Source organism: Lagenorhynchus albirostris, chromosome 4 (genome assembly GCF_949774975.1).
Source record: "Lagenorhynchus albirostris chromosome 4, mLagAlb1.1, whole genome shotgun sequence".
Lineage (NCBI taxonomy): Eukaryota > Metazoa > Chordata > Mammalia > Artiodactyla > Delphinidae > Lagenorhynchus > Lagenorhynchus albirostris.
In genome coordinates, this window is record NC_083098.1 from 76150773 (window position 1) to 76294951 (window position 144179).

The 144179-nt window shown below is 43.3% G+C and overlaps 1 protein-coding gene across 3 annotated transcripts; it reads left to right on the forward strand.

Moving 5' to 3' along the window:
- The first annotated feature begins 13497 nt into the window (after positions 1-13497).
- USP46 (ubiquitin specific peptidase 46) lies at positions 13498-75883 on the forward strand. 3 transcript variants are annotated; one of them, XM_060148197.1, is made up of 9 exons: positions 13500-13703; positions 39562-39642; positions 42138-42351; positions 43765-43994; positions 58091-58167; positions 65733-65816; positions 67902-68099; positions 71316-71394; positions 72242-75883. In XM_060148197.1, the coding sequence occupies exons 1-9, from the start codon at positions 13668-13670 to the stop codon at positions 72341-72343; spliced, it is 1101 nt and encodes a 366-aa protein (XP_060004180.1). In that variant the 5' UTR covers positions 13500-13667; the 3' UTR covers positions 72344-75883. The 3 variants fall into 3 exon arrangements, with proteins under 3 accessions (XP_060004179.1, XP_060004180.1, XP_060004181.1); XM_060148196.1 differs by lacking the exon at positions 72242-75883 and having other exon boundaries at positions 13498-13703; positions 71316-71721; XM_060148198.1 differs by lacking the exons at positions 13500-13703; positions 72242-75883 and adding an exon at positions 16204-16261 and having other exon boundaries at positions 71316-71721.
- Positions 75884-144179: the final 68296 nt, after the last annotated feature.

The window sequence follows — 144179 nt, forward strand, 5'->3', positions numbered from 1 at the left end:
TATTCAGGTTTTATATTCATCAAAAGTATGTTTTTAAAATTGATGTTGGAGATGGAACCATGAAGCGTTGGCATCAGCCTTCTGAGACAGCGTTTCTCAAAGTATGGCCACAGATCGTATATATCAGAATCCCCTGGGGCATTGGTTAATATGTAAATTCCTGGTCCCCATCAAGACCTACTTGGTCAGAGTCTCTGGGAGTAGAGCCCTAGAATCTGCATGGAATCTGCATTTCTAACAAACTTCTCCAGGCATTTCTAAAATAGCTATGGAATGGATAGCCTTATGGGATTACCTCATCAGAGCTTGGGGACAAAACACCAAGTGGGTACACACCTGAGCAGTTACTTTAAAATAAGGTCACAAGGGCTTCCCTGGTGGCGCAGTGGTTGAGAGTCCACCTGCCGATGCAGGGGACACGGGTTCGTGCCCCGGTCCGGGAAGATCCCACATGCCGCGGAGCGGCTGGACCCGTGAGCCATGGTCGCTGAGCCTGCGCGTCCGGAGCCTGTGCTCCGCAACGAGAGAGGCCACAACAATGAGAGGCCCAAGTACCGCAAAAAATAAATAAATAAAATAAATAAGGTCACAAGATCAATGACCACTGATAATTCAAGAAAACAGAGGATGGATACATTAACTCCTTCAAGAAGGGCCCAACAGACAAGAGTAGAACTATGCAGTCCTGGACCCCATACAGTGCTCTACCCTGGTTGAGACAATCTAGGTTCTGACTACCCATTGTTACTAGACCTCTGGGAAACTTTCACAACAGTAAATCCTGTACAGCGTGGCTCTACATGACAGTGAACTAATCTCTCCTGTGGATTCCCATGGACCACTGTTGTTCGCATCTGTAGCCTCAGATCCTGCACAGCTGCTGTCCACTGGGCTCCAGAGACTCCCACTGCATGATATGTGTCATCACATCAGGTAACATGGTTCTGTATCCGTTAGGACATGGGGTGCCATTTGTATTTGAAGGATCACTTAGTACTGTTCTCATATGTCCTATTTTTGAATTGCTTATCTCCTCTAGGGAACATACTTTCAATATTTTATTAAAGTCCCCGAATGCTTGACATTTTGAGCAACAGATTTGTTTAGTTGGTTTTTTATATAAGTGATGATCCATTTTTGTAATTTCATTTGCCTTTATTTATTGAATTTTAAATAGCATTGTTGAATGCACTGACTCATGGGGGTTGGGGGGTGGGGAATACAGATGCTTAGAAGAAGAGCCAAGCTTGCAGACCTTGCCAATTGAATTTTCTACAGATTAGAGAAAGCTAAACTACATCTCTCGGCATGTTTCTACCCATGTACTTGGGAAGAGAAAATGGGAATCAGGCTCCTGGGGCATAACAGAAGTCCCAGATCTCCCTGAATGAACGCATCCCCATTGTCTGTCAGTGAAGCTCTGTATTATGCCAATATCCAGCCCATGGAAAGAGCATGGCAAAGGACAGCATTGGGCAATCCAGCAGGGCCCTGCAGGGGACCGGAATTATACGCACAGCCTGTTTTGAGATTCTTCAAGTTGCTGCCAAAGCCCTGGCATGGAGCTCCAGGCAGAAACCTGGCCTTGATACTATTTGATAAGGGCAGGAGTCATAAATTCAAATGCCTATGGGGGCCAGGAAGGCAGCATAAAGGAGTGAAGAGGCCTGGACAGGAGACTGGTGGATTAGGGAAATATGTCCCCACCGAAGGAAGCCATCCATCAGCTTCTCCTGGCTGTTACCAGGAACAAGGTCCCTGAATGGCTAGAGCTTTTGATATTTCAAGAAAGGCAGATAATCTGAATTTTTATGTGAATTCTCTAGATCTCAAATGTTGGCATTAATTCAAATAGATTTTAAACACTGCAATGGTTAAACTAAATATGTCTGTGCGTCATTGTTTTGGGGCTTTTGATTTAAGGAAATACAATACCTTAAATTAATACCGCAGTGAAATAGAGGAGAGCTTGTATTTCCCAGACCAAGATGGTAAAAGTTAGAGTCTATAGATGGTTTGCTGATGCTGTTAGCAGAGACTCAAACCATGAACTTTTTTTTTTAAAGAAGACAAGAATGTCTTCTTTTCCTTCTTTTTTTAAAAATAAATTTATTTATTTTAATTTTGTCTGTGTTGGGTCTTTGTTGCTGCGCGCGGGCTTTCTCTAGTTGCAGTGAGCGGGGGCTACTCTTCGTTGTGGTGCATGGGCTTCTCGTTGTGGTGGCTTCTCTTGTTGCTGAGCACGGGTTCTGGGTGCGCAGGCTTCAGTAGTTGCAGCACACGGGCTCAGTAGTTGTGGCTTGTGTGCTGTAGAGCGCAGGCTCAGTAGTTGTGGCACCCGGGCTTAGTTGCTCCGCTGCATGTGGGATCTTCCCAGACCAGGGCTCCAACCCATGTCCCCTGCACTGGCAGGCGGATTCTTAACCACTGTGCCACCAGGGAAGCCCTCAAACCATGAACTTTATAGGGATAAATTAGCTATATTTTGGTCAGTAGCCAGAGGCTAGACATTTGTAATTGTGTGCCATTTGTCATCTAGAAGCTCTGGATCAATGTATATAGATCATTGCAGAACCATAATTCAAAGTCCATGGTCTATTGATTGTGGGTCAATGGTGACATCTTCCTACAAGAAAGCCATCACATTATAGAGCTAGCCCCCTGACCCCCTTGAGTCCTCAGAGGAAGACAGAGCAGAGTATTTACATGGATTGCTTTATAAAACTCTAAGCCTTGACTTGCTGGCAAAGAAAGTAGTGAGAATTTAGGCAGACTGCTTTGCCTTTCTGAAGAGTGATAGCCAGATAGCATGTTCTGTTGAGATTGGATTTCAGTGTTGAGTTGTCTTCTAATTAGTCAGAGAGAGAAAGCATGGCTATATAATTACAACATGTGGACAGAGTGTTCTTTCATGGTTAACTAAGTGCACTTACAAAATTAATCTGGACTCTGGGAAATTAAGTTGAGTTTAAAGAGAAATTTTAGACTTAAGAAAGCACATTGAATAAAATTTTGGGTATCCTATAAAAGACCAGGGGTGTATGGACTAGAATTCTAGTTCTACCTCTGTCTGCAAACGATATGGGTCTTGATCATTTAACCTCTCCTGGTTCCAAGTTGGTTGAATTAGATGAATCTAACTGTAATATTCAATTGTTCTACAACTTCATTTTTTTTTAAGCTGGTTGTTTTCTGTTACTGCTTATAGTCGTTGACTATTCATTTTTCTATCTTGTTTCATTTCGAGGAGATATTAGATGAATCCTTCTGTTTGCTAGAAAAAAAATGGATGGACCTGTCACATATCTATGTTATTATTTTTATACTAGTTGGGACATGGACTGCTCATTGAGATGGGCTTAAAAGGAAATAGGATGATGTGGAATCAGTACCAAAAATATTTTGATGAGCATTATTAAGTTATATATGGTTCCCTCTGTTCTGCTATAAAAGGAAACACAATCGTTGTTTATTAAAATACAGTATTTTAATACCACAATGAAATACACACACACACACACTCACCAAAATGGCTAAAGTTTAAAAGTCTGATAGGTCTCCGGCCTCGCTCCCGGGATACCCATCTCGGCTAGGGGGTCACTGCCGGTGCCCGCGCGGGTTGGCGCGGCGGCCTTGGGGCCTGGGCCCGGCCACCGCCTCCTCCTCCGCCGCGAGCTCCGAGGGGCCGCGAGATGCAGCCGCGGGGCCCTCCCCCCGGCGTAGTCCCCCACTAACGGGGACTTCATCTCTGTCTCCTCAGCAGACGCGGAAGACCAGCAGCATTGGCATTACTGGGCTCTAGTAATGCAGAATCTGCCTTAATCATAATTTACATTTTGACAAGATAATCCTTCAGTGATTCATATGCACATTAAAGCTTGAGAGGCGCTGATCGAGAATATTATGAAAGATCAAGAAAAAGAGGAAAATTTTTTATAGTTAAAAGATCAGGGGCAGTTTAATATTGGTAATATTTTGCCACATTTTGAAAGATAGGTAACGTTTTGTATATGTAGGACGGAGGGAGTATGTCCATATGCAAGGGGCTGCCTATGAGGAAGTCCCTTACACCAAGAAATGGCTTAATAAGAATGGGATTTTTAAAAATTCATCATACATAATAAATGCTATGAAAAGGAGGTTCAGGGACTTCCCTGGTGGTGCAGTGGTTAAGAATCCTCCTGCCAATGCAGGAGACACGGGTTCGAGTCCTGGTTAAGAATCTGCCTGCCAATGCAGGAGACACGGGTTCGAGTCCTGGTCTGGGAAGATCCCACATGACATGCCGCAGAGCAACTAAGCCCGTGCGCCACAACTACTGAGCCTGCGCTCTAGAGCCCGTGAGCCACAACTGCTGAGCCCATGTGCCACAACTACTGAAGCTCACGCACCTAGAGCCTGTGCTCCGCAACAGAGAAGCCACCACAATGAGAAGCCTGCGCACCGCAACGAAGACCCAATGCAGCCAAAAATAAATAAATAAAATAATTAATTAAAAAAAAAAGAGGTTCAAAGGTGGAAGTGGTTAACTGCAGGAAGGGATCTAGGAAGCCTTCAGAGACAGATGAGATACATTTTGAAGGAAAAGGAGGAGTTTTTCAGGTTGAAAGAGGGAAGAGCATTCACTTAAAAATTGTGCAAATGCAATAATTGGTCGAGGCAGTCCCTGTATTTTATACTTCTCAATCTTCACAGACCTAAAACAATGCTGATTTAGACCATGAAAAAAAAAAAGTCTGATAATATTAAGTATAGGTAGGATGTGAAGCAACAGGAACTCTGACACTCTGCTAGTGAAAGTATTAGTATGACCACTTTAAAAACCGGTTTGGCATTATCACCCCATTTGAACACATGCCTACCCTATGGCCCAGCAACTTACACCTAAATGTATATCCAACAGAAATGTGTGCCCATGTTCACCAAAGGACACATATAAGAACGTTCATAGAAGCATTTTTGGTTTTGTTTTTTGCGGTATGCGGGCCTCTCACTGCCGTGGCCTCTCCCATTGCGGAGCACAGGCTCCGGACGCGCAGGCCCAGCGGCCACGGCCCACGGGCCCAGCCGCTCCGCAGCACATGGGATCTTCCCGGACCGGGGCACGAACCCGTGTCCCCTGCATCGGCAGGCAGACTCGCAACCACTGTGCCACCAGGGAAGCCCCATAGAAGCATTTTTGATAATAGCCTCAAGCTGGAAACAAACCAAATACCTGATGGTGTTGAATTTGTATATAAACTGTGACATCTTCATACAACACAATACTATACAGCAACAAAAACTAACAAACTGCAGCTTTTCTGAGCAACATGGCTGAATCTCATAATACTGAGCAAAAGAAGCCAGGCAAAAAAGAGTTACACACTGCATGATTTTATTTATAGCAACACAAACAGAAAGCTCAGGCAAAACTAAGCTATGGATTTAGAAGTCAGTGTAGGGGTTACCTTTGGGGGAGAGAGCATAGTGGTTGAGAGGAGTGTGGGCGAGGACTTCAGGGTGCTGGTTATGTTCTATTTCTTTACCTGGGTGGTGGTGCACAGGTGTGCCTGTTTTGTGACAATTCACTTAAGATTTATGCATGTATTTATGTTTTAATTAAAAATTAAATTTTCTGAATGTTTAAGTTAAAATATTAAAAACATAGGAAGGTTTCATGCTTTGTGCTTAGACATGATATCAACAGCTCTTTTAGTAATAACCTATAGAAATCAATAATAGCTGTTGCTGAAACATTCTTTTATAACAGTGACTTCAACTAAATGGCTCATAATTACCCACCCCCAAAAGAAGATAAGTAAGCTATCTTGAATTGTCCTTTTTATTCAAAAAGAAAGTCTAAACAGCAATGAGTATAGTGTGCTTCAAATGGAAACATCTACAGTATCAGTTTCAAAGGTTCCAGTTGAACCAGAATTCCATCAAAAACAGCATATATCACTTGTAATAATTTGAATCAATTAGTACTCTTGAAACTTTTGAATCTATTTACCTAGTTCATGCAGAGCTTGAAAGGCTTATCAAATGAGTATGTATAGCATTCAGAGCCGTCAGCTCCTCAGAGCCTATCTCTTTTTGGTCACTGGTAACAGCGAGTGATGACTGGCATGTGTATAGTGCTTTTCAAGGTTCATAGCACCACAGCCACCAGTAGGAGGATCTGCTCATGTGGCCTTATCAGTGTCACCCTTCATTTGGCTGTCTGACCCTATTTTCTGAGAAGAAATGCAAGAGTAGAACCCTAAACCTTCACTGGGGACAAAGTTGTACAGTGAGAGAGTTCAGGACAGTCTTATCTTGTTTTCGATGAACCACATGGTTGCCAGCTTTCTAGAAGGGCATGATCACAAAAGGAGAATTACAGGTGTTGCTGCCTGAGGGAAGTCTCATTCCAGGTGCCACTTGTGAATCCCTGCCCTTCCACCAGGTGGCAGTGGTGGTCGGGAGGCTGTTAAAACTATGGAAGTGATCACATATGGGCTGGGAACATACTAGGGTATAATCTGGTGAGAAGGCATACATCTTTCTTTTATTGTAAATAGTGTTTATGGACATGGAAGGAATGTAAATGCCCCCAAAGAAAGCCTGTTCGAAATCTGATTAGGCTATTAGAACAACTATTCTCTTACCCTAGAGAGTCTTCTTCTAATCTTATCCTTTCAATCGCCCATTCAACAAATATTTATTGAGTGCCTTCGATGTGCCTTACTATTCTAAGGGGTATGGCAGTAAACAATGCAGTCAAAACCTCTAAGGAGCGATGGAGCGTCTATTCCTGTCTACTAAGAAGATGGAGGCCATCTCATGTTAATTTCCTCAATCTGGGATGTACTTCCTCCTTTCCAAAGCTCTTGGGCCCTTGATGTGACCCGTACCCTTCTAATAAGGGCACTCCACCAAGCCTTACTTGTAGATTCACTAGCTCCTCACATTTTGATGACAAATATACTAATAATTATGGTAAAAGGGATAAATAAGATGACCAAACCCTTCCATTGATTCCCTTGCCTCCCTTAAGGTGCTGAGATCTCTCCTTATTTTATGACCAAATCTCTCTAGAAGTCTTCTAAATGAGGGAAGCTCATTTGCTTCAACTTCCTTGCCACACACTTACCTTCTAAACCCTGCCCTCCTCATACCCGTGAGGGCTGTAAATTCTATATAATTCAGATCAGAACTTGGAGGAAAGAGAAAACCACCAGGAAAGCAGGGTGGTGAGTAAAATGGTTCTGATTAAGTGAGCCAAGTGTTGTAGGTAAAGAATTAATTACCTGTCAATTATCTGAGAGACTCCTGCGTGCACCTAGCATCGTGCCAGGCATTTCAGGTTTCTAAAGAAACGTCAAGGGACTTCCCTGGCAGTCCAGTGAGTGAGACTTTGCCTTCCAATGCGGGGGGGCTGGGGGCGGTGTGGGTTTGCTCCCTGGCCGGGGAGCTGGAATCCCACATGCCTTGCAGCCAGGAAGCCAAGGCATGGAACAGGAGCAAAGTTGTAACAAATTCAATAAGGACTTTAAAAATGGTCCACATCAAAAAAAAAAAAAAAAAATCTTAAAGAAACGTCAAAAGTGACCTCTGATAAAAACCTACCAAGAAAGGTGAAACTGGGAAGTCTTCCTCTGGAAGTGAGCTTTGAACGGAGTTTTGAGGAGTGAGTGGACTTGAAATAGAAGGAAGAATAATCATCGGAGGGTGAGGCTGCAGGCCTGGAAGCATGGAGAGTGATGTAAATATTTGATTTAAAGGAGGCGCTTGCAAACAAGGCAGAGACCCAGTCCATGAAGGTAATTTTGAGCTCTTCAGTTGTCTAGTTCCCTATCTCTTCTCCCCTTGAAAGCCGAACACCTTTAGTCTGTTTTCTCACGTCCCTCTTATTTATGAATCCATTCCAATATGGATTATCTAATATCCAGTATCCTAACTGTTCCATGCAAAGTGCCTTTGATAGAATTCAAAGAACTTTTGAGTAATAGGTTCTGGTGAAATAATGCTTAAATGAATCTGGGCAAGTTACTTAAACTCTCTGAGCTTCAGTTTTCTCTAAAATGAGGATTATATATATATGCCTTCCTCATAGGGCTGTCAGAAGGATTAAATGCACGTTAAAGTTTTGGTCAAGAATTGAACATTGTTACTATTATTAATCATCTTCTTTGATCTCTTAGCTGTTTTTGATACTTTCGACTACGATGTTGCATGTTTGTTTGCTTTTCTTCTACCACGTTAGCAGCACTGTGTTAGTTTTCTTTGGCTGCTCTTCCTCCGTCTGATCTTGCATGGCGGAGCTCTTTCTGACTAGCCCTTTATCTATTCTCAGCCAAAGCTCCTTGGCAGGGCTTCCCTGGTGGCGCAGTGGTTGAGAGTCCGCCTGCCGATGCAGGGGACGCGGGTTCGTACCCCGGTCCGGAAAGATCCCACATGCCGCGGAGCGGCTAGGCCCGTGAGCCATGGCCGCTGAGCCTGCGCGTCCGGAGCCTGTGCTCCTTAACGGGAGAGGTCACAACAGTAAGAGGCCCGCGTACCGCAAAAAAAAAAAAAACCACAAAACTCCTTGGCAGGACTTCCCTGGTGGTGCAGTGGCTGAGAATCCGCCTGCCAACTCAGAGGACACGGGTTTGAGCCCTGGTCTGGGAAGATCCCACCTGCCGCGGAGCAAGTAAGCCTGCACGCCACAACTACTGAGCCTGTGTTCTAGGAAGACCCAATGCAGCCAAAAATAAATAAGTAAATTCATAAAAAAAGAAAACCTCCTTGGCAAAACTCTTCCTAGGCAATTTCATCCATAACCACATGTCCTCTGTTATCTTCTATATATTAATTACCTTTAGGTTTATCTCCAGTCCAGACATCTCTTCTGAGCCCCAGTGGTACCTGATATAACTTTTCAGGTGTTTCATGGTTATCTCCAACTCAACACCTCTGAAACCAAGTTCACTTCTCAACCACCTACACCTGCACCTTCTCCTCCAGCATTCCCTATTGTAAACAATGACATTCCTTTTCATTCTAGTCAGAAACTTGGGTCTCATCTTTGACTTATCCTTGTCCCTCATCCCAGTAAATCACCAAATTCAGCTAACTACCTCCAAAAAAATGTCTTTGATCTATCTGCTTCTCCCCTTTCCATTGCTATTCCTTACCTAAACCCAGGCTCCCAGCAGCTCCGGGACTCCCTCTCCACAGATTTCTAACTGGCCTCCCCTAGAGCCCTTTTGCTCTCCTTCAACCGTCTTTCCCCACACAGTAGCCAGCTACAGTCATCTCTTCTTTCAGTTAATCAAAATGTATTAACAAATAGAAATCGAATCATGTTCCAACCTAGCTTGAGTCCTTCAATGGCATTTCAATCGGCACTTCAAAATAAGCCAATTGTTTCAAAGACTTAGGGAATCTTAACCACGCATAAATACACGCATGATTTTAGATGCAGTTTCCCCATTGTAGGAACTCACTCCAAAGTTAGCTTATCCTTATTTTACACTAAGTACGTGCAAAAAGTAGTGAAGACATTCATAAACAGTTTCACATGAGAAATCGAGCAGTACGAGTGCTGTGACTGCCTTCTCTTATCCTCGGACCACCGGCGCCTCACACAGCAAGCATCTGGCCCAAAGCATGTCTTCAGGATTTGTTTGATACATGATGAAAAAGGGAAAAGGCTGTCATAAAGTTCCTCACAGAGTTGAAATATAATCCTCAGAAACCAGTTTGGTTTTAAAGTACAGTCAGGAAAATGTTTTCCCCTGAGACAGCCAAATGTTTACTAGCACTTGCATCTCACATGAGCTGCAATAACCTATTTGGCAATGAGGAAAAAAAGGAAAGGAACGAATGTGCCAGGCACAGTGCCTGAGACCGGATGAGATTTTTTTTAATGCACAAGACAAGGTTCCTTCCGTCCAGGAGCTTCCAGGCCACTTGGAGAGAGGCAACTGTCCAAATATTTAATATCTGATTTCTTGGCTGCTCTTACGGACAAGGCCCCGTGTCCTTCTTAGGTGTAAAATGGTGAGCAAAAACAAACCTCTCTCTCACTTCACATCTAACGAGGGTTGGGAAGCACACATTAATCAATCAATCACATGCACAATAATGATAGCAGTGTCACTTATGTAGTGGTTAGTGCATGTCAGGCATATTTTTTGTACTCTATATAGTAACACTCTATGAAGGGGCCTCTTCTTATGGATACAGAAATTTCCACATAGAGAAGTTAAGACACTTGCCCAAGATCATACACCTATTCCAGAGAGTCTGGATCCAGGATTCGTTTTTTAACCACCCAATCTACTGCCTCCATGCTGTGTGCTAGATGGCATAAGCATATTCACAAATATAAGGTCCGTGAAGGGAAGACTGATGGTGCTGTAAGAACATACGACAAAGGCATCCCATCTTGTCTCAAGTCATCTGAAGGCTGAGTGGTGTTAACTAAGCAAAGAGGGGAAGCAGGAGGGGGCACTGACACAAAACTGGTAATGACAGAAGGGTGAGCATGGAAACACCTGGATATAGTTCATTGGTGGTGGTGGGAAGCAATCTTGGACGGCATCAAGGAGGAGGCAGATCTAGAGGAGGAAGACCTGGAAAAATCTATGGAGTGGGTAGAGAAGAGAGGAAAAGGAAACACCATGAATTCAGAATGAACCTGATGAATTTTGGACATAGGGAGACAATGGTGTATTAGAATTGTTTCAGTTGTGAGCAGCAGACACTCAATTTGAACTATCAGAGAAAACAAGGACTTTACCACCTTGAGTTGCTGAAGAGTCCAGGATACAGATCTGGCAGCCACAGGATAAATGATGTCGTTAGGATCTCTTTTACATTTCTCAGCTTTATATTTCTTCATTCTCAGCAAGTGGAAAGATGGCAGCTCTAGATTTTATCATATCAGCTCAGCAAACTCAGGAAGGGGAGCACTTCTTTCCCCAAAGACCCAGGGCCAACTCTCATTGGCTCAGTTTATATTACATCCTCCTAGCTGAACCAGTCATTGTGGCTGGGCCACGAGGTGCTCTCATTGGCCAGGCCTGGATCATGTGCCTTCATCTGTTTAGTGCTAGCCTATGTTCCATCTCTCCATTTGCCCACTTTTCCCAGTTTTAACTCTATACTTTTATACCAGCTGGCCCCTATATGTGGAACACTTTTCCTCAAAGTTCTCTCATTAGCTTGTCAACATTTTCATCATTTTACCTCTTACCACCTCCAAGTAATGTTTCCTCCCTGAACAAGGCTGAGGTTACAATTATTCTTCTTCAACTGATGCCTTTTCCAATTTAGATCTGTGAATACCAACCTTGTAGTGGTGTAAAAATGTATTTAATTATTCATGAGTCTGACAAGATCTGCTGTGTTAAATTGATTTGCTGTGTTTGTAATTCACTGCCTGAGTTTCAATCTGGATGTTTGTCTATATTGAACACTTCAGTTTTAGGCTTTAGGCTGTTAAAAGGCATGCAAAGGATGCCTTGCTAACGTAGCATTCAGTAATCGAGTGATGTTCAGTTTTCATTATGTCAATGGCATTTTCAATCCTGTGGACTTTGCCATCCATTATGCCAATGTTGGCAGAAATACTGAACTCTATTATGGTATAAAATTTCCATATCATTTAAGGTTTTGGATTAATGCCTTCATAGTGGAATGTCTGTGAAATTGAGTCCCAAGGCCTGAGTTTTAGCCTTGAGGTTGCTCCTGAACTTGTTTTATGACTTTCCTCAAGTATTTAAACCTTTCCAGGTGTCAGTTACCCAACTGGCCGTAAGTTGGGTGTTTTGCTGCCTTCTCCTCTCTTTAAGGTGCTTAGCCAGATTAGCACACTAACTTCAGTTGTAACATTTGGTGAACATGATTGAGGTAGGATACTTGATACCCTAAGCCTTATTTTACTGATCTACAAAAGGCGATTATAATAGCATCTATTACCTGATGATTATGTTGGTGCCTGAAGATTACGAATGTAAAGAGCATCATGAATGACAATGGCAAAAAATTAAAGCGAGCTATCATCATCCTCAGGATCTGTTTGGAAATAAGATGTAGGCAGAATGACTCAACATAAGCAGGAATTTATTCCTTAAATCCATTAAGTATACAGAGCCAAGATGACCCCAAGGAAACTTTAGTCGCTGTTGTTTGTCTTATTTCCATCCCAGGTCCTAGGGATGTTAGCAATCGATGGTTCTCAAATCTTACAATGCCTAACACTAAACAGATAATGGAGGACAGGAAGCGTGCTATTTTCCCAGTATGTTCCTCTTGGTTAGATAAAAGCTATCTTCAATTATATTAACTTCTCCTCTAATTCGATTTGTCATTAAATATATTGGTTTAAGAATTATCATGCGTTGCGCTTGTACAACTTCTCTGTTGAAAGCACTGAATTGCAACCTTGTATGAGAATTGTTTCACACCTTCGGAAATGGGCTCCTCCACTTCACAGGAACATATCTGCTAAATGGTGTGGATTCGCGCTTTGAGTCAAAACCCACGACCTTTTATGCAGGAAATGTGTGTAAGCCGATACAATGACCCTTCTCAAAACCTAAAGAGGTTGGGTGCCCGCATGAGAGGTAGGTATTTCTAGAAGACGCGGAAAAGTTTGGTTTTCGTTCTTTCTAGATTCAAATCGCTCCTTGGACCGTCCCTAGTCCTTGTCCAGAACCGAGACTTTCCCTTTGTACCTGCTAATGTCACAAACTGGCCGAGCGCGCCGTGGCTGGCTTCCCCTCAGACCCAGATTCCTGTCCCCTCCCGGCGCCCTCGATCAGGCAGCCGGCCCGCACTGTCCAGGGCTCTGGACACTCCCGTGTCCTGACCCCATTTATTTCTTGGGTCCCCGCGGGTGCCATTTGGCTGGAGCCCCGGAGAGAAACGAAAAGTTGGATGTAGTCACCCCTACCCCTTGCCTCCTCCACTCGCCCAAACATAAAAACCCGGGGCTGCTGGGGGCCGCGCGGCAGGAAAGAAGAACAAATGATCGAAAGCGGCCCCCTGTCCCCGGCGACGTGCCCCGCTTCCCCGGCCCGAGGGCAGCCCCTTCCGCCGGCCGACACCCCACGCGGGCGTGGTCCCTGCTTCCCGGGCGGTGCCGCGGGCCGGAGGAGGCCGCCGACGCGTCGGGGTCCGCGCGGGGGACCTGCGGCAGCCGCGCGAGCGAAGGCCTGGCCGCGCATTCCAACCCGTTCAGAGTGAAGCAGGACATCAGAAGAGAAAAAGAAAAGAGGCCGAGCCGGGGTGGCCGGGGGCGCGGGCGGGCGGAGGAGGGAGGAGGAGCCGCGGGGACCCGGGCCGGGGCCGGGTCGGGGTTGGGTCGAGGCCGGGCGCGCGGCGGGAGCGCTCGGGGCGCGGGCTGCACGCGGCGCTCGGACCGCCCCTCCTCCCGGCGCCGCCGGCCGCGGCCCAGGCTCCCTCGCTCCGCCACTCCCCGCCCCTCCGCTCTCCCTCCCGCCTCCCGCCTTCCCCGCCCTCCCCTCCTCCTCTCCTCCCTCCCGGCCTCCCTCTCCCAGCCAAACTGAAAGCCGGACCCCAGGCCGCCTCCCCGCCGCCGCCGCCGCCGCCGCCGCTGCGCCCGGCCTCCCCGCGAGCGCTTCACCATGGCCGGTTCTGTTTTCACCTTATAAAGATGGCGGTGCGGGATCGCTGTAACCTTTAGACTAATGACTGTCCGAAACATCGCCTCCATCTGTAATATGGTGAGTGGCCGCCGCCGCCGCCGCCGCCGCCGCCTCGGGGGTCGCGCCCCAAGCGCGGCGAGGCGAAGAAAGGGAAACCCGAGTCGCACGCCCGCCCGGCGGCCGGTGGGGGTGGGGGCGGCGGGGGCGGCGCGGCGCCGCCAGAAGTTCCCGGCCACGGGGCAGGGCGGGCCGGTTGCGGCCCCGAGCCCCCCGCCCCCTTCTCGGCCCCGGGACCGGGGACCCCGCTTGCCGGTCCCCGGGCCGAGCCGCTGCGCCTCCGCCCTCGGGTTGCGGTGGAAGCGTCTTGGGGGGGAGGCAGAATCCGGACGTCCCGGGGGACCGGGTTGGAGGAGAAGCTGGTGGGGGGGGGCACCCATCCTGTCCTTGCCACAGATAAGCCCTGCCGGACTCCCTGACCGCCCTCATCTCATTTTTTAGTTCACTCCTTAAACTGTATTTAAGATTCACTTTGCAGAGGCAGTAGGTGTATCTGGTGAAATCTGAAATGTGATAGAGCTGTAAAAAAGTGCAAAATTGTGGTTAGGGAAGTGAACTTCTACCTGGTTTAGGAAAGCATGGCCTTTGCTTTGGATGCCTCAGTTTTCCCATCTGTGAAAGGGGGACAAGGTTATAAGGCAGTAACAATTAGAGACCCTAAGGGTGGGGCCGGCTGGGGGCGTGGAATTGGTCTCCAGGATTATCCTGCCTGATCCACTGTAGACCTAAGCGCGGACTGGTGGGCGTGGACACCGCAAGGGGACCTTGCTGGGCTCCAATTTGGACTGGGTCCATGACGTGGTGATCACTTTAACTTGGGTTTCTCCCATTGCTTTCCCTTCGTTTTCATTTCCTGCAGGAACAACCTCCAGCCCTTGGGTCCCCAGGGTGCATCCTGCTGGTACCTCTACTTGTCAGAGCCTTGGAGAGCACAGCTCGCCCCTGGAGTAAGGCATTGCCTTCCTGTGCAGGATGAGAGAGTGTGTGCTTTGCCTTAGCTCTCCAGGGTTCCCCCGCCCCGCATCAAGTCTCCCCTCCCCCGAGCTGAGTGGAACACATGCTCTTTTAATGCCAGTTTGGGGGAACCTCCCTTGAAGCTAATAATACAGGCCACTAAAGGGAATCTGAGGAGGCTTGATTGAGAAGCCTGGGAGTAAGGTGATCTGGCTGCCCTTCCCCCATCACCCAGCTTTATAAATCTTCTGTCCCACATTCTGTTGCAAGATTAACACATGGGAAAGGAGCATTAGGGAGCCATGTGTTAGCTCAGGGGTGGAACCAAGACCCACTGGTGCTGGCTTCAGTTTTCAGCACCGTTGGACGCGGCTACCGCTGTGGTCGGCAGAGCAGTTGCTGGGCCTTCCCAGAGTGATAGCTGCAAAGGTACTGGTGCAGGACCAGATGTGGTGAGTGGCTCCTGGCACGTTTACATTTCCTCTCTTCCTTCCTTCTCCACACAGAGACAGGTCTTCTGCTCCTTCCTGTCGAGTGGCATTAATGTCGCTTGGTGCAGTGAAAAGATGATGCCTTTCCTCTCCATCTCTCTGTCTGCTAAGACCAGCTCCTGAGGGGAGCTCTGAAACCAGAGCATCTCCAATACTCTCTTTCGTGCCTGCTGGGGTGGCCTCGGGCTTACAGGGCAGTGAAGCTCTTGGTTGTGTTCCTGTCCTGCTTGTGTGTGGCGACACCTCTCTGTATTGAAGCAGGCTGGAAACTTGAGAGCTAGCTCGTCCCAAGATGAAGTCAGTCCCTGCTTTTTTTTTGGCCCTCAGTGCAGTTGGGGCTTCTTGGTGGCACACCTGAGTAGAATGTCACAACCTGTTTCCAGTGAAACTTGGCCAGGGAGGCAAGCTGCAGGGAGGACATGAGAGGAGCAGGCTAGCACTGTGTCTGGAAAGTTGGCATCTCATATGGAGTCCCTAAAAAGGCCCCAAATTTAGGGTCATCACCCAGGTGAGGTGAGGAACCAATAATTCATAACTAGGGAGTCTTACGTTTCTAGTTTCTATATGGACACTGTGCCTGGAGTAAGTGATATGAAGAGCTTGGGCTCTAAAGTCAGACTTCCTGGGTTCAGTGACCTGCTTCTAACATATACTAGCTTTTTGTCCTTGAACAAGTTGCTCTCTCTACTACTTTCCTTATCTATAAGAAGGGGATGATAATGGTTCCTACCTCATGGGACTGTTGTATTAAGTGAGTTACTGAGCCTAGTATGTAGCAAGTACTCATTGAGTGTTAATTGTCATCAACATCATCTTTCTCGTTATTATGTCATCTTCAGTGGTTTAAAGGACAATGGGTTTGATGTCTTCTTGTACCTGATGGAAGCAGCCACTAAGATAACCCACATGTTCATTTATGCAAACCAAGCTGACTGCAGTATAGGGAGGCTGGGACGGGAATCCTTAACTCCGCCCCTTATAAAAGGCTGCTCAGGTCATCGTGGCCCCTCCCAGTCTTGCTTCCGACAGAGGAGGCTCCGTGATGAAGAGACTGCTGTCTTTTCACTTGATCAAACATACGTTTTTCATTGGACTTCTCTTTAGATTCTTCACTTGATGATGCATTGTTTCCAGGTAGGTTTTCTATGGGTCTCTCCTCACTGTTTCATTTCTCTCTGGGGCTCTTACTGATCCTTCCCACTCCCAACTCCATTTGGTCCCAGCTGGTCTGAGTCGTAGTTAGAACGAGTGGCAGGTTTTTTTTTTTTTAAGCAGGTCATTTGGCTTATTTTAAACAGGCTGATGTGTGTCCAGAAAGAGTGTTAAAAGATATCATCCTTCTAGGTAAGCCTTGTACAAACCGACCTAGCATTGAGAAGTGGATTTGTTTCATCCAGCGGACAAGAAAGGACCCAGCAGAGCAGGAAAAACCTTGTAGCAAATCCTTTGTGTGATTGAAAAATAAACACCTTCTCTTTTCCCCACACTTCTTGTGCCAGTTTTAGATACAGGGGTTGTGGGAAACATTCACATCCCCCCACTTGTCCCCTACCCCACTGAAGTTTTACATTCCATTGGCAGTTTAATGGGAGTTCCCATTTGTTTTAATTTCACTTCGTGTGAATTCCTGCCATAGTGATTCTTCATCAACTTGCTTAGGGCTTGTCAGCTTAGCCACACAGCGTGTCTGGTTCAGAGATAGTAAAGCTTGTTTGGCTGGTGTGTTGTAATTTTTAAAATGTACTAGCCGCTACCAAACATAAGGAAATGTTCCTTGTTGATAATCTTGTGACTTTTGTGCAGACCAATGGATTTAACTTCCTACATATTTTTATGGCCCTACAAATGGAAGGTTTTTTGGGGGTAGATTTTCTGTTTGAAGAGCCTGAGGACTTTTCTAAAGAGGAAGCATTTGTTAGGAGAAACCAAGTGTGCCCTCTAGAAATGTGACTGGTACTGATGCAAATTGGCCTAAATCATCAAATCTTAATTTCACTTGTTAATAGCGCTGTAAGTTGTGCCACGGAAGAAATGCTGTGTGTCAAAATAGATTACATTTTGTTCCTGAAAATGGCCATCTGTTGAGGACCTTTATGTTACTGTTGGCACATATTATGTGCAGGTACTTAATTGAATGAGGTGAGTCCCTGTCCCCAAGGAGCTCAGTGGTTTCTTATCTTGTGGGTAAAACATTGGTAAAGATGAAACAATTTCAATGCAGTGTGGTATCCACAGGGTTAAAGGTTGAACAAAATCTCAGAAGCGATTCAGTGGACTGATGAACACAGCAGGATGTTTCTGTAATATAACTTGCATTTGACTCAAGTTTGACTATTTTTTTTATTTGGTATGAGGACATGATTATGGTCAGCGTAACTTAGAACTGGAATCTGTGCCATTGAGTGTCTCTCCAGCTAAGCCTGAGTCTAATGGTGCCTCTGGACAAATTGTTATATTTCTTGAGACCTTAGTTTTTTTCCTCAGCTTGTAAGACTGATATATATTTTTTTGGTTGTCAGAAACTTCTTAGTGAGTAGTAGTTTCTGGAGTCTTGACTTGAGTGGCTAACGACTTTGTTTAAAACTGTATTGAATTTACCAGATATTACCATTTCAGCATTCATTGAACAACCCCAGGATATTATTGGACACCACTGTGAGTGCCAGATTTGAATTCTTGTACATAGATGAAGTCACCTTGATATGAAGGGGAAGTAAAATTAGTAAACATTTGTAACAACGCTAGAGGATTTTTATAGAGATCACTTTATGTTGGTAAGTCAGTTACTTATTTGAGGCAAGTGTTTTGAGAATAGTTGAAAAAAAATTTTAAAGTTATTTAAAAATATGTAAATCTCAAAATTTGGAAGAGATAACTTGATTCTTCCTCTATTACTGTTACTCCTTCCCGTTGTCAAAGATTATTGGAAATCGTAAGTTGAGTTTAATATGTCAGCTCGGAGAGGTTAAGGTCATGTGTGAGTGTCTCCACTGATACTTGTCAGATTTAGAAATTGCAGCCTGAGGTGGCATGGGTTAATGTTTAAAGAAAAACTCTGTTCTTCTGGCCTCTCAGATCTAATATGGAGGAGTTTGTGTTGGGTTAGGACCTGACAATTAGGTCTACAGATTCTTCTTTGTTTTTCTTGGAATCGTAAGGGAAAACAAAGCTGAATGACAATATTTAGTTAGAATTAATGTGATACCATTTTCTGGATATCAACTATGTGTGTTCCAGTTCACCCAAACAATAAAACCTATTTATTTATTTTTCATTAATGTGGAATTTTGGTGTGTTTGGGTTGTAACTGAAAGTAATTTTCAGTTTTGATTCTCTTGAGCAATTAAGAGAAGATTGTCTAGTTCACGTCTTCCCCCTCCCTCTCCCCCCTGCCCCAGTCTGTTTAGTTAGTTTGAATGAGTTGAGGTTTTATGATGGTATTTAATTCTGTGGTATCATCAGAAAGGTATCTCTTGGTGGTTTTATTTGCCTACCCACGGAGCCAGCCCAAAGCAAATCGATTGGGAGAGATGTAAAAAAATGGTGTCTTTTAGTCTAGTTAACTTTTCTGGCCTAAGTATTTTAATGTAACTTCTTACAAGAAACCTTCACTTGTGGTGGAACCAAATGCTAGTCTAAGGGTTTGAAAGGCCTTGCTGATCTTTTACGAGAATAGGCCACCCCAAAATGAACCAGCAAAAACGTTTCTTGAGGCAGATAAATTCTGTGTCAGCAACCAACCCCGGCACTAAAGGCTTTTTGGAATATTTCTGTTCTGGGATTGTGGCTTCGAATTTTGGGGATGTCGTAAGTCCTCTACATGGAATTTTACCACAATTCTGAGAATGATTATTTGCCATGGGTAGTTTGAAGAGTGAGAGGGGAACCCTGTTGGTTCTCTGAGCTTTCCATTTGTAGGTTCAACCTTCCTCCTGCCCATCAAATTCTTTTTTTTAAAAAAAAAGTATTTATTTGTCTGCGCCTGGTGTTGGTTGCGGCACGCGGGGTCGAGCTCCCTGATCAGGGATCGAAGCCGGGCCCCCTGCGTTGGGAGTGCGGAGTCTCAGCCACCGGACCACCAGGGAGGTCCCCGTCAAGTTCTGATTCCACTCTCAGAACCCCCAGATGCTCTCAAGTAGCTCAGACTTGGGGCCCTTTTTCTAGGTGGTGATAAATTTCAGGCATACAGAAAAATATGGAGACTGATAAGAGTGAACACCCAGTATCTTCCATCCTGTGAAGAAATAAAATATTACAGATACAAGTGAACCTTTCCCCATCTCATGCCCTTCCCACCAGACAATGACCACTCTTCTGAATTTGGTGTTTATCACATGTTTTTATACCTTTACTAGATATGTAGGTCTTCATAAACCAGATTTGAGTTTTGCTTCCTCATGTTTGTAATGCTGAACAATTTGTTTGCTTTTGTTTAAATAATGATTTTGAGGTTTATCCATGCAAATACATGTAATTCTAGGTTATTTTAGCTGCTGTATAATATTCCATCACATGCATGTGCTACAATATATTAATTCATTTTATTGTTACATTAGAATTTTGTGTGTGTGTGCCATGACAGTTTTGAACCTGTCTCCCTGTGCATCTGTTTAGAGTTTCTCTGTGGTGCATACCTAGAAGGGAAATGGCTGGGTCAAAGGAAATGGGCATCTTTGACTCTAATATATTGCCTTATTTCTCTCCAATTTGCATTCCAGCCAGCAGGTTTGGGAGTTTCAGTTGCTCCACATGCTTGCAGACACTCAGTATTGTTAGACTTAATGTTTTGCCAGTCTGATGGGTGTGAAATGATATCTTTGTGGTTTAAAATTTGCAATTTCTTGTGTCCTAGTGAGGCTGAACATCTTTTCATGTGTTTATTTTGCTGTTTTTTTTTTTTTAAGAAGATGTTGGGGGTTGGAGTTTATTAATTTATTTATTTTTGCTGTGTTGCGTCTTCGTTTCTGTGCGAGGGCTTTCTCTAGTTGCGGCGAGCGGGGGCCACTCTTCATCGCGGTGCGCGGGCCTCTCACTGTCGCAGCCTCTCTTGCTGCGGAGCACAGGCTCCGGATGTGCAGGCTCAGTAGTTGTGGCTCACCGGCCTAGTTGGTCCGTGGCATGTGGGATCTTCCTGGACCAGGGCTCGAACCCGTGTCCCCTGCATTGGCAGGCAGACTCTCAACCACTGCGCCACCAGGGAAGCCCTGCTGGGTTGTTTTTTTCTTTCTTTTATTATTAATTTTTTTAACACCTTTATTGAAGTATAATTGCTTTACAATGGTGTGTTAGTTTCTGCTGTATAACAAAGTGAATCAGCTGTATGTAGGCATATATCCCCATATCTCCTCCCTCTTGCATCTCCCTCCCACCCTCCCTATCCCACCCCTCTAGGTGATCACAAAGCACCCAGCTGATCTCCCTGTGCTATGCGGCTGCTTCCCACTAGCTATCTGTTTTACATTTGGTAGTGTTACATATGTCCATGCCACTCTCTCCCTTCGTCCCTGCTGGGTTGTTTTTATTTTTTAATTTTATTAAAAAAAAACCTTTTTATTGAGGTATAGTTGATTTACAATGTTGTGTCAATTTCAGGTGTACAGCAAAATGATTCAGTTATACACACATATATATATATATTGTTTTTTAGATTCTTTTCCATTATAGGTTGTTACAAGATATTGAGTAGAGTTCCCTGTGCTACACAGTAGGTCCTTCTTGGTGATCTATTTTATATACAGTAGTGTGTATATGTTAACCCCAAACTCCTAATTTATCCCCACCACCACCACCCTTTGTGCTGTGGTTTTTTTTTTTCTCTTTTTTCTTTTTCAGCCGCACCACACGGCTTGTGGGATCTTAGTTCCCTGACCAGGGATTGAACCTGGGCTCCTGGCGGTGGGAACGCCGAGTCCTAACCACTGGACCTCGAGAGAAGTCCCTGTGCTGGGTTGTTTTATTATTATTATTTTTTTAATTTTTATTTATTTATTTTTGGCTGTGTTGGGTCCTTGTTGCTGCGCGCGGGCTTTCTCTAGTTGCTGAGAGCGGGGGCTACTTTTCGTTGGGGTGCACGGGCTTCTCATTGCGGCGGCTTCCCTTGTTGCGGAGCACGGGCTCTAGGTGTGCAGGCTTCAGTAGCTGTGGTGCTCGGGCTCAGTAGTTGTGGCACACAGGCTTAGATGCTCCATAGCATGTGGGATCTTCCCGGCCCAGGGCTCAAACCCCTGCATTGGCAGGTGGATTCTTAACCACTGCACCCCCAGGGAAGCCCTGGGTTGTTTTAAATCCAGGGGCTCGAATCCAGGGGCTCGAGAGCAGTTTTCTAGGGCTTGAAAGTCAGGATTGCGGTGTTGGTTTTGTCTGCACGTAGGGAAAAGGAAAATGAAGGGGAGCATCAGGGAGACCAAAGAAAAAGTCAAGCAAGATAAGGATGGAATGGAAGATAGAGGCTGAGGACATGATAACAAGGTGGGGAAAATGTAGCAAAAGGATTATAGACTAGAATGGAGAAGATAGTCTTGAGTGTTGAGAGGAAATTTGGGATCTTTTACTGTGCTAGCCAGGCCTCAGTTCAAGTTACATCGTTCATGCCCTGTTTAATCGAATTTGGCTTTGGTGAAAATCGTGTCTGGGGCCTCTTCCGGTGAGAATAGCAGCAGGGCTGGACCTGTGGAGCTTTGTTCACCCATTTGCTTTTTGAAGTTCTGTTAGAAGGGCAACGTGAAGTTAATGTTCTTCCTGAAATACATTTCTTTGTCCTTCAGGTTAGATACACTGTGCAGGAAACCAGTTTTTATCAGGATCTGCTTGAATGTACTTGTGGAATTATGATCTCAAGTATTTAGAAAACATTCCCTGTGCTTTATTTTAATTTTCAGAGTATGATGAATGTCACCTTATTGAATGCAGACACGTATGGTTTTAAAAATATGAAATATTTTTAAAATATTAAAGAATATACTTGAGTGGTTCTTCGGTGTACGAAAGAATTGTGCCCACAGGTGCATTCTTTTATTAAAAATTCAGCCTCCGGGCTTCTGCCCTCAGAGATTTTGATTAAGTAGGTCTAAGGCAGGAAACCTGGAATCTGCATTTTAATAAATATTCCCTCCTCTACTCACTCCCGCTTCCTTCTGTTGCAGGTGAGCTAAGGATCACAGTTTGAGAAATGTTGCTTTCCTTGGGTAATAACCTTGGCCTCCTAAAAAAAATATATAGCCTATAGAAATTATCTGCCATGTGAAAGGTTTTTTTAAATCTATATAAAATTATTTAAGGTAGTAATTTAACTTCAAGAGCTATAGATCGTTGCCATTCTGTAGATGTATTTCCTGATATTAAATAGTAGAGTTTTATTGCTTTATGTTCCTATAACAGGGATTCCCAACCCTGGCTATACATCACATCCCCTGTGAAGCTTTTGAAAGTAATTTTAAAGAAGTTAAATCACAAAACATTAGCACCCAAAAAAGTATGAAAAAAAGAATGTAATTTAATATATGTTATATACCCAAACGCCACCCCTTCAGATTTAACGGACTTATACTTTAATCATATTTGGTTAAGATCATTTTTTAGATATGCTACCTTAAAAAAACCACTAACCACCCCTATCTCTTTGCTATCCCCTCCTCCTAGAACTGACCATTTTCCTGAAGATGGTATGTGTTTACCATGCATGTCTTTATACTTCTATTTTTGAATCCGTAAGCAGTATATCTGTGTGTGTACAACTGTATAGCCTTTGTGACTATCTTTTTTCACTGAGCAATTATATTCGAGAATATGTTGACACATATACATCTATTTATTTTCTATTTATTCATTCTAAGGGCTCTTTAACAGTATTTTTTGACTTCACAATGGTTTACCTATTCATTCCCTTATTTAGGGACAGTTGGGCAGTTTCCAGAATATTCTGTCTGGAAACAGTGCTGCAGTGAATGTTCTTGTTCCTGTCTTCTTTGCACACATGCCTCCATTTCTCCAGGATATAGCCCTGGAAGTGGAAACGCTGCTCTTAGGATATGCTCGCCCGCAGCTTCCCTAGGTATTGTCAAATTGTTCTCCACAGTGGTTGCATGAATTGGAGCTTGTCTGAGAAGCAGCATCTAGGGCGTCAGCCTCAGTTTCTGACTGTATGGAGGTGTAGGTAGGTCTGGAGTGGGTTTTAGGCACCTGCATTTTTTCCTTAAGTGCCACCCTTGATTCTGATCAGCACCCAAGGTTGAAAAAAACCACTGTGTTAGACTGGCAGCCCCACGAGGGCAGGAGCTACGTTTATCTTATTCACTGGGGACTTCCCAGCATTCAGCACAGTGTGGTAGATTCACAGTAAATAATTATTGGATAAATGAATGAAGAGATGCAGCATGGGAGAATGGAACGCTTGCCTTGCAGTAAAGCAGTGCTCCTCAAATTGTCTTGTCTTTTTTTTTTTTTTTTTCCCGTCATGCCGTGCAGCATGCGAGATCTTAGTTCCCTGGCCAGGGATCAAACCCGTGCCCCCTGCAGTGGAAGCATGGAGTCATAACTATTGGACCACCAGGGAAATCCCTCCTCCAATTGTCTTGTCTGCAGGAGTTACCTGGGGATCTCGTTAAAATGCAGATTCTGATTCAGTAGGTTAGGAGTGGGGCTGAGATTTTGCCTTTCTAGCATCGTCTCTCGTGACCAGATGCTCCTGGTTTGGGGAGCACACTTAAGACCCTACGGAGAAAAGGAAAACAATTTCTTTTTTCCATACAGCTCTAAAGTGGAGCAGTTTGGGGTTTAAAATCCTGCTTGGTAAATCTCAGGGCCTGTTTCCCCATCTCTTTACAACACAAAATGGCATGATGAAATACCCTCCTCACTGCTTTTTTTTTTTGAGAATCAAAGGATATCTTGCCTGCGGAAGCGTTTTGTGAGCTGTGATGCCCTCACGCATATTACTTTTTCATAATTCTCTTTTAGCGAATGAACATTTTCCTTCAGTTTGTTCAAAGCACAGAGCTGTTGGTATTGCAGGAGCCAATGGGATCCTTTCATCTTGACCTGCCATCTACATTTAGTGGGCATTTTGGGAAAAATAGGATTGGGGAAGGAGGTTGGGCAAGGGCAGAGGCAAAATTCATCAGATGGTGCGGTTCTGACTGCGGGTGCTGAGGAAGTGGGTGTCCCTTCTCACTGTTTCTTGAGTGTGAAGGGCTAGAATGAGGTCACATCTCTCCCAGTCAGCTCTCCAATTTCTTCCCCAGGTCAGACACTTAAAGTGAGAGGGGGCACGCTCAAACTAATTATTTGATACTCATTGATCTATAGGTGTAATCAGAGCTATTCAGGGCAAACTAGGCCTGTGGTCAACCCAAGGTTAAGCCACCACAGGACACTGTCATTGAGATACAAGTTTTCAGGATGCTTTGGTAACTGGGGTCCTGCCTCATCCATCTGAGAGAGGCCGGCTGGTGTGGAGAGTGGAGGGCGGATGAAAATAAAATAAATACAAATAAAGTGATGTTTAGAACTCGTGTGTATTGTGTGCTGGGGTGTTCCCAAGCTTCTCTTCCTCTAGAGGAAAGCCATGGACTGCATCCACTTCGTTAGACCAGTGATTCTCAAGTGTCAGTTTGTTGTCCTCCACGGTTTTCATTATATCTCAGAACCACTTGAACTTATTTATTTAGTAGTTGTCCTTAAGTCTGTTCAGCTTCTTTTAATTTGGCCTCATTCTGTGCTATGACATCTGTGAAGTAGCGGGTTTGATGAGCTGGTTATGTGCTTTTTAAATACATATCAAAAGCGTAGTTGCTGAAGTTAAAAATGTTCATATTCGTGCCACCTAAGATTATCTCCCCTCCCTTGGGCATTCATGGTCTGTAGTTCAGGAGACATCGGCTCGGATAAGAGGTTCTTTATGGTGGTTCGCCTAACTGGCTCTTGGAGGAGCCCTGTTAAACTGGTTTGCGGATGGCAGGCTGGTGAGCTTCCCCCCGAGGGAGGTCAGCGTGTGGATGGGATCCGGTTGGTTGGATGTGAGAGCTGGCCATCATCCACCCTCTCAGAGACTCTGCTTCTCATCCATGGCATGTGGGTGATGAGAGAACTTCCCTCCCTGGGGCATTGTGGGGCGTAAGTGGAATCATTTGTGTCTAGCGCTTAGCCCGGTGCCTGGCCATTTTATTGCAGTTTTCTTCTAGAGCCCCCTCCTTCCCACTAGCAAAGGAGTCCAAAGGCTGTAGTGGAAAGAGCCCCGATCTCGGGATCCGAGGTCCCGGGTTCCAATCTCGATCCTGCCACTTTGTCACTTTTGTGGCTCTGGGCAGATGAGTTTAGGTCTCTGGGTCTGTATGAGAGCCATTCCTCCTGGTGAGTGCTGAGAAGGTGAGCTAGCATGTTGTAAGCTCACTGTGGCTTCCAATCTGAGACAAGCCCGGGGAGGGGAAGTGCGTGGAGCGGACAAAAGGAGGAAGAAGCTGTGATTTCCGACTGAGATGTTGTTGGAAGACGCAGGACTGAGGGTGTGTGGCAAAGCTTCTGTAATCATCAGTCAGGATACTGTGTTTTTCCTTTCCTGGTAATGAGGGCACATCATGTGGTAAATGATTTTCAGTCATCTGATAGGCATAAACATACCCTCTTGTGTTATCTGGTGTACACTTAGGTATTCCTAACAAAAACACGTGAGGCGACTAAGCTCAGTTTCTTCCTTTTTTAAAAGAATTTTAAAAGAAAGTTTTTGAAAAGGTGAATATGAGTTACATGGTAGAAATTTTAGATTGTACAAAAGGATGTATGTTGCAATTATACCCACCATCCAATTCTTGTCTCTGGCATCCAGCAGTATTTGCTGTTTCTTCTGCTTCTCTTCAGAGGTATCTTATGCATACCCAAGCAAGAATGTTTATATTTCTCTCCTAGTTTTTAAAAACACAAACAGTGCTTGTAGCATATACTCAACAGTCTTGATCTGCCCTTTGCTTTTTGTATCTTGGGGTTGGGTCTGTGCTAGTAAGTACAGAGCATCCTCATTCTTTTTTTATGGCCGCAGAGTATTCAGTTGCCTGAACATATTGAATTCACTTAACTAGCCCCCAACTGATGGGCTTGAAGGTAGTGTTCCAGTCTTCGGTTTTTTACAAACAAGGCTGCAGGGAACAACTTTGTCCCTACATCATTTTGCATACTTTGGGGTGTATCTTGTCAGCTGACTTCCTAGAAATGGATATGCATTTGTAACTTCGATGCATTTGTAACTGCCAGATTGCCCTCCACTCTCAATATGTGTGACTCTCGTAGCCCACAGCCTTGCCAAAGTCGGGTGCTCTCCAAAAGCTTTTTTATCTTTGCCAGTGGGGGAGAAAATGGTGTCTTGGTATATTTTTAGTTTGCATTTATCATATTAGGAGTGAGCTTGAGCAGCTCTTCACACATTTCAGAAAACAAGCTCAATTTCATTTAACTGTTTTGCTGTTGGCAATTATTTTCAAAGTCTGTAGGGAAGGACCAGTTTTATTTTTGTTTTCAATCTGTCACAGACTAATACTTTTGTAAAATACAATAGAACATTAATTGCAAAATGGAATAGAAACCTCAAAGTTGCTTAAAACACCGGGTCCAGTTGTTTTATTACCAAACTCTACAGGTGCAAACTTACCCGGTCCATTCATTGTACATGTTTTCAGTTTCTGAACTTTGCTCCCGGGCAGAGCAATAATGCTTTGAGCAGTACCGCTGTGAAGACCTCCTGCTACCTCTCTTTTCTCCCCTTGCCACCCTGTCTGGGGAGGGGAGAAGAGAGCACAGAATTTTATATTTTGTTTCATAATCAATACATTACAGGGTGGTTTCAGTACATTAGACTAAAATATCTCTGGTAGTGCAGTACCGATGCAAGGGCAGGGATTCCACACTGTGAGGTGGGGATCCTGCTGTCCTGGTTTTTCACTGATGAAGACCTTGAGCTCGAACTACAGAGGGGGATGAGGGAAGTACTTGAAATCACCCTATTAGTTAAATTTGAGGACTTGGCCTCTTTGACCTGGGGCTTTGCCAGGATCCTGTGACACCAATGCTGCCTTTCAGGGAAACGATGAGAAGGGTACCTTTGGGTAAAGTAGGAGCTTAAGAGACCTCATCGTCGAGGAGGCAGCTTGGTGCCTTTGCAGAACACTGGGTTGGGAGTGAGGTTCTTGGTTCTAGGTCACTGAAGTCAGGGACTGAGGTAAATACTTCCTCCTCCACCTTCTGCTAGAAGACAGACCCAGCTCTTTGTTCGCCTTTTTTTTTTTTTTTTGTGGTACGCGGGCCTCTCACTGCTGTGGCCTCTCCCGCTGCGGAGCACAGGCTCCGGACGCGCAGGCTCAGCGGCCATGGCTCACGGGCCCAGCCGCTCCGCGGCATGTGGGATCTTCCCGGACCGGGGCACGAACCCGCGTCCGCTGCATCGGCAGGCGGACTCTCAACCACTGCGCCACCAGGGAAGCCCCTCTCCTTTTGAGTTGAAATGTCATCTCTGCCTGAGGACTTTGTTATGCTGTGTCTAGCCACAAAGAGAGTTGTTTTACAAGCCAGAGGCTCTAGCTGCTGTTTACTGTCCTTCCTATGATGACTTCAGATCATTATGTATCCCAGGGTCATCTTTCTTCAGTTGCAGACATTTTTGCTTCTGCGTTACATCATTCAGTGAAGTCACGTTGAGGTTTTTTCCAGAGTTGTTTCTCTCTCCCCAGTATCGTATAAGGCATGGAAATGACGTGCTATCCTGGCACAGAATGAAAATGCCCTTTAACTGCTTTCCTGTGGAAGCCTGGAGTGGGGCAGAGGAGCATTGTTGAGCCAGGAGTTGTAGTCGTGATGGTATTAAGATTGTGGGTTCACAGCTGACCTCCGCCTCATACTAACACTTGACCTTGGCCAGTTACTTAACCTCCATTAACTTCATTTCCCTCACTTATGAAATGGGGATAGTGAGTCTGAGTGTGTGACTTCTCTGGAGGGAGAGCATCAGTGTTGCTGGATGGGACCAGGTGATGTGTGTGCTCTCTGAGCAGGACGGGCGGCATCCATAGCCCCTCTGGGTATTGCCCGCCCGTGGTTAGGTGATGTGTGATGGCCAGCAGCCAAGAGGACACTCTCAGAAGCTGCGGCCCTCTGCCCAGTCTCTACGTCTGCAGCTAAGGAATTACTAAAAGTGTGAATGAGAAGACCACCTTCTCTGACTTGTGGTCAGGAGCTCAGGCTCTGGACCTGAATGGCCTGGGGTTGAGTCCTGGCGCTGCCTTTACTGGCTGAGTGAGCCCGAGCAGGTTCCCTCTGTTCTTGCATGAGTGGCATGGGGACAGTAAGTGGGACTGCCTTGGTTGGCGGACAGTGGAGTCGATGAATACAGAGACGTGAGGTTCTCTGAACAACGAGTGGCACATACTGCTTACCCTGTTTACCAAGTTTATTTAGTCAGCAAATTTAGTAAGTGCTTTTGTATGCCAGATGTTCTGCATGGTCCTAGGAGACCAGTCAGTCACAACCCTGTCCTCATAGAGTTTATGGTCTAGTGTAGGGGTTGACAAGCTTGTTGGTAAAGGGCTCAATGGTGAATATTTTAGGCTTTGTGGGCCATGATATCTCTGTCGCAGCTATACAACTCTGCTGTCGTACTGTGAAAGTAGCTACCATAAGTAAATGAGTGATCGCAGCTGTGTTCCAATAAAACTTTATTTACAAAAACAGTTGGTGGGCCACATTTGGCCCATGGACTGTCATTCGCCAACCTGTGGTCCAGTGGGAAGACAGGTGTTAAATAGTCACAAATAAGTAAGGTATTACAAATTGTGGTTAGTTGTACGAAGAGACACACAGGATTCTGAGAGAGGGAAGGGTCAGGGAAGGTAGCTGTGAAGAAGTGACATTGAAGGCAGATGCTGAGTAGGAGATGGGGGGAGAGAGGGGACAGCTCTGAGGGGCCAGAGAACTGGCCACACTAGTTCTGAGCCAAGAGGCTCAGAACCGCAATCTGCATTTCTGTCTCTGTAGAGGCACAACAGATGCTTTGCCAGTTTCTTTGGATAAGAAAATAATGGCGGTTTTTTCCCTGATACATAATTCATACTACTTCTCCCAACTCACCCCTCCCAAATAATCCCAACACTGAGAGATGAGCTGTATTAATATATTAACACATTTTGTTCTGCATACTTCTGGTGGGTCCTTTCTCTTTCTGTTCTTTTCTTTTTTCTTCTATTGTCAGTATCCAAAAATTTAGAAGTTAGGGACGTGAGAGTGCACATTTTTCTAGTATTAGGTGTAAAATGGTTTACTTCTTAGAACTCATTTCTGCTTTTTGATCTTGTTTTCACTTACTCCTATTTTAAACAATATTATTTTCTTTTCCTATTTGGCTAGATAAAAATCCACAGCCTGAAACCATTTTGAAAAAAAAACCTATTTCCTCTTGACTACATCTCAAGTTTCTCCTGATTTTCAACCTCAATTTTATATTCTCTTGAACAGGTTGCAGTGTTCTGTGGTGATTTTACAGAGAAGGACACCTGTGCTCCTCATTCTAGAATATTTTGAATGGTGCCTCAGAGGCAGGGGTTTACCTGTATAACTCTGTGACCCCTTCTGTTTCCTCGGTTTTTCATTCCTGCAGTTCTGGGACTCTGAGGGGACCCTGCCACCTTGAGAGTCAATATTGTGTAGTGCTTGGGAGCATACACTCTGGAGTCAGATGGTGTGAGTTCAAACCTAGTTCCAGTACCTATTAGCTGTGTGAACTTGGATGAAGTTACTTACCCTCTCTGTGCCTCAGTTTTCCTATCTTTACATCTTTTTTTTTTTTTTTTTTTTTTTTTTTTTTTTGCGGTACACGGGCCTCTCACTGTTGTGGCCTCTCCCGTTAAGGAGCACAGGCTCCGGACGCGCAGGCTCAGCGGCCATGGCTCACGGGCCCAGCCGCTCCGCGGCATGTGGGATCTTCCCGGACCGGGGCACGAACCCGTGTCCCCTGCATCGGCAGGCGGACTCTCAACCACTGTGCCACCAGGGAAGCCCTTTTTTTTTTACATCTTTTTTTTTTTTTTTTAGTTTTCCTATCTTTAAAATGGAGACAATAAGGACATCCACCTCACAGCATTATTGTGAGGATTAAAGTGAGTAAAATATACATCAAGTCCTCAGAGCAGTGACTGGACACAGTAAGTGTTATTTTTGTGATGTCTGTTGTTATTACTCATTATGTGGAAGCCAGTGACTGTAATTCCTCCTTAACCATCCTTGAATTCTGGCAAGTGCTTCTGACTCATCCTGAAATCTTGAGCTGCATCACTTCATTTTTGCTTCACTTTCTCCTTAAGGCTCTAGGAATGACCTTTTGTCATCAGAAGTCTGGGAATACTAGAGCTTCTGAGAATTAGTCCTCTATGTACTTTTGTACTTTGAAAACGTACTTGATAAGTGAAATAGCCGTTTTTGAATATAGACTTAAAACTGTAGTTTTAGCAACAATATTCACCTCCTGTCGTATATTTTAATTCATGGTTTATAATCAGTGACTGTTTCTCTGTGTACTTAGAAATCCTTACATGTTATTTCGGGCCTTTCTCCACTTTGTACAGACTTGAAAGAGATCCTGCCTGCCTTAGGATGCAGAACTGGGGGAGGAGGTTTATGTTTCTGGGCCTTGGTTTTTTTCATCTGTGGAATGGAGCTGATCTCCAAGACCCCTTCCTGGTCTCTGTTTTTGGTTTAGGCTCCTGCATATTATACAGTGTTCTCATTGGTTTTCTTTTTTTTTTTAATATCTTTATTGGAGTATAATTGCTTTACAATGTTGTGTTAGTTTCTGCTGTATAACAAAGTGAATCAGCTATATGTAGGCATATATCCCCATATCTCCTCCCTCTTGCGTCTCCCTCCCACCCTCCCTATCCCACCCCTCTAGGTGGCACAAAGCAGGGAGCTGATCTCCCTGTGCCATGCAGCTGCTTCCCACTAGCTATCTATTTTACATTTGATAGTGTATATATGTCATTGCTACTCTCTCACTTTGTCCCAGCCTACCCTTCCCCCTCCCCGTGTCCTCAGGTCCATTCTCTACATCTGCGTCTTTATTCTTGTCCGACCCCTAGGTTCATCAGAACCTTTTTTTTTTTTAGATTCCATATATATGTGTTAGCATACGGTATTTATTTTTCTCTTTCTGAATTCCTTCACTCTGTATGACAGACTCTAGGTCCATCCACCTCACTACAAATAACTCAATTTCGTTTCTTTTTATGGCTGAGTAATATTCCATTGTATGTATGTGCCACATCTTCTTTATCCATTCATCTGTCAGTGGACACTTAGGTTGCTTCCATGTCCTGGCTGTTGTAAATAGTGCTGCATTGAACATTGTGGTACATGACTCTTTTTGAATTATGGTTTTCTCAGGATATATGCCCAGTAGTGGGATGGCTGGGTCATATGGTAGTTCTATTTGTAGTTTTTTAAGGAACCTCCATACTGTTCTCCCTAGTGGCTGTATCAATTTACATTCCCACCAACAGTGCAAGAGGGTTCCCTTTTCTCCACACCCTCTCCAGCATTTATTGTTTGTAGATTTTTTGATGATGGCCATCCTGACCGGTGTGAGGTGATACTCTCATTGCCATCATTCTGATTATATCCTCCTGGGCAAGAATCTGTCTTCTTCCCCCCTCCCCAGAAGGAAGGCATTCTAACATGTTTTCCTATAAACTGCTTTTAAAATTGCTTTAATGAATTTATAGAAATGCCTTTCTATACCCATCTTATACATTTATGACTCATCCTTCACAAGTTGTTGTTATTGTTGGTTTTGTGTTTTTGTAGCACCCCTTGGCAGTCACACAATTGCTTTCAGAAGTGCTGTGAAGAGCTAGCATTACAGTCTTCTTGTTGGAACTTGTCCCAGCCCAGATTCTATTTTTAATAAAGTGTGGTGCATTGTTTTCAAAGGTTACCAAATTTTTTACTGACGAGAATGAGAACTGTGTTTCTTATACCTCCAGACCCTGTGATTTACTGCTCCAGATTAGTTTTTTGTTCAGCATCTGGTCAGTTATTCTCAGTGCCTCCCGTTTGCCTTATGTGTCACAGTGCTTGGTGCCCGCGGTAGGACTGCAGGCTCTTGGGTTTGCAGCACACCTTGCAGTTTACATAGTGCTGATAATGTTCCACGTTTTGTTTGATTCTCTCTGCCCCCTGAGCCACAGGCAGGCCGAGTATCCCACCTCTCAGCCAGGAAACTAAGGCCAAGAGAGGGGAAAGCAAATTCACACCGGCGGGGAAAATGGCCTCATAAAGCTCTGAGCTGTGTACCGTGGGCCTTAGACAGCTTGTCTGCAGGGTATTAGTTTGCTGACTTTCTCTGACATTTTTTATGACAAAAATAATACACGCTGATGGTAAAAACTTTGCACAGTTGAGAAAACAAAAAGCCCCCGGTGGCCTGTCATCTGCCAGCCCCGCTTCCTGGACGCTGGTGACAAGTGTTAATAATTTCTCAAGTATTCGTTCTGGAATTTCCATTAGAATGTAGGTGTTGAAGGCAGGCCCGGGCCGCTCTGTCCCTTTGGGTCCCTCAGAAGTAGAGTCGTGCTGGACACGAAAAGGGCTCAGCGTCTGCTGCTTGAAAGGAGGACATTTCCAGTAATTGTCATGTACACACACTTACTCTCTCACACGTTTTTATTGATACTTATCGCTGTATCTTGGACAAATTTTCATAGCCATACCTATAGAGTAGCTTTACTTTTTTAAGTAGCTACATGGTATTCCATCCTGTTTATTACTGTAATTATTTAACCAGTTATTTCTAACGTTTTCCTCTTGCAAGCCTTGCCGGGGGGGACCATCCGAGATGTTGCCTGCTGCTCGTTCCTTCAGTATCCTTTTTCCATCTCTAATTTTGGCTGGTAATAGAGCCCATTTGCCAGGCTCCCCTGGCAGCTAGGTGTGGCCGTGTGGCTGGGTGAGATTCTGGCCACTGGGATCATGAGCAAAAGTGATGTATGCGACTTCCAGGAACATTCTTGGAAGAGAAGGCGCAGTCTCTCCCCGTCTTGTCTGCTTCCCCCTGGCGGAGGTTGTTTGATGATAGGGGCCGGAGTGACCATGTTGGTTCCCAAGATACGTTCTTGAGGATGACAGACAACAAGATAAAAGGAGCCCGAGTCCCCGGCCCTGCAGAGCTGCCGTGTCAGGCCTGTGCTGCTTCCTCTTGAAGTAAACTTCCGTCTTGTTTAAGCCAGGCCTGGATTATTTTGGTCCTTGCTATAGTCTCTGTATCTTTTCTACCCGTGTGAGTATAGATGTGGAACAAATTGCTTAAAGAAGAATTGCAGGATTGAAGGATGTGCTCATTTAAAATTTCGATTTATACTGTCTAGTTGATCTTTAAGCTCCCACCATCTCTCATGAAACGTTCCCCAGCATGTGTGTGTCCTTTTATCATACAGAGATTTACATTTAACGTAGAGAACTCCAAAATCTGTTAAAGATGCACAAAAATTCACGTTACCAATGGAAAATGCTAGCATGTGAAGCAAGAGGTTGGTTCCAAATGTCAGCATCAGTGACGTTCTGTATCCATGGGAAGGAATTCCTAGGGTGTATATTTATAAAAGGGAAGGGAGAATGGGGAAATGGAAGAGGGCACCATGTAGGCCTCACTGAACAGTAGATCGGGAGAGCTCACACATCTGTGTCCAAATGATCATGGACGTGGAAGCAACTTGCACAGCCCTAACCATCCCCATCTATGCACGCATGCATCCATCCATCCAACCAACCATCCACTCATTCGTCCATCCATCCATCCATCCACCCACCCACCCAGCAGGCCTGCGCCTAATCTGTGCTAGCCACTGAGAGTGCCGTATTAAGCAGGTCAGACATAAGTCATTGCTCCTGTGAGACATGTAGTTGAGGGGATAGGAAACATATTAATAATTACATAAATAAGAATTGGAGTAAACACTGTAAGGGAGACAGTATGCTATGAGTGGAGAGTGGAGGTTGTTGGGGGAGGGGTGTGTTAGTTTCCTGTTGCTGCTGTAAACTAGGACCACAGACTTAGCAGCTTAAAATGACAGGAATTTATTCCCTTCGAGCTCTGGAGGTCAGAACTAAAATCAAGGTGTCGCAGGGCTGCACAGCTTCTGGAGGCTCTAGGAGAGCCTTTTCCACTTTCTAGGGCCTGCCTGCAGTCCTTGGCTCTGGGCCCCTTCCATCGTCAAGGCCGGCAGTGTAGCATCTTCCGGTCTCTCTCTGAACTGTGCTGCTGTCGTCACATCTCCTCGCTGACTCTGATACTCCTGCCTCTTTCTCATGAGGACCCTTGATGACACTGGGCCCATTGAGGTCATCCAGGATAACTGCACCCCCCCCCATCTCAAGATTGTTAAATCAGTCATACCTGCAGAGTCCCTTTTGCCACATAAGTTAACATATTCACAGGTTCCAGGGATTAGGGTGGGGAAATCTTTGAGGGGCCATTATTCTATCCATTACAGAGACTACCTGAATCTAGGGGTGGCCGGTAAAGAACTCCCTGAGAAGGATGATAGGGTACAGCCAGGTGAAGAAGCAGGGGAAGAGCATTCAGGTGATGGATGGGAGGGAACTTGAGGTACTTGAGGACCAGAGCAAAGGCCATCCTAGCAGGCCAAGTGTATGAGAGAATGGGTGGCAGGTGACATTGGAGACAGCAGTAGAAGTCACTGGAGCATTTTAAAGCAGATTTGTATTTAGAAAGAGCAGTTTTGCTGCCATGTTGATGGTGGGGTTAGAGGTGAGCAAGGTGGGTGTCAGAGGCCATTTAGGAGGCTGTTGTAATTCAGATGAGAGATGCTGGTGGCCTGGTCCCACTGGTGGCAGGAGGTTCAAGAGAAGCGAAGGGATTTGAGAGATTTAAGGAGAGTGAATCGGTCAGTAGTGTGCTGTGGTGGATGGCCGTCGAGTGTGGAGAAGGACGTTAGGCGTGGCCCTCAGGTTTCTAGCAGGAGCCAGGTGGAAGGTGGCATCGTCATGGACAAGTGGGGAAACACCAGGAAGAGACTGGATTTGAGGGGAAGGAGAAGTGAAAGCTCTAGTTTCGGGGTAGAGTGATTTTGAGGGCCTGTGAGACAAGCAAGTGGAACTGTGTCTTCACCCTGCCTGAATGGGCTCAGAAGTGAGCTTTCTGGGATGAAGGGGAAGCGTTGGAAATGGTTGGCACGTAGCTGCTGATTGAAGCCTGGTTGTTGCCTGGACCCTACAGAAAGAGGCATGGAGGGAGGGAAGAGGGCCTTAGACGGCACCTGGAGAAAGCCAACAGCTAAGTGTGTCTTCCTGAGTTGACCATGTGTGGAGCTCATCAGGGGTAGAATCCAGAAGGGAATATTTTCAGGAGAGATGGGGAGGTGAGGAAATAGAGACAGGTCTTAGCGAGTATTATGGAAAACTTCAGACATATTGTATTAGTCTATTGCTGCTGTAACAAGTTACCGTGAACTTAGCAGCTTAGACAGCACAAGTATATTACCTTATAGCCTGGAGGTCACAAGTCTGAACTAGCCCCACCCGGGCTAAAATGAAGGCAGTGTGCGGCTGTGTTCTTCCCGGAGGCTCTAGCGGAAACTGTTTTTTTTTTTCTTGCCTTTTAAGCTTCTAGAGACTGCCTGGTTCCTTGGCTCCTGGCCCCTTCCTCTGCCTACAGAGTCAGCGAAGGCAAGTGGAGTCCTTCACACATCATAGCGATCCGGTCTGTTGTTCTGATCTGTCTCCCGCTTCTAAAGATGCTTGTGATTACGTTGGGCCCAACTGGATAATCCAGGGCAGTCCCCCTATTTTAAGGTCAAATTAAGTCCTGATTGGCAAATTAAGCCCTTCTACAATCTAAATTTACCTTTGCCATGTAGGGTGACGTCATCACAAGTTCTGGGGATGAAGACCTGGGCATCTTTGGGAGACCATTACTCTGCCTGTAAACATATATGTAAAAGTATAAATGGAATAGTATAATAAGCCCCGCACACCCACCTCCCACTTCTCCCCACTGGATCATTTGAAATAAATCTTAGAAATCATCTGATTCATTTGTAAATGTGTCAGAATAGACAATTGTTTAAAGAAGTTTAGCTATGAAGGGGAGGTGAGAAAGGGGGTGGGGACTGGGAGAGGTGGGAAGAAGACGTGTATGTGTATTTTTAACATGAGAGACAAGGAGGCATGTTAAATTCCGCCGGGCAGGATCTAATAGTGCGGGAGCAATTGACCTGCACGAGAGCGAGGTCTCCATCATTGGGAGAGGTAGGCACATAGGTTTGAAGGTTTGAGAGTGTGAAATTAAGAGAGTTCCTCTCTGCTGGTTTAATGTTTTTCTTTTTCTTCATTTTCCTGTAGAGTGGGAAGCCAGTGAGAGGGGCAGAGAGGTATATAGTTTTGAGGCGCTTGGGGAAATTTGGAAAAGGTCGCTGTGGAGTGGAGAATGAGTGCCTCAGAGAAAGGGTCTTGGAAGGTGGGGACGTGGGCCGCTTGAATTTGGTGAGTTCGAGCGAATGCAATCAGCCTGAGGTGCAACTTCTCCCCCCTAGCGCTGCACATCTGTCTGGGCGTATGTTCAGAGAAGGTGAATAATTTGGTTCCCAGTGGGTGGGTTTTTTGCCAGGTGGTGTGAGCAAAGCATAAGGTCAGGGGTGTTTATAAGAGCCACTGACATGATCCATGGACTCTAAGCTGAATGAGAAAGGAGAGGAGTGACGGGTCCTGGCGGGTATACGAGTGGCTGTGATGGGATGAGCCGACAGACAGAGTCCAGCCTGGCTGGGTTTTGGGGTGGTGACCAGGTCCGGGATGCGTCTTTGGGAGTGGGTAGCTGGAGTGGAGTGAAATAAAAGACAGCTAGAAAAGAGGGCATGAGTTGCTGAGAGAGCAGGGGATGGGAAGGCACCGCCACGTGGATCCTGAAGCCACCCAGCACGATGGCAGGAGACAGGGTATAAAGGTAGGTCGTCAGGGCATGGAGGGGTCAGGCGAGACGAGGAGAAGGGAAGGGGTTCGTACGGTGCCGGGAGGCACGGGCTGCACAGGGTGGATGTTTTGACGAGATGGGTGACGGTGCAGGGGTCTGGAAGCGAGGCTGGGGACCAGAGCGCGGTTGACCTCCCCTCCTGACCCTTCCAGACCTTGTGTGTGCGGGGGCGAGCAGACCTTACCGGAGGGAGGGCCAGGTTTCGCTGACGACACGGCTAGCTCACTTTCTTCTCCCCCGAGCTGTGCTGTGGGTGCTCCTGGCCTGCTACCTCCATGGTATTATCATATTATTATAAGAATTCTTATTATATTATTCCTCCCACCCAGGTATTCTTCCCCTGGGTCACCGTACTTAGCCTGAGTCACAGCCAGCCACCCCCCACCAGCTCCCTCTCCAGTGGGAAAATATTAAGAGAGAAAAAAGCACTCCATCCAAGAATTCCCGAATAACAGAAGTCAGGGATTGAATCCTTAGATTTAATGAGATCTGTCTCCATGTGCTCTACTTTTATATCTGACATTCCTCCTGGGCTCTAAGCCGTATATTCTAATGTTGTTTCAAAAATGGCTGTGGGTATATTTAATACACATTATTTACATCGATTGATGATTGAGATGTAGCTTTATTGAAAACTTTTAGTGAGTTTTGTCTATACCATAAAATCCTGCTTTCATATAAGTATTATTTAAAAAATTCAGCCTGTATGTGGAGTCACATTATTGTGAAGGCAATGAAACCCTGCCTCCCCCGCCCGCCCCCATGAAAAGATAGTGAAACTGTTGTGTGCAAAGATGACCGCTAAACTCAAGGTCTCCGATGACGGGTAGAGGAATTTAGATTGGTGGAGCAGTATCAGGGACCTAGAAAACAAGGGGAAACAAAGGATAGTATGATAAGGGGATGGAATGTACTATTTCTGCTGAGGTCGTGTTTGCTTAGAATTGAGTTATTCTGCATTTCATGTTTGCTTGTTGACACGTGACCGTTTTAACTGGTTCTCAGCCCACCTTTTGGCCATTTCTTTCTGGGATGGGAGATTCTATTTATATGAGCCCAGAATAAGTAGCAGCAGCAGATTTAGTTTTTACAAAACATAACAGTCTCTTTGTTAAATACCTGTCTCCCAAATCTCTGAGATTCTGTGAGCTGTGAGTCTTCCGTGATAGCCTGAGGACGTGAGAAGCTGTAGGATGATGTTAGAGCCACGGGTATACGTGGGGCCTGTGGTCCTACCCACCCCCTAACTACTCACCTGATTGGACTGAACTTTGGTCGCTCTTCCTAATCCCAGCAGACCCCTCCAGGCCTTGCGTGGGGTGGGGCGCAGTGATAATCAGTGTGCTTTTGCCAATGACCCCTTGGCCCTTAGCGGGGGCTCAGTAAATGGTTTTGTCATAGGATTGCTCTGCATAGCCTTTGGTTAAGACCGGGGGCTCCCGAGTCTGACTCCTGGGTTCAAGTCCTAGCTCTGCCACTTACTGCCTGTGGTCTTTGGGCAGGTTCTTAACCATTCGAAGCCTTAAGTTCCTGTCTGTTAAATGGGGATTATGATAGTAAGTACTTACCTAATGGGATGTTGTGAGAATAAATAGTGCAGTTCCTGGCATATATAGTGGGAGTACCCAGGAACTTATTGTCATCGTGTTGGAGTGTTGAACTTGAGTACACATGGCTCACCAATTTGATGCATTTGGGAACTGTTAGGTTTTAAATTGTATTTCTCCATTATTTACAATATTCCTTGGACATTTCACTTTCTCAGTAAGGCCCCCCCGACCACCCTATTTAAGCGGCAATGATCTACCCTCCACTCCTTCCCCCTCCGTGCCTCCCCTTCACCCCCTGCTCCCCGGAGTCCCCACCCTCATTTCCTGCCTTGTTTTTCTTCACTGCACTTGTCACCTTCTGATGTACTGTCCAGTGTACTTGCTTTTTCTTTCAGCCTGTCTTTGTCCCCTGTTCTGTTGTCAGAGCCTAGAATAGTACCTGGCACATAGTGGGTGCACGGTAGATAAATCTTTATCAGGATGGTACTGTTGACTTTGAAAGTGGTGGTACGATTCTATACACCAGTAGTATAAAAGCTACTGCAGCTGCCTGAGCTTAGAATGTTTCTTTCGGAAGTTCTGACTGATGATTTGCTGATTTGCCTGTCCCAAACCTCCTTTCCTAATAGAGGAGAATTGAAGCCAGGTAGAACAGGTTTGAGGGGATGATGAAGTTGGATGAGGAGAGGAGTAGGCTGATGTCATTACCTCTTCGACGGTTTACTTCTGACACCTGTTCTTTCAGCGTGACCGTCACCAAACTCCAGGCCACCCGAGGAGATGCTGGTCTCGATAGTGGACTCTCTCAAGTATCATTTTGCTTTCTTGTCTATTCTACACACAACAGAACTTTTGTTATTTTTCTCTTTTAGGGCACCAATGCCTCTGCTCTGGAAAAAGACATTGGTCCAGAGCAGTTTCCAATCAATGAACACTACTTCGGATTGGTCAATGTAAGTATTTTAAAATGTACTATCTTAATTAAATGTTTTAGAGTTCTTGAAGCAACTCCATTCCCATTTTTGTTATTATCAAGCTTTAAATAATCGTTCATACTCCTTGGTTACCATAAGTGGCAAATATTGGGGTGGGGGAGATTTAGTCCAGTTTTTGAAAGTATGAGCTGCCCCAGAAGAAAGTGTTTAATTAGTGCGTTATCGGGTCAAATTCTCATTTTTTTCCCCTGTGCTTTAAAAGATTTCTGCTGCACCCATAACTTTCACAGTGATATTATTAGCCTTTGTAGCAGTATCTGCTTTTGTATGTTCTCCCTTCACCACCTGGGTGGGCTCCTTGGTAGCTTTGTTTCAGTATGCATCAGTTCAACCAGAGCATCGAAAGAGTTTCCAGCTCATCACCAGTAGCGATTTAACAGCACAACTTGGTATTTGAAGCATGGGTGGGGAGTCAGGGGAAAACTGGGGCCAGTTTACCTCAAAATCCCTTGGCCTCATTTTGCTTGTGCTCAGCAATGGTCCCCTTGTAGATGGCCATACTTGCCAGGGCCTGTGTCCTAGACAAGTTGATTATGACCAAGTAGTAAGGCCGTATTGCCCACCACCCCCGTGAGCTTTCTTCCCCACCTGATCCTTTCTCTCTGGGGTGGAGGATTTAAGTGACATCCGGTGTTAACTCATAAGCACCTGGTTTTCTGGAACAACTGCTCTGAGTGTGGTCCGTCAGTTCAGGTGTGATAGGTGGTAATTTCCACTGGGACCATTCTCTGAGTGAATGCCGCCTGTGGGATAGTGGAGTGGACATTGGCTTTGCGGTGGTACAGACCTAAGTCTGAATTCTGCCTATGCCGTTCACTAGCTGTGCGATCTTGGGCAAGTCACTTGGCCTCTCTGTGTCTCCATTTCCCCCTCTGTAAAATGGAGACCATAATGGTTTCTACCTCTTGGCCTATAATGAAGGATCCATGAGAGCTCCTATTGAAGGTACTGACATGAGTCTGAGGCACATTTGTGGACACTCGGTCAATGTTAGTTCCTTTTCTTTCCCAGACGTTGTCCACTGGCCCAGGGCCAAGTGTTACTAAAGGGTGTCTGGCTGAAGGTGAGGTACTGAGTAACAGAGAAAAGAATGGTAGGAGGATGCTCCAGTACTGGAATATAGGACATTGTGTTCATGAAATACTGACTCCTAATTTTAATGCAGTTTTTTTAGGCATAGTGCAAAGACCTCTTGCTTAAGCTCTGTGAGGATAGTTATTGAAGTTGCTGGAATTCTACCTTGTGCAGGGAAAAGACAAGTGCAGACTATGGAGGAAAAAAGAACTAAGGCCATCTCCTAGTCTGTGGAAGCATCGTGAGACCTAAACTTATTAATAGTTTCATTTATGTTTGTTTCGAATGGTAATTCATGAAAGTTACAGCTTCTCTTTAAAAAGAGGTTTGTCTCATTGCATAATTGTGTCAAAGTAGATTAAAATATATAAAAATAGGAAGTGTTCTATCTTAACATACGTAGAAATGTCACGTTAAGGATGGTGGTGCATCTGCCTTGCTCTTGGGCAGACAACACACAAGCCAACAACCAATCTTGAAATGCTCATGTTCTATTTTAATCTCACACAGCAGTTCGTAATCTGTTATTAATCTTCTGATTTCCTTAGTTTGTTTTCCTTTTCATGTTAATGTGCATGAAAAATTCTAAAGTGAATGTCTCAGCTATGTGTTCACCTGCAGAGTTGGTTATTATATAGTCAGTTGAAAACCAGGGAGATGATGACTTACTTTTTCCCTCGTTAATCATAATCTTGAGTATCCGTGGCTTTTGAGAGGTCATAGTATTACTCTGTGGGCCCTAATCAGATTGCAGGAGACCAGGAACTGGGTGGTACTATGGTATTGAGACAATTGCTACTTTGGCGGAAATAAGATTGCTTTGGAGAAAGTGAGGAAATGTGGTCTGAAGCCAATGGCAGGCGTGCTGGAATCTTGAAAGAGAGAAACTAAAACAAGTCCCCATTCGGTGAAGACTGTTTTAGCTGAGCAAGTGGTTCCTAGTTCCTGGATTTCTTTCTGATTGAGATTTTTATTTTCCCTGTCATAGGAGTTTTGATGTGTTGCCTTGTGACATCTTTTGTGTAGCCAGCTGCTTTTCTGCGTCTCCACATCATGTCGATTTTTTTCTTCTTCAGTGTCTCTCTCTTTTTTAAGCACCAGAAAGTTTCACTAGATTTTTTAAAATCAAGGCCGAGTGCTTCTTATCATCTTAGAGACTTTTAATGGGCTAGAGAGCTACCAGGCTTGCATATACTAGCATTCATTTCCCTGGTGATGTTCAGAGTGCCATACTGGGCTTCTGCCACCGTGAGCAGGGCTGTGATACGCGGAATCTGGGCTGGTTCACATGGAGGGTGGCCCTTTCCCTCTCCCCACCTGGTTCGGAGGTGGTGCAGCCCCGGACCCTGATTTGAACCATCCCTGTTGTCCTTTGGCAGTTCGGAAACACATGCTACTGTAACTCCGTGCTTCAGGCCTTGTACTTCTGCCGGCCCTTCCGGGAGAATGTGCTGGCATACAAGGCCCAGCAAAAAAAGAAGGAAAACTTGTTGACATGCCTGGCAGACCTTTTCCACAGCATCGCCACGCAGAAGAAGAAGGTTGGCGTGATCCCACCAAAGAAGTTCATTTCGAGGCTGAGAAAAGAAAATGGTGAGTAGCGTGGAGACGAATGGGTTTCAGGCTCTGAAATAAGGAGAATTGACAGTTCTGTATATCCTCAAAACGAAACCTTTTTTTTTTTTTAAATGGGAACATAGTATGGCCAACTACTCAACTATCATTTGAAAAGATATTTCTCCTTTTCTACCCAGTATATAAAACAAAACTGAATTAAAGATATACTTAAAAATTCAAATTTATCTTTCCATTTTGGAATGACCTTTTTTTTTTTGCTCCACATTGGAAGGAGTTTTTTCTGGGTAGGATCATTGTAAGAGGAGAAATTGCCCAAGGCAGGACACTGATTGGAATACATAGGTTGATGCAATAATTGAATAAAATAGTACTATCTTATAAGGTTGTCATAAGTGATTAAACTAAATGCAGATTGTCTAATCAGAGCCTCTGCTGTTTTAAAAATAATACCTTTGATTTTTGTTTGCCTAAGTTGAAGGATATCAAGCTGATATTTTTCTGTGATAAAAAATGTCCTGCTGTCACCTGATTTTCTTCTTTTTTTTCTATATTCTTTTTTGTGTGTGTGTGAGAAGCGGTGGTAGAGATGAGGTTATTCCAGAAGTTCTGCATGGGTAATTTTTATGACTATAGAAATATTTGATATGACAACTTGTGTTTAGCCTAGATTTCAGCCTTACTGCAACAGACTTGCACAGTTAATCAGATGTTTGTTTTATAAAGTCTCATTTAATTTGATTGCCGTCTTTTGAAGTTGTTGTAGTTTATACACACCAGAATAGAAATAATCTGAGAAGGAAGCAGAGCCCTCCCAAGTCTCCTTGTGCACATGATTAATAATGAAGTTTCACAGCTGCATTCATCTCTTGATTGTTTGTCCTTATGGCAGGGAACAGGCTGCTGGAATCATTTGTATTTGGTTTCAGAACACTATCAGATAGATACATTCTCATATATATCCCTCACCTCCCTTATGTGTTTCATTTAAGCCGCTTCCAGGTTGGTCCAGGGTTTAATATGATCTTTGGGAAGAGACCCTGTTGCTCTGCATAAATTACGAAGTGAATAATTGATCATTGGTGGTCACATCATATTAAATACTGATACTTTATCAGGGAGTTTATCAAGTAATTCCTGTTCTTTTTCTTTTTCTTTTTTTTTTTGTAGAACAAATAAAAATGTTGGTAGCTTTTTATATATATGATGACTTCAGGAAGATATGGGAAATTTAGTTCTTGGTGGGTGGTAAAAAGTGGAAGTGAACAAAAATTTTTTAAAAACTTATCCATTGAAGTTGCAAAATAGAGGTGAACGTATTCCATACGTGTCCACTCTTTCAATATAAAAATGGAAGTGTGGTTTGTAAAATTAGCATTTTCTTTGCTTTTCAATAGCCAGAGATTGAAATACCGACCCTCTCCTTTCCAGATCTCTTTGATAACTACATGCAGCAGGATGCTCACGAATTTTTAAATTATTTGCTAAACACTATTGCGGACATCCTGCAGGAAGAGAAGAAACAGGAGAAACAAAATGGAAAATTAAAAAATGGCAACATGAACGAACCTGCGGAGAATAATAAACCAGAACTCACCTGGGTCCATGAGATTTTTCAGGGAACGCTCACCAATGAAACTCGATGCTTGAACTGTGAAACTGTAAGCATCAGGAGGGCTTTCATGTAATTTGCTTGTGTATAGTTGTACTAACTGTGTTGTGCGTGAGTGTAGTGTGGTATCGTAGCACCTAGCAGTTGTCTTCAGTATGTGCATACCGTTCTGTTTATGTGTATGAGCCTCAGATGCAAACTTTTGGAAGCATGTCTCCATCTAAGACGTCTCAGCTGGCTGAAGTAGAGTGATGAGGGAAAATCTCAAGAACTAGATTGCTGTGCCTCATGGACTAATTTTAGGGTCTACCAATTGGAAGTATTGAACTGGACCTCCACCGGTTATCTTGAAATGAGTTTGGCCACGGGGAGGTCATGTGTGACTTAGAACAGACCACCTCCCCAACATAAAGGGAATCAGCTGTGTATGGTGAACTTGAAATCAGAAGACAGGCTTGACTTTTTTTTTTTTTTTTTGGCTGCTTTGGGTCTTCGTTGCTGTGCGCGGGCTTTCTCTAGTTGCGGCGAGCGGGGACTACCCTTCCTTGTGTTGCGTGGGCTTCTCATTGTGGTGGCTTCTCTGTTGCGGAGCAGCACTAGGCGTGGGCTCAGTAGTTGCAACACACAGGCCCTAGAGCGCACGGGCTTCAGTAGTTGTGGCATGTGGGCTCAGTAGTTGCAGTGCACAGGCCCAGTAGTTGTGGCGCACGGGCTTAGTTGCTCCGCGGCATGTGGCATCTTCCCGGACCGGGGCTCGAACCCGTGTCCCCTGCATCGGCAGGCGGATTCTTAACCACTGCGCCACCAGGGAAGCCCCCAGGCTTGGCTTCTGATTTTCTAGCAGTTAGCTGGGTGTATGGGACAAGTCCCTGACAGCACTGTTGCCAGGGCGGGGTTAGCTCATGTGTCTGGGTGAGTCTGGCACATGGTAGGCAGGCACTTAGTGTTAGTTGAATTTGAAGACATTTTGCAGGGCGTGATTCAGGATGTTGCCTTGGCTTTCTGTATTTGATTTAACTCTCCGAGTGGCCTCTTAATGTGGTAGTTAAAAGCCCAGCTTTAACTAAAAAAAAAAAAAAAAAAAAAAAAAAAAAAAAGCTTTTTAAAGGCTTTAGGGCCAGGCTGCTCAGTTTGTATGCTGGCTCTGCCAGTCAGCAGCTGTGGGACCTTGTGCAAATTATTCACCCTCTCTGACCTCACCTCATCTGTAAATTGGGGATGATGAGAGTGCCTGTCTCGTAGGGTTGCTAGGAGGATTAAATGAGTTAGCTTTTGGAAAGCACTTAGAACCATGCTTGGCACATACCAACTGTGCAGTAAAAGCCAACCATTACTATTTATGATGACTACTAATAACGTATGGGTTCATCTGAGGTCTCAGAGTTTCTTAATAACGTCATATGAAAAATTCTGTAGGATTGTGCATCTTTCTGGGGAGAGAGACAGTAGTTTCATCAGATTCTGCCAAGGGACTGGCACCCAGAAATGGTTAAGAAATGTGGATTTAAGTGGGAGGCTCTTTGTTTTTTGGCAGTCTTCCATCCTTCTAAACAATTTTTGAAGCATTTGGAGCATTTGAAGCATTCTGGTTTGTTCATTGTAGAAACAATTAGAAAACATAGCTAAGCAAAAAGAGACTAAAAGTTACCAGTAATCTCCCCACCCAGAGATGATAAATTTGTAACACTTTCTAAAAATTGTGATCACGTTAGCCCGGAGATAACCATTTTGAAATATATCCTGCCAAAACATTTTCTACACATACTTATCTATCTAGAGATCTCTCCTCCTTCCCTTTCTCCTTCTGTTCCAGTAAAATTCAAATGCATACAGAAATAGAATAGTATAATACATTCCATATGTGTATGACTGAGGATCAATGATTGTTAACACGCTGGCCCATCTCAGTCATCTTTCCTTTCACGCCCCCTCCCACTTCACAGAACTGGTCTATTTTTAAGCAAGTCCCAGGTACCATCATTCCATTTGTAATTTCTTCATTACTTTGTTATATATCTCCAAAAGGTAAGAAATCTTTTTTAAAAAAGCATTGGTACAATGCCATTATCACACCTAAAAAGAATTCCTTTAAATCATTGTTCACTCAGTGTTCGTTTCTCTGATTATGTCACTTTTTCTTTAAAGCAGCTGGTTAATTCAAATCAGTATCCAAACGTGGTCCACACATTGCATTTGGTCAGTATGTGTCTTAATCTATGAGTTACCACCCCTTCTTTTTTTCCCTTGTAGTTTAGTTGTTGAAGAAATAAGGTTGTTTGAAAGAATTTCCCACATTCTGGAAACATCCTGTGGTGTTTAACTTGTATTGTGAAATGGCAGTACGTTTCTACCATCCTATTCTTTGTTTCTATTCAACCCACCTATTTTATATTCTTTTTTTTTTTCCTCTTGCCTTTGTATCAATGAAACGTCTGTCTTCCTTCCTATTTTTTTTTGTTGTTGTTGTTAGTTTTAAATTCTTTTAGAGGTTACTCTAGAGACTACAATACACATCCTTAACTTGGTTTGTTTTTTTTTCCACTTTCCCAGCAATGCTAGAACCTTTGGAACCCTTCATCTTCCTTTCCTTCTTTTGCATTATAGTTTTGTGATGAACTCCTGAGTTTTAACATTTTATGTGTTTTAATCCATTGCAGTTTTTTTATTCTTTTTGATACTAAATTTATTTTTAGAGTAAATTCATGTCCTTTTTAAACATCAAAATTAGGGCTATATTGTACGTAGTATAATCTGCAGACTTGCAGTCTTTTTGCTTTCTTCCCTTCTTTTAATAAGGGATATCCCTTGGTACCATGCTCACCTTACCTCTGTATCTGTTCCGTCACCAGGTCCTGTCTTGTTGTGTCTCTTTAATCCTCTTCATCCCTTCTGCTCCCACCCTGGCTCAGGCCACCCATCACCACTTTCTCCTGTTAATGTCTCATGCCCGTTTACTTTTTTAGAGCAGCCAGAAGAACCTAGAAGGGTAGAGGAACCCATCAGCTCGTGACTGGCTGTCTCGACTAAGCTACAGCAGTAACTTCCTACTGGGTTTTCTTGCTTTTCTCTTGCCCTTTTCCATGTTACTCTCCTGCCCAAAGTAGAGTAGTGGCCTCCACTTTCTTTATCTTCTTTGAGAGAGTATGTGTACGTTTTGATTTATCTGTTCTTTGAATGTTTGCTAGAACTCGAAACTTACCTGTGCATCCCTAAAATAAATAGCCGTTTGGATTTTTTTTTTTGCTCTTTAGATGAATGGAATCATGCCGTGTGTATTCTTTAGTGTCCTGGGTTTTTTTTCGTTTTTTTTCTCACTATCCCATGTGAGATTCATTTGTGCTGTTGCATGAGGCTTAAGTTCATTCGTTTTCATTGTCATATAGTATTCCATTGCCTGAATATACCACAATTCAAGAATCCATTTTACTGTTGGTGGCTATTTGGTTGTATCCAACTTGAGGCAACTATGAACAATGCTGCTGTGAACATTCTAATACATATACAATCTAGTGTACATAAATCTAGTTCCTTGAGGATATATACACAGAAGTAGATTTGTTAGGTCATAAGATGGCCTTACCATTAAACTCATTAGAAAATATCGAATTCCCCCAAGTGGTTGTACCATTTTATACACCCAGTGCATGAGCATTCTTATTCTCCACATTCTTGTCTATACCCACTGTTCTCAGATGTCTCTTCACTTTGGTAGTATAGTGGCTGTTGTATAGACAAGTATTCTTTTATTCAATAAATACTTTTTTTTTCTTCCCACATCTGCTAAGTAAAGGTATAGACACTGAGGATGCAGTGAGAGCCTGGCCTTTCTGAAACTTTGAGCATGGAAGACAGACATTAATAACAAAGTGGATAATTCATTTTGTGGTTACAATTGCAAAGTTCCGTGAAGGAGTACAGAGTATTCTGTGAGCTTAGATACAGGAACCAGAACAATGGGGCATCACATCTCTACATTTAGCCGGGAAACCTGCCCCAGACTGTACAGCTGGTCTAATTCTTTTGGTTGTCTTTGAAATTAACAGTTACTACATCCGTCCTGTGATTCTCTATGTGGATTTTCAGAAAGGCTCAGTCACATTTGTAGTTTCTTTTTTTGTCTGAGAACAGGTCAGTTGATCCCAACAGATGCAAATATTGCACCCGCAGATAATTGTATTGCAGAAGCTGTTACAGAGCCTGTTTTCTCGTGGAGGGTTACCACGGATCGGAAGCCTGTGCCCAAAGATTCCTCCAAAACTTTTGGATCACACCATAGAGTTTGTTTAGCGGGATTCCAACCATTTATACTTCGTTTGTGGAAGAGAATGAGAGTGTGTGGGTGTGTCTTTGTGGAGGATGGTGCACTCTGAAAAACCTACATTTATTATCCCCTGAAATGATTACATTTGAGGCAGGAGTGCGTTCCACCTTCCCCGCTCTGGAGTTACTCGGATAATCACCTCCATTTTCTTAGATCCTTTAACTGGACGGGATCCTACGAGTCACCTAATCCTTCCTCTCCCAGTGCCCGAGTCCCTTCTGTGACGTCCTAGCCAGTTGGTCACCAGCATCTGCTGGATCCTGTCCAGAGATAGGGAACTCAATCTTCCCAGGCGATGCCTTCCATTTTTAGAAAGCTCTAATTGTTAGAAAGCCCTCTACTTTCTAAGAAAATGCATAGTCTGCGGGCTTTTTAGTTGTTACTGTAGAATGTTGAGAACTTAGTGTAAAAGAAGACCTAAGTTAAAAGTTTTCCTTCACAGGATGAGAAATATGGGGCCCCGTTTAAGTAACGTCCTCTGCCCAGAGCAAGCAGCCTTTACAGAGCGCTTCCGGCAGAATTGCCAAGACCATTAGTGAACACTCACAGTGGGATTGAACTGCACTAGATCTGGAGCAGCAAATTAGCCCCTGGGGGAGCCTCGCTGTAGGGGCGGCCTCAGCTGGTAGTTCCTCCAATTGTGCAAAACCCTTTGTGCCAGTCTTCATGCTTTCAGACGATAATGTTTTTCTTTTTCTGGGTCTCACCCTTTGTAAACGTTGCCTGTGATTGCAGTGCAGATGTCAACTGAGGGGTTTATGGAGACAAACGGTTTCATTCTGCAGTAGACTTGGATCGACAGTTTTAAGGGGGTCATTCAGTGCTGACTGTCCCAGATAACCGTAACCAAGGCACTCCAGAACGGAGGCCTGGGGATTTTCCAGTCTAGCCTCAGTGTTCCCTTGGTTGGAGCTTATTAATTTTGTTGTTGTTGTTAATTCCCGCCCCCCGCCCCCACCCCCACTTTCTCTTTCAGAGTTTTTGCTTTGCAGATCTGTGGTTCTCAGTGCTTCTCAGTGGCTTTAAGACTGAGAAGCCAAAAGGTTGTCTAAAGAGCTGCTTTGTTAAGTACCAATTGTATGCCCCTTCTTGTTTTGTTTGCAGAGGTTAAAATTGACTCAGTAGAGCTTCTGAGCCCTTCACAGAAGAGGAGTGGGGATGGGCGCTGTGGTCAGGTGGAGTCACTCGCTGAGGGGTGGTTCTGAGTCCCCAGGACTCAGGTGGGCTGTGGTTGCCACTCTTCCTGAGCCCAACAATTTGGCACCGACTCTGAGCCAGCACGTTTTCAGTCCCTGGCTGAGCAGCGTGGAGCTGCCACCTGGTCACCTTTTCTGCTAAGCCCAGCAAAGGCGGCTGGGGATTTAGAAGCACATTTGAATAGGATTTTAATTACTCAGGAACTTAGCAAAGCTCATGATTTTTTTTTTTTTAATTACTCAGGAACTTAGCAAAGCCCTGTATATTAATTTGTTCTATTAATTGGTTTGTAATGAATTAAAAACAAGAGCAAGTGGGGTCTCTTCCATCCTTTTAAAACTAGTTTTGGGGGAACTCCATGCCCAAAATCGGGGGAGAAGAAAGGAGAATAAGATGTAGCCTGTACCTGCCGAGGGTATCAGAGTCTTAGTGATACATATGTTTCCTTGGAGACAAGCTGTGTTTTCACTTAGACCAGAATGAGATCCTTGTGTGTGGGAAGAAAATGGTTTTATTTTCTGGCAGCTTTCTGGGAAGAGATAAAAGGAAAAAAAAAAAAAATTGCTTGATCACTCATTGCTTTTGACTATGTCAGTCTGAGACAGGGGGAGAGAGAAAAGTCCAAATGGAAGGGTTTAGTGCCATGTTTTGATGTCACCGGTGGGGCCATCCACCTGAGCAGTGAGTGCTTTCTCTTAATTCTGGAAGCAGTTTGCACTGGGAATTGAGAAAGTTACAGTAACTTTCTCCAGTTCTTTAATTAGATTTGTACCTTTCTTCCCTCTCCCTGAAACAAGTACAGGGAAAGATTTGCATCTAAAGGGAGGCAGTGTTTCTTTGTTTTCATCCCCCTTCAAGTACAGGACCTTCAGTAGAACTATCTAAATTATGTATGACTTCAGTTGGCTATAATCGTTTTATTATCTCTCAGAGAAAGGCCATTTAGGTTTAAAAACAGTTTTACTAATTAAAAAATATAATACCTGTGAATTATTTTTTAAAAAACAGGCACAGGAATGTATAAAAAGAAAATCATTCATAATTCTTCCACCCAGATGCCATTATTGGCGTTTAGATATCTTTTCATTTGTTTAGTCTTTTGTTCAGTCATATATTCATTTATTTAGTAAATATTTATTGTGTACCTATTAAATACTGGAAATTGTTTTATGTACTAGAGATATAGCAGTTAAAACAAACAGAAAAGATAGTCCCTGCTCTTTTATTTACTAATACACACATTTAAAGCTATACATTTTCCTTTTAGCACTGTTTTAGCTGCATCTCTCAAATTTTGATACATTTTCTTTGTCATTAGTTCAAATTATTTTCTAATTTCTCTTGTAACTTTTTTCTTTGACCCATGTATTACTTAGAAGTGTGTTGTTTAATTTTCAAACATTTAGTGTTTTCCTAGGTATCTTAATATTTTCCAATTTCATTCTGTTTTGGTTAGGGAATATATTCTGTATGATTTCAGTCTTTTACAGTTTATCGTGACATGTTCTGTATCCTAACACACGGTCTATTTTGGTAAATGTACTTGAAAGCAGGGTCTCTCAACCTTAGAACTATTAACCTTTCGGGTCAGATCATTCTTTTTTGTGGGGTGCTGCCCTGTGCATGTTTAGCAACATCTCTGGCTTCTACCTACTAGATTCCAGTAACATCCCCCAAAATGTGACAACAGAAATGTCTCTAGACATTGCCAAATATCCCCTGAAAGGCAGTTTCCCTTGTTAAGAACCACCGAGTTGAAAATAATTTACATTTTGTAGTTGTTGGGTATAGTATTCTATAGTTATCAGTAGGTCATGATGGTTGGTAGAGTTATTCAGATTGTCTGTGTTTTTCTTGATTTTTTTCCCCCATAGTTTTATATTATTTGCTGAGAAAGTAGTGTTAAAATTTCTAACTATAATTGTGGGATTTGTCTTATTTCTCCCTCTAATTCTGTCAGTTTTTGCTTCATGATTTTTTTTTACTTTTTAAAAACAACTTTGTTGAGGTGCAATTTAATTACCATGAAATTCATCCATTCAGTGATTTTTTTTGGGGGGGTGATTTGCTAAGTTGTGTAACTATGACCAAAATCCAGGTTTTTTTGGGGGTGGGATTCTTACAGCCATTTATTGCTTTTTTTTTTTAACATCTTTATTGGAGTATAATTGCTTTACAATGTTGTGTTAGTTTCTGCTGTATAACAAAGTGAATCGGCTATATGTGTACATATATCCCCATATCCCCTCCCTCTTGCACCTCCCTCCCACCCTCCCTGCCCCACCCTTCTAGATGGTAACAAAGAACCAAGCTGATCTCCCTGTGCTATGCGGCTGCTTCCCACTAGCTATCTATTTTACATTTGGTAATGTATATACGTTAACGCTACTCTCTCACTTCGTCCCAGCTTACCCTTCCCCCTCCCTGTGTCCTCAAGTACATTCTCTATGTCTGTGTCTTTATTCCTGTCCTCCCCTAGGTTCATCAGAACCACTTTTTATTTTTAGATTCCATATATATGTGTTAGCATACGGTATTTGTTTCTCTTTCTGACTTCCTTCCCTCTTCCTTCAGTCTGTATGACAGACTCTAGGTCCATCCACCTCACTATAAATAACTCAATTTCGTTTCATTTTATGGCTGAATAATATTCCATTGTATAAATGTGCCACATCTTCTTTATCCATTCATCTGTCGATGGACACTTAGGTTGCTTCCATGTCCTGGCTATTGTAAATAGAGCCGCAATGAACATTTTGGTACATGACTCCTTTTGAATTATGGTTTTCTCAGGGTATATGCCCAGTAGTGGGATTGCTGGGTCAAATTCTAGTTCTATTTTTAGTTTTTTAAGGAACCTCCGTACTGTTCTCCATAGTGGTTGTATCAATTTACATTCCCACTAACAGTGCAAGAGGGTACCCTTTCCTTCACATGCTCTCCAGCATTTATTATTTGTAGATTTTTTGATGATGGCCATTCTGACTGGTGTGAGGTGATACCTCATTGTAGTTTTGATTTGCATTTCTCTAATGATTAGTGTTGTTGAGCATCCTTTCATGTGTTTGTTGGCAATCTGTATATCTTCACTGGAGAAATGTCTGTTTAGGTCTTCTGCCCATTTTTCAATTGGGTTGTTTGGGGTTTTTTTGATATTGAGCTGCATGAGCTGCTTGTATATTTTGGAGATTAATCCTTTGTCAGTTTCTTTGTTTGCAAATATTTTCTCCCATTCTGAAGGTTGTCTTTTCGTCTTGTTTATGGTTTCCTTTGCTGTGCAAAAGCTTTTAAGTTTCATTAGGTCCCATTTGTTTATTTTTGTTTTTATTTCCATTTCTCTAGGAGGTGGGTCAGAAAGGATCTTGCTGTGATTTATGTCAAAGAGTGTTCTTCCTATGTTTTCCTCTAAGAGTTTTATAGTGTCTGGCCTTACATTTAGGTCTTTAATCCATTTTGAGTTTATTTCTGTGTATAGTGTTAGGGAGTGTTCTAATTTCATTCTTTTACATGTAGCTGTCGAGTTTTCCCAGCACCACTTATTGAAGAGGCTGTCTTTTCTCCATTGTATATTCTTGCCTCCTTTATCAAAGATAAGGTGACCATATATGCGTGGGTTTATATCTGGCCTTTCTAGCCTGTTCCATTGATTTGTATTTCTGATTTTGTGCCCATAATCCAGTTTTAAAACATTTCCATCACACCAATAAGATCCTTTGTATTGGGCAGTTAATCTCTGTTGCAAGCCTTAGGCCACCGCTAAGCTACTTTCTGTCTTTAGATATTTGCCTTTTTTGGACATTTCATATATATGGAATCATACAAGATCTGGTCTTTTGTGTTTGGTTTCTTTCACTTACATAACATTTTTGAGATTCATGTGTGTTGTAGCATGTGGTTCATTCCATTTTGTTGGTGAATACTGCTCCAGCTTCATATATTTTTGAGGCTCTGTTATAAGGGACGTCCATATTTTTGATTATGTTTTTCTAGTAAATTGACCCAAGTATTAGGAAATACCATTTTTATTTCTCATAATTTTGTCTAAAATCTATTTTCTTATATTAAATAGCCCACTATATATGTATATTAACTCTTTACATAGTATATTTTTTTCCATCCATTTTTTTTCACTTATCTGTTTCTTTATATTTAAAGTATAGCTCTTGTGGGCAGTATGTAGCTGGTCTTGCTTTTTAAAAAAATTCAACTCAATTTCTGACTTTTACTTGAAAAGTTTATTACTTTAGTGTTTATTATAATTATTGATATGGTTGGGTTTGAGGCTCCCATTTTATTATTTGTTTTCTATTTATTCCCCCGGAGCTTTTTGTTTCTCTCTTCCTCCTTCTCTGCTTTTTAAATGTTTTTCCCTTTTTGGATTATTTGTGTGTGTGTATATTACATTGAACAATTCCATTTTAATTTTCCTCTTAGTATATCTTCGTACGTTGTTTTTTAGTGGTCACTCTGGAGAGTACAGTATATTCTTCACTCTTCACGGTCCCCATCCAATTAATAATGTTCCATTTTGCATAAGACATAGTTAACTTATAACTGTGTAGGTGCATATTCCTTCCACCCCTGACCTACCTTGTCCTTTACGCTATAGTTGCTACATGTATTACGTTTATGTATGTTATAACCCCCACAGGACAGTGTCATAATTCCCATTTTTGATGCTCTTCACTTTTTCTTGAGGATCTGGATTTCCATCTGCTAGCTTTTCCCTTTGGTTTAAAGAATTTCCTGTAACCTTTCTTGTAGTGCAAGTCTGTTAATAATGAATTCTGTTCACTTTTATCTTCATTCTTGAAGGATATATTTATGGGATGCAGGAATTCTGTTTTGATAGCTTTTTCTTTTAGCATACTAAAGTGTCTTCTGGCCTCTGTAATTTTTGATGAGAGGCCAGCTTCCAACAGAATCATTCTCTTGTAATGTGTCATTTAAAAAAAAAATGTTTATTTATTTATTTATTAGCCATGCCACGCAGCTTGTGGGATCTCAGTTCCCCGCCCAGGGATTGAACCCAGGCCACAGCAGTGAAAGCCTGGAATTCCAAACACTAGGGCACCAGGGAGCTCACTGTAATGTGTCATTTTTCTCTAGATGTTTTTAAGATTTGCTTTTTTACCTTTGGCTTTCAACAGTTTGACCTTGGCTGGCCTTCTTTGTATTTATCCTGCTTGGTGTTTGTTGAGTATCTTCAATTTATAAATGTATGTCTTTCACCAAATTTAGGGAATATTCAGCCATTATTTTTCAAATCGTTTTTCTGCCCTATTCTCTCTCCTCCCTGTCTGGGACTCCAATTATGTGTATGATATCTAACAGGTTGATTGAGTATCTGTTAATTTTTATTTCAATCTTTCTTTTTTTTCCTTTATTCTTCTCCTTGGATAATTTCCATTGTTCTGTCTTCAAGTCCCCTGGTGTCTCCTCTGTCATCTCCAGTTCTCTGTTATGTCCATCCAGTGTATTAATTTTTTAGTTCTGGAATTTCCATTTGAGTCTTTTTTTGTTTGTTTCTATTTCTCTGCCGAGATGTCTTATTTTTTGGTTCACTGTGAATATATTTCACTTTACTGAAGATATTTACAAAAACTTATTTAAAATCATTGTTTGTTACTTCCAATATCTGGGTCATCCCAGGATTGGTCTCAGTTGCCTCCTTTTATTTTAAGAATATCTTCCATTTTCCTGGTTCTTCACATACTGTAAGTTTGGGTCATATCTGGGACATTGAGAATGTTCAGTTTGAGAGACTCTGGGTTCTGCTGTTTTTCTTCAGTTAGTTTTAGCAGGTAGTTATCTTGGTTGGACTCACTACAAACTGTTTCCTAGGCAGCAGTTTGACTCTTGGGGCATCCCTTTTGTAACCAGCCAAGTTGCTGTGAGTGTACTCTGTGCATGTGTGTGGCTCAGGGGTCAGCCAGAGATGTGGGTAGACAGAGTTGGGGATACTTTCTCAGATTCCTTCCCTTCTTCTCAGTGGACATGGTTTCCCAGATTGGATTTTCTGGCTCCTAGACCAGAAAGACTGCATTTTCCCCCATGGATCCCACTAAAGGCTGTGAAACCATGAACTCATTATTTGTAGCTCTTTTCCTCCACGTGTGGACTCCCCATCTGCCTCCATTGCCTTCAGGTAGTTGCTGTTATAGTTATTTGAGTTTATACTTTTCTGGAGGAGTGTTGGAAGGGCAGGATCTTAGTCATTACAGAACTTTTGAACTTTCACTTTAGTAAGGGGGAAATAGACAATAAATGAATAAAAATAAAATATACCTACAGACATACCTTGGAGATATTGTGGGTTTGGTTCCAGATCACTGCAATAAAGTGAATATCACAGTGAAGCGAGTCACACACATGTTTTGGTTTCCCAATACATATAAAAGTTATTTTTACACTATATTGTAGTCTATTAAGTGTGCAATAGTATTATGTCTAAAAAATGTACATACCTTAATTGAAAAATACTTAATGCTAAAAAATGATAACCATCATTGAAACCTTCAGTGAGTCATAGTAGTAACACCAAAGATCACTGATTACAGAGCACCGTAAAGCATAATAATAATGAAGAAGGTTTTAAATATTGTGAAATTACCAAAATGTGACACAGAAACACGAAGTGAGCAAATGTTGCTGCCAGTAGACTTGCTCGACACGGGGTTGCCACAAAACTCCAAATTGAAAGAAACACGCTATGGGCCAAGTTCAGTAAAAGGAGGAATGCCTGTCATGTTAGTTGTAGTTGTGTTGGTTATATTTGTTGCTTTGTTACAAACTTCCCTAAAACTCTGAGACTTAGATCCACTCTGATTCTTTTACTGTAGTTCATGCAGCCATGGGTCGGCGGGGGGGTCGCTGATCCAGCCGGCCTGGGCTGAGCCCGTACGTCTGCATTTCAGCTGTCTCACGATGTGTCTGGGGCCGGTGGGGATGGTGCTTCTGTCTGGGCCTGGCTGGGGCACCTTACAGTGAGAACAGCTCTGCTCTGTGGTTCTCTCATCTTTTTCTGGGAAGCAGTGGGCTAGCCTGGGTTACCCTTCTCATGGTGACGGTGGAAGTGCAGGAGAGCAGTCTCATGTTTCATTTAATGTTTCATTTAATATGATACTCACAGTGTAGTAACCCGTTCCCAAAGTTTTGACCATTTTAGGCCATTTTAAATGTTTTTTCCATCCTTGATTTGTTGAATGCTTACTTACTTCTTAAAGCACTTTACATGTATTATCTTATTTCATCCTTACAACAACCTTATGAAATAGATACTCTTACTGCTCCCACTTTACAGCTGAGGTACAGAGAGGCTAAGTACCTTGCCTAGTGTCATCCGCTTTATAAGTGGCAGAGACAGGATATGGAGTTGGGCAGTCTGCCAATACCCATTCTTGGGTACACAAATGAAAGTATAAAGGATTGTGTCCACATCTCTGACTATTGGAATGTTGGGTCATAGGATAGTTGTCTCACTTACAGGAGTATGATTTTTGTTTTGCTGCCAATTGACTGGGCATCTCAAAGTTCCTGCTGGGCTAGTTTGTCCCTCCCACTCCAAGACAGTGAAATGCCAGGCAAGCTGGTGAGCTGCTGGAAGGCAGGCACCACTCGGTGAGCTTTGATAAGTACAGACCCAGAATCGGTGTGGTGTCAGCTGTGCAGGCCAAGAAACAGCCAGGGCAGGGGATGGGTGTGGCTGAGAGCAGTCCAGTCTGCTGGGCCCGTGTGAGCCCAGGCTCCCGGCCAGCTCCAGGTCTGGCTGGTACCACAGACAGCATGGGCGTGTTCTACAAAGGACAACACTTCCTGGGCCAGAGGACAGCTCTGTGTGTGTGTGTGTGTGTGTGTGTGTGTGTGTGTGTGTGTGTGTGTGTGAGAGAGAGAGAGAGAGAGAGACACCCTAGCACATTCAGCGCCCGGGCCCCCCACACAGTTTGAATGACTAGGCACAGAAGGAAAGGAGTGATTTCTGGGGACTGGCAAGAAGTGCAGACAGCTGAATGGAGGGTGATCATCTGAGCATTAGGTTTTGGTTTTGTTTTTTTTGCGGTACGCGGGCCTCTCACTGTTGCGGCCTCTCCCGTTGCGGAGCACAGGCTCCGGACGCGCAGGCTCAGCGGCCATGGCTCACGGGCCCAGCCGCTCCGCGGCATGTGGGATCCTCCCGGACCGGGGCACGAACCCGTGTCCCGTGCATCGGCAGGCGGACTCTCAACCACTGCGCCACCAGGGAAGCCCTGAGCAGTAGGCTTTTTAAGGCTCTTGTCCTTTTTCCATTTCCATTGTTATCATTCTGCCAGGCTGAGCTATATGGATACCTGTGTGATATTTCCTGCTTTGAAACAGTGGGGGCAATGAATGGACAGGAAGAGAAATCTGGTTGAGTTTTAATTATGAAAAGCCTGAATCAAAGCTGGACACAGATGAGGTTAAATGGAGAATTTAGGATTTTCTCTTGTTCTGGATTGTTTTCAAGGTAACTGGTAGCTAGAGAGTATACAAAGCCATACCTGACTGACTGCAGTTATGGTTTTTGGTTACCTGTAGGTGTTCAAAGTTTTATCTACTTGTCTGTTATGTATTTTGTGCCTAATGCTTTTTTTCTTTTTTTGCTCCAGGTTAGTAGCAAAGATGAAGATTTTCTTGACCTTTCTGTTGATGTGGAGCAGAATACATCTATTACCCACTGTCTAAGGTAACCTCATGAATTCTGACAGTGGTCTGAGCTTTTGATCAGGCTAGTAAGTACATGGGGGGAAAAATCTTGTGTTTCTTCAGGACATAATCTTCCTTTCTGTTAAACGAATATAATCCTATTATTTTCTATTTCTTCTTTCCTAAGAGAGATTTAAAAATAAGTGTATGTGGTCTGGAGAAGAGTCCTGCTGAGGAGTGAGAGGATCAAGTGGAAGTCATTAGTCATTACGTTTAAAAATAAGGTTTTGATCTTTAATACAGATGTGTGCTTTGGGCTCTCATCGGCCTCTCTCCCTCTCACACACAGAGACGCACACAATCACAGAGTCACACAATTAAGTTAAAAAGTGCTACAGATGCCTACCATTACTTTCTTTTTCTAAGCTCATCTATTCTGTTATTTAAAACATTATGGGAATTCCCTGGCGGTCCAGTGGTTAGGATTTGGAGCTTTCACTGCTGCGGCCGGGGTTCAATGCCTCGTCGGGGAACTAAGAATCCCGCAAGCTGTGCAGCGCGGCCAAAAAAAAAATTATGCACTTTTGAGCTGAGAACCAATGAGGGCATTACCTTTTCCTCCATCTTTCAGCATTGTATGGAGCTCACTTATGGAAAAAAACTTCCTCTTAATTAGGGTTGAGGAAAGGCAAGGAGCCCAGAGTATAAGAGCAACACATTCGTGTAGCTATTGTGCATTGACTCATGTGTTGAAAATGTGCTCAAAGTTGATGTAGAGGCACAATTCCCTTCTCCTGTCCTCACTGTCTTCTCCTCCTTTCGACAAGTGGTCATGAGCGCTTATAATTAGCCCAGCTCTGTTCTGGACACTGGAGGTCAAGGGTGAGCAGCAGGTATGCATCTCATGGCGCTTACAGTCTAGTGGGAATCCATGGACAGGGATCAGTGCTTTGAAGGACATTAAACACGTCTAGAGAGTGCCTGGTATTGGGGGTACCAGTGTAGACCAGGTGGTCGGGTGGGCCTTCCCATTGCTTATGATACCTCAGCTCAGAGATGTTTTATTGTGTCACTACAAGGCACTATTGATTTTTATTTTTTTGTTTATTTTTTAAAATTTATTCAAGTATAGTTGATTTACAATGTTGTGTTAATTTCCGCTGTACAGCAAGGTGATTCAGTTATACATATATATATATATATATATATACACACATTCTTTTCCATTATGGTTTATCACAGGATATTGAATATAGTTCCCTGTGCTATACAGTAAGACCTCGTTGTTTATCCAGTCTCTCTATAATAGTTTGCATCTGCTAATCCCAAACCCGCAGTCCATCCCTCCCCCCCTCCCCTCCCTCTTGGCAACCACAAGTCTGTTCTCTATGTCTGTGAGTCTGTTTCCTAGATCAGTTCATTTGTGTCACATTTTAGATTCCACATATAAGTGATACCACATGGTATTTGTCTTTCTCTTTCAAGCCACTGTTGATCTTTATCAGTGGGAATTGTGTAACAGAATTGTTCTATCAGGAGTTCAGGTTACTTAGAACTCTTTAGACTAGATTAAAGAGACTTGCTGTGGCCATTTGGCTGTTAGAAAGTCATTTTTCAGGGCAAAGGCACCAACTCCAACCTGGAAGAGCGTCCTGGTCCATCTGAGGGTCATGTATCGTGTGAGCTGGGGGCGGATTACTCTCCAGTTCCCAGGATTCTGAGCCTACCCTCACCCCTTAGAGTTACTGCAGCACCTCCTGTTGGTCTGACGTTTCATCCCTTGTCTCCAGATGCCTTGGGTCCAGGTGTCTAGGGTACATTTGTTACCTCTTTGTTTGCAAAGCGTTTTGTGGGCCTGGATGGCCTTTCTTTCTTCTGAATGGTTAAGGTTATGGCACGGGCTCCTAATATTCCTGTGAAAAGCAGCCGGTTTTGATTTCCTCCGGGTTTTGTGTTCACAGGGAGTCGAAAAAGGTAAGGTTGCGCCAGCGCCGGTCGTAGGTGAGGGGGAGGGGGAAGAGGCATTACTTGCCCATTTGTGCTTCTTTGAGAAGGGGAGTTAGTTTGGGAGGCTGACTGTTCCCCTCCCCTTTAAGAAATTCTGGGCTGTTCAGAAGGGCAGATGGCAGTGACTATAGCTTTGAAACCAACCAGGTAAAGGGCTAACTCTAGTTAGTTATAATTCCAAACTTTGGGGAACCTTGTTATAAACAAACGTAACCCAGAATTATGTTTCCCCCCGCCCTTTTCTTTTCCTTGGAGAAGTGTATATATTGGCGATGCATACCTGATGAAGGCAGGCTAGAGGCATGTGGAGGCGTTAAAGCAGGATGGGTGGGTACGGAATAGCCTCAGAGTACCTTCTGAACAACATCAGATTCTCATCAGACTGTCCAGGCTGATACTCCTGAAGGGCCTGCCCCACCCCATCTTACCTCATCCTTAAAATAGACCTTGACTGACTTACCTAGACCTGCCCTCATATATGCCTAAGGTCTCACCTCCCCAACATAAAGAGAGGCCCTGCCAGGTGTCGCCATTCACCGCTGAGAGTTCTGTGATGGGGGTGGCAGCTTTCCAACCTTTCCCAAAAGATCCAAGTGCAGGAGAAAGTTCCAGGGAATAAATGATGCCAGCTGATGCATTAGCCTTTTCTATTTGAGACAACAGAGGAGGAATGATCGTGATCTTTTTTGGCCCCTCTCATGGTTTAATTTGCTTTGCATTCTTTAGGGTTTCTTTCTCAAACTAGAATGAGGAGTTTTCTTCTTTAACATCATGCCTGCCTATCTCTTCTGATGTGATACTTTATCATTTGTTTTGATTTTGAGAAAAATTAAAAATCAAGCTAACACTGTAGGATTTAAATGTAAGATCTCTGCCACCTCCTTCCTGAAGGGCTTTAGATGATCAATTACAGTGTGTTTTCAGTGAACTTTTGTCCCAGAGAAATGATGATATAAATGGTGGTTAATTCAGGATACAGGTCTAGAGGAGGCACTAAAGCCATATTGTAGCTGAGCTATGATTCTAATATTTCACATCTCAGCACCGTGTCTTAGGCAGAGCGAGCCATCTGTATCATAGGAGGATACTGAGAAAGTTTTTTTTTTTTCTTTTAAAAAGTTCAGGGATGGCCTCAGGCAAAAACTTAAAATACGTGAATTTTATCTTAATTATCCCCCCCATGTCCTTTTTGGTATTTTTTGTCTTTTGCTTCAGGGACTTAGTCCCTCCCTGTGGTTCCCGCACAGAAACGTACCGTTCTCCTCAAAGGGCTCCATGTTCTGAAACCACTCTGCTCTTCCTGTCATTAAAAATTCCCATTCCCCCAGGGCCAGGGAGGTCAGCCTTTTAGTTCTCCCAAAGCTCTATTTTTTAAATTACTCTATTTTTAAAGAAATGTCTTTTCTATTCATTTTGGAAACTTCCTCTGTGTGCTAAGTTTACACGCATTCCCATCACACATCCATTGCCATATGCTCATCTATTAGTTTCTCTGTTTCCCTCACTTATGTCTTGGTTTTGGTTATTATTTGTATATGGTGCTTGCTAATATCTGACATGTCTTTCTTTTGGATTTCTTTTTTTGACCTTCTTTAATACTCTAGTCAGTAGTTCTCAAACTTTGGTGCATATCAGAATCACCTGGGGAAGTCGGTAAAAATTGAGGCCCAGGCCATATTCGATTTTTGTGAGCCTGGGCATCTATTTTTAATTAATTTTTCTGGGTGGTTTTGATACCACCAGAGTTTGAGAACCCCCGCTCTAGATCTGTGCCACTCAAACAGGGGTCTGTGGACTAGTGCCGTTGACATCACCTGGGATCTCATTAGTACGGCAGCATCTCAGGTCTCCTCCAAGAATGAGTGTGTGACTCAGAGCCTGCGTCTTGACAAGATTTCCCGGTGCATGAGTGCATGTTAGTATTTGCAAAGCATTGGGGACAGTGGCTCTCAGCCCACGCAGCATACTGGAACCACCTAGGGAGCTTTAAGAACAATAGTGCCTGGTTCTACCTGGAGAGATTCTGTTGTAATTAGGCTTGGGGGAGGGGGAGGGGTGATTGAGATTGTTTTTAAGGCTCCCCAGGTGATTCTGATGAGCAGCTGGGTGAACCACTGCTGCAGATTCTAGAACAAAGCTTCCCAGCTGGTGTGCCCCAGAAGATGGGTTACAGGTGTGTGTAGATCCCCTCAGCTTCTGGGAGGCTGGGCAGAGCCTGGAGCTTCCAGAGAAGCAGCCGCATCGGTGTACCCCAGCTCATTTCGACGTAGCACCATTATTTTATGTGGGTCATGACATGAAAATTATTGGGAAGCCTAGCTTGAGAATTCTTTTAAATTCAATTTTTTAGCTATTGTGTGGAGTGAAAAGTTAAGATTTTAATTAAAAATGTATCAAACATAGACATTAAACATGGACATGGTAGCTGTCTTTACAACCTAGAGCCATCTTACCCAGGAACATAGTTTTTCTCCATTTTTTTCAAGTTTTCTTGTATACATTTCCATTAGGTTTCATAGTTTCCGTTTAAAGGTATGTGTTTCATATTAGATTTGTTCCCAAAGTGTATTTTTAAAAAGTGTTTCATTTCCACTTTGATTCTTTCTAAAGAACTACAAAGAGTTTTGTGCTTTCCCAGTAACCTCTCCTCTGTGCTTTGTTGTAATTTATCCCGTGTCAAAAAGACCTCTCTACTCTCTCCTCTTCTCTTTGATTTTCTCATTGAAAAGTTTCCTCAACCTTTGTCGCCTGCTTTTGTTCCCACAACTGTATAGCATCACCTGACAGATCTGCTCTGCCTCAGTTTCTTGCCAGGGCCACTCTGTTTTCCTAACTTAGCCGCATTTTCCAATTCTCAACTCACAGATGCTCCAGAAGCATCACCCTGTCTCTCCTGTGTCATTGAGCTTCCAGCCAGCTAGGGCTGGGCAGGATGGTGGTTATTTGTGAATCAGGTCTGCACATTAGGTACCAACTTCTGCTATATTTCTACGTAGTGGGTCTACAAAAACGGCTGGTTTTTTTGGCAGGGGGCGGGGAATGAGAGAGAGTCGAAAGTGTTTAATTCCTTATTTGTTGTTGTGCTTGCCTTAGTTATTCTGATTCTTTAGTTGGATAAAGAGATTTGTCTGTGGTAGACATTCCAAAAATGTGAATCTCCACCGTCACCCGGGCTCATCCCCCACTTCTCCTTGGTTGTTCCGTTCCGCCCCAATAAACGTGTGTGGGCCAAGAAGAGATTTCACATCAGTTACTCCGTGAAGAGCTGGCTAGTATGCATTCAGCTAAGTTTGAGTCTGTATTAGGCACCAAGCGCTTGAAATCTGGGGGTTGAGTGTAATTGCCTTCTGAATTGTTTCCTTGCTTTTCGACCCCCTCCAGTCCTTCCCCCAGAGCGCTGCCAGAAGTGATCCGAAAAGCACTGTCTGATGCTGTCGCCCCTGCAGAGACCAGTTAGAGAGCCACAGGGTCCACACAGCTTCTAAGAAGCGTGCTCTGTACCTTGCATTCATGCCTTTGGCCCTCAGCCTTCACTCTGTCTGGGACCCTGGACTCTTATTCCCCTGGCTCACTTTCCCTTTTTGCGAACCTGACTCAGATATCACCCCTCGGGGAAACGTCCTGAATAATCCCAGTTCATTTCTCTGTCCTCTGTGCTTTCCCCTGGACTTTATACACACGGTTCTCTCTTTGTTCCTTTGTTCAGCCAACACACGTTATTGAGGGCCGTTATGGGTTGGGCCTGTTCTCAGTGCTGGGGTTCTAGCAGTGAGTGAGACAGACAGGGTCACTGCTCACACAGAGGGGAGGCGGCTGATCCAACAAACAGGAGGATGCTTCAGATAGTGATAAGTGCTCAGAAGAAAACAAGACAGCAGTAGAGTAGGGGCTGGATGGGTTTGGAGAGAGTGGCTGGGGAAGTCTGCTCCAGAGGTGACTTTTAAGCTGAGCTCTGAGCAGTGAGCAGGGCCAGCCATGGAAGCATCTGGAAAGAAGCTGTCAGTGCAGGGGAAATTGCAGCAGCAAATGCCCCGAGGCAGGGAGAGCATGGCACTCTGGAGCTACACAGAAGGCCAGCCGGCGGGGCTGGAGCAGAGTGAAGGAGATGGGGTGGGGCGGGAGGTGGGTCAGAAGAGCAGTCAGGACTCTGAGGACAGGCGGTCTGTTGGCCATGGTAAGAAATTTGGATTTTATTCCTGATTGCACCGAGAAACTATTGGAGGATTTTAGGCAGGGGAGTCAATCGTGTGAAATGATTTATGTTTAGCCTGCAGTGAACACTAAGTGTTGCAAGTGGCTTCTTGCACGTGTCTCTGGTAGACTGTGAGCTGTGTGAGGGCAGGCATTCTCTGCGGATCCCCAGCCCCTAGCCCAAGGTACTGTCAGTAGCCACTGGGGAATTTAGTGAATGAACAACCTGTGTGTTCTCTTGATAAGCTCTGTTTAAGTGGTTGAGTCATTGACACCATGTAAATACCATTTTCTATTTGATAAATCTGATCATTCTGGCGCTAGGACACTCCCTATGAATAAGGAAATGTCATAGACTTTTTCAAGACTCTGGGGTATTATGATATTCGGAATGTTACTCAGCCTTTGAAGCAGTACCACAGGAATGTTAAGTAGGATCTCAGTGACCAGAGAAGAATGAAAAGCCATGACATTTAAAAAATGAAAACCATAGGTAGTACAGTAAAACCTCATGATAAGGTGAATACAGATATAACATCCCAGTGGCATTTGTTCTCAGGAGGCAGGCTGACGTTATCTTCTGGCGTGTGGGGAGGTGGGGAGTAAGGGCTTGGTAGACATCTCCTGATCATCTGGGACTTTCTTAGTTCAATATAAGGGCCACTGAACATGCTTTAAATTTTATTATCTTTACTTTTGTGCTCTTTGAAAATACAGACCACCTGAGACAGACCATTTTTCATTAACCACGTAATAAGGACACCTTGCATTTTGTATGACTGACATTTTTGGACTCGACTTTCACTGAAATGGTTGGCTTTTACTAGAGTTAGTATTTTTCCATTGTAATTTTTTAAATTTTATTTTGTATTTATTTATTTATTTATTTTTTTGCGGTACGCAGGCCTCTGTTGTGGCCTCTCCCGTTGCGGAGCACAGGCTCCGGACGCACAGGCCCAGCGGCCATGGCTCACGGGCCCAGCCGCTCCACGGCATGTGGGATCCTCCCGGACCGGGGCCCAAACCCGTGTCCCCTGCATCAGCAGGCAGACTCCCAACCACTGTGCCACCAGGGAAGCCCTCCATTGTAATTTTATTTCCAATTTACAGGTACTCTCTGTTAAACCCTGAGTTTTTTTTTCTGAATCAGTTGGAAATCCTAATTTAGATCTATCTATGTCCCATTAAATAAAGCTATACTTGAAAATCTCTCGTGGTGAAATCATAACCCAGCCCAGTGGACATGCTCTAATGCATCATAGCACCTGCTTCTAAGAAGGATCTTTTCTCATTACTTCTTTCCCCACATTCACTTAAAAATTACCCTACAGGTAATAGGGGGTTTAAAACATGGTAAACTGAGTGCATTTTGGACTTCTTTTAAGTTGAAAATATTTTTCTCTGCAGAGACTTCAGCAACACAGAAACACTGTGTAGTGAACAGAAGTATTATTGTGAAACGTGTTGTAGCAAACAGGAAGCCCAGAAAAGGTACGTAAAGGGTTTAGCTCAGGGGGTGGCTTTGTGTCGTCAGAAGGAACCAGACGGTGGAGCCCGACAGATCTGATTTTTGAATCCCAGTTCCATGGGCTTGTAGCCAAGTAGCTTTGGAGAAGTCAGTTACCTTCCTCACTGGTAAAATAGGATAAGAATGCCTACCTGGGGAAGTTGCCCTTTCGTCTGATTGTTTGTTCATCTGTTTGTTCATTCATTCATTCAATGTGCCAGGAAAATTGAATGCTGGGGAAACAAGTGGTGAGCAAGTATAAGCACTCTCCTCTTGGGATTAAAGACAAATTATAAAGCGGATTGGGCATAGTACATAACACATAGTGGTCACCCGATAATATTGTTAGTGTTGCCTAAATATTGGAACTCCTTATTTAGAAGACAGGCAAAAAAAAAGAAAAAAGAAAAAAATCATTTAATAAGGAATCATGAGGAAATCAATATCATCAGTTTGTGGATAGGTGATAAGAAAGTTATCATATTCTGAGTTGATACAGGACCCAGAGTTGCCAGTTCCAGCTCTTGGACAGTGTGAAATAGCCAGTCCTTCCCTGTATTCTGTCACCCAGAAGCCAAGAAACTTGACATTTTAATTATCCTGTGAAGCCTTACTGTGAGTTAAGTTTACCCTGCCCATGGTTGTGGTATATTCGGGGTAACTCACAGACGCCCATTCCTGCCGCCTAAAACCCTCAGGGGTCTAGAGCTGATGTCGAAATAGTTTCTCTGCCCAGTCTCCCAGCCCTCCATCCTCAGACATGCACATCTTTTCCTGGTGCATCAAAACTTAAGACAGGTTAGTCACTGTGGTGGCAGGCAGGAGTTAGCACTTGCTAGTGGTCGAGGAACTCACCTCTGCTCCCACCCATGTAATCTAGGTCTTCCTATGGGGCATGAAGGTGTTTTCTGTTTAGCCCTGGAGGTTTATACATTAAAATGTCATGTTCCTGAATAATACAGGGTTCACTATAAATCTTATGTTTCTGCTGATATTGGTATTTTGCTTATTTTTATGAACAGGGTTTTTAACTCCATAGATTTCTGAGTGATATTCTCTTAAAATCTGTCCTTTACAAATAATATGCATTGAAAATGTGCACAAGTTGAACAGCATTTACACTGATTCAGGACCTTCATAGAGGGGGTCCTGGAAGGCAACCAGAAAATCCTCTATTCTAGCAGAGTTATCCACGTAAAACTGTGGTCTTTGTGACTTCCTACCGAGGAATATTAATGGTCATCTAGTGAAAAAAGCTTTCCATGTTTATGTAAGTTGGGGAAATGCTGCATCAAACACAAAAGAAAATCCTTTTCTGCCGCATTTCTCAAATCCCTCAGTATGCTAATGTGCGAGGAGGAACTTCAGAATAGAAGGGAGCATTGTGCAGACTTGGCCCCAGAAACCCCACATCCGTTAACATCTCCAGGGCTCTCATGAGCCTGTTTGGGTAAATGTAGCCCTAAGCCAACCCTTGCGTTCACAAGCGAGGAACCTGAGAGCCAGAGAAGGGAAATCACTTGCCCAGAAGCACAGGGGTAGGGAGGGAGAGTGGGCCCAGCATGCCTGGTTACCTGATGGCCCGCAGTGGCAGTATCTGAGGCATCCCTGCTGGTCGGTCCTCAGAACCTGTGCGTCCAGACTGCACCTTTCCGCTTGTCCTCTCCCCAACCTCCTTCTCTCAGAAACTCTCCCCCCTCGTCTCCATTATCTCAGGGTGAGGGGGTTTGTCCAAATACTGTTCTCCCTGGGAGGCAGAGGGCAGTGATGCAGAGCAATTGCACATATTTTCATTGGTACGAAAGTTCTGGGATGTCTCCTTTGACCACACAGAGACACCTCCCCCGCCCCCGTTGTGCTTTTCTCTGCTGGCTAGGCTCCAGCTAGCCGAGCCTGTAGAAGTCAGCTCTACGTAAGCGAGCATCCTTTCATTCTTGCGAGTGGTTTGGCCGTTTGCTGGTTTGAATTTTGTTGGACCCCTCCTGCTCTCCATTTGTGCAGGTGGCGTTGTATTCTCTTCCTCTCATGGGGGTTGGCTACCACTGATTTTCTACGTCATGGTTTCTTAGGATGAGAGTCAAAAAGCTGCCCATGATTTTGGCCCTGCACCTCAAGCGATTCAAGTACATGGAGCAGCTCCACAGGTACACCAAGCTGTCTTACCGGGTGGTCTTCCCCCTGGAACTGCGGCTCTTCAACACCTCCAGCGACGCGGTGAACCTGGACCGCATGTACGACCTGGTCGCGGTGGTGGTCCACTGCGGCAGGTGAGGGCAGGTGGGGAGCGCGGCGTGGGAGAGGCGGGAGGGCTGTCCCCGGGCCAGGTGGACCCCGCCGCACCCTTCCCGGCTGGTGAGACTCAGCGGTAATGGTGCTTTGGGGAGTCTCCTCCAAGCTCTGGTTTATCTGTCACCTCAAAATGAATCTAAATGTACATACATAAAATAAGTTAATAAAAAATAAATTAAAAAAGTAAAAAATAAAACAGTTGCGTTATAATAAAAATAATCTAAACGTTCTCTCATAAGGGAAATACTAAGTCTCCATTGGATATAAATGACGCTTATGGAGTTTGAAATCACATGGAGAAAGAAATGTTTATGCTATGATTTTAATTAAGAAACCAGGTTACATGTATAGTATGATCTCAGAAGTGGTTTAAGATGTGTGAATAAAGACTGGAAGCAGTAGATGGAATTTAAAATTTTTTTGGCATTTTGAATGATTGAAATGTACTCTTAACAAATATTCTTTATTCAGTTTTTAGTCTTTCCCCAATATTCTATAATAAGTACATAATCAGAAAAAAAGGGAGTAAGAGAGAGGGCCCCTCGATGTAGAGAAGCAAAGTGTCTTTGCTGGAAGTCTTTTGAGGAAGTATTTTGCATTCCGTAATTTGGTGTAAAGCCTGGAAAAGTCTGCCGGAAATTCACCTCTTTGCTATCCTTTGCTCGCTGGGACGGGTTTGTGTCCCCTCCCTGGGATCGGCACGCCGTCACCCTTATAGGTTTCAGATTAGGGCCTGTCACAGAGCAGGTGTCTTCTCCTCTCCATTCTCCTGGATTGGGTTGTGGTGAACAGACCGTTACCAAGAGGATGCGTGGTTCCCTGTGGAGGGATGGATGGATTGATTTCTTGCCTTGTACTGAGTGGATGGTATCAGAAACTGTGCCTCATGTTTTGTCCCATGCGGAGTAACTTTAAGTCACGGGTTATTGCCTTACGTTCTCAGAAAGTTGTATTTGTCGGTCAGTTGTAAGCCATCTTTCTGTTTCCCCTGAAGAATACTTCTAGCGGTTCATTCTTTTAAAGAACAGAGGGATTCAGCGATCTGGAAACTAGCCAGGAACACTGGGTCGGGAGGAGGTCTTGGGGGCAGGCAGAGCCTGGTACCTGGAGGGTGTCTGGTGGCCGAGGTGGGCAGTGTGGACAGGAGGTGGAGAAGCAAAAGCAGTCAGGTGTGTGGGGTACGCAGGGGTTTTCAGTATGGATCTCTGTGGGTGCTGACTCTGGTCCCTGGGAACGCTGGTGAGGGCAAGGCAGAGACCCACTTATGAGAACTGGGGGACAAGTAGGAGGCTGGGTTCTAGAATAGTCAGTGTCTGTAACTGGGGCACAAGGTCAGAGCAGCCCTGGCAGCAAGGCTGAGCTGGTGCCGAGTCACGCATGCTACTAATGAGGATTCTTTAAATTCCTCCCCACTAGAGGTGGAATTGTTCCCATACACGGAGCAGGTGGCTTCTGGCCGTGGGCTCTGGAAAGCTCTGAGGTTAGGGAGCTCAGCCCTTCTTGTGCCAGGACCCCCGGCCCACAGTTGCCCCAGGTGCACAACCTCCTTCATTGATTTCTCCTGCAAGCATTTTTAAACCCTTGTTTCCTGGGTTCCGTAGCAAGATCTGAAGTTACAGCAGTGAACGGGACACACAGGGGCCCTACCCTCACGAAGCTGGGCATCTAATGGGAAAGACAGATAGTTAATAAGTAAACGCACCAGGCTGCTACCACCAAAACCAAACCACTGCAAAATCACTTTATGATTTTGCTTAGTGCTATGAGGAACGATCGGGGCAATGACAGAGAGCAACGGAGACACCTCTTTAGGGAAGGTGGTCGGCAAAGATTTATCTACCGAGATGACATTTGAGCTGAGGCCTAAGGAATAAAAAGAGCAGAGAAGGCAAACATGGGTGAAGGCAGTTTCAGGCAATTTCCAGCGGGCACAGCACCGAGATGGGAACGGTGATGTGTATGAAACAGAGGAGGCCTGTGGGCTGGAGCTCGGGGGGAGGGGAGAGAGTGGCCTGACAAAGGTGCGAACAGACCCTTTGGGGCATGCTGTATTTAAAGAAAGCAAGCTAAGGCAAATTCAGCTTTCCAATTTTGATGGTGCGTCGAAAAAACAAAACAAAACTCTAGATTTAGAGTTAAAAATTCCCTCAGTTGTGCAGACCCAGCTACATAGTAGCAGCTGTTTGGTGGTTCTTTCTGCTTTGTGTAATGTATCTTTTTGTTTTCGTGCTTGTTATTATACATTTTAGTGTCACATCTTTCTAAAACTTGAACCAGATCACGTCATTCCTTAAAATTCCCCAGTGTCTTCCTGGCTCACTCACAGCAGAGTCCAGAATCTTCGCCGCGATATCCCATTCCCGTCCCTCCTTCACCCCGGGCTCACTGGACTCTGGCTGCCTTGCTGTTGGGGGAACACGCCAAGAACTATTCCCACCCCTACGCCTCCCCCAGACCTTTGCACTTGCTCTTTCCCATTCCCGACACTTCCATCACGTGGTCACATGGCTTCTCTCTCTCTCTCTCTCTCTCTCTCTCTCTCTCTCTCTCTCTCTCTCTCTCTCTCTCTCTCACACACACACACACACACACACACACACACACACACACACACACACACACACGCCCCTTCCCCTTCCGTCGGGAAAATTCCTTCTGTTCAACGAGAGGCGGCCGTCTTTCACCACGTTATATCAAATACCGCCTTCCCTCTATCGCTCCCCAGCCCATTGCTCTGCTGTATTCTTCATGGCACTTGCCACCAATTGAAATATATTTGTATTTTAGTTTGTTTATTACCTCTCCAACCCTCATCTCAAGCGAGTGGGGGCTTTGTTTCGTTTTCTGCTTTTTAGCCCGACAGCCAGGATGGGTCTGGCACGTAGTGGGTGTACCAGAATTATGTGTTAATATTCGTTGAATTTGAATGTCTGTTTCCCCCAGCAGATTGCGAGTCCTTAGAAGACTAAGATGAGGTTTTTCTCATCTTTCTCTTATGCCCAGCACAGCTCCGGCCCCTGGGTGTCCCTCCGTGAGTTATGGCCAAAGGAATGTGAAAATAGACATATATACCAAGTTCTCTGTCCTGAAGATAGAGGGTTTTTTCCCCTAGTAAATCACTGCATGTAGAGAGCTACATAGAGTTTTATGGAGAAAGAAATGTTAACTTGGTGACTTTCTTTGTTCTTTTCCAGTGGTCCTAATCGTGGGCATTATATTACTATTGTGAAAAGTCATGGCTTCTGGCTTCTGTTTGATGATGACATTGTAGAGGTTGGTATGCAGATGATTGTATCGGAGAGAAGTGGGGCAGAGACGGTGTTTGGGGATGTGTGTGTGTGGACATTTTCTAAAGTAGGCCTGTTTTCCCATAATCTGACTTGAAAACAACTTACATTTCTCTCAAAACTAAATTCTGCTGCTCCCCATTCTCTCTGGAAGGGGAGAAGGGGTGTGATCGTGGACTCATCAATACTGCGTTCTTGTTAACTGATTAGCCGTAGACATGGGATCTCTTTGCCGCCCATGTGTAAGTCCTGTTTCCTACGGTGACTAAAGCCCTCTCTGGGACCAAATAATAAACTTAAGAGTTCTATTAAAATTCTTTTATTATACCAAATTTTTCTTGTATTGATTATTATTTTAAAATAAATATTTTTTCAATCTGTTAAACCTGGAAATCTTTATATGATACCAAAGTATTCCACATATTCATTTTGTTGTAAAGGAATACTAGCTGGAGAGAATCCCACACTCAAAGACGTGGTCTCTTAGCCCACTTAAGGTAGCACTAAAGGGAAGAAACTCTGATGGCCTGAAAGAATTAAGGTTATTCCCAAGAGCTCCCCCAGTTTACCATTTGAAAGATGCAAGTCCTGGCTTCTTCCAAGAGCCCCCACCTATGGTTGCTGATAGATTAAAGGGTGGCTTTCTTCCCCAACAATATGCAATGTATGTAATCATGTCCCTCTGTCAGGTCTGTGGAGCTATCCATTTGCTATTGAAAGTTCCCAATTTTATGATAGTGTTTCTTACATTTTCTTGTGCATTCCATTAGTGTTTCTTTCCTTCTCCCAGGAATCATGTTAAACCGTTGTATTGTTTTCTCTTTTGCTTGCAGAAAATAGATGCCCAAGCTATTGAAGAATTCTATGGCCTGACATCAGATATATCAAAAAATTCAGAATCTGGATATATTTTATTCTATCAGTCAAGAGAATAACTTAAAGGACTGTGGGACTAATTCGAGTGGGGAAATGTTCAAAGCACTCTTACCTGGTTTCTCTGCAGACGTCCCTCTTCCCCAGCGGCCCACCAGCGGCGTGGCTCCGAGTTCAGGGGTCTGGCTGTGTGACTCTCCCCCTTCGTTTTTCTACATGCAGCACTACTCGTGGTTTTATGTTAGTCTGAGGTAGAGTTAACTGCAATCAGATTGTAGTAAGTTTTAGATGAATAACATTTGCTAATTTTAGGATCAGGTACATGCCATGCCACTGGCTGTGTCTGGCTGAATTAGAATGACATTTCCTATGAACGTCGACAGTCTTTTTGGGGTCTTTGCTCATCTTCCTAAATGGCTTCCGGGGTCTCCTTTCAATGCATTCCTTTAACTTGTCCCTGGAAACACCGCTTCCCGTTTTTAGCTTCTCTGCCTCTTTTCTGACAGAAGGACAGAAGAATGGGGTAGATACTCACCTTTTAGAGCTGCAACTATAGCTTTAAGTTTTGCCAGTGAAAATGTTTTAAAAGTGAGTAACCTCGAAACTGAATTCATCCTCCGAGTGGAACAGGGTGAACAGAAGCCGTTCGCGGTTGCTAGCGGCTGCCCGGGGCTGAGCTCACCCAGCCATGAGAATTCCAGAGGCTGAGGAGGTGTGGGGCTCAGGGCAGGCAAAGCCAAGAGGAGGTAGCTTTTGTGCACAGTGGAAAGTTGCTTTTCTTATCTTTCTACCAAAACCAAGTTTCAGGAAAATAGCTCTATGCTCTTTGTTTTTAGTGATGCTTTTCTTCTGTCCTGTGAGCTGTATCTCCTTTATCCGGCGCTGCTAAGCTTCCCAAGGTATCTTTCCGATCCTACTGGTGTTTCGCAGTCAGTGGTGGCAGAGCTGAGACACCACAGGGACTGCCTTGCGCCCAGCTCTCCTTAGCTAGGCAGCACCAACACCGTCCTTTCCCAGGAAGAACGAAGGCTCTGCACCTTTCCTCCCATCAGCCACATTGTACAGCTGTTCACGTTTTAGCATTTCAGTCTGTGTACTGAGGCCCTGGCAAGTTCCAGGGCTAACATGGAACCTTCCCTACAGGAGATACTGGAGTTAGCTGGGGATGCAAGTGGGTCAAAGGAAGTGTCAGTGGGCGGGTGGAGGGATGAACAAAATGGTGGCGTTTCTTTGGCTCAGACTCCCAGGATGCTTGACAAACGGAGTTTTTTGGAAGAACCTCATCTCACCGTAGTTACTTTTTGTTACATATGTATTTATTAAATCTTTTGAGTATTGGCACCTTTTATTAAAAGGGTCGATACAGTGTTTTGCTGTTGAGCTGGTTTTTGGTTTCCTACAAATGTTATGAGTTGTAGATCTTGGCTTCCTTTGGGAAGACAGTTGACTTCCATGCGCTATAATATACTGTGAACCTGTTATTTTGTTACCTAATAAATCAGCGAAGGAACATGCAAACTTGTGGCATAATGTGAACTAAAATTGAAATTGAAAATGTTACTGGCCATTTTGCGACAATTAAGAGCATAGCACTTTATCTAGATGAAAACTGGATTTCTTATCTTTGAAGTATCTTGAACTGTTTGTCGCTCACAACTTACATAAGCATGCCAACACTTCATCTGTTCATGCTTGAAGTGAAATGTTTTACTTTTCACTGGAGAAGACAAAAGCAGGGTGATCTTCACGTTATTGTTTTATAAAAGTGATGAAAATATACCTTGCCTTGTTTAGAGGTGAATTCATATTTATAAATAGTTTGTCTTTTTTTCCTCCACAAAACTTATGCAGTAATGGCGTACCTGGAAGGTGTGTTTTTATTCTCTTTTAAGGAGAGACACTTTCCAGTTGAAGGTGACTGTTAGAGGGAACTGTTTGTACTATACATAAACCATATACTTGACTGCAGGTTGCAAAGTTTAAAAAAACCCTGATTGATCCCTAATATATTTGGAACTGATACATGAGAAAAACTATGAAAATTATCTTTGAAATGACTCTTGAAGCTAATTTATTAGAAAAAAAATTTTCAGTTGGAAGTCTAAGGAAATAATATCTGAATGCTAAGTCATAGATTCATTTTTTTTTTGATGTGTAAAAAGTTTTTCCCAGTGACTTAACTGAAATAATGCCTTTTAGTAGAAAAGGTCAGTTAAAATTCAATATTCACGGATAAATTCTTGGACTAAAAAAATAAGTATCGAAGCTAACACAGAGACACTCAAATGGTTGTGTGTTGCAGGAAAAGAAGATTGAAAAAAAGACCAAAACACACTTATCCGCCAACACTCCATCAGTTTTTTAAACTTTAGAGCTATCTGGGAACTTCTTCCCCCTTCCTCTTTACTAAACGAAAGAAACACGAGGCAGCTACATTTCCCCCTCAGTCATTTCACTTTATGTGAAGACTAGAGCACATAAACACTTCTTTATTTTTCATCCCTCATTCATTGTGTGAAGCAGAGATGGTGTGGGATGTGTGAGACCATTCTGAGGTCAACAATAGCACAAAGGCTCAGCAATATTCCCTCAAGTGGCCAGGGTTTTTGTGTGTCGTTTTCTGGCAGGAGTGAGCAGGCCTGCTGTATTCCTTTTAACTGCTGGGTGTTTTAAAATAAGTTGCAGTGTTTTCCACCTTAAAAAGAGAAGGAATATTTGCTTTATTGGTTACTTCTTGTTTAACATCTAGATTATGTTACAGTGTGATAAAACCTTCATTTGTTTGAAAGTCCATGTTGGTAGAATGCTGACGCCCAGTCCTGTTATTCTGATGCGTTTTCCATTCCGAGGCAACACGAAGTGGGCTGGTTTGAAGAGAGCCAAGGAGCAGCCCAAGAGGGTGGTGCTTTGACTAGGAAACCAGTCATATTGGTTTTATAGCCTGGTATATTTTGGATTTCAGATGAAATGGGGAAAAAAATGACGGAAATGGTCCCTGTGCGTTTATTTTCATGGATACCCTTAATTTTCATGGGCATGCCTAACAATGAAACTATGTTCTAACTGGGGCTTAGGGCTTATTTTAGATATTGGAGTGTAGCTTTATTACAGATGGATTTTATCTTTAAACATTGCATTTTGATCAACTTTGTATATTCATGTGTATTAAAATATTGTGCACTAAATGTTTTGCCCTCGTTTGCTATTATATGGTCAAGGCATTTATCAGCACTAGTGTGATTAACTCATGTAAGTGGCATGGGTCAGGGAAAATGATTTCCTATGTTTCTGCCTAATTAAATTTGTTTTTCGGTATTGCATTAATTTATTTTGGCTTCCATTTCTGTATAACCAAAAGAGTTACTGTATTTGTGTGGCATTCATTTATTTGACTTTGTTGCTAAAAATTTTTTTTTTAGTTTTTATTTAAAATAATCTGTACCTTTTTTTTTTTAATGTAACCAATTCAAGCACTTTAAGCAATAATGTCAATCTTGTGAAACTTCAATCAGTTTAACACCCTGCCTCTAAAATTGTTGGCAAAAAATAAATAAATAAAGAGGAATTCTCTTCCTAGAGAATTCTATCTCGGTAGCATTATACACATGGACTTAAAATCCTTTTCATAAAATGTGAGTCATTGGTAAGCCTCCTGTCCAGGTAATCATTACAAACCCAATTTTGAAGCATTGTAGAGAATATTCTGGTCATTGTAATAATGGACGTGTAATAATAACGTACTGTCCACGTTCATAAAGTTAGTGTTCTGGAGATATCTCACCTCTTTTTTGATTGAGAAAGATCAGCACAATTAATCCAGAAACCTTTGTCTGGGGAAGAGCAAACTGAGACTATCAGTGAGAAAAAGAATTAGGGTAGGTATATTAGGCATCACAGTGAATTGCTTAGCAGCGATTTTGCATAGAAAATACCCTTTACAAAATAAAAGATCCATTCCCAAAATAAGAAAGTGGCTTCCAGCTCTTTGATCCCATCAGCATTTGGTTTCTAGGAAAGGGTAGGAGTGCGGTCCGGGCCCTGGTGTACTGCCAGCAGCCCCAGGCTTCTGGGCGGGGTCTGAGCTGCAGTGACCCCAGCGGGGTGCGCACCGCTCCCTCCATTGGCCTGCCAGAAGCGGGCCAGTGCAGGCCCATGTTCTAGGGTCTCAGAGCGTGGCCCTCCCAGGGCTGAGACTCAAGCTTGCTGTTAAAATGCGTAAGGCTCTTCTTCCCCCCCAACCAGTCACTTCAAGGGGTCCGTGTGTGGACAGGAGATTGTCATTTGAATGCATTTTCCTGGGCCCAGTGATGGGAATAAAACCCCACAGACCAAGAGCAAGGCAATATGCCTTGAAGTCTCCCGGTTTGCATCCATCTTCTCCCAGGGCAGCTCAGTTGAACCTGGCTGAGCTGGGACAGGCTTGCTGGGGAAGAGCCTGCATCCACCATGACGGCCATGGGAATGGAAGACGTCAGGAAAAAGGGGTTTTCTTTTCTCGGCCTCCTGTTGTCCATCTGTCCTATAGGGCTTATAGGATAGGCCCGTCACCGCCAGCATGACACAGTTTCTGGGGAATGAGAAGAGTTGCCCATTTCTCCAAATTTCCCTCCCTCTGTTCATTGGGACTTAAAACCCCTTGAACAGAGAACGAAGCTTTCCATTTCCATGCCTTGTATCCCCACGAAGATAAAAAAAGCTTGCTAAGTCATTCCCCACCCCCCATCCCCGAGGGAAGACTTTGACTGTGGAGATGGTACTCAGACCTCTTAGACTTGTCCTAGAGATGCCCCAGGTGGAGAGATTTTTAATTAAGCCATTATTTAGCACCTGTTATATGCTAGGCAAGGGGACAGGAGTTGGGGGATAAAAAGGTGAAGCAGATAGGATCCCTCTTCTAGTTTCCTCCCTCAGAGAAAAAAGGTTTGCGGGGAAGAAATTTAAATTGTGGAGATAACGTGGGCGGTGAAATTCATCACAATCTGGCTCATTTTGGTATTCAGCCTGGGTCTTCCTGAACAGATGGACACTGCTCCAGCTGGTGCTGTGGGTAAAGCAGCCCGGTTCCTTCTTGACCTTGGGTCCCCTTCTTGTGTCCCACTTTCCTCCTTGCCTGCTCTCCATGTTGCCTTAGCCTGCCTTTTAGCTTCTTCTAGGGACGACACAATTTTTTAAAACAATGCTTAAATCCATTAGGGTACAGTGATGGACTTGAGCATTTTGCCTCTTAATTCTCATGTTAAAAGAGCCAGAATATTGAAAGTCTTAACAGAGGATTTTATGAATAAATTATCTAAACGATCTCCTTCCATGATTACCAAATAATTAGAGCCTCTCCGAACTTAACCAAAATCAATCCAGCATGAGTTTTTAAGCTATGTGACTAATGATTTTATTGGCTTATCAACCTATGTTCCCTTTATGGGTTCCCTTATGTTTTAATAGTGCGTTGAATAAAACACATTAGGAGCTTACAAATGAATGAAACATAGCTTCATTTTGGTTCTAAGACACCAGAGTCAGAAACATTAGATTTTGTAAAAAGGATTCCTAATTTTCTATTCATTTCCCACGTGATGATTCATAATAAAGTATTTATTAACAACCTTGGGGGTATCATACTCATGTTGTAAGTTACATGGATGTGTCTTTCACTTTTTTCTCCCTCGAGTGAGCATACAGGTTGTATCAAGGTGGTGTGGAATTCCACAGAAGCTCTGCACGGGAAGGTTGGGCATTTGTGTTGTTGGTGGAAATCCTATTTTGTTCTTACCTCGTCCTGGTAGTTAGGGATCTTGGAGAAGAAAACTGAGATGCAGATTTGACTTGACAGGAAGCAAAATAATTTAATAGTTGAAACCACTATTTCTATATATTTAACCAAGTCCTCTTTCTATGATCCAACTCAACTGTATTTGTATTTCAGAGAGTGTCTCTTAATTGACCTTGCCTGAGAGAACATCCTGTGCTGAGATAACTGAAAATAAACACAAGGAAAATTGGAGAGTGAGTCTTCTGCAGAAAGCTAGGTCTCTTCACTGTAGAGCCCGTCTTGGGTTGAGAATTGCCTGTTTCCCAAGCTGAGGGGTAGAAAAATATTTTTCAGTGGGTTATAAAACCTGTGTAAAGGAGAAACTCATTCTCTTGCCACCCCCCAACCCCATAGAATAGTTTGAAAACCCTGAAAAGAAGTTGTTTCTGCATATTTTTCCATCTTTGTTACCCCAAAGCCCAGAGAACCAGAAATAAGTATAAATTAGCCTAAATATGTTGTCTTTTCCAACTTTGACTTATGAGCCTCCAGCAGAAGTAGGGGTGAAGGCTGCAGAATGGAGAGGGACCCTCCTCCTGGACATTCATTGATTGTTCTGATCTTTGTGTCATTTGAAGAGTCTGCAAAGAACAAACTCACTGCAGAATCTGCCCTCAGATGGGAACTGGTAGAGAATGTAGAAGAATGAGGAGGTGGGGTGTGAATCTCAGGGGGTAAGAGGAGGGGAATAAGGTTGAGACCCTTCTAATGTGACACAGCATAGCTCCTGGCCTCAGGTCTCACTGCAATGTCTGTCCCAATCTGTGCCTTTGCCCTGCAGAGTCAGGAGGGATTGCAGCAAGCCCCACAGGTGCCCCTATCTGATAGACAACGTACGGACTCTATGCCCTTTCTGTCGTTGCCCTGACCTTGATCTCTAATAGGAGAATTTCAGACTCAAGTCAATAGTCTTGTGAAAAAGCCCTACTGGACTTGGAATTGCAAGTCCAGGTTCTGGCGTGGGCTGTCACTAGCTGGGGCCATCGTCACAGCGTGTGCGGAAAGCAAAGGGTCAGGAAGCAGAAGGTCTGAGTTCGAGTCCTGACTGTGGCTTCCTGGTTGGATGATGTTAGAGGTTTGTCACCTAAGTCAGACATTGGTCATAATGTTGGGTTTGGGATGATAATGAGAGGTATTTGTCAGAAGGGCCCTTCTCAGGTCCTCAGGGAGGTAGAGACACAATTGCCAAAACAACAGAGAGCATACGAGAGCTAGTTACTTAAACAGGAAGTTGTGGGGTATTGTGCTGTACTATTTCATTTAATCTAATCCCCACGACATCTTCCAGGCATAAAAGACAAGACTAAAGAGAGCTGAGCGGGGGGAAAAAAGCAGCCCCCGATAGTCAGGAAATAGCCAGCGATAGCTACACCTGGGATGTTTTCTGGAGCTGGCCCAGCAACTCCAGCTGGACCATGGTGTTTCCTAGTAGGACGTAAACAACCTCACAGGACACCAACCTCAGACAAGGTCATGGTATGACCATGATGAAGTGAAACAATAAACAAGACCACTTTGTAATTTCACCTAAGCATGGACAAAAACAAGATCACTACAGATTGCAAAATACCAAACACCCCTCTCCTGCCAAATCCCAGTCACCGCTGCTGCTGTACCAGTGACGGCTTTAGCACTGCTCCCATCTGTCCTAGATGAGATTTATTAAGATACATGATCAAAGGATTAGCCCCTCTTCCTGACAGCACCCAGTCCAGAGTGAAACTCTGTTCCTTGAACCCTCCCCCAAACCACCAAACCAAAGCCCCAATCCTGTAAATTCTAGCAGCCTCTTACTGAAATGCCCCCACGCTTCCCCACAGTGTGTGGTCTCTCTGAGCTTTATTTTGTTTATTCATTTATTTATTTTTTGCGGTACGTGGGCCTCTCACTGTTGTGGCCTCTCCCGTTGCGGAGCACAGGCTCCGGACGCGCAGGCTCAGCGGCCATGGCCCGCAGGCCCAGCCACTCCACGGCATGTGGGATCCTCCCGGACCAGGGCACGAACCCGTGTCCCCTGCATCGGCAGGCGGACTCTCAACCACTGCGCCACCAGGGAAGCGCTCTCTGAGCTTTAAACACAATTTTGTTAAACACAGTTTTATTCCTGGAGGTCTGGCTGGAGAGCACGGACAGAGGACTGTGCTGGACTGAGAGATCAGACGCTTCCTGTGGTCGGCCTGTGTCTGCTGATCTCATGGTTGCAAAGGAGAAAGGGCCACACATTCAAGGTTGTCATCAGTGTCCTGAGACCTAATTGATCTTCAGTGACTCCTGCCCAGAGGGGTGCTGGTGGTGGGCTGGATGCCAAGTAACTTTAGATGAATCTGGACCTCGGTTTTTCCTAACCTGTAAAATAAAGTTAGAGAGAACAGGGTTGTGATGTGTAGAAACTGCTAGAAAGCACGAGAGGTATATAATGTGATTATGAGCAGGATATGGTAAGCCTGACAAGCTTTGTTCTTTGTTTATCTATTCCTGGCACCTCCACACCTACCCTTAGAATCCCTCAGGCTCGGGAAGAGATATGGGAACATATGTATATGTATAACTGATTCACTTTGTTACAAAGCAGAAAGTAACGCACCATTGTAAAACAATTATACTCCAATAAAGATGTAAAAAAAAAAAAAAAAAGAATCCCTCAGGCTCAGCTGTGTCTGTCTCTAGAGCCCTTGAATTCACTGCAGTGTCAGAACCCCTATTTGAGGCAGGGTCTGAAACCAATAAGATGGGGCCTGAGCTCCATCGGTAGGAAGGGTATAAAATCTATTTCAGGAATTCCAACTTTCTACAACAGGCAAGGTCCCAGTTCTGTACGGACCTTGTGTATGTGGAAAAGGTTTTTAGAATCATACAGCTTGGGTGGCATAAGGGGCAGCGAGGGGTGAAGGCAGGTGGCAGAAGAGGTGATTGAGGACTTGTGCTGGGTCTAGTGCTCTCTAGTGGGAACGGCCAAAAATACCTCCTGATTTTTCTCAAAAGAACTGCTAGACACGTCTCGCTTTTATTTTATGTACATTATTTGTCCATGGGTTTTTGTTAGAAACAAACAAACCCAAAACCTGACAACAATTACCTTGACTCCATGCCAAGTCTTAAGTTAAACAGGCCCTCACCTTTCAGCAAGATGGGGCACTGGAACACAGGAACCCAGGGTCAAAGGAGAGAAGAAAGTGACCTCTTTGAAGACAGAGAGTGTCCTGTTCACCTCTGAAGCTTCATGGCCAGAGAAGGGCATTGAGTGAAAACAAGAGCATGAGGTCAGGCAGGGGCTGGCGTGGAGGAACTAAGTCAGGAGGGTAAAGGACAATTGATTTCTCGTCCTACTTAGCTTGTTAATGTCACAAAGCCGGAAGGGAAGAAAGGATAAGGAAGGAAAGAAAAATGGCAACTTTGAGAAATCGATGTAAGGGTTTAAATCAAAGATCTAAGAGCTTCTGTCTTATTTGGGGAGGTGTCAGGAGAGCTACCCACAGCAAGCCAGCTAAGGTGACAAGGCATCGTTTTACTCCCTACAGCCCAACCCAAGGGCAAATATACTGTTTTATTTTCTGTGCACATTTTGGCTAAAATTCTTTATAAGCTACTGATTTTTGTGATAAAGATTGTGAGGCCTCACAGGGACTCAGTGGTTTTAGAATTTCTGGAAAATTCGTTTGCCTTTTGGAGCAGTCTTACATTGTTTTTGTATTGACCTTTATTTGTACTCATATCTGCTCTCCCCGAACTTTAGGATATGTAATAGAACTTGAATTACATCAGGCTCAGGATTTTTCTCTTCTCTGTTTGGGTATATAGGGAAGTGAAGTATTGGACAGAAAGTCTCTAGTGACGTCTGAAGAGTGTGAATAAGTGAATGTTAGAAGTGTGAGAACATTCAATAAAGAAAAATTGCAAAGCAGGGCCAAAGGGAACAGAAAGAACGTGTTAGTCTTCGTAGGCGAGGCTGGTTAGTGTGTGACTTCTGTCACAGGAAGAGTTAGATGAAGCTGGCTGATAGAATCTATTTTAAAATAGATCTCAAGGAAGGCAGATACATTTTATTTTTAAAAACTTCATTATGGGAAATTTTAAACATGTACAAAAGTAGGATACATAAGAGAATACATTTCTGAACCTCCATGAACCCATGATTCAGCTTCACCAGTTAACTATGGCTATTCCTGTTTCAGACAGATAGAATTCTCATATTGTACTGGAAAGTCACCAAACTCACAAGCTTCCAACTTTTCAGAATCTCTAAACCTGTAGAGGGTAACTATGCGAGGTGTAGTTCAATTCAGATTAACAACCACCTCTAAGGGATTATCTACTTAGTCATTCCTCTGACTTGAAATAATGTGTCATTCCTCTAAGTTGAAATGTTTTGGCATAAATGCAGAGTGCAGAAACGTTTTATGTGTGTGTGATATAGAGATGTTATGGTTGAAATAGGCTTACTGTGTATAGTGGCTAAATAATATGAAATATAGTGGAGCTGAAGCGGCAGTGTTTGAACGTGACCACATTTACTTGGAAAATTATAACAAAGATAATGGCACTTTACTGTAGAATATAGAATATGGTCTTACGTATATTTTCTTACGTATATTTATACAAAAGTGAAAAGGCCCACAGCTCTCCCACATGCTTTCTCTTGTAGGTTTTCACCTTTCCGTCTACCCCTTGCTTCCGGAATTTTCCCAAAGAGATGGCCAGGCTCAACGTTCCTGTTTGTCTCTACCTTTTCCTGTTGGTATTTTTCCTTATGGCGTGTCATTAGCAGTTTTCACTCATCAATGGATTAAACTGAAGAATGCCAGAGAGGGAAGGAAGTTCCTGGATAAGAGTGCAAACTTTCCAGACCTGGAAGCCCTGAGATCTTAGCAAGACTGGCTTGCATTGTTTTCTAAGTCAGTATTACCTAGAGTAAGGAAGGAGGGGCTGGTGGAAGTTGCTGGGCATTGAAGCAGGGTCACTTCTGTGTAGTGGACCCATGCAGCAGAAAAGTGTTGCAGGCTCCATTTCAGCTTTCTGAATCTCCGTCTCTTCCTGGTTCCTGCAGAGCCACAGCGGGTTGGACAGGAAAGAGAAAGAGGTGGTCTTAACATTCAGGGGTAGAGCAGGAACCAGAGGGTCTTATGCATGGAACCTCACCCTCCCCGTCCCATTGTCCAAATGATCAAGGGCTGAAGTTTCCAAACTTTCCATTTAGTACCACAATCTTTGTGAAAAATAAAATCTTATGTAGAACTTTACTACATATGTATGTAGTATTTTCTATGGTATTTTATTACTGTGCAGTTATTTTATAAGTTAATTTTATAAAGTTAATGATAACAAAGCAGCTACTTGAAGAACATGAAAATTTGGAATTGGCAGTCTGCTATCGGTCTCGGCAACCAGTTTGTATCTGAATTTTTTTTTGCTCACAGAGGATTAAGAACATCCAACTTCACACAAATACATGATTGAAAGTACTGCTTTTGTTTTGTTTCTGTTGTTTTTTAAACAGTTGTCTTGCATTATCGAAGATTCTTTTCAATAAAGAAAGGTAGTAGGAGAACATCTTTTATTTTATTTATTTATTTATTTTTTACATCTTTATTTTTATTATTTTTTTAATCTTTATTGGAGTGTAATTGCTTTACAATGGTGTGTTAGTTTCTGCTTTATAACAAAGTGAATCAGTTATACATATACATATGTTCCCATATCTCCTCATGCTTGCGTCTCCCTCCCTCCCACCCTCCCTATCCCACGCCTCTAGGTGGTCACAAAGCACGGAGCTGATCTCCCTGTGCCATGCGGCTGCTTCCCACTAGCTATCGATTTCACATTTGGTAGTGTATATATGTCCATGCCACTCTCTCACTTTGTCAGAGCTTACCCTTCCCCCTCCCCATATCCTCAAGTCCATTCTCTAGTAGGTCTGTGTCTTTCTTCCCGTCTTACACCTAGGTTCTTCGTGACATTTTTTTTCTTATATTCCATATATATGTGTTAGCATACGGTATTTGTCTTTCTCTTTCTGACTTACTTCACTCTGTATGACAGACTCTAGGTCCATCCACCTCACTACAAATAACTCAATTTCGTTTCTTTTATGGCTAATATTCCATTGTATATATGTGCCACATCTTCTTTATCCATTCATCCAATCATGGACACTTATGTTGTTTCCATCTCCTGGCTATTGTAAATAGAGCTGCAATGAACATTTTGGTACATGACACTTTTTGAATTACAGTTTTCTCAGGGTATATGCCCAGTAGTGGGATTGCTGGTAGTTCTATTTGTAGTTTTTTAAGGAACCTCCATACTGTTCTCCATAGTAGCTGAACCAATTCACATTCCCACCAGCAGTGCAAGAGTGTTCCCTTTTCTCTACACCCTCTCCAGCATTTATTGTTTCTAAATTTTTGATGATGGCCATTCTGACCAGTGTGAGATGATATCTCACTGTAGTTTTTTTTTTTTTTTATAAATTTATTTATTTATTTATTTATTTTTGGGTGTGTTGGGTCTTCATTTCTGTGCGAGGGCTTTCTCTAGTTGCGGCGAGCGCAGGCAACTCTTCATCGTGGTGCGCGGGCCTCTCACTGTCGCGGCCTCTCTTGTTGCAGAGCACAGGCTCCAGACGCGCAGGCTCAGTAGTTGTGGCTCACAGGCCTAGTTGCTCTGCGGCATGTGGGATCTTCCCAGACCAGGGCTCGAACCCGTGTCCCCTGCATTGGCAGGCAGATTCTCAACCACTGTGCCACCAGGGAAGCCCTCACTGTAGTTTTGATTTACATTTCTCTAATGATTAATGATGTTGAGCATTCTTTCATGTGTTTGTTGGCAATCTGTATATCTTCTTTGGAAAAATGTCTATTTAGGTCTTCTGCCCATTTTTGGAGTGTGTTATTTGTTTTTTTGTTATTGAGCTGCATGAGCTGCTTATAAATTTTGGAGATTAATCCTTTGTCAGTGGCTTCATTTGCAAATATTTTCTCCCATTCTGAGGGTTGTCTTTTGGTCTTGTTTATGGTTTCCTTTGCTGTGCAAAAGCTTTGAAGTTTCATTAGGTCCCATTTGTTTATTTTTGTTTTTATTTCCATTTCTGTAGGAGGTGGGTCAAAAAGGATCTTGCTGTGATTTATGTCATAGAGTGTTCTGCCTATGTTTTCCTCTAAGAGTTTGATAGTGTCTGGCCTTACATTTAGGTCTTTAATCCATTTTGAGCTTATTTTTGTGTATGGTATTAGGGAGTGATCTAATCTCATACTTTTACATGTAGATGTCCAGTTTTCCCAGCACCACTTATTGAAGAGGCTGTCCTTTCTCCACTGTACATTCCTGCCTCCTTTATCAAAGATAAGGTGACCATATGTGCATGGGTTTATCTCTGGGCTTTCTATCCTGTTCCATTGATCTATATTTCTGTTTTTGTGCCAGTACTATACTCTCTTGATGACTGTAGCTTTGTAGTATAGTCTGAAGTCAGGGAGCCTGATTCCTCCAGCTCCTTTTTTCTTTCTCAAGATTGCTTTGGCTATTCGGGGTCTTTTGTGTTTCCATACAAATTGTGAAATTTTTGTTCTAGTTCTGTGAAAAATGCCATTGGTAGTTTGATAGGGATTGCATTGAATCTGTAGATTGCTTTGGGTAGTATATTCACTTTCACAATACTGATTCTTCCAATCCAAGAACATGGTATATCTCTCCATCTATTTGTATCATCTTTAATTTCTTTCATCAGTGTCTTATAATTTTCTGCATACAGGTCTTTTGTCTCCTTAGGTATGTTTATTCCTAGGTATTTTATTCTTTTTGTTGCAGTGGTAAATGGGAGTGATTTCTTGATTTCACTTTCAGATTTTTCATCATTAGTGTATAGGAATGCCAGAGATTTCTGTGCATTAATTTTGTATCCTGCTACTTTACCAAATTCACTGATTAGCTCTAGTAGTTTTCTGGTGGAATCTTTAGGATTCTCTATGTATAGTATCATGTCATCTGCAAACAGTTACAGCTTTACTTCTTCTTTTCCAATTTGGATTCCTTTTATTTCCTTTTCTTCTCTGATTGCTGTGGCTAAAACCTCCAAAACTATGTTGAATAATAGTGGTTAGAGTGGGCAACCTTGTCTTGTTCCTGACCTTAGTGGAAGTGGTTTCAGCTTTTCACCATTGAGGACTATGTTGGCTGTGGGTTTGTCATATATGGCCTTTATTATGTTGAGGAAAGTTCCCTCTATGCCTACTTTCTGCAGGGTTTTTATGATAAATGGGTGTTGAATTTTGTCAAAAGCTTTCTCTGCATCTACTGAGATGATCATGTGTTTTTTCTCCTTCAATTTGTTAATATGGTGTATCATGTTGATTGATTTGCATATATTGAAGAATCCTTGCAATCCTGGAATAAACCCCACTTGATCATGGTGTATGATCCTTTTAATGTGCTGTTGGATTCTGTTTGCCAGTATTTTGTTGAGGATTTTTGCATCTATGTTCATCAGTGATATTGGCCTGTAGTTTTCTTTTTTTGTGACATCCTTGTCTGGTTTTGGTATCAGGGTGATGGTGGTCTCGTAGAATGAATTTGGAAGTGTTCCTCCCTCTGCTATATTTTGGAAGAGTTTGAGAAGGATAGGTGTTAGCTCCTCTCTAAATGTTTGATAGAATTCACCTATGAATCCATCTGGTCCTGGGCTTTTGTTTGTTGGAAGATTTTTCATCACATTTTCAATTTCAGTGCTTGTGATTGGTCTGTTCATATTTTCTATTTCTTCCTGAATCAGTCTTGGCAGGTTGTGCATTTCTAAGAATTTGTCCATTTCTTCCAGGTTGTCCATTTTACTACAAGAGTTGCTTGTAGTAATCTTTCATGATCTTTTGTATTTCTGCAGTGTCAGTTGTTACTTCTCCTTTTTCATTTCTAATTCTATTAATTTGAGTCTTCTCCTTTTTTTCTTGATGAGTCTGACTAATGGTTTATCAATTTTATTTATCTTCTCAAAGAACCAGCTTTTAGTTTTATTGATCTTTGCTATCATTTCCTTCATTTCTTTTTCATTTATTTCTGATCTGATATTTATGATTTCTTTCCTTCTGCTAACTTTGGGGTTTTTTTTGTTCTTCTTTCTCTAATTGCTTTAGGTGCAATTTTAGGTTGTTTATTCGAGATGTTTCCTGTTTCTTGAGGTAGGATTGTATTGCTATAAACTTCCCTCTTAGAACTGCTTTTGCTGCATCCCATAGGTTTTGGGTCGTTATGTCTCCACTGTCATTTGTTTCTAGGTATTTTTTTTATTTCCTCTTTTATTTCTTCAGTGATCACTTCGTTATTAAGTAGTGTATTGTTTAGCCTCCATGTGGTTGTATTTTTTACAGATCTTTTCCTGTAACTGATATCTAGTCTCATAGCATTGTGGTCGGAAAAGATACTTGATACAATTTCAATTTTCTTAAATTTACCAAGGCTTGATTTGTGACCCAAGATATGATCTATACTGGAGAATGTTCCATGAGCACTTGAGAAAAATGTGTATTCTGTTGTTTTTGGATGGAATGTCCTATAACTATCAATTAAGTCCATCTTATTTAATGTATCATTTAAAGCTTGTGTTTCCTTATTTATTTTCATTTTGGATGATCTGTCCATTGGTGAAAGTGGGGTGTTAAAGTCCCCTACTATGAATGTGTCACTGTCGATTTCCCCTTGTATGGCTGTTAGTATTTGCCTGATGTACTGAGGTGCTCCTATGTTGGGTGCATAAATATTTACAATTGTTGTATCTTCTTGGTTGATGCCTTGATCATTATGTAGTGTCCTTCTTTGTCTCTTGTAATCATCTTTATTTTAAAGTCTATTTTATCTGATATGAGAATTGCTACTCCAGCTTTCTTTTGGTTTCCATTTGCATGGAATATCTTTTTCCATTCCCTCACTTTCAGTCTGTATGTGTCCCTAGGTCTGAAGTGGGTCTCTTGTAGACAGCATATATATGGGTCTTGTTTTTATATCCATTCAGCCAGTCTGTGTCTTTTGGTGGGAGCGTTTAATCCATTTACATTTAAGATTATTATTGATATGTATGTTCCTATTCCCATTTTCTTAATTGTTTTGGGTTTGGTATTGTAGGTCTTTTCCTTCTCTTTTGTTTCTTGCCTAGAGAAGTTCCTTTAGCATTTGTTGTGAAGCTGGTTTTGTGGTGCTGAACTCTCTCAGCTTTTGCTTGTCTGTAAAGGTTTTAATTTCTCCATCAAATCTGAATGAGATCCTTGCTGGGCAGAGTAATCTTGGTTGTAGGTTTCTCTCCTTAATCACTTTAAATATGTCCTGCCAGTCCCTTCTGGCTTGCAGAGTTTCTGCTGAAAGATCAGCTGTTAACCTTATGGGGATTCCCTTGTGTGTTATTTGTTGTTTTTCCCTTGCTGCTCTTCATATGTTTTCTTTGTATTTAATTTTTGACAGTTTGATTAATATGTGTCTTGGCGTGTTTCTCCTTGGATTTATCCTGTATGGGACTCTCTGTGCTTCCTGGACTTGATTAACTATTTCCTTTCCCATATTAGGGAAGTTTTCAACTATAATCTCTTCAAATATTTTCTCAGTCCCTTTCTTTTTCTCTTTTCCTTCTGGAACCCCTATAATTCGAATGTTGGTGCGTTTAGTGTTGTCCCAGAGGTCTCTGAGACTGTCCTCAATTCTTTTCATTCTTTTTTCTTTATTTTGCTCTGCAGTAGTTATTTCCACTATTTTATCTTCCAGATCACTTATCCATTCTTCTGCCTCAGTTATTCTGCTATTGATCCCATTTAGAGTATTTTTAATTTCATTTATTGTGTTGTTCATCATTGCTTGTTTCATCTTTAGTCCTTCTAGGTCCTTGTTAAATGTTTCCTGCATTTTCTCTATTCTATTTCCAAGATTTTGGGTCATCTTTACTATCATTATTCTGAATTCTTTTTCAGGTAGACTGCCTATTTCCTCTTCATTTGTTGGGTCTGGTGGGTTTTTATCTTGCTCCTTCATCTGCTGTGTGTTTTTCTGTCTTCTCATTTTGCTTATCTTACTGTGTTTGGGGTCTCCTTTTTGCAGGCTGCAGGTTCGTAGTTCCCGTTGTTTTTGGTGTCTGTCCCCAGTGGCTAAAGTTGGTTCAGTGGGTTGTGTAGGCTTCCTGGTGGAGGGGACTAGTGCCTGTGTTCTGGTGGATCAGGCTGGATCTTGTTTATCTGGTGGGCAGGTCCACGTTTGGTGGTGTGTTTTGGGGTTTCAGTGGACTTATTATGATTTTAGGCAGCCTCTCTGCTAATGGGTGGGGTTGTGTTCCTGTCTTGCTAGTTGTTTGGCATAGGGTGTCCAGCACTGCAGCTTGCTGGTCGTTGAGTGAAGCTGGGTGCTGGTGTTGAGATGGAGATCTCTGGGAGATTTTTGCCCTTTGATATTATGTGGAACTGGGAGGTCTCTTGTGGAGCAGTGTCCTGAAGTTGGCTCTGCCACCTCAGAGGCACAGCACTGACTCCTGGCTGGAGCATCAAGAGCCTTTCATCCACATGGCTCAGAATAAAAGGGAGAAAAAGAAGAAAAGGAAAGAAAGAAAGAAAGAAAGAAAGAAAGAAAGAAAAGAAAGAAAGAAAGAAAGAAAGAAAGAAAGAAAGAAAGAAAGAAAGAAAGAAAGAAAGAAAGAAAGAAAGAAAGGAAGAAAGAAAGAAAGAAAGAAAAGAAAGAAAGAATAAAATAAAATAAAGTTATTAAAATAAAAAATAATTATTAAGAAAACAATTTTTTTAAAAGAAAAAAAAACAATGGATGGATAGAACCCTAGGACAAATGATGAAAGCAAAGCTATACAGACAAAATCTCACACAGAAGCATACACATACACACTCACAAAAAGAGGAAAAGGGGAAAAAATAATAAATCTTGCTCTCAAAGTCCACCTCCTCAATTTGGGATGATTCGTTGTCTATTCATGTATTCCACAGATGCAGGGTAGATCAAGTTGATTGTGGAGCTTTAATCTGCTGCCTCTGAGGCTGCTGGGAGAGATTTCCCTTTCTCTTCTTTGTTCTCACAGCTCCCAGGGGCTCAACTTTGGATTTGGCCCCACCTGTGCGTGTAGGTCGCCTGAGGGCATCTGTTCTTCGCTCAGACAGGACGGGGTTAAAGGAGCAGCTGATTCGGGGGCTCCGGCTCACTCAGGCTGGGGCGGGGTGGGGGGGGAGGGAGGAGCACGGAGTGCGGGTGGAGTTTGCGGCGGCAGAGGCCAGCGTGACGTCGCACCAGCCTAAGGCGCACCATGCGTTCTCCCGGGGGAGTTGTCCCTGGATCCCAGGACCCGGCAGTGACGGGCTGCACAGGCTCCCCGGAAGGGGTGTGTGGATAGTGCCCTGTGCTCGCACACAGGCTTCTTGGTGGCTTCAGCAGCCTTAGCAATTCATGTCGGTCTCTGGTGTCCGCGCTGATAGCCACAGCTCACACCTGTCTCTGGAGCTCGTTTAGGCGGTGCTCTGAATCCCCTCTCCTTGTGCACCCTGAAACAATGGTCTCTTGCCTCTTAGGCAGGTCCAGACTTTTTCCCGGACTCCCTCCCAGCTAGCTGTGGCTCACTAGTCCCCTCAGGCTGTGTTCACGCCGCCAACCCCAGTCCTCTCCCTGCGCTCTGACCGAAGCCCGAGCCTCAGCTCCCAGCCCCGCCCGCCCCGGCGGGTGAGCAGACAAGCCTCTCGGGCTGGTGAGTCGGCCCTGATCCTCTGTGCGGGAATCTCTCCGCTTTGCCCTCCGCACCCCTGTTGCTGTGCTCTCCTCCGTGGCTCCGAAGCTTCCCTCCCAGAACATTTACTTTTGAGGTCTTCATAAAAATAAGTTAACCTCCCAAATTATCTCAGCTGGGGGTCTCTAATGAGTTTAAATTTGATTTATAACACTCTTAAGCATGTCTGTTGATTATTTAACCTAGTTATTTTTAAAAAGTGAAATCCTAATGAAAACATTTATGGAACCCTCAAAGCAGGGTTCCATGGAACACAGTTTGAAAACCACCAATCTGATGCTAAAAAGGTAAGGCTTCCTTTTATTCCCTTACCCAAACATCTTTCAGCCTTTAATGCTGCCCTTTCATGGCTTTCCCTCCTTTTAGAGAGGGCATTGAACTAATTTATTTTTTCAGCATTACTGAGATATAATTAACATATAACATTATGTATGTTTAAGGTATACAACATAAAGATTTGACATATGTATGTACTACAAATAAATACCACTGGTAAGGTTAGTTAACACATCCATCACCTCACATAGTTACAATGTTTCGTTTTGTTTTGTGGTGAGAACTGTCTTAGCAACTTTCAAATAGCACTGAGCTCATTGTACCTCAATTTCACTAAGATAGCCCTGTTGGTGGGAGGATGGAGAGGAAGGTGCAGTAACCAGCTTGTTCTGCCTGGGTCCCTGTGTTCCCATCTCCCTTCCCTCCTCTCTGCTCCCCTGCCTGGCAGCAAGGGGGTGGGTTCCAGTTCCAAGGAGCATTGCCTAGTACATGGACTTAATTCTCATGACTTCTTCAGTCCTTCCATTAAGACTTCCCCTTTCAGTATCGTGTGGCTTGGACCCTGCTTTCTCTGAGGTGTTTGCTGGCTGTATTGGTAAACTAATCCAGCTGATATATTTACTGGCATGCTTTTGAAGTGTTAGTTATTTTGATCACTTATTTATTGAACAATTGCTAGGTGCCAGATACTAAGCTAAGCCCTTTGTGTGAGTTTCCTCCTTGGGTTCTCACAACCCTGTGAGATAGGGTCTAGTATTGCCATTCCCATCTAGAGATGAGAAAACTCAGGCTGAGAGTCTTTTGGGAGCATTTTGTTTTGGGACCCCTCAAGCTACCTGGTTTGAATTTCAGGTACAAATGATGAGGTAGTTTAGGACTTTTGTTCATCTGAAGAACAGATCTTTCCCCCAAATAACACAGCAGTTAAGAGCACAGGCTTTGAAATCAAATGTACACAAATTCGGATATAGGCTCTGCCACTTACCAGCTGTGTATTCTAGGTCAGTCTCAGTTTCCTCATCAGTCAAATGGGGATGATAATAATAACACCCAGGTCTAATGCTGTTGTAAGGATTAAATGAGATGAAGTATGTCAGGCACATAACACAACACCTGCCCACGTGTTCAGTGCGTGCAATACATGTCAATGCTGGACTGTAAGTGTTAGGTATTATTTTGTCATTGTTAATTCACTAATAGGCCTAGCTGAACAAAACAGTACCCATTAAATCTTCCACTTAAGCACATATTTAAAATAGGAATAAGTGAGGTTGCCTGGATTAATTTAAGGAAAGAAGATGATGCTAAAACCGTCTAGCTTAATTCTTGGATTCTTTGGAGGTATGGTCGCCTCTCTGAGAGACATCAGCTCATACTGGGTCTCTGCCATGGCCTGGTTCTAAAGTTAATGTTTGGTATCTTCCTTTTGGGCAGGTCAGAGTCTCAGGCATAGGGGGATGCTGTTTGGGCCAGCCAATAAAAAAGATCAGAGAGAGCTGAGATCATCAAGTTGTCACTCTTGTGTTTTGTGCAAACTTCTATAAGTCACTCTGGGAGCAGTTTGGCCCCCAGGAGCAGTTCCTGCTGCTGGCATCTAATGAAGTCAGCGTTGTCCCCTCAGGTGCTCTTTCTGTCCTTGCAGAAGGATAGTGGTGCTTGCCGGCTACAGGCCTTTGATGGGCACACACCATGGGGCTCAGTGAGGGGCAGTCTGCTTACAGTGGCCCAGACTCCCAGGTACTGTTCCCTCCTGGGCCCAAAGGGACAGGGAACAGGGCCCCGGGGTGAAGGCTTCTCTATCCCTGTAGGTCCACAGAAGGTCGGCCCAGCAAACCAACTGCTCCACACTTGTAGCAACTTTGTGGCAAATTTGAAGCAAGTTTGGCAACCCTTTCCTGAACCATTTAGGGATCCCTTACTGGGCTCTTTTATTCAGAAACAGCCTGGTTTTCCCCAGCTCCAGTTAGAGAATATGATTATCTTTTCTTTTTGAAAACACTTTGTATTATTTTAAAAATAAAAGTAGTAAATGCTCATTGTCTGCAATTAGGAGAACACAATAGAAATAGAATAATCTTCACAAAGCTTTTTTGCTATTTATTTTCTGTACATTTGACTTACATACGAATTTTTGGAAAATTACAGAAGTGACGTACAAATCATGATTATAATTAAAAATTCAACAAGACCCAGTTAAATAGAGTAAAAATGAAAGTTTCCCCTTGCTTTCTGCCAACTCCATTTCCTTCTCCAAAGGTAAATGCTAATGAAAGTTTGTAGAAGGCCCTTCCAGACCGTTTCTTGCATTAACATACATATATATGCACAGAGATAATATTAACATGTACATATGTATTTAGTTTTGATTTTTTAAACGTAAATATTTTAAAATGTTATTCTGTATATCTTCTTTGGAGAAATGTCTATTTAGGTCTTCTGCCAATTTTTGGATTGGGTTGTTTGTTTTTTTAATATTGAGCTGCTTGTATATTTTGGAGATCAATCCTTTGTCAGTTGCTTCATTTGCAAATATTTTCTCCCATTCTGAGGGTTGTCTTTTCATCTTGTTTATAGTTTCCTTTGCTGTGCAAAAGCTTTTAAGTTTCATTAGGTCTCATTTGTTTATTTTTGTTTTTATTTCCATTTCTGTAGGAGGTGGGTCAAAAAGGATCTTGCTGTGATTTATGTCAAAGAGTGTTCTGCCTATGTTTTCCTCTAAGAGTTTGATAGTGTCTCGCCTTACATTTAGGTCTTTAATCCATTTTGACTGTCCTACAGAGTGAAGTAAGTCAGAAAGAGAAAAACAAATACCGTATGCTAACACATATATATGGAATCTAAAAAAAAAAAAATGGTTCTGAAGAACATAGGGACAGGACAGGAATAAAGATGCAGATGTAGAGAATGGACTTGAGGACATGGGGAGGGGGAAGGGTAAGCTGGGACGAAGTGAGAGAGTGGCATGGACATGTATACACTACCAAATGTAAAATAGAAAGCTAGTGGGAAGCAGCCACATAGCACAGGGAGATCAGCTGCATGCTTTGTGTCCATCAAGAGGGGTGGGATAGGGTGAGTGGGAGGGAGACACCAGAGGGAGGAGAAATGGGGATAAATGTATATGTATAGCTGATTCACTTTGCGATACAGTAGAAACTAACACAACATTGTAAAGCAATTATACTCCAATAAAGATGTTAAAAAAAATTAAAAATGTTATTCTGCAACTCGCTTTCCCCCGCAGCCTAATAGTCTTAAAGATCTTTCTGTACCAGAGCTACTTCATTAAAAAGAAAACAAAATTACTGCATATAATTCCATAATATGGATATACCATAACTTATTTAAAGAACATTTAGGTTCTTTTTTGCTGTTATAAGCAACCTTGAAGTAAGCGTCTTTGTACATATATCTTTGGGCAAACAGCATTTTTCATTTAAGCTTAAAACTTTTCCTCTTAAGGCAGGAAGGATTTACACCGGTAGGCTCGGAAGAGTTAGCTGTATCTATGTGCACAGGTTGAATTAGTCCAGGGAAGCACTTGGGGAAAGTAGAGGGTCTCTAAATCTCGGACAAGAATGAACACTGAACTTCAGAACTAGTTGGTTTTATGAACGCCAAAAGAGATTTCTTAGATTCACATTGATTGAATGTATGCAGAACCTAGAGCGGTCATCTAAGGAGCCATCATTACATTGTAATGGACTTGATGTCTATCCTCATCTGGTGTCTGGAATTCTTGCAAGTGCCCGAGAGCCGAGAGAGGCTTGAAAGTTGATAGTGTGTGTTTTTCCGTTGTTTTACTTTCACCAGGGCTTGGAATTTCCAGCGGGTCCAGTTGTGAAACTTGTCTTCTTGCTGCAGTGTTTTTCCTTGATTTGGAGTTGTTTTGTAACTGTTGCCAAAGTCACATGATTTAAATTGTAAATGCCACAACATGTATTCTTATTCCGCTATCCTTGAGATAAAATTTAGAAATCAGAAACTTGAGGAGCAGGACTTGGAGAGAGAATTTAAGAAGCTATTCTTGGGCTTCCCTGGTGGCGCAGTGGTTGAGAGTCCGCCTGCTGGTGCAGGGGACGCGGGTTCGTGCCCCGGTCCGGGAAGATCCCACATGCTGCAGAGCGGCTGGGCCCGTGAGCCATGGCTGCTGAGCCTGCGCGTCCGGAGCCTGTGCTCCGCAACGGGAGAGGCCACAAGAGTGAGAGGCCTGCATACCGCAAAAAAAAAAAAAGTAATAATGTCAGTGAATGGATCTTAGGCTGTATAAACTTATGCACCTTCACATGCACTAAGACTTAGTAAAAACAGGATTTCAGGGTTAAAAAAAAATAAGCTTTTAATTTTAGAATAATTTAGATTTGCAGAAAAGTTGCAAAGATATTACAGTGAGTTCCTGTATCAGCCCTCACCCCTTTCCCCTAATGTTCACATCTTACATCACCTTGGTACATTTGTCAGAGGTAAGAAACCAAGATTGTACATTATTATTAACTAAACTCTGGACTTTCTTCAGATTTCACCAGTCTTTACACTACTGTTCTCTTTCTGTCCCAAAATCGAATCCAGGATATGACAGACATCACATTTAGTTGTCATGTGCCACAGTCTAGTGTGGGGCAGTTTTGCATTCTTTCCTTGTTTTTCATGATTTTGTTTTCATTCAGCAGACTTTTATTTTTTCTAAAGGTGTACAGTGTGATGATTTAATATACATATATATATATATATATATACACACACCGTGAAATGATTACAACGATCAAATTAATTACCATGTTTTTTCATGATCTTGACAGTTTTGTCAGATATTTTATAGAATGTCCTTCAATTTTGACTTTCTCATGATTAGATTGAGGTTGTGAATTCGGGGAAAGAATTCCACAGAGAGGAGGCATCCACATTCTCATTGCTAGCCATCAACAGGACTTATCACTGTACATGTTAATCTTGCTCCCTGGGTTAAGGTGGTCTCTCAGACTTGGCCACTGTAATGTTATTATTTTTCCTCTTTTGTTCCATTCTTTGGAAACAAGTCACTAAGTCCAGCCCACATTTAGGGGTGTGGTGGGGAGGGGCAAAAGGCAGCTTAAAAATTTTTAATATATTGGGAATTCCCTTGCAGTCCAGTGGTTAGGACTCTGCACTTTTACTGCTGAGGGTGTGGGTTCAATCCCAGGTTGGGGAACTAAGTTCCCGCCAGCCACAGGGCGTGGCCAAAAAAAAAAATTTTTTTTTTTAGTATACATGTTACTTTTGCGATTTAGAGTTTAATATTTTTTTATTCAACTATTTCTGGGGACAGAGAGGCTATATTCCTCTGAAATATTTTAATCAAACCCTGCTTCAATACCTCCCTCACACTAATTAGAAATGCCTTAATATGATGTGGTGTTTCCGAGCTGGCTCACAGCCAGAACTAGCAAGGATTTGCTAGGAAGCTTATGTTGAAAATACGTTGAATTATATAAAGAGACCCCTATATTCACTGATTCATTCAATAAATAGATATATATTGAGTGCATACCATGTGGCAGGCAGTGCTGGGGATCCATGGACACATTTCTCCATCCCTCCGTTTGGCACGGGAGAAGGAATAGAATCCCCATCATTTACTGAGTGCCTCCTAAGAGCTAGGCACTGGGCTGGGTGCTCCGTATTCATCATTAAATCCTTTTTGACAGCCCTGCAGGTAAGCTTTTACTATACCTAGTTTATATTATTTTTAAGATTAATTAATTTTTTTTAATCAGAAAGACTCAGCACCAAAAGAGTTACAATGAAATATAGGAGTTCATCACCCCTAAGCCATACACCCCCTAGAAGGAACTACCCTCTCCTGTTTTAGCCGTTTCTCCTGATTACCTCTGTATTTGTAAATAATATGCTTAAATTATTCTTAAATTATAAAACCTGTTTAAGGTAAAATAAAACACAGACACAGAACACCACATAAAGCCAATGAATGGTTTAATGGGACATGGAGAGCGTATTGAACTCCCTGTAACCATCACCCACGACAAGAGATAGAACTTAGGGAGACACCCAGAAGCCCCTCCACATACCCCATCCTAATCACCACCCTGTCTTTCCCCAGAGGTAACCACTCTGCTGACCTAACTGCTATCACTTTCTTGTGGTTTTTTTTTTTTTTTTTTGTGGTACGTGGGCCTCTCACTGTTGTGGCCTCTCCCGTTGCAGAGCACAGGCTCCGGACGCGCAGGCTCAGCGGCCATGGCTCACGGGCCCAGCCGCTCCGCGGCATGTGGGATCTTCCCGGACCGGGGCACGAACCCGTGTCCCCTGCATCGGCAGGCGGACTCTCAACCACTGCGCCACCAGGGAAACCCACTTTCTTGTGTTTTTAAAAATAGTTTTATTACCCGGTGTGCATCTATGGACACTATGGTTTGTTTAGACTTGATCATTTAAAAAATTGTTATATCTTTTAAGTCTCTTTTAATCAGCAGGTTTCTTCTCATCCTTTTTTTTTTTTTTTTTAAACAAAATCCACAATCTGAGTTTTCTTGGTTTTAATCTTGGAAGGTGTCCTTTATGTGACCTTGCCCCAATGTCTGAAGTCCTTTATATCCTGGCTAGATATGCAAACAGAGACCGCCTGCCCTAAAAAACAGTTTTACACTTAACATTTTCTGTAGAAAGACATTAAATACAGTCAAATGATCATTTTGGAAGGTAGGAAGATGAAGGATGATTAGAAGTTTGGGATCTTGGTAGAGACTGGCAGGAATTTATCCAACATTTTTGCCTTAAGCAGAAAAAAAATAGTGGTTATTATATATTTTTGAAATAAAGAAGACTTTAAAAATTGCATACTGGGGCTTCCCTGGTGGCGCAGTGGTTGAGAGTCTGCCTGCCGATGGAGGGGACATGGGTTCGTGCCCCGGTCCGGGAAGATCCCACATGTCACGGAGCGGCTGGGCCCGTGAGCCACGGCCGCTGAGCCTGCGCGTCCGGAGCCTGTGCTCCGCAACGGGAGAGGCCACAGCAGTGAGAGGCGTGTGTACCGTAAAAAAAAAAAAAAAAAAAATTGCATACTGATTTAAAGTAGGTGCTCTGATGTCTCCCTGAGTCCAAATCCTGGCCTCTCTACTTCTTAGTGGCTTTGTGGCCTTGAGCAAGTTTCTTATTGCCTCAATGTTCTCTTCTGCAAAATGGGGGTGATAATTGTCATAGTGTTGTTGTGAGGAACACATAAGATAATACGTGTAGAGTGCTTTGAACAGTAGTTGGCAAGCACAAAGTAAATGTTCAATATTGTAAGCTGTTGTTATTATTATTCTTTGCAATGGGGAATAGATTGGAATCGATCAGCTTAAGTCTGACGTAAATGACTAGGATTTTCAATTCATTTATTTGCTTTTCTTCCTGGCACATTTCCAACTCTCAGCCACGTGATTGGGGATAAAATTAATTCATCCACAGCTGTTCTTTAATCTCTGGTTATTTTCTTACTCTTAGGCACATAAATTACCAACCTGAAAACTAAACAATTAGTCTTGGCTTGAAATAATTTGTGTAAATCTCCAGGGCCATGTACAATGAAACAGATCCTTTGTTTCCTCTGTTTATATATAAACTGTGAGCTAGAACTATGGAAATCTCATCTCTCCTCTAAGGCACTTCGGGAAGAAGAAGAAAAAAAGACTACGGTAATTAATGTTTAGCAACAAAGAGAAAACTGGTGCATTTCTATGCACATCCTTGAAACCCATAAATGTCTCTCCCCGAGTCTGTTTCCTGCAATCATATTTCCTAATATTTGTGGTTATTTCCTTGTAATGGGTTGAAGGGTATCTCCCCAAAAGCCATGTCCAAGTCCTAACTCTATGAATGGGAACTTATTCAGAAATAGGGTTTTAGCAGATGTACAGAAGTTAGGGAGCTTGAGATTAAATCATCCTGGATGTAGGGTGGGTCCTAAATCCAATGACTGGTCCTTATAAGAGACCTTATGGGGGGGAAGGCCAGTGAAGACTGAGGTCGAGAATAGAGTTTTGCGTCTGCAAGTCAGGGAAGGCCAAGGATTGCTGCTAGTGACCAGAAACTAGGAGGGGGGCACATGGGGTGGATTCCCTCTCAGAGCCTCCAGAAAGAACCGACCCTGCCAACACCTTGATTTCAGACTTCTGGCTTCTGTAACTGTGAGCAAATACGCTTCTGTTGTTTCCAGCTGCCATGTTTGTTGTCATTTGTGATGGCAGCCCTAGGAAACTAATATAACCCTCAGGATGATTAAGGACATTCTGAACGTTTTTTTTTAATCAGCAACGATACTTCTGCCAATAAATATAACACCCCCTCCTCACACGCACCTTTCATTTATCCTAAGCTAAACATAGGTGAGAAAAGTGTGAGTTCTGGTTAACTACGGTGTCCCATACCAGTGTTCATGGTTTTAGGAATCCAAATATTTACACTACCTTGCCACAAACTATTCATCCTTAGGTGATTCAGAAGGCACTGCATATCTTCGGGGACCTGGAAGTTACCTGTGATGTCTCTATCACCGTCACCCTGACAACCAGTGAATCACCAAGTGCTATAACTGTTTCCTTCTAAATGTCTCTGGAATGTGTCCACTTCTTTCTATGTCCTCTGTCACTCTCTGGGCCAAGCTGCTGTTGGCTCTCACCCTGACCACCGGGCTGCCTTCCAGATGGCCTCTGCACCCTTCACTGCACTGCCAGCAGCCCAGTCTCTCATACAGGTCTGATTTTGTTACCTCCTGCCTAAAATCCTTCCTTGGGGCTTCCAGGGCTCTGGACAAAGACCAAACTCCTTGAGAGAAGAGACTTTATTTTCTTCTCTATTTCAATGCCTAAAACAGTGCATGGCACACAGTAGGTGCTCAATACGTGTCCATGGAATGAATGACTTAAACCTATAATGCTCTGCATCGTCCAGCTCAGGATCCAGTCCAGTCCCCAAATGTCCTGGTCGTGTGACCTCGGGACAGGTCATTGAAATTCTCAGGCTTCACCGGCGCCCCCGTGCTCCTCACTTACGGCGCCTTAGTCGTATGGGCCTCTCAGGTCTCGGCACATAGTGGGTTTCTTCCTGCTCTAGGGTTTTACCAGGCAGTCCCCATCTCCTGCTCATACCTTAGTTAGCCTCTGCATACCAAACGCCACTTCCGCAGCAAACCTGCCCAGGAGAGGCGTCATCTCCCTACTGCAGGCTCTTGTACGTGTCCTTCACCTTGCGTATGACTGTAAAGATGTATTTGTTTGGTGATTACTTGTGTACTATCTGCCTCTCCTACTAGACTTCAAGTTCCGTGAGAGGAGAGACAGGTTCTACCTTATTTGCCACTGTCTCCCCACAGCCGGGCGCACTGCCGGCTACGTGACAGGGGCTCAGTAAAGGCTTGTGGGAGGCGTGAATCAGCCTGGGGCGTCTCAGCATTGTCATTACGACTGTCAATGCAGAGCATGTTTCTGGCTATGGGGGATATATGAGTGTTCACAGCAACATTCACTGGGACCCGAGATGAGTAGGAGATTCCACGTGAGGCGAGTTTTCTCACGTGAGGCGAGTTTTCGCAGTACAGCTGGGGTACTCTGCTGAGGAACAGTGCTGGGGTACATTGCAGGGTCCACTGCTGGGGTCCACTGGCATCCACTGCTGGCGTCCACTGCTGGAGTCCACTGCTGGGGTCCACTGCTGGGGTACCTTGCCAGGGTCCACTGCTGGGGTCCACTGCTAGGGTAAGGTGGGAGATGGGAGAGGAGGGAGGTGAGCAGAGGTGGTGCATGGCAGGCAGGACATAAAAGGAAAGGTGCAGAAAGCAGGAAGAAAATTGGAGCTTTTGCCCAACGCTTGTCCTTTGCACCCGGCCGTCCTGGGCCGAAAAACCACCAGTCCAGGTGGGAGAAGGAACCACAGGACGGAGGCAAGGGGAGGAGAGAGGGCAAGTCCACCCAACGCTTGACAGACCACAGCTAGAGAGACATTGAGCCTCTTTTTTAGGGAAACACTTTTTAAACTTTATACTCTGTGGCTCGCCTGAGAAATGAAACAATATTTATCAGAGTTTAAACGTTTCATTTTCTCCTGGTTCAGCTATTATAATGTCGTATACCACCAGGCCAAGAACCAGAAGGCAGAATGAGAACCAACACTTTTTTTTTTTTTTTTTTTGCGGTACGTGGGCCTCTCACTGTTGTGGCCTCTCCCACTTTGGAGCACAGATTCCGGACGCGCAGGCTCAGCAGCCATGGCTCACGGGCCCAGCCGCTCCGCGGCATGTGGGATCTTCCTGGACCGGGGCACGAACCCGTGTCCCCTGCATCGGCAGGCGGACTCTCAACCACTGAGCCACCAGGGAAGCCCGAGAACCAACACTTTTTGAGAGCCTTCAGTGGGCCAGGTACTTGACATCATCCCTTTCTTCCTTCCTTCCATCCTTCCTTCCTTTCTTCTTTTTCTTTCTTTCTGTCTCTCTTTCTTTTCTCTCTCTCCACCCCCACTTTCCTTACTTTTACCTTTCCTTCCACTCATTCCTTCCTTCCTTCATTCATTCCCAAGCACTGTGTTCAATGCTGGGAATACATTGATGATTACAACACGCATGGTCCCTGCTATCATGGGGGCTTACGCTTTAGTTTTTCTATTTTTAATCCTCCCCCAAATCCACTGCAATATATATTATCCCTATTTTTACAGGTGGAGAAATGGGCTGTAAGAGGTTAAGGTGATTTACTCAAGGAAATGACAGAGCTGGATTCAATCTACATCTCTATCATCAACTATTTCCAATCCCGTCTCTCTCAGGAAACATGTGCAGCCCTTGGAAAAATCCAGTCTCCATTATGGACCCCCTGTAGAGATTGTCAGTGGGAATAGGTTGGGGGCTAAGGAGGGGACACTGGCAGGAGGTGTCTTGTCCCACACTGAACCCGGCAGATGCTGTGGGTGCCCCACCCATTTCCCCTCACACCCCCTGTCCGGGCTCATGTCAGAAGTATCCTACTGCAGGCCCCAGGGTTCTCCACACAGAGGCTTGCTCTCAGCCTGGGTATGAGGTAGGCTGAACGGGCCCGGGAGTTAATGTCCCTGAGACCCCTGACCAATGACAGATGGGGGTTACAGGACAAGCATCCCTGGGGTGGCATGTTCTACGCCATCTTCCAGAGCTCCCCAGCAGGATGAGCTGCACAGTTGCCTACAGGGGACACCCTGGCTCCTTCCCTTTCTTCTTTCCTTTCTTCACTTCCCGGGATGGTCTCTAAAATGAACTACTTGCCTTCAAATTCTTGTCCAGAGTCTGCATCTGAGGACTCCATACAAAAAAAGACAGTCACGCTTTCTATTCTAGCAAGGTTCTAGTGCTGACCCTGCTATTTAATAATCATACAACCTTGGAAAGGTTATTAAAGTGAGGTTCAGTTTCCTTAGTGTTAGGAATGGCCAGTAATAACATCTTTCATGTCTCCCTCATGGGGGAAGTGTGGGGCAGTCAAGTGGAGAATGTCTTTGTAAATTACTGAGTCTACGGAAACTTGGCGGGGTCTTGGTATCGTTAGTAATTACCCATGGTGTTGAAATGAAATAGTCCAAGCGTTTGTGAGTCCCCAGTTTGAAGGCCACCTTGGGCTGGGTCCCTGGGCATGGGTCCTCGTCATGGGACCCTCAGAAGTTGTTTCCAGTCTTGGAGTCTCCCTCTCTGGGTTGAGCGCATCCTGGCAATGAATGAAGGGCTGTCATGACGGAAGCCTGGAGAGAGAATACCAACTCTGCGGGTCCCTCACCAAGAGACCAGAGGGCACCCCTCTGTGGTGATGAAAAGTGAAAATGCAGTCAGAAGGCTTTTTCTCTGCATGGAAATGAAATTTATGAAAATGTTATTCAATAGCAAAGAGTGGAGCTCTAAGCAGGGGCCCTACGAGAGTCTGGGTGTTTTCTTAGTCTCCTTCCCCTGGCTGCTGTCAGCAATCATTGAGGAGGTTTGTTAGAAGCCAGGTGCTTTGCAGGCCCCTTGGACATCACCAGCTGGACTTTCATCAGTGGCCCTATGAGGGCTGTTTTCCAATTGCCCCACGTTGTAAACTGGTGCTGGAGAGTCGACAAGTGCCATGGATCCTGTGGTCAACCAGTGGCAGTGCTCAGATTGCAGCCCGGTAGTCTGGTGCCAGAGCCAGGTCCCTTGGCCACCTCGCTACCCTGTCCCCCTGGGGAAGTAGAGCAGTTGAAGCCATAAGCCCTGGGTTCCAGACCCAGCTCTGTTGCTCATTCGCTCTTGCCTCAATTTGCTCATCATTAACGTGGGGATCGATCACTGACATTAATCACCATCTCTTAAAATGGCTGGGAGGATTAGTAAAATGGTACACAGGCAAGGGCTTTACAAACTGCAAAGTATGAGGCGAATATTGTGGTTTTGATAAGAACTACATAGAAGACAGAAGAGAAGCCTGTATGCTGACTTAGAGTGTTGGGCAGAGCAGAGGTGACAGAGTCCAGCTAGAGGGCCCATGCCTTCCTCTCCCTGGGGACAGAGTGGGACTTCATTTCTCAGCCTCCCTTGCAGTTAGTAGGGACTCCTGCCCCTGAATCCTCCTGCGTGTTCCTCCTCTTCTCCCTCCTGCCATCATCTGCTGGCCAGGAGCAGAGGGTGTAGCGACAACCCCAGGGCTCAGCTGGAAGACTGTCTGTAGCCCCACCACACTGTCCACCTTACAGACAACTGAGCTTTGCATAAGCAAGAAAGAAAATTGACTAATGTTAAGTCACTAAGATTGGGGTTGTTTGTTGCAATTGTGAGTGTACTCTAATAGAGGAGATGAGAAACTCTGCCTAGTTTTCTTCTTTTTTATTTTACTTTTTGGCTTGGACCAGATGGAAATCACACTCTGGAATTTAAGGATACATCACTGGGTAGAGAATGCTTTGTTCAAGCTGACCAAAGATGGAATTTTTGCTCCATATTGTTTTAATTAACAAACAAGCCAGTGAGTAATTTGCTGTCCCTTTAACTTCATTTTCTAACAAAATGAAAAACAGGATTTAAAGAATAGTAATTCTTTGAAACTTTGGGGATACATACTCTGGTGTTCATCGTATTCCCAAATCTCATTATCCCATGGAGAATCCCTGACAGAATGTACAGGAGTTTGAGCTCTACTTAATAGACAAAAAGTGCAATCATCTTCTTAGAACGGAGGGTTCTCTGGGGGTGGTGTGATTTGTGGAATGTGGTTTAAGTTAAGCTTTTCCAGCAGGGGTCTTTCATATGAACAAGGCTTATTTTCTTGGCTAAGCCCCTTTAGCAGGTCACTATGATCCGCAGCCAAGGGCAGCATACCAATTTAGAAAACAGGGCCAAACTTGGAACTGAAGGAAGGAAGGAAAACGCGGAGAAAACCTGCTGACGCCATGAGAATGGGACACGTTGGCTTGGGGTGCTAGGTTGAAACTGAGGGTCCGGAATCTCAGCTATCAAAATTGCCACAGCAGCCTCTGAAAAACGAGAAGGGGTTTGTAATAGTATGAAATTTAAATAGCTGCACCAGCCAGGAATCTTCTGAATATCTGCAACATCTTGGTGATTGTTATGGACTGAACATTTGTGTTCCCTGCCTCCCCTCTCCCCCTAGTTCATATGTTGAAGCCCTAACCTCCAATGTGATGGTATTAGGAGGTGGAGCCTTTGGAAGGTAATTAGGTTTTGATGAGGTCATGAGGGTGCAGCCCTCGTGTTGGGATTAGTGCCCTTATAAGAAAAGAAAGAGACACTGGAGCTTCCTCTCTCCCTGCCATGAGGGGACACAGCAAGAAGGCAGCTGTCTGCAAGCCAGGAAGAGGGTTCTCACCAGAATCTCACCATGCTGGCACCCTGATCTCAGACTTCCCAGCCTCCAGACTGAGAGAAATAAATGTCTGTTGTTTAAGCCACCTGTTTAATGTTATAGCAGCCTGAGCTAAGACAGTGGTTTACTTTGTACCTCACATTAAAAAGAGTTTCTGGGGTTTAGAATGTGGGAACTGGGTTCTTTCCTTTGACCCAGTGATCTTTTGATGAATCCATGTGTTAGAACCCTATGAGAATCATTTCCTTTCTGGAATCTGAGAGACTTAGGAAATCTACCTATGAAGCACTTTGTTATTATCCTAATTGCAATCTCTCAAATCACATGTCCTCTCCAAATTTATAGCCATATAGGCTCAGTGTTACTTGACACAAACAGTGTATCCTCTTTCCAAGCTCTCAGCAGTCCCAGGTCCTGTAGGATGACCAGGAGGGTCTGATGTGTGTACTTCTCTCCCATCAGGTCAGCTGGTCCCGGACCTGGTGTCCTTCAAATCACATCCGTGAGGCATCCTTTCCTCCTCATTCTGCTGGTAGCCGCACCAGCTTATCAAGTAAGCTTCTTTCTTGGCAAATGACAATCAGTGTAATGCAAATTGGTTTAAGTGGAAATGGGAGGTGATTGCTTCACATAACTGAAAAGTCCAGGGCGCTCTCTCCCGGCTCCAGCACAGGTCGATCCAGGGCTCATATAATGTCAACAGGATCCAATCTCTCTTTCCTCTTTCCTTTTATATCCTTTGTCTCCCCTATTTTCTCTCACCCTTTCAGCTCTATTTCCTCAATTTTAGCTCTATTCTCAGTGTCCTCCTGGTTCAAGATGTCTGTGGCCCTAGGTCTTCCAATGTCTGAGGTTCAGGTTCATCAGGAAAGAACACTGGTTTCTATCGTAGCATTTCCACAGAAGGTCTCATTGCATTTCCATAGTTCTGATTAGAATGTGTGTTGGTACCTTAGCTCAATCACTGTGTGTGGGGAGTTTGAATGAGCGGCTTAGCTGAGTTCACATGCTTCAGCCCTTGTGCTTTAGCGGGGGTGATGGTGTCACGGGGAGATGAGGGGTGGTGTACATCTGATCTACATGGTATAAGAATAAAGGAGTGTGGATTCCCCAGAGAAAATGAGAGCATGGCCTATTAGTGGAAGTAGGGTGAATGGATACTGGATGACCCCAAATCAACAAATGTCCTTTACCAGACCTGCCTAAACCTGATCTCTGCATTAAGATAACAGAAGAAGTCAACACCCTAAACAGTCAAAGGAGACCGTAATTTTCCAAATGTGTTTTTATGGGGTTAAATGAGAAATTTTATCTAGAGCATAAACCAAGTGCATTAAGGGAACAAAGTTTCAGATAAGATGAGTGTGTCTGGAAATGTATGTGTACACAGTAAGACTTGAATAAGGGGTAGAAGCAGGACAGTTCAATACAGTGGCTGTAATATCAGCATTTATCCTTTGAGAATTGTGTACAACACTTTACCTGTGTTTCTGTATCCAATAGAGAAAGTGCAGATGTGAAAAATTAAAATGTTAGATCACCAGCTCAGCAATGGATGGAGACGAACATCCAGTCCAGACCTCACAGGGGCTCAGGGAACATTGCTGACTCACTGCTGACCTGCTAACCTGCGACTCTGCTCCCCTGTGGCCACCACCTTCACTCTTTGAGTTTATAAAGACCTGTGTTTCCTAAGATTTAGAAGCCTACATGCACCACTTGTATTTATTTTTCTTACCAAATTAGAAAGAGTGGGTAGGTTTTTCCTAAAATTGGTCTTGCTCCCTTTAAATTTAAGCTCTCTTTCATGCCCCTGAGAATGTCAGCTCCACCAGGGCAGGATTTTTTCCTATGTTCTTCCCTGTTGTATCCCTGGTATATAGAAATGTGCCTCGTACAACGTGGGAAGCCTCCCCACATTCTCCCAGCTTCCCAGAGCTTCCTGGATTTGAGTTTGCTTGGGGGTCACCTGAGGACACTAGGACTCTCTAGAGTTGATAATCACAGAGAAGGAGAGTAGGCACCCCTAGCAGGACCTTAGCCTGGAATCTAATCGGGAGCACCCCTTTTGAGGAAGTGGACCAGGACAGTCCTGGTGTGTACACAAACCTCTCTCAATAATGGCTCCAAAGACCATGGGGTTCCTAATGATTGTGAGGCAGGAGATAGATGGGCTCCAGGCTGAGCAGCTGGAGTTTGTCCCCTGTGGACAGATACTCCAAGATGAAGATAATGGCAGGATGATAATAGGAGAGGCTGGGCCCTGTCCAGATAAAAGAGAAACCACATATTTCTCATTCTCAAGGTCAATGAGACCTTCCCGGCTATGCATGCACAGAAAGGCTCCTTGGAGGTCAAAAAGTGAGTGATGTCAACCTACCCATAGGCCTCTTTGCTGGAACCCATCTTGGCTAAGAGATGTGCACGCACACAGGGGAGGACCCTGAGACAAACCAAATACGGACTCAGAACCAGGCAAAGCAAGATGATTGGCCAAAGGAAACCGGGAAGAAATGCCCCACATAAGTGATTCAAACTACCACAAGGGCACAACTCTCTCTCTGAGCCCACCCGTGTGAGTCTATTCACACGTACCCTTTTTTCTCCTAATAAACACTTGTTTTACTACTTTCTGTCTCTTTGTGGGAATTCACTTCTACAAAGACAACAGGCCAGGGGCCTTGTCACTGGCCACTGGACTAGTGGCTGGGGTTCAGCCCTCTCACTGCTGCGGCTTGATTTCAATCTCCAGCCGAGGAACCACAATCCTGCTTCAAGTCATTGCAGGCTGAGGCCACCCCAGATCAATTGGGGATGGCTTAGAACCTACACAGCAGACAGTGTCTGGCCCTTTTCTGGAACTTTCACTGATGGATCTTTTACGTCCCCCAGGAATATACTAGGTTAGTATGGTCCAAGGAATGGTAGGTAACCTGAAGAAGAGCAGCTCTGTTTCCAAAGAGAAAGTTCAGCTGAGTGTTCTTCAGATCATACTTGATACTTGATACAGGTCATACTTGATGTTCCTGATCATGCAATCACTTACAGGGCCCCACCGTGCCCTGGCATCCCTGGAAGGACTTGCAATTAATCATGGTAGTTTGAAAACACATGCTTACTTCAGTCCACCACCCTTCCCCCCATCACTAATATCTAGTAAAAGGACAACCAAAGGGGGAATTCACAAGAGGACATCAACTGAACAGTGACTACCCTCTTCCCTAGTTCCCCTTCCCACTGGGTTCTGAAAGCACATGCAGACAGGGAAAGAGGCTTTAAGTCCCTCTCTACTCCTAGGCAGGAAATCAGAAGATGCCTCTCTGGTAAAACCAGTCAGCCCGAGAGAAAAGAATTAGTGGCATCTAGCCCAAGCATGCAAAGAATTAGTGATCTCTAGCCTGCTGTCCCACCAGAGAAGCCCACCAGGCAACAAGCCCTGTGTACAGAGAGTTTCCACTATTTCTTTGTTCCCAAACAAATTTATGAGGACTGATAAAGATAAGGTAGACACGTAAGATAGTTCAACAAAGAGGTTGTACACAGAAGGTAAACTCACACTTCCTAAGAGTGGACCACAGATTTGGCTCACTCAACAGCCAACTGCAAAAGGGAAATGGACAGTTACATGCTTTGCAATAGCCATAAGATAAAAGCTCATCTGTTGTTTCCAGCTCTCTTCTCCCTTACTAACCCCACATCTCCTAACGATGGTTGCCATGGAATTTGTCTGGACTTCACTTTTGTAAATTTGAGTGTCTGTCCTTGGGGGCATCTCAGTGAAATTCTAGTACCCTCTGGTTCTTTTTGAACTGAAGTCCCCCTGACCTGTCACTTCCATGCTACACACACATTTCCGATTTCATAGCAGCTGTGAGGATGCCTCTTGGGAAAAGCTTTTCATGGCTATTGACTTCTAACCCACCAATCCATTAGGTCGCTAAAGAAGATTAAAGTGACTATAGAGATTCGTTTTTAAAAAAGAAAGAAAGAAATTTCATTGTAAGGGTTGACTCCCTGGTGGGAGTCTTGTCTTGGATTGCTGTTTCCCACAGAGGTTTCCTTAAAGGGGCGAGGACATTTTCTGCACTCTCCAGGCATCATGTTTTGGAACATCAGAGTGCCCTCAATGAAGCGTCATGCCATTAAACTCAGCTCAGGGCGTAGCCTGTGCTCTGCAAATTTACTACACAGAAGCATAAAAAATATATACCTTTTCTTCTGAAAACCTGCAAAGACTCCCTTTTGAGAGCCCCCAAATATCTGAACATTATACCTACAATATAGGTACAGGCATTTTTCTTGCCCCCAAATGGCCCAGCAAAGCAGAACTTTATCCCTTTATTCAAAATGGATAAGACAAGGCATCCTGTATACAAATAAGTTATTTTTAGCTTAGATACTCTATGACACTTACTTGCAACATATATTGACTATCTATGATGTACCAGGCACTGTGCTAGGTAATGGGATACAATAACAAATAAGACCCTGCCCTCCTCAAGGGGTTCATGGTGTAGTGTGGAAATAGACACCCACAGGAAACTTCATGATAATACATTGTGATCAGGACTCTCACATAGGTTTGTACAAAGGGCTGTGAAAGTACCTGAAGGATCAATGAATTCTTTCCAGCAGGGCTGGGGGTGGGCATGAGGAGAGACAATGTAGGGGAAGACTTTGTGGAGCCATGCTTGTCTTTTCACATTTATACAATAAAAGAAAAAGAATAGCCAAAATAGCTAAATTTGAACATCTATTGAGCCCTGGGAAGTAGATATAAAGAAAAGTAACATTCAACTGCTGGCCTTAAGGAATGTCTTACCTCTTTTGGGTCTGAAGTCTATTTGGTTTCCTATAAACAGTATTCACTAGGAAAACACATACTTCACACGTGTTGATAAGTATCCAGATGCTTGATCTAAAGAATAAAGAGAAGGAGCTTCGCCCAGTCTGGGAAGGGAGGGTGTGGCTCCAAACGCTCAAGGATTGATTGATGGAATAGGTACTGGGCTTATTCTGCGTAGCTTAGGAAGGCAGCACTGCAGCCAGTGGGTGGAAACAATTACAGGAAGGCAGCTGTAAGTCCATTTTAAGGAAGACTTATTTTTCTGATACCTAGAACTTTCTAAATCTGCAGCAAGCTGTCTTGTGGGGTGGGGAGTGCCTTGTTCCCACCTAGTAAAGCAAACATGATAAAATGATGTTGGGGCATGGTAAAGGATTGGGCAAGATTCATTAAACTCAACAGTTATCTAGCATGTGCTCAGCATTCTGCCAGGACCTAGGCATTTAATCATGAGTAAGTCATGGATATTGCTCTCAGGTATACAGGCAAGTACATGCAGTATGATGTGTGGCAGTAAAATTAATATGCTGGGGGGGATTACTTCTAAGCTAAGATCCAAAGGACAAGAATATAGTTAGGCCAAGGTAGTGGAGGGGAAAAGGGGGAGTGCTAGGAGAGTTCTTCTAAGAGCCCATGCAAATTTATTGGCCAATATACTAAAAAAAATAATAAAACTATGCTTCCCCTTTTACTTGGAATAGGAGATAAGATCATGTTGATTGGGCATCCTTTAAAAATTCTGATCATATAGCTTTAGTAACTCTAGTGCAAATTAAAAAAGAAATTCACAGAGGGTTCGATGTGCCCTTTCACTCTCCCTGACACCCAGTTTTACTACTATCTAATAGCCGGCAACACCTACTCCCACAAAACTTTCCTTGTTCCTGAACCTTGGGAAGGGGTGGTAGGGCTGGCAGCATGGGCAACTGGAGAGGAGCTGTGAGAGGTCCAGAGCTGACTTGCACCTTCTCTGCAGTGTCCAGTGGCATCAGGTGAAATTTTTAGGTGGTGAAATTTTGCCTTATCCAGTAGAGGGTTGATAGGGACTGCTTTAATTAAGAATCTAGTTATGGGTAATTCCCTGGTGGTCCAGTGGTTAGGACTCTGTGCTTTCACTGCCAAGGGCCCCGGTTCAATCCCTGGTGGGGGAACTAAGATCCCACAAGCCTTGCGGCGCAGCCAAAGAAAAAAGATTCTAGTTATGTTCAGTGGGCTGGCCCCACTGTAGGGACGAGAGGACAGAGAGCATCCAGGCCTGGACATTATAGACACAAGAATTCACAAATCCAGCAACCAATAAAGCATTGATGGAGCACCAGTTGCATGTAGGATACTCAGTGTTCATATCACAGGCACTTAACGTATAGTTCAGTGCCAACTTGAAAGGCATGAGGGTAGACCCGCCCTAATGAGATTAACGTCCTTATAAGAGGTGGAAGACACCATTTCCTCCCCATCCCCTTTCCTTCCCGTGTGAGGATACAACAAGGAGACCCTCTGTAAACCAAGAAGAAGCCTCTCACCAGACACTGTATCTTCTGGCACCTTGATCTTGAACTTCCCAGCCTCCAGAACCGTGAGAAATCAATGTTTCTTATTTAAGCTCCCCAGTCTATGACATTTTGTTATAGCAACTCAATCAGCTAAGAAACTCAGAGAAGCCTCTGATGACCAGCCAGTGAGGAACTAAGGCCTTCAACCCAACAGTTCTTTGAACTCCTCTGGGGTCTTAGTAGCAAAAAATAGACTCTGCCCTAGTTGGCTTAGGCACATGTAAAAAGGATATATTAGAGGATTCTAACTCAAACAGAATCTCCAGAAAGGGCAGAGAAGCAGATTTGGAAGCTCATAGTGAGGGAAAATATCCACCAACACTGTCAGATTGCCCCAGGGGAGAGGAGCTGCTGAGGCTTCTAGCAGGGGCACTACCGTTCTCACCATGATGCCAGGCATGGCTCTTATCACTGGGAACTCCATGTCTACTGCCTCTGAGAGGCCAGCGTCATGTGGTTCCCCCTTGCCAGAATCATTTCCACCCTATTCTCTTCTAAATCATAGGTTCACATGAGTGTATCTAAATGGTGAAGCCTGGGTCATATTCCTATGCTTTAGCAGTAAGGGGGGCTGAGAAAGAGGCAGCACGAGGTTCTGCCCCGTGGAGATGGAGCTAAAGGTGGGGAATCCCTCAAATGGAGGACAGTTTCCAAAGGGTATTTGGTGGCTAAAAAGCATAATAAATGTTTACCACAATACCCAGGATTAGAATTTCTGGTTCGAAGGCTTGTCTGCCCTACTAGACGTTGCCGAATTGCCCTCCAAGTGGTTGTACTTTCTTCAGCAGTGTATTAGTTATCTATTGCTGTGTAACAAATTATCCCAAAACTTAACAGCTTAAAACAACAAATATCCAGTATTTCAGTTTCTATGGGTCAGGAATTTGGGTGTCACTCAGCTGAGAGCCTCTTGCTCAGGATCTCTGATGAGGTTGCATTTAAGCTGGGGCTGCTGAAGGCTTGACTACAAGATGATCTGCTTCTAAGCTCACTCAGGTCGCCGTTGGCAGGCTACAGAATATTCATTTTCAAGCTAAGTCCTATGCCTGTTGGCAAGTCTCAGAACTTCACTGGATATTGGCTGGGGATAGCAGTTCCTAGTCTAATGGGGTTCTCCATCAGGCTGGTCATACATGGCAGCTTGCTTCCCTCCAGCATGACAGAGAGAGAGAAAAAGAGGAAAAATTGTAAGGAATTGGTTCACATGATAGTCAACAGTGAAGGCTGGCAAGTTCAAAATCTGTAGGGTGGGCTGGCAGGCTGGACACCCAGCTTGAGTCCAAAGGAAGTCTGTTGGCGGAATTCCCTCTTCTTCAGGGGAGGTCACTCTTTGTTCTATTAAGGCCTTCACCTGATTGGATTAGGCCCACCACATTATGGAGGGTAATCTGCTTTACTCAAAATCTGCTGTCTTAAACGTTAATCTAAAAATACCTTCACAGAAACATCTGGAACAATGTTTGACCAAATATCTGAGTAGGGTGGCTTAGCCAAGCTGACACGTGAACCATCACTATTCATACATGTGAGAGAGGGCGGGAGGGTTAGACCTTGGGGTGGAGGAGGTGCAGTTTCCCAGTCTCCCATTTCCCTTATTCCCCAACCAAACAGGTCACTCTCTAACATGTGCCACCGCCCTGCCCGGGCTGAGTGGCTCCTTCCTTCGAGGGGCATGGCTTGAATGCAGGGGATGACTGGGGAGCCTGCAGGAGGGGCGGAGTGTGGATCCAGTGGCTTCTGCAGGACACCAAGAACCCTGGGCAGCTGGGTTGATGCTTACTTGCCTGTCTTAGGTGGGCCCCACATTGCTGTGCTGGAGGCACCCAGAGCTACACCTGGCTGGGGCAACGCAGGGACAAGAGCAGCTGGCAGGGAGATTTCACTTCTTACGTACGCTCCTTCACCTCCTTCTCCACCCTCAGCAAAAAGCTGTGCCCATTCCCTTCCATCCGTATACACCCAGCACTCACACATGTTCCTTTTTCATCCCTGTAGATACTTCCAATCTCCTGGTTGAACACTGATTTGGGAGAAAAGCAAGACCTAGCAGTCAGATTCATTTTTCAGCAAAGAGGTAACTTTTCCTAGAAGAATGAGCCAGTTTACTTTTATGTTTAGTCTAGCCTTCCACTGTAATTACACTCTCAATATGCCCTTTGAACACCAACACTCAGAAGCCTTTGGGTAATTGTTTCTTATCCGCAGAAAAATGATTAGAGACCCTTTTGGCTAGAGCAATTGTGTATGCAGCTTAATTACTATTTTAGAACATCTCAGAGCCATTTCTTATTTGAACGCTTTCTATCTATCAAGCTCAGGACTGAGCTTGGTGGAGAGAAAATGTGCTTTGGCAGTTCAGTGAAAAATGAGTTGCATTTTGCCCTCCTGTGCTGGGGGAAGGTGAGCAGTTGGTACAGGTGGGGGCGGGCATCCTCTCTGGAGCTGACACTCTTTGTGTTACAAAGTTCCTTTGTTCCTTTTTAATGCACTGGAAAGTTCTTTGAATCTAAAGAAATTTACTTCTGCCTCTTTCTCTATTGCTTTGGTTATAGAAAATATTTAAATCGAAAGGAATTCTGGAGAAGGCAATTTTTATGCTTCTGTAGATCATATAATAATGAAGTAGGTTCTTCAAACTTGGCTTCAAGTTTGCTTTAAAACTAAGGTGGATTTTTTGTGTTTTTAAAAAAATTTTTATTGAAATATAGTTGATTTACAATGTTGTGTCAGTTTCAGGTGTACAGGAAAGTGATTCAGCTATACATACATATGTATATACATATATATATATGTATATTCTTTTTCAGATTCTTTTCCCTATAGGTTATTACAAGATACTGAGTATAGTTCCCTCTGCTATACAGTAGGTCCTTGTTGGTTATCTACTCCATATATAGTAGTGTGTATATTTCAATCCTAAACTCCTAATTTGTCCCTCCCCCCTTCCCCCTTCGGGGGGAAGTTTTCTTCCCCTCAAAATTTGTTTTCCATGTCTGTGAGTCTATTTCTGTCTTGTAAATAATTTCATTTGTATCATTTTTTTGTATCTTTTTTGTTAGATTTCATATATAAGTGATATCATATGATATTTGTCTTTCTCTGTCTGACTTACTTCTCTTAGTACGATAATCTCTGTGTCCATCCATGTTGCTGCAAATGGCATCATTTGATTGTTTTCTATTGCTGAGTAATATTCCATTGTGTATCTATACCACATCTTCTTTATCCATTCATCTGTTGATGGACATTTAGGTTGCTTCCAGGTCTTGGCTATTGTAAATAGAGCTGCTATGAATATTGGGGTGCATGTATCTTTTAGAATTATGGTTTTCTCCAAATATATGCTCAGGATTTGGATCACTGGATCATATGGTAACTCTATTTTTAGTTTTTTAAGGAACCTCCATACTCTTTCCCATAATGGCTACACCAATTTACATTCTTACCAGCAGTGTAGGAGGGTTCCCTTTTCTCATCACCCTCTCCAGCAGTTACTTATAGACTTTTTAATGATGGCCATTCAGACCAGTGTGAAGTGATGCCTCATTGTAGTTTTGATTTGCATTTCTCTAATAATTAGTGATGTTGAACATCTTTTCATGTGCCTCTTGGCCATCTGTATGTCTTCTTTGGAGAAATGTCTGTTTAAGGTGGATTTTTTTTGACAAGTCTTGTCTTCCTGCTTCTGACTTTGTCGCAGCCAATCCATCTCCCATACAACACCAGAGTTTTCTAATGTGTCCTATTATTCTTATTGAATTAAATAATAATTATATGATTTCGTGTGAGCATGTGTGTGAGTGTGTAAGAGTGACTTTTGTGAAGGTGTGATGTGGAAATTACTATACTCTGCTTCCCCTTCTTTCCCTCTCCTTTGTTTCCCACTGTGTTTCTGAAAAAAATCAGTGTGCTGCCTGCAACCTTTCCAATGCTCTGCATTGCATTACCTGATGCTGCCTGCCTTGGCAACCTCTGATTTTCTCATTAAGTAAACAATAGTTCCTTAGTGTTGAAACCACTTTTTTGGAGGGGGGATTTGCAGTCAAAAGCAGTCCTCAGTGATACATGAGTTGGGTACCAGACACCATGGGCTCAATATGTATTTATTGGATGAATGAATAAGAGAATGAATGAATGAAACTCCTACCTCGAGCACAGCTTCCCACACTCCAGCTGTACCTGACTGTTAACAGTTTGCAGACTTGCTCTCTGGCTTCTGCATTTTGCACAATTGATTCTGTGTCTGGAAGAATATCCCTTTATTGTTCATCCAGGGAATTCCTTATGCATCTTCCTTCAGGATTGAGCTCAAATATCAGCAGCTCACAACAATCTTATTTGACTTCCCTAAATAGAGTGAAGAATTCCATTCTCCCAGAGTGACTGTTTCACTTAGTATATCTGTGTAACAATCTACTCCAAAACTTAGTGGTGAAAATAACCGTTTATTATATTCCCGGATTCCGTGGAATTTGTACACGGCACAGCAGGGTGGCTTGTCCTTGCCTCAGTTGGAAGGCTTGATGGTGGGGCTGGGATCATCTGATGACTTGTTCACTCACCTGGCTGGTGGTTGATGGAAAGGGCCAAACATCTGTGTGGTGGAACAGTGGGGCTTCCTTGGCATTTTTTCTATATCTCTGCTGTTTCCCCATATTGCAACTTCAAGGTGGCTGGACTTTTTACAAGGTGGTTCAGGGCTCCAGAGGTGTACAGAGAGAGAGAGAGAGAGAGAGAGAGAGAGCCAGGAAGAAGCTGTATTCTTCATATGATCTAGCAGTCTTGGAAGTCACATAGCATCACTTCTGCCATACTGTATCCTGCAGAGCAGTCATGAGCCCACCTAGGTTGGAGAGGGTGGGGAAATTGATTCTGCCTCTTGATGGGGGAGAGGGGGTTCTGGAAGTGTATGTGGAACTGAAAATACTGCCGTGGCTGTTTTTAGAAAATCCATCTGTTACAGCGCCTTATACACACCTCTATTATAATATTTACCAACTTGATACAATTAGTTTCTTTCATGTCCATTCTTCTGACTTAGATGTGAGCATCAAGAGGTTTTGGACTGTGTTTTATTCACTTTAGTGTCTCTAGCATCTTTATAAATATATGTTCAATAAATGGCTTAAACTAACCTCCCAGAGTCTCATTTATTAAAAAAAGAAAAAAGGTTTAGGAGCAGTAAGAAGAATTTCGACCTAGGTTGCCAAGGTCCTTGCCAACTGCAACATTACGAGTCTGCCTCTCTTTAGGGGGATAAGAGAATAATAGGTCAAGCTGGTATAGGTATTGACATGTATTTGCTTTTTCACTATCAAGCTCTATAGCAGTGCTGCCCTAGAGAACTTTCTGGAGTGATGGAGACTATCACTATCTGCACTGTCCTATGTCACATGTGGCAACTGAGCCCTTGAAATGTGGCTAATGTGACTGAGAAACTAAATTTTAAATTTTATTTCATTTCCATTAATTTTAGTTAATTCTAAATAGCACATGTGGCTGGTGGCTACCTTACTGGACTGAGCTCTAGAGGATCGGGGTTGTTATAATTCTGTCCCAGGTTTGCAGGACCACATACTACTGGCCTTTCTTTCTTCAGCAAAAGAAACAAAAGCCGCAAAGGTTTTTGTGTGTGTGTGTGTGTGTTCCTCTCTGCTCCCACCCTCCCACCAAAACACTCCTTTAAATTCCTGAGACAGCCCTTCGTTGCCGGTTTCAGCATCTTTCCTCTTTTACTCATATCCTCTCTTTTTTTCCTCTGTTTTTCTGCCCAGTTGGTTTCCACATACAATGCTTTTTGTTCTCATTTTGTTTTCTACCTGGAAAAATACTTCCTCATGTCTAATCTGTATCACATACACTAATGTAATTATCTTTGTTGAAAGGTCATGGATGTTACTTAAGCCAGTTACCATTTTCATGGACTTTAATGAAAACCCGCCTTAAAACATGCCTGTTGTTGACATGCTCACTAAGAATCTTAATCTGGCCTCTCTTGGCCCCCTTGTTTAATTCCAGTTGTCATTCTCTGTATGCTTCCTTTTGGCATGGTCTGTTTTTTATTAAACTGTCACTAGAATGTTCTTGCCTTTAATGTGGCTTTTTGGAGAGGAACGGGCATTGTCTTTTTCATAGTTTGGAAAGGGACGGGTGATAATCTTAACTTTACTGACAAAAGAGTGTAGCTTTGTAACCCTGTTTTGAATGATTTGAGAGTAAAAACAAGCAGGTTTTCTTCCTTAAGCCCAGAAGTACTGCCACGCAGAGAGTTCGGGAAACAGGGCTGGAGCTCTGGAACATTTTACATTTGAAGGGCAAACTCTATTTTCCCAAGAACAAGTGTGAAATTAGAATCTGGAGTGACCTGGAGGATGTAGGTTTTGCAGCCAAGGCACTTAGGCTTCTCTGGAAAGGAGAAGCCACAGATTGCCTGGGGCATCTGTAGAAAACAGCAGAAAGTTCAGGACCATGTGTTAAATCCATCATTGCTAGATTAAACCCAGTGAATTGCAACTCTGTTTATGGATGGAGAGAGTGGGGCAGCCGGTTAAGTTTGCAGAAAGCAGAGAATTGTGTCTGTTTTATTCACTCTTGTACCCCCAGGCCTCGTTCTGTTCACGCACCAACTATTCAGTACCTATTATGAGCCAGGCCCTGTATCAGTGAACAAAATGGATTAAGATTCCTGCTTTCTGGAGCTGAACATCCAGCATGAAGTCAGGATGGGGGAGAAAGATACAAATAAAAAGCAATAGGGCTTCCCTGGTGGCGCAGTGGTTGAGAGTCCGCCTGCCGATGCAGGGGACACGGGTTCATGCCCCGGTCCGGGAGGATCCCACGTGCCGCGGAGCGGCTAGGCCCGTGAGCCATGGCTGCTGAGCCTGCGTGTCCGGAGCATGTGCTCCGCAACGGGAGAGGCCACAACAGTGAGAGGCCCACGTACCGCAAAAAAAAAAAAAAAAAAAAAAAAAAGCTATAAAGATGTAAATTATAAGGGGAGAAGGAGGAGGGGGAGGGATAGATTGGGAGTTTGGGATTGACATGTACACACTGCTGTATTTAAAACACATAACCAACAAGGACCTACTGTACAGCACAGGGAACTCTGCTCAATATTCTGTAATAACCTCAATGGAAAAAGAACTTGAAAAAGAATTGATATATGGATATGTATAACTGAATCACTTGGCTGTACACCTGAAACTAACACAACATTGTTAGTCAACCATAGTCCAATACAAAATTTAAAAAGAGTAAATTATAGTATGTTAGCAGGTAGCACATGTTATGAAACAAGAAAGCACAGAGCAGAGTAAAAGATACAAGAAATCTGCAATTTAAATTGCAATTTAAAATATAACGGTCAGACTAGTCTTCACTGAAAGGAGATTTGAGCAAAGACTGGAAGTGAGAGTAACCTGGCACCTAGAACAATATGTGGCTCAGAGAAGATTTGTTAAATGAACAGATAAGTAAACTCTATCTTTCCACTCAATGCATGTGTTCTTCAAGTGAGCTTGAGATGGGGTGCGGGAATCTGCTGCACCTTAGGGAGATCTAGACATTGATTATCTCCCCACGATGAACTTTCCTAGTGTTAAGGATTTCCATATGCCTCAACTCCTAGTTGTAAGCCAATAATTTTATCAGATGCTCAACTTTGACTGAGCGATGTGTTTCAAAGCCAGGGGAAGAATTGGTCTTATTGAATTTACTAAAATGTGCAGTGATATAGTAGTATGATTTTTAACTGGTTCTTCCTCAAGCAAACCCTGCAAAATACATGTCTGTCCATGGAGCTGGATATTGCATGTGTTACTTAGGTAATGGTTGTGGGTGGAGGGTTTGTGGAGATTTGTAGAATTGGGGTAGAAAAGCCAAGTTCCTCTCGCTTCACAATTTTGCCTGGGGCTGGCCCCATGGGAGAATTTTAATAGTGAACATTCTTCATGGCTCTAAAATTATTTAATTTCATGGTGATTTTACAACCCCCGTTTTAAGACTTGAGACACAATGAAAGCAGATCATTTGAGCTCCTCCAGAGTGAAAACACAAAAGCCAATAAAAAGTTTCATGCTGCCAGAAGCCTGAGCTCTCATGCTAAACACTAGATCCAAATGGACTGAGTTTAGAGGACTTGGAGATGATTAAATCATTCATTAATTTATTTGAAAAATATATTTGAACACTGTGTTTCAGTCTCCGAGACGGCTGTCCTGTTATTTATGTTCTTATGTGGTAGTTTCCTTCTATAATCCTCGGGGCCAACCTGGGTGACCAAGAGGACTTTGTGGAAATGACAGGGTATGACTTAGGAGGCTAAGACAGAAAACACATGATATCTTTCATCTTGTTTCTTGGGGTGCATTTACTGTGGGGGAAGCCATCATGTCCTGAGCAGCCCCCAGGAGAGGCCCCAGAGGTGAGGAACCAAGTCCTCCTGGCCACAGCCAGCACCAACTTGGCAGTCATGTGAGTGGGCTACTTTGGAAGTAAATCTTCCTGGCCCACTCACTCAAGCCTTCTGATGACGGTAGCCTTCCGAGACTTCTTGACTGCAACCTCCCAGAAAGACTCTAACCTAGAACCATCCAGTGAAGCTGCTCCCAAATTCCTTATTCACAGAAACTGTGAGATAATAAAATTTGCTAGAATAGCTCACAGAACGGAGGAAACACTTGACGTCTCTTTACCAGTGTTTTGCAAAGAATACAACTCAGGAGCAGCCAGATGGAAGAGCTGCACAGGGCAAGATATGGAAAAAGCGGGTGGAGCTTCCATGCCCTCACTGGGAGCACCACCCTCCCAGCACCTTGATGTGTTCACCAAGCCAGAACCTTTCTGAACCTCGTTGTTTAGGATTTTGACAAAGGTGACATTACATAAGAATGCTGGATCAAATCATTTGTTGTTAGTGATTGAACTCAACCTCCAGCCCCTCTCCCCTCTGAGGGCCAGGGAGGGGCTGGGAAATGATTGAGGGGTTGGGGCTGAAATTTCCAACCCTCTAACCATGCCTTGGTCTTTCTGGCCACCAGCCCCACCCTGAAGCTACATAGGGGTCCCAGGCCACCAGTCATCTCATTAGCATATAAAAGACACTCTTGGGGAATTACCTGTCGGTCCAGACTTGATGCCCTCACTGCGGTCGCCCAGGTTCAATACCTGGTCGGAGAACTAAGATCCCGAAAGCAGAAAAAGAAAAAAAAGAAAAAAAAATAGACACATCCTTGTAGAAATTCCAAGAGTCTTAGAAGCTGTGTGCCAGGAACTGTGGATAAAGATGACTCTATATATTTTCCATTGTTCCACAATTGTTTTAAGCCAAACTAAACTCTGAGGTACTATTTTACTCAGTAGTTGATAACTAATCCAGATGTGGGGTGCTGCCAAAACAAAATCCTGAACCTACGAGTGTGACATTGAAATGGGGTAATGGACAGAAGGACTTTGAGAAGCATGAGAGTGAAAGCCTAAACAATGCAGAGATACCTGAAGTCAAGCTCTACCGAACTGGGTTGTAAATTTATATTTTATTTATTTATTTGTTTTTATTTTTAACATCTTTATTGGAGTATAATTGCTTTACAATGGTGTGTTAGTTTCTGCTTTATAACAAAGTGAATCAGCTATACATATACATATATCCCCATATCTCCTCCCTCTTACTGTCTCCCTCCCAGCCTCCCTATCCCACCCCTCTAGGTGGTCACAAAGCACCGAGCTGATCTCCCTGTGCTATGCAGCTGCTTCCCACTAGCTAGCTATTTTACATTTGGTAGCGTATATATGTCCATGCCACTCTCTCACTTCGTCCCAGCTTACCCTTCCCCCTCCCTATGTCCTCAAGTCCATTCACTATGTCTGTGTCTTTATTCCTGCCCTGCCCCTACGTTCCTCAGAACCTTTTTTTTGTTTTTTTAGATTCCATATATATGTGTTAACATACGGTATTTGTTTTTCTCTTTGTGACTTACTTCACTCCATATGACAGACTCTAAGTCCATTCACCTCACACAAATAACTCAATTCCATTTCTTTTTATGACTGAATAATATTCCAGCCACATCTTCTTTATCCATTCATTTGTTGATGGACACTTAGTTTGCTTCCATGTCCTGGTTACTAGAAATAGTGCTGCAATGAACATTGTGGTACATGACTCTTTTTGAATTATGGTTTTCTCAGGGTATATGCCCAGTAGTGGGATTGCTGGGTCAAATTCTAGTTCTATTTTTAGTTTTTAAAGGAACCTCCATACTGTTCTCCATAGTGGCTGGCTGTATCAATTTACATTCCCACCAACAGTGCAAGAGTGTTCCCTTTTCTCCACACCCTCTCCAGCATTTATTATTTGTAGATTTTTTGATGATGGCCATTCTGACTGGTGTGAGGTGATACCTCATTGTAGTTTTGATTCGCATTTCTCTGATTAGTGATGTTGAGCATCCTTTCATGTGTTTGTTGGCAATCTGTATATCTTCTTTGGAGAAATGTCTGTTTAGGCCTTCTGCCCATTTTTGGATTGGGTTGTTTGTTTTTTTGATATTGAGCTGCATAAGCTGCTTGTATATTTTGGAGATTAATCTTTGTCAGTTGCTTCGTTTGCAAATATTTTCTCCTATTCTGAGGGTTGTATTTTCGTCTCATTTATGGTTTCCTTTGTTGTGCAATAGCTTTTAAGTTTCAGTAGGTCCCATTTGTTTATTTTTGTTTTTATTTCCATTTCTCTAAGAAGTGGGTCAAAAAGGATCTTGCTATGATTTATGTCAAAGAGTGTTCTTCCTCTGTTTTCCTCTACGAGTTTTATAGTGCCTGGCCTTACATGTAGGTCTTTAATCCCTTCTGAGTTTATTTTTGTATATGGTGTTAGTGAGTGTTCTAATTTCATTCTTTACATGCAGCTGTCCAGTTTTCCCAGTACCACTTATTGAAGAGGCTGTGTTTTCTCCATTGTATATTCTTGCCTCCTTTATCAAAGATAAGGTGACCATATGTGTGTGGGTTTATCTTTGGGCTTTCTATCCTGTTTCATTGATATATATTTCTATTTTTGGGCCAGTACCATGCTGTCTTGATTACTGTAGCTTTGTAGTATAGTCTGAAGTCTCGGCACCTGATTCCCCCAGCTCCGTTTTTCTTTCTCAAGATTGCTTTGTCTTTTCGGGGTCCTTTGTGTTTCCATACAAACTGTGAAATTTTTTGTTCTAGTTCTGTGAAAAATGCCAGTGGTAGTTTGATAGGGGTTGCATTGAATCTGTAGATTGCTTTGGGTATTATAGTCATTTTCACAATGTTGATTCTTCCAATCTAAGAACAGGGTATATCTCTCCATCTGTTGTATCACCTTTAATTTCTTTCATCAGTCTCTTCTAGTTTTCTGCATACAGGTTTTTTGTCTCCTTAGGTAGGTGTATTCCTTGGTATTTTTTTCTTTTTGTTCCAGTGGTAAATGGGAGTGTTTCCTTAATTTCTCTTTCAGATTTTTCATTGTTATGTATAGGAATGCAAGAGAATTCTGTGCATTAATTTTGTATCCTGCTACTTTACCAAATTCATTGATTAGTCCTAGTAGTTTTCTGGGAGCATCTTTAAGATTCTCTATGAATAGTGTCATGTCATCTGCAAACAGTGACACTTTTACATCTTCTTTTCCAATTTGGAATCCTTTTATTTCTATAGTGGTGAGAGGTGGCAACCTTGTCTTGTTCCTGATCTTAGTGGAAATTTTTTCAGTTTTTCACCATTGAGAACAATGTTGGCTGTCAGTTTGTCATATATGGCCTTTATTATGTTGAGGTAAGTTTCCTCTATGCCTACCTTCTGGAGGGTTTTTATCATAAATGGGTGTTGAATTTTGTTGAAAGCTTTTTCTGCATCTATTGAGATGATCATACGGTTTTTATCCTTCAATTTGTTAATATGGTGTATCACACTGATTGATTTGCATATGTTGAAGAATCCTTGCATTCCTGGGATAAACCCCACTCGATCATGGTGTATGATCCTTTTAATGTGCTGTTGGATTCTGTTTGCTAATATTTTGTTGAGGATTTTTGCATCTATGTTCATCAGTGATATTGGCCTGTAATTTTCTTTTTGTGTGACATTTTTGTCTGGTTTTGGTATCAGGGTGATGGTAGCCTCGTAGAATGAGTTTGGGAGTGTTCCTCCCTCTGCTTTAGTTTGGAAGAGTTGGAGAAGGATAGGTGTTAACTCTTCTCTAAATGTTTGATAGAATTTGCCTGTGAAGGCATCTGGTCCTGGGCTTTTGTTTGTTGGAAGATTTTTAATCACAGTTTCAATTTAGGGCTTGAGATTGGTCTGTTTATATTTTCTATTTCTTCCTGGTTCAGTCTCAGAAGGTCATGCTTTTCTAAGAATTTGTCCATTTCTTCCAGGTTGTCCATTTTATTGGCATATAGTTGCTTGTAATCTCTCATGATCCTTTGTATTTCTGCAGTGTCAGTTGTTACTTCTCCTTTTTCATTTCTAATTCTATTGATTTGAGTCTTCTCCCTTTTTTTCTTGATGAGTCTAGCTAATGGTTGACCAATTTTGTTTGGCTTGTCAAAGAACCAGCTTTTAGTTTTATTAATCTTTGCTACTGTTTCCTTCATTTCTTTTTCATTTATTTCTGATCTGATCTTTATGATTTCTTTCCTTCTGCTAACTTTGGGTATATTTTTGTTCTTCTTTCTCTAATTGCTTTAGGTGTAAGGTTAGGTTGTGTTCTTTTCTATTAAATTAAATTAATTAATTAGATTATATTATACAGCAGGTTCTTATTAGTTACCTATTTTATACATATTAGTGTATATATGTCAATCCCAATCTCCCAATTCATCCCACAACCACCACTCCCCCTACCAGTTTCCCCCCTTGGCATCCATACGTTTGTTCTCTACATCTGTGTCTCTATTTCTGCCCTGCAAACTTGTTCATCTGTACCATTTTTCTAGGTTTCACATATATGTGTTAATATACAATATTTGTTTTTCTCTTTCTGACTTACTTCACTCTGTATGACAGTCTCTAGGTCCATCCACGCCTCTACAAATGACCCAATATTGTCCCTTTTTATGGTTGAGTAATATTCCATTGTATATATGTACTACATCTTCTTTATCCATTCGTCTGTCAATGGGCTAGGTTGGTTATTTGAGATTTTTCTTGTTTCTTGAGGTGAGATTGAATTGCTATAAACTTCCTTCTTAGAACTGCTTTTGCTGCATCCCATAGGTTTTGGGTCATCGTGTTTTCATTGTCGTTTGTTCCTAGATAATTTTTGATCTCCTCTTTGATTTCTTCGGTGATGTCTTGGTTATTTAGTAGGTATTGTTTATCCTCCATGTATTTGTATTTTTTACAGTTTTTTTCCTGGAGTTGATGTCTAGTCTCATAGCATTGTGGTCAGAAAAGATACTTGATACAATTTCAATTTTCTCAAATTTACCAAGCCTTGATTTGTGACCCAAGATATGATCTATTCTGGAGAATATTCCATGAGCACTTGAGAAGAAAGTGCATTCTGTTGTTTTTGGATGGAATGTCCTATAAATATCAATTAAGTCCATCTTATTTAATATTTCATTTAAAGCTTGTGTTTCCTTATTTATTTTCATTTTGGATGATCTGTCCATTGGTGAAAATGGGGTGTTAAAGTCCCCTACTCTGACTGCGTTACTGTCGATTTCCCCTTTTATGGCTGTTAGCATTTGCCTTATGTATTGAGGTGCTCCTATGTTGGGTGCATAAATATTTACAATTGTTGTATCCTCTTCTTGGATTGATCCCTTGATCATTATGTAGTGTCCTTCTTTATCTCTTGTAATAGTCTTTATTTTAAAGCCTATTTTGTCTGATGTGAGAATTGCTACTCCAGCTTTCTTTTGATTTCCATTTGCATGGAATATCTTTAAGCAACCCCTCACTTTCAGTCTGTATGTGTCCCTAGGTCTGAAGTGGGTCTCTTGTAGACAGCATATAAAAGGGTCTTGTTTTTGTATCCATTCAGCCAGTCTATGTCTTTTGGTTGGAGCATTTAATCCATTTACATTTAAGGTAGTTATCAATATGTATGTTCCTATTCCCATTTTCTTAATTGTTTTGGGTTTGTTATTGTAGGTCTTTTCCTTCCGTTGTGTTTCCTGCCTAGAGAAGTTCCTTTAGCATTTGTTGTAAAGCTGGTTTGGTGGTGCTGAATTCTCTTAACTTTTTCTTGTCTGTAAAGGTTTTAATTTCTCCGTTGAATCTGAATGAGGTCCTTGCTGGGTAGAGTAATCTTGGTTGTAGTTTTTTCCCTTTTATCACTTTAAATATGTCCTGCCAGTCCCTTCTGACTTGTAGAGTTTCTGTTGAAAGATCAGCTGTTAACCTTATGGGGATTCCCTTGTATGTTATTTGTTGTTTTTCCCTTACTGCTCTTAATATTTTTTCTTTGTATTTAATTTTTGATAGTTTGATTAATATGTCTTGGCGTATTTCTCCTTGGATATATCCTGTATGGGACTCTCTGTGCTTCCTGGACTTGATTAAATATTTCCTTTCCCATATTAGGGAAGTCTTCAACTACAGTCTCTTCAAATATTCTCTCAGTCCCTTTCTTTTTCTCTTATTCTTCTCGTACCCCTATTATTCAAATGTTGGTTCATTTAATATTGTCCCAGAGGTCTCTGAGACTGTCCTCAATTCTTTTCATTCTTTTTTCTTTATTGTGCTCTGTGGTAGTTATTTCCACTATTTTATCTTCCAGGTCACTTATCCGTTCTTCTGCTTCAGTTATTCTGCTATTGATTCCTTCTAGAGAATTTTTAATTTCATTTATTGTGTTGTTCATCCTTGTTTCCTCTTTAGTTCTTCTAGGTTCTTGTTAAATGTTTCTTGTATTTTCTCCATTCTATTTCCAAGATTTTAGATCATCTTTACTATCATTACTCTGAATTATTTTTCAGGTAGACTGCCTATTTCCTCTTTATTTGTTTGGTCTGGTGGGTTTTTACCTTGCTCCTTCATCTGCTGCGTACTTCTCTGTCTTCTCATTTTGCTTAACTTACTGTGTTTGCAGTCTCCTTTTTGCAGGCTGCAGGTTCATAGTTCCCGTTGTTTTTGGTATCTGCCCCCAGTGGGTAAGGTTGGTTCAATGGGTTGTGTAGGCTTCCTGGTGGAGGGGACTGGTGCTTGTGTTCTGGTGGGTGGGGCTGGATCTTGCCTTTGTGGTTGGCAGGACCACGTCCGGTGTGTGTTTTGGGGTATCTGTGAACTTATTATGATTTTAGACAGCCTCTCTGCTAATGTGTGGTATTGTGTTGTTGTCTTGTTAGTTTTTTGGCATAGGGTGTCCAGCACTGTAGCTTGCTGGTTGTTGAGTGGAGCTGGGTCTTAGCATTGAGATAGAGATCTCTGGGAGAGATTTCACCGATTGATATTATGTGGAGCCAGGAGGTCTCTGGTGGACCAATATCCTGAACTCACCTCTCCCACCTCAGAGGCTCAGGCCTGACACCTGACCGGAGCACCAAGACCCTGTCAGCCACATGGCTGATAGCACAGGGAACTCTCCTCAACAGTCTGTAATAACCTACCTGGGTGTATGACTGTTATCTCCTTTTCTTCACATCCCAGGGCTCTTTGCTCAAAAAAGGTGACCAGTTTCAGCTTAGAGACAACAACTCCGCTTCTTCCCCTTCCTCCTCCACTTCCAGTTTTCTTTCTCAGGCAATATTATGTAGCTATGTCACACCTGTACATCTTTGAAGACATCAGCACAGCACCTCACCTGCTACCCCTACACTCAGAGGCAGGAGGCCCTTGAAATCAAACTTTACATTTTAAGAGAGAGTTTTCCACTGAACCCCAGGTGACTGTTCCTTTCTCAATGACACTCGTGTCTGTATGGAAAAAGCTTTCTTAGGTAATTTCCAGAAGCATTTCCAAAATGAATGACTCCTAAACACTAGGAATGGTATGAAGCCGAAAGTCACCTTCATTTTGTTTTATTTATTCATGTATTCAACAAATAACCATTGAGCATCTACCACAGGCCAGGAACTATTTTAGGCACTGGAGATACAGCTGTGAACAAGAAAGGTGAAGGTCCCGCTCTCGTGCGGTGTACATTCCAGTGGGAGGAGATGGAGAATAAATAAACTAATGGGCATGAACATTTCAGGAGGTGATGTAAGTGCTCTGAAGAAACTCAGGTCTATGATAAGAGTAACCCCAAAAAGGGGTCCCCTTTGATCTCTGATGACCCATTCATCTCGCACTGTTGCCACTTCTAGATTCCAAGACTTCTGCCTATATCCTACTTTCTATCCTACAATACTGTAATTGCCAAAACTTGGAAGCAACCAAGATGTCCTTGGACATAAAAGAAAACTTTGACCCTGCCATCTGGGAACGGAGCTCTTGCATTAGCTGATTCTTACAGAAGTGGTACACTTTTGCAGAGAGAAAAATGTGGCCCTAGGTCATGAAGTTGATGGATAGATGGGCACCGGGGACCAATCACCTAAATGATTTTACAAGTAGCCTGTTGTGCTGAACCCCAATGTTATTGCAAAGGCTACCTCATTAAAAACAAATTTAAATGTGTTGATTTTTTTAAAAAGGTTTTATTTTTTGCAGCAGCTGTAAGTTCACAGCAGAAGTGAGCAGAAGGTACAGAGATTTCCCACATACCTCCTGCCCCACACATGCAGAGCCTCCCCCATTATCTGCATCCCCCACCAGAGCGGTATGTGTGTTATAATTGATAAACCCACACAGACACATCATTACCATGCAAAGTCCATAGCTGTGCAGTCTATGGTTTTGACAAATATATAATTCCACGTATTCACCATGATAGTATCAGACGGAGTGGCTTTATCACTGCCCTAAAAACCCTCTGTGCTCTGCCTATTCATCCCCCCACTCACCCCTTCCGCCACAACCCCTGGCAACCACTGACCTTTTTATTGTCTCCATAGCATTGCCTTTTCCAGAATGTCAAATAGTTGGAATCATATAGTATGTAGCCTTTTCAGATTGGCTTCTTTCACTTAGAAATATGCATTTAAGTTTCCTCTATGCCTTTCCATGGCTTGATAGCTCATTTCATTTTAGTGCTGAATAATATTCCCTTATCTGGATGTAACACAGTTTATTTATCCATTCACCTACTGAAGGACATCTTGGGGGCTTTCAAATTCTGACAATTATGAATAAAGTTGCTATAGACATCTGTGTGCAGGTTTTTGTATGGACATAAATTCTCATCTCCTTTGGGTAAATACCAAAAGTATGATTGACGGATTGTATGGTAAGAATATGTTTAGTTTTATAATGCCAAGCTGTCTTCCAAAGTGGCTGTACTGTTCTGCATTCCCACCAGCAATGAATGAGAGTTCCTATTGCTCCTCAACCTCATCAGCACTTGGTGTTGTCCGTGTTCAGGATTTTGGCCACTCTAGTAAGTGCGTAGTGGTATCTCATTGTTGTTTTAATCTACTTAACTTAAAAAAAATTAATATAAGCTACTTTTTACTAGACCTTAACTTTTAATTCACCCCCTACACATTTGAGTGCCTATAATGTGTAAGTCACTCATGTTTAGCTTCGTAAGAAGATAAAAGGATTCCACAGGGCAAAATAGACATTTAAAAATTTAACTGGTTCTGTATGTAGGCTATTGTGTGGGCCATCTCACTTAAAAACAGAACAAAGAGGGGCTGTGTCACATACCACGCATGCCCTGCCCAGCAGGTTTAATTCATGCTGGATGATGGCTGCTTCCTGGGATTAGTACACTAATGCACAGATGGAGAGCTGCTTTTTTCTGCTTAGAACTCTTTCATTAAATGAATCCTGCCTTCTGCCCCTCTGTTGACAATATCTAGTGTATATGAATAAGTTTCAAGAAAAAAAAGCAACATGCAGAACAGTATATATGGCAAGTTACCACATGTTTAAAATGGGAGAAAATATTTGTACATAGCTCTTTGTTCATTATTATTATTATTGAATACTACTAAGTAATAGGCATTTTGCTAGGTGCTCAGGATACAGAAGTAAACAAAACAGATGAAATCAATGACCTTGGGGAGCTTTTACACTAAGGGTGTAAATAAATTTGATTTATTTTAGACACTACTATTTAGAGTATGGTGTCTTGTTTGTAAGAACTAAATAAAGGACACTTCTTTAAATTGGGAGATGATCTTTTAGAATCAATGAAATAAAAGGTAGTGATACGACTTTTATGAGTATACAGGACTCAAGCCAAGCGTACTGAAAAGACAACTCAAGCGCTCTTCACTAGCAATTACAAGTAGCCGTGTTGGGCGAGGGGAATTCAATGGATTCCTCTCAGAATTCAAGGAGGAGTTGAACAGCCAGTCCTGAGGGCCATGTGGACCCCAACTGTGACATTAATGAGACTCAGCTCTCAACTCCTAGTTTCTGTGTCTCTTCACTTATTTTTTTAGAGAAAAATCATTACAGTATGACTCAGAGCAAGACTGGTTTGCTTGGTCAGGAGCCAGGCTCCCCCATTTCTTCATAAGTGAGTAAGATGAGACCCGCTTTCTTCCAGGAATGAAGAAGGAACAAGGGGAGATCTATGGGACTCTTTCAGCAGCCCGAATCCTTTTACTCCCCATCCCACTTTTATTTTAACCAAAGCAGCCCAGAATGACCCTGCCCATCGTCTTCCTGTTCCATGGCAGAGCCTGGGGTGTTTCAGGGCAGTGCTGGGATAGGGGCTCAAGCACTTGCAAACCTCCAAGGTCCCTTTACCCTTTCTTGATACTCACCTGGTTCCACTGGTACAAAATATCATCACGGTTCCTTTCCAAGCACGAATATGATATATAACCACCCACACCAAAACATTATGCAGACTTTGGAAAGTGTGAAATGGTAAACTAGCCTTTCCTGAGTTCTGGGAAGTCTTATTTTATTTTAGAGAAGTTGTATAGCTGAGTGGTCAACAACTTGGATACTGGAGCCAAGTAGCAGTGGGTTCAAGTTCCAGCTCTACCAATGACTAGCTGTAACCTGGGGTGACCCTTGCAGGCTTTTGTTTCCTCAAGGGTTAAGTTCAAGATGGTAAGAACAGTACTTATCTCAGGGTTGTACACATATCATGTGACCTTGGCAAGTCATTTCCTCTCTCTGTGCTTCAGGTGCCCTCCTCTGCAAACAGGGGAGAAACTATCAAAGAACATGTCTCAGAGGGCCGTTGAGAAGACTAAATGAGTTAATGTATGAGTTATAGGTTGGATTGTGCCCCTAAATAAGATATCTTGAAGTCCTAACCCCTAGTACCTCAGAAATTGACCTTATTAGGAAATAGGGTCATTGTAGATGTAATTAGTTAAGATGAGGTCCTTAGGGTGGGCCCTAATCTAGGATGACTGGTGTCCTTATAAAAAGGGGAAATTTGGACCCAGATATACACAGGGACAATGGCATGTGGAGATGAAGGCAGAGATTGGGGCAATGCTTCTACAAGCTAAGGAACACAAAAGATTGCCAGCAAACATCCAGAAACTGGGGGACAGGCATGGAACTGACTCTCTTTCAAAATCCAGCAATCCCACTACTGGGCATATACCCTGAGAAAACCGTAATTCAAAGAGTCATGTACCAAAATGTTCATTGCAGCTCTATTTACAATAGCCAGGACATGGAAGCAACCTAAGTGTCCATCAACAGATGAAGGATAAAGAAGATGTGGCACATATATACAATGAAATATTAGCCATAAAAAGGAACGAAACTGAGTTATTTGTAGTGAGGTGGATGGACCTAGAGACTGCCATACAGAGTGAAGTAAGTCAGAAAGAGGAAAACAAATACCGTATGCTAACACATATATATGGAATCTAAAAAAAAGAATGGTCAGAAGAACCTAGGGGCAAGATGGGAATAAAGATGCAGACCTACTAGAGAATAGACTTGAGTATATGGGGAGGGGGAAGGGTAAGCTGGAACAAAGTGAGAGAGTGGCATGGACATATATATATACACTACCAAACGTAAGATAGACAGCTAGTGGGAAGCAGTCGCATAGCCCAGGGAGATCAGCTCGGTGCTTTGTGACTACCTAGAGGGGTGGGATAGGGAGGGTGGGAGGGAAGGAGACGCAAGAGGGAAGAGATATGGGGACATACATATATATATAACTGATGCACTTTGTTATAAAGCAGAAACTAACACACCATTGTAAAGCAATTATACTTCAATAAAGATGTTAAAAAATACACTTGAAGATAAAGTAATCTTTTATATTACATTTTTAGGAGCTAAAAATATGAAAAATAGTGGGTAGAAAGTAAATTTTTGGCTATCAGAGTAAATAAAATATCTAAAAAGATTTTCAAAAATCCAAAAACAAAACAACAACAAAAAGAAAACAAAACAAAAAAACCCTTAGGCGGAATCAGGCCTGCCAACACCTTGATCTTGGACTTCTAGCCTTCAGAACAATGAGAAAACAAATCCCTGTTTAGTCTGCCCAGTCTGTGGTACATTGTTACAGCAGCCCTAGCGGTTTGTAAAGCACTTAGATTGAGTTGGAATTAGTATTATTAGAAAGGGCATTAAATGAGTTGCTACAAGAAACCAGTGCGGAATGTAGTTAGTGGTCAGTAGCTGTCAGTCATTATTTTTAGAACAAAAGACTGAGAGGCTCTGAATGACAAATATCCTCATCACAGACTTCTGGGGGAGGGCGCACGCACTCTCTATAAAGGGAAGACTCTGCCTCCTTTTAGGACAAATGCTTATTTTACTTCAATGCAGTGAGGATGAGCCCGGGTCAAGGTTGCCTGAAGCTCTGCTCACTGGTTGGTGAGAAACCCTCACTCTCAGAGGCCACTGCAAGGATGACAGAAATGCAGCCGCCTCTAGGGGAGATGGTTAGGGGGTGCGCAGACGTGGGCCCTGTGACTGGGCCAGGCAACAGTAACAACAAACCTCCAAGTCTGCTGAGGAGAGCAGAGTGCAAACCGCCCATTCCCCCCAAAAGACACTGACGTGCACCCCCATCCCCACTGGGGAAGGCGGGGCTCGGGGTCCTCTTTTTTTTTTTTGCGGGTCGCGGGCCTCTCACTGTTGTGGCCTCTCCTGTTGCGGAGCACAGGCTCCGGACGCGCAGGCTCAGCGGCCATGGCTCACGGGCCCAACCGCTCCGCGGCATGTGGGATCTTCCGGACCGGGGCACGAACCCGCGTCCCCTGCATCGGCAGGCGGACTCTCAACCACTGCGCCACCAGGGAAGTCCTCGAGGGCCTCTTAACCCACTCCTTGCTGGCATCCAGGTTGGCCTTGACTCTTCTCCATTTTGACGCTGGGTTTGGAACCGCTATCCATTCCTGAGCATGTGAAAGTGGCTGGAAATCCTGAAAGCTAGTTTGCTTATTTGGCTTTTGTCAAAAGGAGCAATCTGCCCGAGGTGTTCTGTTTGTCCTCATAACACACTCTGATGACAGCTTCCTCTCCCACCACCCCCTATAAAGAAAGGGCGGCTCTGTGAAAGTTGCCCCTGGTGTTTTCAGCACATTTGTTCTCAGCAGGCTTGCTGATTGCGTGTGAATCCCTCCTGTGGCATGGAGTGTGGCGTCCCTCTGGGAGAGAGCAGGACAGCCTCTTCCATCCAACTCCCGTGGACGTTGACCTGACCGTGTCCACTCTAGCTCATTGTTGAAGAATAACAAGGATGAGATTATCATGTGTCCTTCTGGACTTTATCTGAGGAGGAGAGGTGGAGTTAAAAGTAGGTTATTTTGAAACAGGAAGCTCCTTTTGATCAAAGGTTATCAGTCCATTATACTCCATTTAGATAAAACATTTCTCAGAAGGGCTCTGGGTAAGCACAGGTGTCTGCACAGTGTGTCCTGAAGGCTTTGCAAGGTCTGGAATGAACCTGGTGTTCAATCCTGCACAGTCCAATACAGGAACCACCAGCACGTGTCTACTGAGGATTTGAAATGTGACTGGTCCAAACTGAGAGGTGCTCTGAGGGTAAAATACACACCAGCTTTCAAAGACTCAGTACAGAAAAAAACTGCGAAAGATCCCATTCATAATGTTTTATTGATTACGTGGTGAAATAATATATTTGATATGTGGGTTAAATATTAAAGTATTATTAAAATTAATTTCACCTGTTTCTTTTTACCTTTCAAAAATTTTCTGGCAGCCACTTTAAAATTATGTCTATGGGGCTTCCCTGGTGGCGCAGTTGTTGAGAGTCCACCATGCGGGGGACACGGGTTCGTGCCCCGGTCCGGCAAGATCCCATATGCCGCGGAGCGGCTGGGCCCGTGAGCCATGGCCACTGAGCCTGCGCGTCCGGAGCCTGTGCTCTGCAAGGGGAGAGGCCACAACAGTGAGAGGCCCACGTACCACAAAAAAAAAAAAAAAAAAAATTATGTCTATGACTTAACCTTTGTGGCTCAAATGATATTTCTAGTGCACAGTGCTTGTCCAAATTATTGTACAAATGTTTCTTCTTCAAGGTTACTTGGGTGCTTTTTATAAGTTGTCTTTCTATTAAAAGTTTAGTTCCTACCTTCTAGAAACTGAGAACGGATACCTCATTTAGCTATTTTTCCTTGATTGCTTTATGTTTGGTTCAGATGACTTAGAAATTTGCTACCAAATACTAAAATATATATTTGAATCTCTTTGCCTCTCTTCATGTATTTCTATTTCTTTATTTTTTCTATTTCTTCATCTTTAAACCAGAGTGTTGGAAGTGATATAATTCCAAAGGCTCCTTCTGTTTTATGATTCCATTTTAAAATTTGAGACCTTAAAAGGAGGAGGGAAATCTAGATGACTCTTGGAGAGTCTTGACATTTGAGGGGTGAGAGAGTTTTCTGAAGATAAAATCTTCTTTTCCAATTCCATTCCTGCTGAGACGGAACCCTGGAATCACAGCCTGTGGAGAGGCCCGGGCTGAGCAGACAAGGAGAGGCAATGCTGCCTCCTACTGGGATAGAGGGAAGCTGCAAGTCTACAGTGGGGTGTCCCTGGCAGTGGCGGCTATGCTGGTCACATCCAGAGCCAGGCCCACAGCTCATGTGGCAGACGCTCTCTGTGTGTGTGGATCCCAGCAACTCCCCTATCGTGCTTGCCTGGTCTGCCCCAAACCTTTTTCAAGGCTCTCACGTGATGCAAATAGGACAGCTCCATTCTGGTTACAGTGCTCACTCTAAGGGTCTCTGTGGTCTGTGCAGGTGAAGCTGCAAGGATGTGGATGCAGGAGCCGCCCCCGCATGGTCCCAGCCCCAAGGAGACAGCAGGTCCGTGGGAAGGTGACTGACAGGCCAGGAGAAGCCAGAGGTTGGTCCAAACTGGGCTTCTTCCCCCTTTGAACAGGAGTCCTGACCAATATGGTCTACAAAGCAGCTCTTTAGAAGAAGATGAGCTGACTTTCTGAGTAAATACAACGATGGATCAGTAATGTAAATAGAAGGGATATGTACCCTCTTCTCTGCCTATGTGATATATTTAAGAGAAAGGGAATCTGAGTGCTTGGGTGCTTTTTATAAGTTGTCTTTATAAAAGGATGAAAGCCACGGAAGGAAGCCACGGCTCTGGAAGCCACGGCTTCCAGAGGAAGCCACGGCTCTGGTGCCAGACAAATGTGTCAAGAAGCCGGAATGATGAGTTTGTCCATTTCCGTTACTCCGTTGGCCAGACTCTCCTACTCTATCACCTCTCAGTCCTCCCAATCTCATCACCGCTTTGCTGCCCTCTATGCCTTTTCACTTCTCACCTCATCTTTCCAACACAGGACACACTCTACAAACACCGCCCCCCCCCCCCCCGTCCTTGGTAGTAAAGAACGCAAAGGAGTACACTTACCTGTGTTACTTCAAGTAAGGCGGGTTTTGCTAGTATGTATATGGAGATAAGGAAAACATAATCTCAAGCTCTTGGCCAGGCCCCCTTGGAATCAAGGGAAAGCCACACAACCTCCAGAGAAGAATAAGAACCACAGGACAGCAGAGCAGCTCAGAGTCCAGAATGAATTCTGGCCCGAGGAGGGTCATTTTGCACCCACGCTGGCCTAGAGACGGGTTATCTATCTTGTCGCCTTGCCTGATTTCCTGTCTTCCCTTCCTCCCAGATGCTGGAATGTGTTGATCTTCAAGGGGTCGACCCTTAAGGGACACCTTTCCTTTTTGTGTGTGTCTCTAACACACTCCAAACAACAGCTTCCGGGAATTCCCCGGTGGTCCAGCGGTTAGGACTGGGTGCTTTCACTTCCAGGGCCTGGGGTTCAATCCCTGGTTGGGGAACTAAGACCCCGCAAGCCAAAAAACAAACAGAACCCACCCCCCCCAAAAAAAACGCAAGAACTTCATTCTCTACTTGCCACGACTTTCACTGCTACCTGCCCACACAATACATACATTGATGTCGCTCTCTGCCCAGCCTTGATTCCTTATCTGAGTTCCGGATTTATATTTCCAACTAGCTATTTACTATGTCACCTTAGATGTCCTGCCAGTCCCCAACCAGAGCCCGCTATCCTCCTCCTCTAATCCATCTCACCTCCTTTCTTCCCAAGCACACTTGGGGTAACTCTCCCAAGGCAGAAGCTATAAAGATACCCACAGTCCCTCATACCCCCTCTCCAAGCCCTGGGATCCACAGATGTGTCCTGGCTCCAGCCCTGGCCCGGTGCCTGCCACGGCCTTGGTCCTGGTCCTCCTGAGTGCACCTGGGAAGAAGGAAACAGCCTCCTGTCTGCTGCCTGTTTGCCTCACATGCTGTCTCCCATAACCAGTCATCTCTGGTCCCCATTCAACGGATCTGCTTCAAAAGCAAACCTAAGGTTACAGAGATACTCTCTGAATGTGGGAGAAAGGGGACATCTCCACAGATACTTAACAGTAAAACATTGGGATTCTAGACATCAAGTTCAAGAAGCAAAAAAAGATACCTAATAATATCATGATTATTCAACACGGTTCTGGTTTTTCTTATTTAACGTGGTTAAACCACTCCCCCAATAGAATTAGTTGCTCTGTCGTCTAGGCCCCTACAGGCCGTCCTCCACGCTCCACAGAGACCTGGAAAGCCTCGTGCTAAACCTGTCAGAGCCACGAGGTGAAGAAGACTGTATCCTCAGATTTCTGCTTAGATGAGGCATCCACTTGTGAGCAATGCCCACTGTGAACTGTATGTGAAGGAGAAATCAACATCCGTCACGTTTGGGCCATTGCATGTGCTTGAGTTTGTTACACGTTCTAGAATTCCCTTAACAAATACATTTGTCTTGAATATTAGGAACCTATGGTTCCTATAGCAGTGCTTGGAGCGTGGTAGGAACTTATGCCCTCGGAACCCTGGATTTTACTAGAAAACAGAGCCTGGTGTTTAAACAGTAGAGCGAGGGTCACCCCTGACACACAGGAGTCAGACTCTGGAACTTTGCAGAGAAGTGTAGTTGTCCACATCACTGGAATAATGAGAATGCTACCAAGAGGAGGAAAATGTAAGGCTGAGAAGAGTCTTTGCACAATCCCTGACAGCTATTTAAAGCAAATGGAAGATTGAGACTATAAGTCAGGGTGGGGGGTGGAGGGAGGGATCTTAGGTCTGTGCTCAAGGACTACATAAAAAGGCTGACTGAGTCATGTGGTCCCATGGCTGGCACTGTCCCAGGATGTGAAGTCTGGACAGTTGGAGGACCAGCAGTCTTGAAGGAAAAAAGACAGTGATGCCTGAGGTTACTCTCCAAGCACCTCCCACCTCACCCTGCCTCTCATCCTTCCTGGGAAACTCTTCCCAAGGGAAGAGTCCCCACCGACTGCATTTGCACGAGGCGTGTGTGCTGTTACACATCACCATGAAACACTGCCTTCTCCTCGAGGTCTCTTTTGATTGAAGAAGCCAAATTACACTGGCTCTCCCCCCTCTCATTTTTACTCTCAACTAGAGAGAAAAGATTAGTCCTCTGTCCAAGTAGGGCAGGGGGCAACCTACAACATGGGATCTTTGATCAAGACAATGGGCAGTTGACAAGAAAAGCCATTGTAGGTGGGCGTTGGAGGAGGTCAGCAGATGTACACGGGATAGGAGAGGCCTCGGAACTCACCACCCCCATCCACTCCCATAAAGGGCTATAGTCAGGGTTATGCACTGCACTAAGCTTCTGGGTCCCTGCACAGAAATAGCCAGGTTCTGTGCCATGTGACACCGCCTCCAGGGCCACAGCTTGTTGAACAGAGACGGAGTCCAACCCAAGGGTAGCTAATTTAGGCTTGTGCTGCCAGCTTAAGGATCAGCAGGCTGGACACTCCATCTGTCCTGCTCCTATGGTTGGGCCTCCATCTCTGGGAGAAACCCGGGACAAAGCCCCATGAGGAGCGCGGCCAGGTTGTATTATCAGATGGTCGCATAAGGGAGGCTGTCAAAAATACCGACATTTTTCCATAGCCGCTACCTGGACCCCTCAATGTCCTTCTGCTGCCCCCAGCTACCCAGACCACCTTCCTCAGGAACCCTATGAACCGGCAACCAAATGAGTAGTACCTGTACGTCTGGGGCCCCCGAGACCTTGCTCCAGTACCTGGCACAGACAGTTTGGTGCCCATGAGCAGGGCAGAAAAGGCTGGGGTGCTGAGACTTGTCCCAGGTCAGGGAGGTGCTTGGACAGGGAACAGGGGGCTGACACTGCCCAGCTGTGCTGTGGACAGTTGTTAGCAGGCAGGGGTGGAATCAACACTCCTCCAGGTGGCCCCCCTCCTCTGCCCCTCACTGAGTCTCTCAGCCCCGGACCGCACTCACTGCAGAGACGGTCCGCTCCCTGGGATCCGGTCACCTCCGCAAACCAGAGTGGGAGCTTGTTATGTTACTTTTCTGCTGCTGCCAGTAACAGAGTACCACAGACTTAGTGGCTTAAAATAATACAAATGTATTATCTCACAGGGCTGGGGTTCAGAAGTCTAAAATCAAGGTGTTGGCACGGTTGTGTTCTTCCCAGAGGCTTCAGGGAAGAATCCGTTTGCTTGGCTCTTCTCAACTTGCTTAAGCTACCTGCATCCCTTGGCTTGCGGCCCCTTTTTCACACGACTCCTAATTTTTGCCTCCATCATCACATCTCCTACATCTCACTCTCACCCGCCTGCTCCCTTCTTTTAAGGACGCCTAGGAGGACATTGTACCCACCTGGATAATCTCCCTAGTTCCAGATCCTTAATTAATCACACCTACAAGATCCCTTTTACCATATTTATAGGAATTAGGACGTGGACGTCTGTGAGGGACCGTTACACCCCAGGCCTGCCAGGTATTAGAGGCACCCCCATGCGTGGCTTCTCTGTGGGAGCCTCATACCTGCTACAGGAAGGGAGACCAGAGTATGAATCAAAACTTATACAGAGGACTGGCGAAGATTTCTCCCTCCATATTCACAGAGTTGTTCATACTCATGTGGAAGTATGAAGATGACACATGTTAGCTGTGCATTAAATATTTTTACTGAACACAGCAAAAATTATGTGGAACGGGGGCACTGCTGAAAAATAGCAACATATTTGTGCGGTGTGGTTTGTGCATGACAAAAGCTTCTTTTGCCCAAGTGTTTCCTTCCTGTATTAGTTGACTATGGCTACTATAACAAAATCCCACAGACTGGGTGGCTTAAAGAGCACAATTTATTTTCTCACAGTTCTCGAGGCTGGAAGTCCAAGATCAAGGTGTCAACAATATTGGTATCTGCAGAGACCTCTCTCCTTAGCTTGCAGAGGGCAGTCTTCTCTATGCGCTCTCACATGGCCGTACATCTGTGCACGCACCACTGGTATCTCTTTTTCTTCTTATGAGGACACCAGTCATGTTGGATTAGGGTCCCACCCATAAGGCCTCATTTTAATTTAATACCTCCTCTGCCCAAATTCCCATCATTGATCCCTCTTAATGGTCTTTTCAGGAGATTCATGATTTTTTTTTGTTTTTGGCTTTTTTTAACATCTTTATTAGAGTATAATTGCTTTACAATGGTGTGTCAGTTTCTGCTTTATAACAAAGTGCATCAGTTATACACATACATATGTCCCCATATCTCTTCCCTCTTGCGTCTCCCTCCCTCCCACCCTCCCTATCCCACCCCTCTAAATGGTCACAAAGCACCGAGCTGATCTGCCTGTGCTATGCGGCTGCTTCCCACTAGCTATCTATTTTACGTTTGGTAGCGTATATATGTCCATGCCACTCTCTCACTTTGTCCCTGCTTACCCTTCCCCCTCTCCATATCCTCAAGTCCGTCCTCTAGTAGGTCTGCATCTTTATTCCCATCTTGCCCCTAGGTTTTTCTGACCTTTTTTTTTTTTTTAGATTCCATATATATATATGTTAGCATACGGTATTTGTTTTTCTCTTTCTGACTTACTTCACTCTGTATGACAGTCTCTAGGTCCATCCGCCTCACCACAAATAACTCAGTTTTGTTCCTTTTTATGGCTGAGTAATATTCCATTGTATATATGTGCCACATCTTCTTTATCCATTAATCTGTCGATGGACACTTAGGTTGCTTCCATGTCCTGGCTATTGTAAATAGAGCTGCAATGAACATTGTGGTACATGACTCATTTTGAATTATGGTTTTCTCAGGGTATATGCCCAGTAGTGGAATTGCTGGGTCATATGGTAGTTCTATTTTTAGTTTTTTAAGGAACCTCCATACTGTTCTCCATAGTGGCTGTATCAATTTACATTCCCACCAACAGTGCAAGAGGGTTCCCTTTTCTCCACACCCTCTCCAGCATTTATTGTTTGTAGATTTTTTGATGATGGCCATTCTGACTGGTGTGAGATGATAAGGAGATTCATGTTTTAATTGAGTTTAGGCATTAGGTAAACCCAGGGAAGCTTATCACATTAAGAGCAAGGATTCATTAGTCTGATTAATGAATGTATTACATATTTTCTTTAAAAAATAGAGTGCACTAAAATACCTGTAGTAGTGAAATAAACAATAATACACATTTCTTAACTAACATTTAACAAATATATTACATGCCTTGCATTGCACAGTGTCTGATTTAATTCTCCTAACAACTCCTTGAGACAGGTTTATTGTACAGATGAAGAAACCAAAGCCCCGAGAGATTAAGGGATTCATTCAAAGTCCCACAACTGGAAAGTTGAACTTTGGAGCCTGATGGAGTTCTCCATCATCCATACTCATGCTGCACTTTGTAGCTCAGACTGTTTTTACTTTTCTTCTCATCTGATTCTCCCAACAGCTCAGAGGATTAGGCATCAGGAGTGTACCCATTTTACAGATGAAGAAACTGAGGCACAGGTTATTAAGTTTTCTGCCCAACGTCATACACAAGAAATAGGTGGTGAAAGTGGGACATGAAGCCAAAACTGATAACCCCCAAGTGCGAATCACTATTTTTAGAATACTGTCAACACCTGGAAGGGCTGTTCCCAAGTCAACTACCATAACGTTCCAGATGCAGACATGTTGACAAGAGGCTTTACTGGTTAACAGAATGTCAGAGACCAGATCCCTTAGTTATGAGACCGATGCACAGCTCCAGAGCGGATCTCAAAGTTCTACACCCTTCCTGCTCAAAGTGTGGTCCACGAATCACCAGCACCAGCATCACTCAGGAGCTTGCGGGAACTGTAGAACATGACGACCCACCTTAGATCCACTGAATCAGAATCTGTATTTTAACCAGATCCTCGGGTGAGCCTTGAGCACATAAAAAACACTTTAAAAAAATGATACCCCATATTATAGAACCAAAACTATGATGATTTAAACTTCTAACCTCCCACCTCCCATCTTTTTTTTTAGTTGCTGTTAAAATTAAACAGTGAAGCCTCAGTTTTGTTCAGGCTGGGAAGCTGTATAAATGGTTCTCAAATTCACTGTGTTTTAGAATCACTCAGGATGTTTGTCAAAAGCACACAGTGCCAGGCCCCATATTCACAGTTTCTGACTCAGAGACTCTGGGCCTAGGCCCAGGAATCTGCATGTTCACGAGGACCGCATCCCCCACCTCCCCACCCAGTGGTTTTGTGATGCTGGCTGTCCATGGATCATGTTTGGGGGGAATCATATTTTTTTAAATGCTGTTTTGTGACTGTGGTTGAGGATTTTAAATACAAATTCCAGAAGCAGAAAAAGGTTAAAAGATAAGAGCAGAGTGTCAGATATAGAAGTGTTAGAAGAGAGTGTGAGGTTGAATCTGCCCTTCTCCTTCATATTGATGAGCTCTGTTGAAGGTTGTGATCATTGGCCATTAAGACCAGCCACCACCTTCAAGGTCAACTGTGGTCAAAACATTTAACCTTATGTCTTCCTGCTGGTCCCCAGCTAAAACAAAGAGGGAGTTATGATGAAAAGATTTTTTTAAAACTTACTCAGCCTAGCAGATTGTGTCAAATGTCTTCCTGGCCTAGTTGAATCATGAAGTACAGCTAGTGGTACTATCTTCAGCTGAGTTGTCTAGGAGAAAAGGCAATTTCATCCAAAAAAAAAATATGTGTATATATATATATATATATATATATATATATATATATATATATCTTGAGTCAGAAACTTGGTGGATTTATCCAAAGTTAAATACCTTTTGTATTGAATTCACAAACTGTGAATTGTTTCTGTTTCAGAGACGTTTTACAGATTTGATCTAAACTTTAGGGCAGCAAAGGCTCTTGAGGTCCAGAAAAGTTGGGGGACTCACACAAGGCCATATAACCCATTCATGGTAGAACCAGGCCTTCAGGAAATATTTGGAAAGTTCTTTCTATTTCATCCTGCCACTCTATTCTTTTCCTCTTTATAGTCTTATTATTTTCTTATCTAATACTATTTAAAAAATAAATGATGGCTAAGGAAACTTATGCGGACATTTCCCTCAGATGCAAATCTAATTTTCTGGGAGGTTAGCACAAGGGCACTAAGGATGAAGGCAAGCTGTCATTCAGACCCAAGTGTTTCCATCTGCTCCAGTTTATTTCTGCTTTTCTGTACATTGCTTTCAGATATAGCCTCACGCTTCCTAGACTTTATCTCAATGTATACAACACCCCTTGTCTCCCATTCAGTCTGGTGGCTGCTTCTATTGCCATTTTGTCTGGAGCAGCGTTCCGTGCAAGATTTATCTTCCTAATGTCAACGTTGTTTCTTGTTTTCCTAGCAAGCAGGAGGCCAAGTGTGGGAAGTGTTTGTATTATGGTTGCTTTGCCCTCCAGAGGTGCATTGCACACAAGCCTAACTATATATCGATAGCATTAACAATTCCTTTCTGTTCTTTATAGAAATCCATTGGTCTGTCTTTTTCAGATTAGATAAGATAAAAACTGTTTCCCTGCTTCACTTTTCCTGATCTAACTGATTTCCAGAATGTTTTAAGGGTAGAGAGTGCTGTGTGTTTAATTGTTAAAACTAGTATATTGTGAAGAAAATTAAGAGCCCGGAACACTGAAAAAGGAACAGTATTTTCCATTTCCCTATGAGAGGATATATGGATTTTTGTACATGTGATTGTCAATGCCACCATTATTTTAAAGACTATTCATGATTCATTACTGTATCAATACTATTAATTTCTACCCCCTTATTTCATTATGGCTTCAAACACAGTCTAGAAAAGACAAACAATAAGAAGAATCATTGTTTCCACCATTTAGTCTTTTACTTAGAATTTATGTATTTTCTTATTGAGGTACAAACTTTAAGTTAACATCAAAGTGCACAAAATGTACAATCTTAAGTGTAAAGCTCAGTACTTTTTACTTACATGTATACACTCATGTAACTACCATTCAGATCAAGATATAAAAATCTACAGCACCTCAGAAAGTTCCTTCACCCCTTGCCTGTCCATACCTGGCCCTCTACTGGAGTTTACCACTAATATGATTTTTTACCACAATTCAGAGCTTTGCGTCCTTATGGACCTCATATCAATGGAATCAAACACTATTTCTCTTTTGTGTGTAGCTTCTTCTGCTCCACATGGTTGTGAGATTCATTCATGTTGTTGCCTGCATCAGTAGATTTTTCTTTTTTAAATTGGGTATAGCGTTCCTTATGTGACTATATCAGAATGGATCTATTCTCTAGTTGATGGACATGTGGGTTGTCTTCAATACTGGGTCATTATAAATAAAGCTGCTAGGAACACACTGGCATTTATCTTTTAGTTGCCACAAGCACTCCCTTGTCTTCGTTATATACCCAGGAGTGGAATTGCTGTCTTCTAGGGTAGGTGTAAGTTTAACTTCAGTGGTTATTGCCAGTCGTCTAAAATGACTGAGATTCCATCAGCCATGTGTAAGAGTTCCAGTTGTTCAATATCCTTACCAGTGCTTGGTGTCTCAGTCTTTAATTTTAGCCATTCTGGTGGGTATATAGTGGTAACTCATTGTGGTTTTTATTTTTTCTTTTCCATTATAGTTTATTACAAGATACTGAATATAGTTCCCTGTGCTATACAGTAGGACCTTGTTGCTTATTTATTTTATTTATAGTAGTTTGTATCTGCTAACCCCAAAGTCCTAATTTATCCTCCCTTTCCCCTTTGGTAACCACAAATGTGTTTTCTAAGTCTGTGAGTCTGTTTCTGCTTTGTAAATAAGTTCATTTGTATAATTGTTTTTAGATTCCACAAATAAATGATATCATATGATATTTGTCTTTCTCTTTATGATCATTGTGGTTTTAATTTGCATTTCCTTGGTGAATAATAATGTTGACCAAGCTTTTCATAAGCTTATAGGACAACTGAATACTTTTTTTTTGAGGAGTATCTTTTTTTTTTTTTTTTTTTTGTGGTACGCGGGCCTCTCACTGCTGCGGC

What these genes read in the sequence shown, in the direction of transcription:
- USP46 (XM_060148196.1), top strand. Translation starts at nt 13,668, where the DNA reads ATGACTGTCCGAAACATCGCCTCCATCTGTAATATG. An exon ending in GATGCTTGAACTGTGAAACT is followed by an intron (nt 43,995 to 58,090) that starts GTAAGCATCAGG and finishes TTTTTGCTCCAG; the next exon opens with GTTAGTAGCAAAGATGAAGA. An exon ending in TCTATTACCCACTGTCTAAG is followed by an intron (nt 58,168 to 65,732) that starts GTAACCTCATGA and finishes TTTTCTCTGCAG; the next exon opens with AGACTTCAGCAACACAGAAA.